Source organism: Dreissena polymorpha, chromosome 11 (genome assembly GCF_020536995.1).
Source record: "Dreissena polymorpha isolate Duluth1 chromosome 11, UMN_Dpol_1.0, whole genome shotgun sequence".
Classification (NCBI taxonomy): domain Eukaryota; kingdom Metazoa; phylum Mollusca; class Bivalvia; order Myida; family Dreissenidae; genus Dreissena; species Dreissena polymorpha.
This window is the reverse complement of record NC_068365.1, coordinates 61,933,840-62,078,018: the sequence shown is the minus strand read 5'-3', so window position 1 is coordinate 62,078,018 and position 144,179 is coordinate 61,933,840. Positions and strand designations below refer to the sequence as shown.

Here is a 144,179-nt window from a genome sequence, read left to right as displayed (position 1 = left end):
ATCGATGTATGGCTAGCTTCTATTCAATGAGCGCGAATGTGGTAATGTTGGAAGCAGTAGTCGATCCACTAATGTCCCGATATACAAAGTATCAGCAACTATTCCGTACATTTCCCTGTGTAATGTAGTCGCTTTAATTTCATATCGCGCTGTGATACGTCAACCAGTTCTCTGGTTCCTCGCTACCAATCAGAACTCTCCTTACTTTACCGGCCGAAATAAATTAACCCGTCTCTAATATAATAAGTTCCTTCGAACGCTCAGCCCTAATATGTTTGGCCACTTTATAACAATCAAAATAGTGGACTGTAACCAGAACAGTAAGGACAAGATTTTGCATATCTACATAAATAACAATATAGAATAGTTGAGCAACACTAGCAATTTAAGAAATCGACAGAGTCATTAATATTTACCTCCAGACTGATTCAAATACATTTTTGTTGAAAACAAATCATCGAAGTCATTCATATCGAGCAAATTAAAGGCATTTTCCTATTGAATCACCAAACAAGAAGTGAAAAACATAAAACTGATTTAATATTAAAATACACACTTTTATGTATCGTGAAATGTAATAAAATACTTTTTATTTAGTAGCCTTTACACTTAGAACAAGCATATTTAATGTGAATATATGATCGCAAGTCAAATAATCTGAACTAAAGCCCGTGTTCGATTTTCATTAACAATGTATTATTATCTTCTAGATATAAAGTGTGCTTGTGAATTACAGCGGTTAAAAATCTTGCTGAATCAACTTAAAAGTGCATTTCGCCTGAGACTGTTTAGCTCAAGATTATAAACTATATTTTTTTTAATGGGTCGTTCTCTGTGAACGGGGGGTTAAATACATGTGCGTAAAGTGTCGTCCCAGATAAGCATGTGCCGCACAGGCTAATCAGGGACGACACTCTCTGCATTTTTGATATTTTTCGTTTAAAGAAAGTCTCGTCTTAGCAAATATCAAGTTTAGGCGGAAAGTGTCGTCCCTGATTAGCCTGTGTACATGTTAATCTGGGGCGAAACTTTACGCACATGCATTACACCCCTTTTTCACAGAGTACGACCCAAATGAATTGTTATCACACCCGTCAGCAAATCTACGTGTAGAAGTACTCCGGTGCAATTATATATTAGGGACATGTTATTTATTTAGGGTTATTTCGTTTTTATTTTATTATTTAAGTTAATAATACCAACTTGATATTGTATGTCTCAAATGTATGGTTCAACGTGCATTTCTAACTAATTGTAATAATCTTAATAATGTGAAAGAACTGTTCAGATTTAAATAAAAAGTTATCTTATTATTGTTTTGCTGATTAAACGTGGATACACTGTCAAATGCCTTACAGTCCATTAACAAAATATCGCTTGGTGAGGGTAAACATTAAAGACAGTTAATTTAGTAAACGTATGTTCATTTAAAGAAATATATTTAAGTCTGCAAAATTACTAAACAGTAGTTATAAATTAAAAAATAGATAAGATCTAATATGTGTATAATACATTGCTTTCTGCATCATTTTTTATATGCAGTTGCCATTAACTGCAATTACATATGTTAGCTAGTGCGGGCCGAGTTGATATCTTCCGAAGCGGATCAAATTATTCTGGTTAACCTTAAATATGTGCGCTTTTTTGTTAACAATCAGCTATCCTCAATCAAGTTTTTTTGTTTGGTTATCATATTAATTATGTTTTTAATATTGTTTATGTGTATACTTAAACGTGGGTTAACCTAACGGAAGTTAAAGTTTTGAGCAACCGAACCACCACAGCCTTTCTTGTTAGTCACATTGGATATAAGTGACTCTGTTGATTTAAGGGAAACTCTTAAATGAACATTTTTAGGTATTTGCTTATAGTATCTATACTTTGTCGAACTTTCAACAGTATCAACAAAATTCGATTTGTTAAATGCTACTTACTAGTTATTTGTAATTACTCGGCGAATAGTTGAATTCCTGCCAATCAATTAGCTCGATTAAAGTAATATTAATGAAATTAAATTGGTTTGAAATAATCTTTTAGCTGACAGAATCACAGTTTGTATAAGATATACAAATACAATAGCTTAAAATATGGGATGAATTAACTGATATTGTCAAACCAAACATATTAACTACACACCCAAATCATATTAATAAACATAGATTGTAGATAATTGGATAAACATAGACTTACTTGCAAACCAAGTAAGCTATTTTTATGTTGTCATTATTTTGCTATAAGTTACTCAGTTTTCTATGCAGAACAGTCCCTGCCCAGTTTTGTTTCCCGTATCTTTGCCAATATTTCTTTGGCCTTCGTCTGATTTCGATCGCCGCGATAAACATCGTACAACCGCGAAAGTTCAAGTAACTTATTTTCCAATGCTTGGTTTGCTCCATCACTATCATCCAAATATTCGTATGCCCTTTTACGATACCCATAACATTCCTGAAGCTGTGGAAGCCTTGGGCGTTTTGTGATCATGTCATTTCGAAAGGTTTCAACAGAATTCCCGAGCTCAATGCACTTTCTATACTGGCCTTTCTCTAAGGCTACTTCCATCAAATGAACAAGACTTTGAACGTGAGTATATTGACCAGTGGCTGTTTCAGCACGAACTTCCAACGCTTTTGTAAACATCTCTTCCGCTTTGTCTAAATTGCTTACTTTTATATACATTCTCCCAAGTGTATTATTGACATACGAGATTGTGCCAGCGTCTTTTACATTCTCGTTGTAGAGTATATTATGAGCTTCATTCAGCAATTGCTCTGCTTTGTTCGTTTTATTCAAATTTAGGTATTGTATAGCCACATTAGTAAGAGATGCAATTAAAGACTGATGTGTTGTTTTTGTTTGCTTTTTAATACGTAGACCTTCTTGAAAATATTTAAAAGCCATTTCAGCATCTCCTTTTTGGTGATACATTAAACCTAGGTTATTAAGGACTACACCAACGCCAGGATGAAATGGTCCGTGTGCTTTTTTAGTCGTTTCGAGAGATTTAAGAAGAATCTTTTCAGATTGCTCAAATCGGCCTGAAATAAACAAACTCTTAGAGATACACATATGTATTTGTTAGTTTAGAGAATATATTCAGATATACATAATATTATGTCGTAATACATGCTGCTAAGTTCTTTATTGTAATTACAAAATACTCGTAAATAGACGATATTGTGGAAACAAGTACTGTGAAGGCAACAATTTACATCTTATGTTAATATGTATTTGCAAAAATAATGGTTTGCCAAAAGGATAATGTATATACAGTCAACATGACTAACCCCGTCGCACACATTCAAAATGACTAACAACGCATCACACATTCAACAAGACCGAACAAACCATGCTTGATAATCGCGATTTATCAATTCGTACATACAATGTACTAAACACGACTTGTCAAGACATACACAGGTAATGTGCATTTCGTAGTCACACAAAAACGACTTACCAAGCAACAGAGTGCCAGCACGGTTTATCGAGCCATGAGCACATAATATGACTGACCAAGTCATACACACTCCTGCAATAGTTACGTTACATGACTTGCTAAGCCATGAACGGTCGATACGATTTAGAATACCATACACTCTCAACAACACTTATCAACTTATACACACTCAATTCGACTTACAGAGTCATACACACTCAAAATGCCTTACCATGCTATGAACTCTTGATATGACTTACAAAGCCATAATGACTCAAAACGACTTTCCCAGCCATACACACTCAACATGACAAACCAAGTCATACACTTTCAACACGACCACGCTTTTCAGTTACAACACATCTTACCAAGTAATACACATCAATCACGACTTACCAAACCGTGCACATCCAACACGACTAACCAAACCATACAATAACAACAAGACTTACCAAGCCATACACTCTTAAAAAAACTGTGACAGTCACTTAACATGACTTAAAAAGCCTTACACACTCACAACGATTTACCAAGCCCTACATGTGCAACACAGTAATAAACACGAAACATACATTACCCAGTAATACACCCGCAGCACGACGTAAAAAGTCTTACACATGCAACACGATTTACCAAACCCTACATTGCCAACACGGTCATAAACACGAAACGCGAATTACACAGGCATAAACTCACAACACGACTCATCAAGCCATATATAGGTAATATGACTTGCTAAGCCATAAACACCCAATACGATTTTTATCAAGCCATACAAATTTAACATGGCAAACCAAGTCATAACTTTCAAAACAACTTACCAATTCCTACACTTCCAAGTCAAATTACCAAGCAATACGCACTCAACAAGACTTACAAAACAATACACACTCAATGCGACTTACCAAGCCATACTAAAGTTATGCCCATGCTGTTTAAAGACTGCAAAACAAGAGCTTGGAAGTCCTTTCCAGAAGAACTTGATATACAGTATGACTTTTTCAAGTAACTGAAAAAAATACAAATATTTCGTTGCATTGAATTGTCAAATTAACGTTTACATGCGCATTTATGTTTTGTGAATATATCTGAACAAAATATTGGGTTCATCTTTAAACCTCAGTGCATCGCATTTGATACCCGTATTTATTTATATTTGTGATTTTTGCATTTTATCCTATCGATTAGACGTCAGTCACTTTATCAACTTATATTGTGGTGACCAAAGTGCTGTAATAATTCAAAATGCATTAAGTTATTCCTTGTGCCTGACATCCAATATACTATGTTCATCACAAATTAAACGTATTTTTAACTTACTTTGATCTATATACACGTGTCATATATACAATCATTTTCATGTAATTCTTATATTTACATCCGTGTTTAACCTTATAAAAAATCCTGACAATTAAAGAATCAGGATGTCTACCAATTAAAACGTACGAATGTTCGTCGGCCTGTTGTTAATTAACGACACAACGACATACATATTAATTCCAACGCCGATTGTCTTGTTTACAAACATGTTTAATTTGATATAACTATGCTTCGCTCGCCATTTTGTTTTTAGCAATTAATAACCTGACACTAGTTGTTGTTTTTAATCGTACTGTTAACATGATTGCTTATTAGCTGATGAAACCGAAGTTTTACTTGGGTATTGTTTTTAAACAGTTTTAACAATTTAGTGAACAATCAATATGTATAATACATATAAAAAATTATCTAGACCTCTAACGATACATTTTATTGTTGGGAAATTTGGAAAATATAAATACCTTAAGGCTGTGACATAATAATCCTGCATCATCAAGTTATACCCAATACCCTGGTACACGGTGGCAAGTGCTTTTGATTTTCCAGTTCCCTCCAATACTTTTAAGGCGTCTTTATAGATCCGTAATCCCTCCCGAAGATCGCCCTGTTAAGATGTGAATGATGAAGTGTTGTAGTACAAAATAGTTATGAAATAATATTACAATTTTGAGCCGTTTGTTCCACTTTTAAACGAAGTTTTCATCATATTTACAAGGTGTCAGTACTTTACAGCTGTTCATAGGACAAACGAAAGTAACATTCTAAATTATTAATTGCATACATGACATGTCAAATATCGTTGTTTGGAAATATCACCTTAACATTTGTGAAGATACTTCCAACAGCCACGTTCACAAGAGCAACGTCGGTTTCTTTGCCGTATCGAGAGGCAGCGCGCTTGCATTCACCGTAAAAGTCTTCACAGTTACCTTCATATGCAAATATAAGAAGATGTACGATATACTATTATAATTAAAAATAAAAAGGAAATAATTGTAAATATCGCGAACGTTTTGATAATTTTGCTGATCGTTCTCAATTTATTTGATTTTAGAATAAACTGAGAGTGATCAGACATTAATGAGAAAAACATGCATATACTAAACATTCAACAGCGATTCTGTAAAAAAAAGTTCCCAAACGAGAAATAAGGACAGTTTTAAATAATAAATTAATTAATTTCCTTAAACGGTTTAAACGTAAGGCAATGACTTCTTGAAAATAAATAAAATTACCAGCCATATATTTCTCAATAAATGATGTGCACTCAGTGGCCATCTGAATGAAGAAGGCATACGTGTCCTGAGTTGTATGATGTATTTCAGCCAACAACTTCTGAAGATTAGGTTGCTCCACAGCGAACTCTGAAAGAGCGCTGGCATATTCATGGGAATGGAAACGTCGTGATATGTCCGTCAGAACTATAGAAAACGTTTGACAGTATCTCCTTCTTATCTCTGCAATTAATACGTTTTTCCTCACAAATGAAGCATCGATATTTATAAATCTACATGAATAAAATACAATAATTAAAAGATATTGTCTTTCATTCGGAAAGCAAAGCAAAGCCATAACATTTGCTGATTGTACCTGGAAGATTTCGAATTACATAGAATGTAGTCAAACATTCTCTAAGAATCCCTTGTATGTTAAACCTTTGCTGTGCAGGGTCGTAATTCAAAAAGTGACGGTTTATCTTTGGTACAAGAACCTGGTGTTTGACAGTCGCCTGTGTCGGAGCATCTGCAATTGATAAAGTCTTTAATACGTTCATGTAATAATGATTCTGAAGAGACATCATCAGCACAGAAATTAGTTTTGTTAGTATTACTCTTTGCTACAGCTACAAAAAAAATTGGCCATCGGCCTATACAAATCGGGCAGTAAATACACAAAATATTAAAACTATTTACACAACTTGTGCAATCGATTGGAAACGGAAACAGCAATGTTAAGCGAAAACTACACATCATAAAATAAGAATCAACATAAAACAAAAGCCACAAATAAAATCAACATAGAACAAAGATCCCCTAATATGAGAAGTAAGAACCTAGGTCAACCCACACAATATGTATGGGGTGTTTTAAAAACCGCGTTTAAATAATAAGGAGGGGCAATACATATGTATATACAGATAAACATGTATTTCTCAATCAAAATTAATGAATAGTTAATAATATGTGTCATTTTATGTTAGACTATGGAATCATAACTGATGTCGGCATCTTTTCTAGCTCAAATTCAATTAAATCAATTATCTCATATGTTTAAAAAATAACTTTCGAACAATACATAGTATCACTAAACTAATTGAGCATGGATTTATTTCGAATTACTATTTACCCAGCATCGACCGCGCCTCCTCGGCATTAAATGAACCCGGGATGAAGTTAAGGATTGTGTATTTCTCTTTCAAGACGAAGGCCAGACGCTCGATAAAAGTGTGGTACACGTTACCTTTAATAATCATCGTCATTCAACTTGCAGTATTGTCAATGTTTTATATCTGATACTTATCGAAGTTAAAGTGTTTGAAACGATTTAGATTATTCATCAACATCTAAAAAAAGTTTGCAAATGTTAAGTTAACATTTACATTAATTTTAACTACAAACAATTATACCGCAACCTTATATACCATGATATAGTGTTTTATCAATTTTAAGCAATACACTCTATGATGCAATTACGCAAATTACTTCATACCCACTCCGTCCGTTTTGGGGTACGACTCTGGACTAAGAACCTTCAATCTGGCCGTTGCTAGGAACTCTACCATGTCTTTTGGTGTCAGCATACCACTGCTATCGCGCAGCTCCGATGCAATCATTAGGATTAATAGGGGCAAACCTTCACTTAACTCTACAAGTGGGTCGATGTATTCTGCAAAGTCTACACCTTTCGCTTCGGACATAATCAATTCGGCAGATTCAGAAAGATTCAAAGGCCGGACTTCACAAATGTGGTATATTCGCCACATACTGGCCAGTTGAAATTTAGTCGTCGATGTGAGAATGACATGAACATTGTCTAGGCTAAGAAGGTTTATAAACAGATTTTGAATGAGGTCCCGTGTTTGTGATTCAAGGTCAAGAAAATGCTCCGCATTGTCAAAAAAGAAAACGTATTTCGTTTTGTTAGTAGTTAGCTCTTCAAACATTTTATTTTCCCAAAAAATTGGTTCGCCTGAATGTGAGCCAGTAGGTATACCAAGACGTGCACACATGTTGGTAAACATTGTTGTTATATCGCTCGTAGCTTCCAAATCAATATAAATGACTTTGTCGAGACTCTCTGAAACACTAGCCAGAAACTCCTTTGCTAATCGTGATGTACCAACTGATCGCATGCCAAATATTCCGAACATTTTTTTTGTGCTCCATGACGATTGAAGATCACGTAACTCATCTTGGCGTCCAACAAAACGAGCTTCACAAGAGCAGTCTATGTCCTGACTCATTGTTCAAGATGTAGCCAGAGGTCAGCCGCGGAATAATGTTACGCCATCCTTGTTTCTAATCTCCATGTTCCGACGCAAGCTCTAAAGCTCTAAAACATGCACAAATATGCACATTTTTTGCAAGTTAATTTGATTGACTTACAATAGTAATTAATTGTTAATATGTGTCAGGAACAAAGAAATAAATTTTCGTTTATTTGTATGGGACTTTCTTTTTTTGTACCAAGATATGTCGAATACAATAGAGAGCCGTCGATTAATACTTATACCCTTTATTTTATTATATCGTTTAAGCTTAAATATTTCTTTGTCAGTCAGTTATATAAGTCCGGAAATATTGTCCACATAACATGACATGAATATCAAATCACATCCCCTTTTCAATACTAGAAATAACTCGCCTTAATTAAGCATTAGCCCGTAAAGTAACGCCTCCTTTTTATCATTTCCCTAAAAAAAGGCATCTCAACTTCTGTTACATGTGAGATTACTGTGTATATGTAAGTAAGATGTGTGTATTGCAATACATACTGAACGTACCTAACTCAACAAAACACATATTTATTCAATGATGGTTGACTTGGTATTTGTTGTACTGTTCGATGTTTACATCGTGTGTTATCGTTCTTAAATTTGTGTAAAGTGATATAGACATACACGTGCATTAATATTGTAATACACGTAATTCACTAGTTCATTGTAACTTTCAAACGTCGTTGTAGGCCTTTAACGTTTAACAAGGAAATATATTGCGACCAGAAGATAACGAGCACGTTCTTTAGAAGAAGGTTATGTTTGTCTCGCGGTTTTTGTACGAGTTCGTATATCCGCCTGTACATGTATCACAACAAAATGAAGAGTTAAAAGATTCAAATCCAGCTAATCGATTTAATAAGTGTGAATGATTGAAATATTACTGTAGTTACTTTGAAAAACAATATGTTTAGGTAATTTTACAAAGAACATAGATAACTCTCTCCAACATACATTAATTCATTTCACTACTGTACACATTACAAACACGGTCATACGCACCTCAAGTTTTCCCTCCTGTTATATAACGTACATTATATTATTGTCCAAATGAATAATGTCAGCAGATAAAACATATTTAAGAGCTGCAACTTCACTTCTTAGTGTAACAATCATACTGCGTAATTGAAATGTAACTTCTCAAGTAACAACGGATAAGATAACTTGCACACATTAACATTGCATGCCACGTAAAAATACATGTCACTGATAACAGGAGTAGAATGGGTTATGAATATCTATTTATGGTAACACTTGAAATACCATCTATAGGTTGAATGCGTCTAACAGGAAGATCTTATACAACTTTAAGTAATTTTTTATTGGCATGTACAAGCTTTTATCTGAAATTTTAATTTAACTTAGTATTTCATTAAGGAGGAAATTAACACGAACAGCGATACACAAAACATATACGCATAGTGCTGTTTATGTATTGAATGTCGTCGCACCCACGTACATTTGTATACTTTTAATTGTTGATCTCAACATACTTTCGAGAATATATCTCTAACATTTGTAATAAGGGAAACCGTAAAACACGGAGGGAAAGCCCGACTGTCCGGTATGGTGACAAGCAACAAGTCTTGGGGAATTGTTTTGAGGAGGATGGATTTGTGTTCTCATTAAGCAATCCGACAGTGTCATACCTGACCAGCCTCAGCAATTTTTAAATGACTCATACTTCAATATAAACGTAGACAGTGTTAAATAAGTGCATATCAGTTGGAGGCTTCTTTATAACAGATCTTTTTTAAATATGATGTTCGTATATAATGTATAACTATAAGTTTGTACTATTTTATATTTATAAGACTTTAAAACATTAAATATTAAATCACAAATTGTCGAACATACTTCTACGGCCTTGCCTATGGCTATAAATCATTTAAATCATTGTGTAACAATATATCGTTCGATTGCCTCTTATAGAGCGTATCCTTTTGTTAAGACAAAGACTGATGGTCTCTCGATGACGTCACACGCATTCGCTCCGAGTATTTTATTTCACTTACATGCTATGACTATAACTATAATATGCTTGAAAATAAAAAAAGACAACCAAAGTGCTGAAAACAACAGGAATAATTGCAGTTCAAACCCTTACGTCAACTAAAATAATCCCAATGTATCTACATGACATAATACATTTGTTGGTTCTTTTCATTAAATATTCACATAAATTGCAAACTGAAGTAGACGACTGCGCTAGTGTAAACACAACACATTAATTTGTTTGATTTATTTTAAAAAAAAAATACTCTCACTTTCTCTCGATTCCCAGAAAATGTTGAAAGCAAAATTCTAGCATGCGAAATGTGTTCCCAGATTGCGTCAGGTGATAAACGCATGTTCAGTGTGAATACCCTTTCCGATCGGACGTTTATTTCAGGAAATATTTTAATAGTAACATATATATATGCCAAAATTTGTTTGAAGAAATATCGAACGTTTGTGTTTACGATATTCTTGAACAGTTTTATGTGCATATGTCGCTCAAAATAAGAAAGACCGATAGAACAAAAACTTTGTATATTGTAATTAGTAATTATAAAAAAAAAGTTGTATGACTGTTTAAGTTTATATTAAATAGTTCAATGCATCAATCGTTTAAGTTCAGTTTCCCTAATGCCTATTTGAATCGAGTACTCTGCCTTTCAATGTGACGCCATGATACGAGGTTACCACGCGAGTAGGGAAATGTTATTGCAGGTGTGTATGGAACTATCGACTTTGCGTGGTTAACAACACTGTAAAGAAACAAATTTGACATGGATTTCACGGGAATTAAATACGTGTTGAATATTTACATAATTTATGACCTCTTTCATTGAGAAGTGCGAATTACTTCATCGAAGAACCAATATGAGTGCAACCAATCCGTCGTTTTGAATCCAGTGAACTGTTTTACATTGACAGATAACTGACTTTGATGAGGATGAACAAAGGGGTTGAAAATAAAGTAACTGAATAGATGATAAATGAATTGAAAATAACTGATATAGGACTAGAGAAGATCTTAGATGACTGATATTTTACTTGTTTACAACGGATCTTAGGCAGCTTGTGTTACTTTACTTGGGCTTCTGGAAGTGCAATCGTAGATAACTTAATTGTATATAACTGATACCATTTACGGGTGGATAACGAATAAGATAAATGTTTACATTTTTAGATAAACGATTTTTACTTGTGAATGATTCTTGATAAACGTTCGCGAGTAAATTTTGAAAGGTTGAAAGCGTACTATTAAATTGTCCGTGTAGTGTTGGTACTGTCCGACTAGCTGAAATAATTCGCGTTCAGAATAAATCTGAACGCTGAAACTCCGGTCTGTAAAAACCATAACGAAAAATAAATACAATATTATTATGGGAATTACAGTATTTACAAATGTATATATATTTGAAATCTACCTGTTGTTTGACAAATATGATCTAAGATCACAAAACTTACCTGTATTACATTTAAAATCATAGACATGGAGCGATCATTTTCTCAAAGGCAGCCATTTTGGCATTGTTGTTGTTGTTATTTCGTACCATAGCTATTTCGTACCTTTTACTTTTGGGGTATTTTGTTACTGTCGATTCTAATATTTTGAGTTATAAAAGTTATAATTCTTTTTTTGCTTCATCTTCTTACTATTTCCAATTTCATTTCTTACTGTTTTGCGCATATTGCACACTTAATTTTTGTGTTCGAACTCAGTTACAAACATAGTTGAATTTAACCTCCAGTTCAAGGGAGATAACATGGACCCTTTACTATACAAGGATTTATATTGGATGAAACAAACTCGAAATAAAGTTTATTAACAGGTAAATTTCGATATATTTTGCTCAATAAATACTATTTAGGCAACGTTCTTTCATAATAGTCACAAATATGTGTGTATTTAAATTCAGGAGTGATGCGACCGAAATTCGTGTCGGAACTCTCGCTATTACAAAGATAGAGTGGTCTATTGACGCCAAGAGTCTGCCAAAGCAAAAATCATCAAAAGACTCTAAGGCGGCAATTTATATTGACTTCTGTCCGACTGCCGACAGACTGGAATTAGATACATTTACTTGTAACGATTGCCAACCATCTGTTTTAGTTATTATAAAATATTTCACATTCTTTGAATGATAAGCTAAAATTTATAAGAGATCAATATACTATTTCTTTTTAAAATCGGACAAACAATTATTTGTTTAATATGAGGACAATATGTTTTCATCATTTTTTAAAAACAAATTTTGTGCTACCCTGTATTTAAAATCACGACACGGCATGCCTCAGCGTTAATTTATTATAACCCTTATCTTATATAGTGTAAAACGACTGGATAGTATCCTGATATCCTAGGTAGATCGTAAGTTAGTATTTTCATAAATACCAACTACAGTTCAAAATTCACAGACATAATTGGACCATATTTTAAAACAAAAAGGTTGTGAACATTTTTGCGATGGTATGAATTTGTTATTATCCATTTAAAAGAGTTCAAAATCTTTACGTTAACTTATCATTGTTTTTTAATTCTTTTTTTTACAATCGCACGATTCGGACACATTTATGTGTTCACTCGTGCATCAGTTCTTACGACCACGCTAAAAAACGCCGCAACCACTGAAGGTAACACAAAGTGGATGAAAAGTATTATTCTGAACTCGGTGAAACCAAATCGAGAAGAATCATTCACAAAGGTAGGTTGCATCAGTGTGAACGACATGCACAGGACTTTTAGTCAAAATCGTTTTATGTTTAAAATAAAAGTACAAAGCCTAGAACTGTAGAACGTAAGCTATTTCTAAGAACTTTTTTGGGGGGATATTTATTTTTGTATTGAATGTTCCTTAAGCACGATAGCAAATTCATTTTGTGAATATTCTAATTAGGGAATCGACATTTTAATGTGCGTATACAATTTCTCAGCGAACATTTCGTGTCCCTTTACTTTATGGTAAAGTTCCCCATACTTATTTCATGTACGCGTCGATTTTCGTCGATGTAAACGCTTCTTAATTATGTTTCTTACACACATTAACCAGTAGGTTCTGATAAAGATAAACTTCATGGAACAGTTAACATATTTTTAATATACATGGAGTACTTTTGCAAAATTGATGAAAACAATACGACCAAAAAGTGTTCGAACCTACCTTCGGTCATATGGGACATAGTCAACTATTTGTACGATTAGTTTTACAAGTCGAAAAGTGTACGTAAGACGGAATAGATCTGTGTTAAATTTGCAAAATAACATTTAATGTGATGTATAAAATTTGAAATGGTGTATGTTGAAAATAATTATACTTCTCACTTCTCCCATGGTATATATCTTTAGTATCTATTGATCCTTGTTTAACGCACTGTAGTTATTGAGACTGGTGGCATTCGAGTGGCTCGAAATTTGTATAATCTGACGAACAGGGACGTTTTCATCATTCAATTTCTTGATCGAGTGTTTTCTTGCACTGTTAACAATTTAAAACAAAAACATCGAAAGTTATTCCTCCTTTGGGAAAAATTCAATGGAAACACTGCATATTAAAATTAAAGATTTTGTGATTGCTTTGTGTCCCTTTTTTGAACAAATTCATCGATATCAGAATATGAATATATACATGCATGGATCTGGAAAAAATCATGGCGATATGCATGTGGCTGAAAAGATTAGTCTTGAACAAATGGCGAAAATTTATAACTAAAAGGTAAGTGCCCATTTTAATTTTTATTCGAAATATGTGCATTTGTTGAATTTTAAATTAATAATACCTGTACGGGTGATTTGGGGTTCGGTTTTCACAGCATCCGCCTTCATCTCTGTCATGATACTGTACTGCTTGTTTATACCGATTCCTGAACCAGGCTAGTTGTGTTCTGTTGCTCGGTGTGAAGAATAACGGACTGTCATCTGATCCCACATCCACCGGCCGTATGTCTGCATTAAGCTTCTACAGATGAATGGCGTTTCGGGCTCTCCGGAAACTCCGCTAGCCCTTAGTTTGACTGACCTGACAAAATTAAACTTTATTTGTGCATGAAAATAATAACACTTAATTTAAAAGTGTCCACTTAGTTTCTTGAGAACATATTACACCTTGATATCAAGGGCTGTTGTTTGTTCAATTAATGCTCTACTGTTATGTATGGGTCAGGCAAAATTGGTTCAATAATAAAATGTTTGATCATTAACAAGTTTATCATTTTTTAAATAAAAAAAAATTATGAACGTGTTAAATGTAAATTCATTTTGGCATATAGACTTAATAAGCCACAAATATTTATAAATATGTTATTAAATAATTGAATTAAAAGGCAAGAGATGATTAATGTAGTTCAACTTTGCAGACAGAAATTCTCATGGTATTTATTGAACATTTCGATGTTTTATTCTTGGTCTGGCGCTAGTGTATGTTACTCCTCGCTTGACTCAAAATCAACACCAAGGTTGACGTTTGAAGAGTGTCATGTCCCTTTCTGATTTCTTTTTGGTGTTCATATTTTCATTTTCATACAGTAAATCGTCAATATTGACAGCTCGGAAGTGCCGTTCCATTGTAGCTGCTGCGGCCGTTACTGCTGCAGTGGCTGTTGACGATTGTATACCAGAAGAAATTGTTCCTGAAGCCCGTGAGTATGTTTGGTTTGTTTTTATTGTGGTTTATAGGCCTGCTGCTACTGTTGCTGCTGCTGTTGTTTCTGTTGCTAAAGAAGATGTCTCTTCTGTACTTTCATTAGGATTTCATTTATTGTAGAGTAGTCGCCCTTGGTAAAAGTGGTGGTCACAATGCTTGAAACAGTGAATTGTCAGTTGTAATTCACTTATATGTTTTATTAACCACCGGTTAGAATAACATAAACTGTCTTAAGAAAAAATTTAATAAACAAAAGTAAAGCAATAGTATTTGTATAAAAACATTTTCGCGTGCGTTACAAGAACATAACATAACATAACAGTAAGTTAATTCATATAATTTGGACACGTCCAGGTCATCGTTGTACATACAAAACTGAAAATATTTACGAAATAATCACAAGCATAGTAATGCGAACGTGACTAAAATAGTATAAACAAGGTGTTACAAATACACTAAGGTCATTTTCATTCAACGCCTCAGTTATCATTTTAAAAGCATTGTTTACAATATATCGCGGGTTGAGGTAGAACTGTAGTGTAAGTATTTGTTAAGAAAAGTATTAATTTATGCATACTAGGTCGGTTATAATATAATTTATCTATACACTTTTCTAATATCGTTAAAAAGAGGATATACAAAACACAAAATTATACTCATCTTCAATATTATTTGAGCTAAATATACTACATTTACGTTCGATTTTAGGGATATGTATAAGTCTCCTAGATTCAATTTTGTAATCTATGGGAAGAAAGTTTTAAATTTGATATGATTTTTTTTTTATTTAAGTTTTGAATAATGTTAAGGTAATCAGATAATTCAAATCGGTGTTTCAATTCTGTGTATAAAGTTTATGCACTTGTAACATTTAAATAATTTCGCAACAAACATATGTAAATACTAATAAGTCTAGTTTTTAAGTATTGGAATAAATACTTTTAATTTACTTACGCTGGATACAACCAAAGCCAGTATTTTGAAGCAAGTCCCGTACTTTGGTCATCCAATTGTGACATCGCATTGTATTTCCAGCACCGTTTCTCATATAACATAGTGTGATATATAATATACAATGAGTGTGTTTACCAGTTTACAATGTATACATATTAAATCATTCTTTCATAACGATTACTATATAACGCGTATAGCCTTAGTTCCCCCTATACTGCTGAATTAAGAGTACTCATTTTGATACGAAGTATTCGATTCAAAAATCTTCTATGAACTCTTTCAATATTTCCAGCATTTGAACAGAGCCAAACCTCACACGTATAACACAGTATTGAAGTAACATGCGAATCAAACAAATTCAACATTATTTTAATAGGAGCATGTCTTTGGTGATAGAAAAGCGATACCATAACCTTTAAGCCTTTATCTGATAAAGTTTGAATAGTTTGTATAAACGACCCACTACTTAATAGTATAATGCCGTGATAATGAAATAATTGAACCATTTTTACTTGCTCATTATTATAAAAACATTGGCTCGTTCTGTGAATTATTTCCACCATTTTTAAAAATGACTACTTTTGTTTTTTCTATATTGACTTTTAGCTTCCATCGATCACAATCTTCGTATAGATTATCTAGAAAAAATGCAATTTTGGACACAAACATACAGCATCGTCTGCAAGCAATGTTACATAAATAGATCTAGCTGATCATGACTTGTTTTCATTTTATTACTCAAAACGTGTTCAATGTCGCTAGCGAAAAGAGAAAATAGCATACGCGAGATTGTGTCCCCAGGCAATAATCCAACTTCGCAAGTAAAGAAAGCCGACAACGTCGCCATATGTTGTACACATACTTTCACTGCATCATATATTGACTGAATATTTTTCAACAACCAACCGTTAGTTCCGCTTTTAATAAATGTGTACCATAGTCCGCTTTGATATATCAAATCATAGCATTTCATTAGATCAATTTATCAACAGTATAGTTTTTTTACTACTAAGTATTTTATCTATAAGAAGACTTCAAAGGAACAATAGCATCTATCGTGATATGGTTAGTTTTGAACCCGAACTGAGCGTCTGTTAGCGTATCGTTTACAATAGCCAACCGTTTAAGCCGTTCGTTTATTACGACTGTAAACAGCTTAGCGAAACAGCTCACTAATATTGCAACTCGATAGTTGTTTGGGTCGAACGAGTTACCGTTTTTTGAAAATATGTATAATTAATACCTTTGACAAAGAACATGGACATGAATGTTTTTCCAGTTAATAGTTCAATTATTTGTCCAGTGGTGTATCAAGGACATCCTTGACAATATTCGTAGATAATATTATCAATTAAATGGGATTTATATATTCTCAATAATTGTATTACTTTTCGAATTCTCTCGTGTCTAACTATCCAACTCTTCAAATGTCACTGACGTATTGTTATTTGTATTGTGACGTGCTATGTTTTCGTTAATATCGTCTTCTTCGTTACTTATATTTGAGGAAGATAAAATTGTAAAATGTTCATAAAAGGAATCAATGTCACCCGTGTTATTAAATGACTTCTTTATAGCATGCTAACATATTGATCCCTGTTAAAATTACGTTTATACTGTCTTCACTGATACTTATAATCTTTTTCGCTATGTGCATCACATATCCGCTTTGACCACATTTATAAATGTTGTACTTCTTTAACATCTCAATCTATATATATTTCGTTTGTGTCTACATACATCATCAAACAATGTGTACTTATGTTCGAAAACTGTTAGCATTTATGCTGTTTTTGAGCCTTGTAAAGTATTTTTTCCGTAATTATAAAAAAACAATGTAAATCAGTCGACAATTTCATCCGTATCTAAATCATTTCTTTGCATTGACATAGGCCCTGGCATTACGGATTTACTCCGGTAGTTATATAACTAAAAACAGATCACTATAATTTATATCCCATTTTACGTAATAGTTTTGAGCGTTTATATCATAAACATATATTTTTATATTCGTTTTAAAGCATATGTTAGTGGTGCGTGATATGAAAATTCGGTAAAATCTTGAACGCAGAAATTCCTTATATTGTCAAAATAAGTGTCCCGTAAATGGCTTACAACTAATCAACAACACTTTTGCCATTATGCGTTGCAACGCCACAAGGTTGAGAAGTCTAAGAGCGTAATGGATAAAAAAATTAAAAGTAACTTTGTTGTTAATGATATCAAATAAAAATGTAAAAACAATCATGTTTAGATATTGACCCGATTTTAGAGAAATTATAATTACAAGCTGTGCGGTAGTTGTGCCTTTGAGTGAAGATGGATGTTAACACACGTTGTCGAGACCATTGATTTAGTGTTTTGCTCATATTGACTGTAAAATCATACTACTCCTGCGAAGGTTTTTTTTTCTATTTAAAATGATATCAGAAAATATTATATTCTGAACATAAAACAAATGCTGAAATAGATTGAAATTCACCGTAGGTAATATTACTGAGTTGGAGAGCGATTCTTAAAGATGCAATGCCCGCAATCTTAGTATAGACACGGATCTGTGTCCGCTTTTCAAAAGGCATATGGATTCTATTTGTCCCATAAAGATATGTTGTATGTATTGCCCTGTATAAAATATCAGGATTTTTGTCACTTGCCTAAGTTAATGCAAAACTACGAATATTGATTGAAATTCCCACTGCGATATATTACTGAGCTGTCATGCGATTCTTTAATGTTCAATAATAAATAAATGGGTCTGTGTCCTCCTTTCGCGGGCATGTCGATTTTGCACTTCCTCCAAATTATATGTTCTACACATTACATAGTGTCATTATTTCTATTTTGAACACGTTCACCTGACGCCGACCTCAATTTTACAGCGATCGAGCAATAACAAATGTGTTACCGATGAATAAGTTCACATGTGTTTTGTGTTTCTGTTTAATACATATTTGAAGGTACATGTCACTGGATATTAACTTAATCAAAGAGAAGTAAAATTAATACGACTATTTCTGTATTACAAACAACCTATATGCATCGGTGCATATTCCGCACAAAATAGTGTTCTTAAGTAATACTGTATGAATTAACAAGTGTATACTGATAATAAATTTATAATGAACCTCAACTACAAAATGGTTTAATGGAGGCAAGTAGCCTGCAACACTCAATATACTCTACACGTAATCACAAATCATAGTAAATACCAAGACACATGGCTGTGTTCAATACTTGTATTCACTTCATAAAAATTTTAATAACTAAGTAATATCATGCGTTGTATTAAGCCCTTATATTTGCAAAGCGGATATCATTTTTAAACGGTACTATTTAATTAATATTGCATGCTCTACAAATTTAACATAATTTAAATCACTGTGTTGGTGTTTGTAACATCGTCGTTGGTGTGAGGCAACGCCTTCAGTCTGCACTCAATGTCCTCCAGCTGTTGCCGTATTTCACTCACCATGTCTTCATTGCAATCGCACGTGTAAAGGTATTCCAGCCTCAACAGTTCAATTTTGATCTTTCTCAATGTATCCCTGACCTTTACATCGTCACCCATTATCTCGTACACCTTTGCAAGGCAATCGAAACACTCAGTTAAAAAGCGACTTTTTGGACGCTGCTTTATAAGATCGTTTCTAAAAGAAAGCACAGTTTTTCCAGTTTTAATACATTTAAAAGTGTCCCCTTTTTTAACGGCCACTTTCATCATATGGACCAAGCTTTCCACGTGGGTGGTTTTTCCAGACGCCACTTTATCGCGTCCCCTAACCGCATTCTCGAACATTTCAGCAGCTTTGTCCATATTGCCCTGTTCGAAATACAACTTACCCCTTGTGTCATTCAAATACGCAATTAAGTGTACCTGCGGAAAACGTTGCTTTGATAAAATTCTTTCCGCTTCGTCTAAAGCATTTAATGCTTCATCAAACTTTTCAACGGCCAAGTATACGTTTGCAACATTCGTCAACGAAGCAACCAGAGAAAGATCTGGAGCCTTCGAGTTCTTCTTTATGTCAAGGGCTTCTTGGAAGTATTTCAATGCTAACCTTATGTCGCCCTTTTGGTCGTACATAATTCCAATGTTGTTCAACGTCATTCCAACATCCGGGTGATTTTCACCTTGGATTTTCCGTCGACGTTTTAGGGAAACGAAGTTGTATTTCTCAGCTTCTTCGAATGCTCCTGTAAAGGATGAGATACATTTGTTTAGGTCCAAGAAGGAAAACTTAGAAAAAAACAACTTCAGACGAATTTCAAAACGTAATGAAATCAAAATAGGCAGAATAAAGCAAAATCACTGTTCTTAAATTATGTGTTCTTTAATGTTTTATTCTATTTATGTATGATTAAAGACAGGTGAACTGTTATTACTGTAATTTATCGGAATAATTGAGAAAATTATCGATCAATCGAAAGTTGATGGTTCGATAAAAATGCAAAACTAATAGCTTTCAAAACAAATTCATAAAACAACCTTATAATATCAATTTCAAGCAATTGTGTGATTGTACGTAACGAATAGATACCTCAAACGTGATCAAATTACCTCCTACCTAACTTGGTAAGCGTACTTCCCATATTGTTTAACGCCTGTAGAGCTATGAGCTCGAATGGCTTCCCGGATACTAGCGAGATGGCCAACGAACATTTTAAGTGACTGAAGAAATCATTGCATGTAATAAGTTTGAACAAACGTTTTAAAAGAAGGCACAAAAAAACACTTTTTATAATATTTTACAAATATACAGACGTGGTTAAGTTAATGAGAAATATGTCCTTTGATAACGATATCAACTTGATTTGATGTAAAACAAACATACAACATGTAACAAATTGCGAATTTAGATATCTTTCTTAATCGGTTTTAAAAAGGGTATTAAACAGTCGATAACATGAAAACTAGTTTGATAATCAGTAGCATTTTGCGTATCAAAATTGTTTTCACATCTTTTAACACAACATACAACTCTGTTTAAAACAGTTTCGTTTTTAAAACTTTTTGGTTATACTGATATGCATGATGTTGAGTGAATGTGTCTTTTCATGCCAGGACACAAAATATCAAGAATGTAACATATAAATATGGAAAAATAATGCGTACTTTATAGCGTGGTCGTTTTGATCCTGTAACATCAGGTTGTATCCGATGCGCTGATGCGCAGTTGCGAGCTGTAGAGACTTTCCAGCGCCTTTCAATATGCTTAAAGCTGCACTGTATTTGGTGTAGCCCGCTTTAAGATCTGCCTAAAATTGAATACAATGTTTGATAAATAATTTTACGATAATTTGATAGTAAACTACGAGACAATAGAATTTTAATCATCAGTATAAACATGTATATATAATATATTATTAACCAGTGACAATAATATTTCGCCCCCCCCCCCTGTTGAGTTGTCAAAGGGGTTTTCCATACTTGATTTACATGAACTAAATTAAATATATATTTGTCTAATAGAATCGTATTGGTAGAATCGTATCGAATTCAGTCATCACATTACCACGTGGGCCTCGTCATGCAAAAAAATGTGTCATGCAACATGCGGCCAACGTAGCTCTAGACCAGCCTTCGCATCCGCACAGTCTGGTCAGGAGTTGCGCTAGTCGCATTTGGCAAACGACCCATACATGAATTTATGTACATGTTCAAATTTCCATAATGAAGTGGGTATGGAGTGTGTGGGGGGAGGGGGCGCATGGAATACAAACTCCATAGATGTTTAAAAATCATTTATTATTTTATTGATGTCAACCAATTTAGTCACATGCCGGAAGGACCTGTTCAATGACAATACCAACCGTTCACAAACAGAACATATCGTGTAAAATAATGAGACATAAAATGAAATTCATATCGCTGTATTTCAAACACAAATCACCATGCAATTATATACATTATTCAATATAAACGCACCAGGCTGGTAAAACAAATGGGCACACATGTAAGACATACTTAGGGCTGCATGCAAGCAAAAAACGTTTTCATGAATGAACAATGAGAATCTTGCATCGGAGCATTCGTTATTATGATTGGACATAACAATTAAATAATCAGCATTCAAACAATAACACCTAATTAGTGTACATAATTAAGTTAACATAAATTAGTGAACATAATTCTCACTACATCTATTGGTTATCGTGTATTTTATACATCATTCCATATATTTAACAATACCTTGATATTAGTGTACAGGCTCCCCACTGCCAAATCTACTACAGCTTTGTCCATCTCATTGCCATATCGGTCTGCTGCACGATGACATTGACTGTAGAAATCCTCCGAGTTACCTGGAAAGGATAACTTTTATATAAAACACAATTTATTACATATCGTTACTATTAAATATGATCATATCGGACCATGGCCCAATTTTTCATATCTGAAAATAATCTGATCATGCGGAAACAATTTAACAAAATGGGTTCTACATTCAGTTTAAGCAAACGGTAATGAATACAATTAAGCCACAAATCAACAAAATAATAGAAAATAATGATAATTAATATATCGATTGCAAAAAAACTCTACTGTAAATTAGATTAATGGCAATATTTGTGATTTAACAGGAACTATAAAAATAAAATAAGACATGCTAACCTCAAAGACAACTTAAATTAAATGCTTAAAAAAACATTTACAACGACATGCCCTTCCATTTTTGGATTTTCAATGCCTTTATCAAAATTTATTTCAAACCACACTATTGTTTGTATAACCATTTTGACCAAAACACGATTTACGAACTGAATGACTGGACAAAGCGATTATTTCTTACAAATCGAACTTTCAAATTATACATTAAAAAGCGACAGTCCGAAATACGTTTTGAGTAGTTCTTTGCTTTTTAAATATATTTTACTGTTTAATAAATCACCAAAGTATTTTCCTTAATATCAAGACAGTCTAGATTAAACTGGTGTTTTTCGTCACAGAATTTACGTTAAACGAGATACGTCATAAATTGCATAATCGGTCTGTGTCAAAAAGTCGATATCTTAGAAATTTCCGGGCACGAAAGAACCTCAATGGATTCGGGACTATTCAAAATCACCCACTAGAATCAACATATATCAACTCGTACGTGTGTTGACTTTAATTCCGAGTGTTGAAAATGGGAAAATAAATATATATTTAACTTAAGTGTCCCAGTTGAATATATATATATATATATATATATATATATATATATATATATATATATATATATATATATATATATATATATATATATATATATATATATACAATACATAGCATTTACTGGATGTTTAAGAAAAACAAACGCCCACGAAAAGGTAAATTTCTACGACAAAAAAAAAACAAAACATTTAGACCACAATAGTTAAAAAATGTCTAGCGTTTCTTTTAAAGTCATGAAAGTTGTATAAACAATTATTTATTTGTTGTATTATCATATTCGCGTATGACCGACAACTGTTTGTGTTTTGGATTTGAAGCTCAAGTGTACATTCCCACAAAATTATATTGGATTAATATGCACATGTACTTAATGTGCACATATTCTTTAAGTATGTAATTTAACGGAAGTTAAATAAGTCAGCGAATGTTGAGTGTCATCCTTTTATAACAGTTTTAAGCGGAATACATTCGCGAATACGATAACAAAATACGTTGGTCAATACTACAAAAAGTAATGTTGCAAGTAGCTGCGATTCCTTATAACATAATCAGCATAAGTTTATATCCACTGGAAAAATATAAAGCGGTCCCATATTGAAAGTTTTCATTTTAAGCGACACATTTTTCGGAGATATGATTTAACTGTTGTTCAATTCTAACACGACCGGCGATTCGTTTTTCTGCAGGCAACGATGGAAATCCACAGTAGGTTTTTCTGCAAAAAATATGGATGGAGCAACATGTTATACAGGCAAAACGGAAGTGGGCAGTAAAATATACATATACAATATCTCAAACTTTCTGTATAATGTATGGGAAAAACGCAGTTACTTATATTATTTGCGACTACATTTTACATAACATTAAAAGCGTCATTGAAATTAAAACGTAATGAACGTACTTATTACCATGAGCATGACGCCATATTGCTTCTTCGATTGTGAAACCCTATTCGCAGATAAGACAATTAAACTTTTTGTGACTTTAAAGCGGGCAGGATAGCTCCTGGCAATACTGCGCGACTTCGCAGGCGGTCATACGCTACGCTGGACGCATATGGCATAAGCGCATTTTCGAATTACACGGCTTGTTTTGTACAAACTCTGATCATTGTATTGCTTTACCTGCGAGATATTGCTCAATAAACACTGCAGACTCAGTAGCCATCCGAATAAAGAACGTGTAAGTGTCCTGTGTCGTGTACTGTATCTCCAGCAACAGCTTCTGCAAGTTCGGCTGCTCAAACGCAAAGTCCGCCAATGCGCTCGCATAATCCTGCGACGTAAAACGTCGAGATATGCTCGTCATTACCTTGGTGAATGTTTTGCAAAAACGCTTGCGGATTTCTGAAATGTTTGGAAAAAATTTATGCTGCTTGTTGAGACACTCTTTTGAGAAGTGCTGCAGCGAATCCTAAATTCAATTGGATCCGAATTCGAATCCAAAGGCCCGGATATCGGATATCGGTTCGAATCCTAATTTGAAAGTAAAAATACGCAAAATAAATTATAATTTATATTGCTATAACCAAAATTATGTTTTGAAACACCAGAACTCAAATATTTCTTATGAAAAAAAAGTAATTAACTTTTATTATTATTATACACTTTACAGCTACTAATATTTATACTACTTTAGCAGCTTTAGTAGATTAATGGAAGCAGAAATAACGAAATCAAAAACAAAAACAAATACTAAGTAGATGAAAAAAAAGGACTTTCGTTGTTCGAGCAAACTTTTATACCCGGGTCCAGATTCCGCAATTTTTTCACAAACTATCAAAATCGCACATACACGAACAAGTGTAAGCATTTTAACGACAAACATTAATAATAATATCTCATATTAAACACATCTATGTCAGTCACATATAATATGAATAACGCTGTATTTTAACAAGCAATAAACGCATCACATGCACTCTGCAATAAGTATCAATCAAATACTTCGTAACGGCAACTTATAAAACAGAATTAGTATGCTGATAAAACCAGAAATGCATCCATACCGAGGATTTTATTGTTTAGGTGCATCGTGAATTTTCTTCTGCGCCATTGTGCACCATCGAAAACGAAAGTAGACTCTGTAGTACCATGTTTTGGACGAAAAAGTAGCGAAAAGTAGCGATAACCGTGACAAACTACGTACCAGTCAGCCTTTCAAACAGAAATAAACAATTAACCGAAAAGTATTAGGGCGAAAGAAACAAATACCGCAAAGGATAGGTTAAACTCAAATAAGATCCGGATTCAAAACCGATTTTCTAATCACGGTTAGATCCGCAAATCCTCGTTTGGATCCGCGAATCTCGGATATTTCGGATATCCGTTGCAGCCCTTCTTTTGAGTATGGTTCCTGGAACGAAACAGAACTTGTTGTCTTAACACCTTGCGAACTCCATCATTATGGGAGTCTAACCCGGAATCTCATGATCACTAGGCGAACACTTTAGCAACCGAGTCACCGCGAATTTTTTAAATAGTTTAACCTTTTGTTGTTTTAATTCAAGCTTTCATGCTACACATAGCTTTTTAAATTAAAATCTATTGAAATCCCTGTTTGCCAAATTTCATAACCGCATTGAAATAATATGACACACATTTTGTTGTATATATTGTAGTTAGAATATCAATCATATGAATTATATTAACAAAAAGGTAAAATATTTTCTATATACAAACATACGGAATAAATACATTTGCAAACTAATAAAATACGTGGTACAGTGTCAATTCATCATAAGTATAATAAACCAGCATCATAATAATTGTGTTATAAACTGATATCAATTAGCCCTTAAATGTATTTATTTACAAGTCAAAGTAATCAAACGCATTCGGATATGAATATTTCTGTTCATTAAGTATGCTGAAGGAATAATTTATGTAAGCATATGAAAAGGCTCCGACAATAATGTAATTATTAGACCTTATTTTCATGTCATTATCATTGTTGTGCCGGTGCGAACGTTATTGTTCTTAAGGCGTCATCATTATTGTATATAATTGTCAGTTGAACATTTAAAAACGATAGTAAAAGGTTGAACCTGGGTTGCGATTCTCAAATTATTATAACAGACCTACACCTATTATACGATCGCCGACATAAATGAAGGGGCGAAAATGAGCTGCACAAAAAAGAAGCGGTGGAGTTTTATTTGAAGAAAATTAATTAATTAAAAAATGAGCACAGTTTTCTCTCAACCACCATAATACATTTCTTCGTAAACTGGATTAAAAAATAACGCAGTTACACACACTCAACGAACATATCATGAGTTTAACGGACAACGAGGATATGCTTGAAGACGTTTTACAAACTGAGAGCTACATGCACGAGTTGGACTTCAAGATGCGAGATCTAAGGAAATTTTAACTATCGCAACAAGAGCCGAATTTAGCCGGTACAGGAGATAAAGCAGCATCTGAAATATCAATACCGCAACATTTCGCATTTTTTGCATCATATCGCCGTCGGCAATCAGTCAGCAGCCGCAAACTTAGATTCAAATCGTGATAACATCGGGGCAAAAATGATTTTCTCCAGTCTTCTCAATTTAACATCAACGCGAATCCATGTTTAAACAACCAACATAAACATGCAAGTAACATTGATTCATCACATTTCAAGAGATTGCCAAATTGAGCGTTACCTACCTTCAATGGAGATATTTTAAAATGGCAAATTTTTTGGGATTATTTTGACTCGACAATACATCAAAACAGAAACATCACGGATGTCCAGAAATCTCAAATTCCAACTAGATGGTTCAGACGCACGTACAATAGACGGGTTGCATTAACACGTGCTAATTATTTGAAGGCGCTAAGTCTACTTCGAAAACGTTTCGGCAGACAACATAAAATCAACATAAAATCACGCATGCTACAATGCAAGCCTTGTTACAGTTGCAAGCCCCATGTCATACACTAGCCAGTTTGCAGAAGTTTCACGATAAAATGGAAACGTACATCCTGGGACAGAATCAGGACGACTACGGACGTCTGTTAGTACCAGTTATTCTCGACAAGCTGCCGGTGGAAATTACAAAGAATATTGCTCGAGAACATGGTGATGGTGGAAGCTAAACGATCTAAGGATTGCATTGAGGAAAGAAGTTAATATTTTAGAAGAAGGAAGTGAAAGCTTCTTATCGGATGAGAAGGAGAACGTGTCAACAGCGTCGTTCTACACTGAAACGTTTCCAACGAATCGACGTTCACAAATCAGAGAAATATTGACGACTGAATTTAATTAAAAAAGAATAAATGAACATACATGTGCATTCTGTGACTAGTCTCACAAATCTGTCGATTGCATGAAATTTCAAGATTCGTCGTCCAGATTACAAAAAGTGAAAGACAGGTACTTATGCTTTAATTGTCTTAAAGGCCATATCGTACCTAAGTGTATGTCACAGAAGAGATGCCTGTTATGCAAAAGGAAGCACCACACGAGCACTTGCAACGCTAGTAGCAGTGACGATCATACAAATAGTAGAACACCGGAACTGCCCACATTGAGATCGATAGCCGTGGTATTGCACTCGTCATTGTAACCTGCTCATTCTGGTATACTTCTGAATACGGCTATTGGTGTAGTTGGTAACACGGAGACTGAAATCGATGCTTTTATTGTATTTGACTAGTGTTCACAGAACAGAACATAATGTTTATTTACGACTTAAGCATATACACCTCATCGTCACAACAATATGAACAAAAAAATAACAACAACAAATTCACATGCGTCAACATTACATGTCATTGTATACAGTACATCAGTTATATACCAGAATGGCTTAATGTGAGAATGCCAGAACAATATGAGATGGCTGTTAATTTGCAAAGAGTATTAAAATGTAATACTTGAACAATTCTCATTTAAATAAATGAATATATATACTTTTGAAAAGATCCTTTCACATTGAAAAATAATCTAACATATCTATATATTGTCAGCCATAAGTTTAAAAGCGTTGATGCAAATATTAGCAAGACGAATTAATACCGTTTTTTTAGTTTCATTCAATAATTGCACACATTTAAACATACTTGTTTTTTTTTGTAAAAGTTAGCATTTCTCAAATTGTCATAGGAAGGACATATCGGTACAAAATGATATTCATCTTAAATTTCGTTCAATGAGATGTGTTTACATATCCGTTCATTTCTGGGAATATGTTGATATCGACCGGTTTCAATTAAGAGTCTTTGGGATGATAACCGCATTTTTGCAGTAATATTTATGAATTTCGAATTCTCCAAGATATCTAGGAAAACTGATCGTTCAAAAATAGGTTTTAATTCTTTGTAAAGGTACAATCAGGAACTTTTATTAACGTCCGGTCTCCAATTTGAAATAAAAATATCTTTTAAACGGTTTCGAAAAATTGGAATAAAGGTGTTTATATAAACAGATTCTGGATATAACCAAACGTCGTTAAAACCAGATTATTGTAAAAGGTTTCGAACTTTGCATGCCACAGAGGTCATTCGTCACACAAAACCTTTCTGACAAACTACAACTTCCAGTTGATGATACAGAAACACTTACCATTACATCGTTTGGTGGAAACAATACTAGAAATCAACATGTTGATCGCGCTTCTATCCAATTACAACTGGCAATAACGAGAAGATCCCGTTAAGTGTTCTGACTGTGCCAAAAATAGCAAAACCTATCAACAGAGGGCTCACCTTGGTTGCAGCAACACTCCCCTACCTAAAAAGATTGAAGTAAGCACAGTCATTATCAAACGATTCCATGCTGGACATTTCCATTTTGATGGGCGCCAATCACTACTGGGATTTTGTTGGAGACAATGTCATTCGCGGAGACGGTCCCACCGCGTAGAAGTCTAAGGTAGGCTATCTAATGTCGGGTCCTGTCAAAATTGTAAACACCACGACCGAGAGACTCATAATGAACGTCATCATCTCTTGTTCACTGGAAGATTCTATACTTGAGCGGTTCTGGAATCTCTAGAGCATTGGTATCGCATCCGATGTTCAAAATCGAAAATAAGAAGACTACATTAAAGAATACGAAGACAAGTGCATTGCGTTTAATGATGGACAGTACCAAATAACGGATAAATTACCAAGGAAACAACACCATGAACCTCTACCTTCCAATTTTGAGATTACAATAAGGCGGACCATGAAAACAGTTCAGAGACTACGTCTTGATTCGGAAATAATTCACAAGTACGATGCGATCATCAAGTAACAGGAAAAACGCGGATTTATTGAAAGGATTTCAGCTTACAGCACATCGCCGTCTACCGCAGTACACTACATTCCAGGCCATCCGGTTCGTAAGGAATCATCTACTACTACTATTCGTATCGCCTACGACTGTAGCTGCCGTATGTCTGCAAGACACCCAAGTCTGAACGACTGCTTGGGGTCTACACCACCGGAATTCAACGAGTTGATAATGCTGCTGGTACGATTTCGAATGTACAGGTGTGCCATCACTACCAACATAGAAAAGGCTTTTTTCACGTCGGCCTCCACAAGACTGACCGAGACGTGACGAGATTCATTTGGCTCGAAGATCCGATCGATCCGCATAGTAAAGTCATAGTGTATCGTTTCAAAGCCGTTTAATTTGGTGCCACCTGTTTGCAATTCATACTGAATGCTACTCTTTTGAAACACTTTGGCAAGAACAGAGATATCAACGCCGCGTATATCATTGAACGCAATCGTTACGTCGACAACATAATTTCGAGTTTCGATTGTGAGACTGAATCAACATATTTTCAAGAAGTTCGAAGATTGATGTCTGAAGCTTGAATGAACCTCCGATCACGGTCATCAAACAGTACAACATTACAAAATAGAGCATTAGAAGAAAACGTTCTAGACGACGATTATATTACAAAGGTGCTTGGTCTTCAGTGGAAAACCTCATCAGACGTGATGCAGTTTGCGAAAAAGAATATTCCAGTTGTACCTGACGTCACGAAAGAAACGATACTCAAGTTTTCGTCTCAGATCTACGCTCCACTTGGTCTTTTACGTCCAGTTACAATTCGAGCGAAGATTTTGCTACAACAAATTTGAAAAGAACACTTTGACTGGGACACGCATCTTCCAACCGGATTTCAAGCAGCATGGAAGAATATCGCGGATGATCTTAACAAAGCCACATATGTGAAATTCAAAACGTCAATTTCTTGCTTACACTGATGTAGTCAATGGAAAAACGACAATATCCGAACCTCACATCTTCGTTGACGCTAGCACGAAGTCATACGGTGCTGCTACATGCTTCTTGTTCGGGAACACCGCTTGTTGAGTTATGGCGAAGAATCGGGTTGCCCAACTCAAATCGCTGACATTCCCACAACAGGAGTTAATAGCAGCATTAGTAGGAGCCAGGCTAGCTACACATCTCCAGTCAACGATGATGGCAAACAAAATTACATAACGGTCTGATAGCCAAATCGTCCTCCAATGGTTATCAAGTACAAAGACGTTGAAACGCTTCGTTGCAAGTCGAGTGTGTGAAATTCAAAAACTCACTAAACTACATGAAAGGAGATATTGTCGTAAGAAAGACAATCCTTCTGACTTAATGACACGTGTGATTTCTCCTGATTGTCTACTACAAAACGAATTGTGGCATAAGGGTCCTACATGGCTATGCGAACGAGAACTGCGGTCACCATGGAAACCCGAAAATATACATGTGCATGCTATAATGGACGATGTGGTGCAAAATCAAAGTAGAAGTGAAAAGGCATAAGCAAATATTCAAATCATGATTGATATCTCGAAACACGGTTCTTACAGAAAGTTACTTTTTTGACAGCATTTGTGTTGAAATTCATATCGATATGTAAACGCAAACCTCAACAGAACGATGTTGAACTTTCAACAAAGTACATAACTCAAACCAAAAGACTGTGGATTAAACATTGCCAAGAAAAAGAATTTGGTACTAAAATTATCAGTCTGAAGTCAATGTCAAGTCAATCAACACTTGTAAAACTACTAGGTCTTTTCCAGGATGATCATGAGATTATTCGATGACGATGGAAGAATACACAATGCGCCAGTGGAAGAAGATACCAAGTTCTCTATGTTTTTGCCGAAGGACACATGTTTACTTGACTTATTGCCCATGACACGCACATCCGCAAACTTCATTCACGCGTGAACGCTATTGTAACGCATTTACGACAAAAGTTCTGGGTTCTTTCGATACGCCAATGTGTCCAAGTCGCGCTTCGAGAGTATGTCACATGCCGCTGTGTTTTCGGTAGACCATACTCAGCTCCAGACTCGACTTCGTTGTCGAAGGTACGAGTAGAAGAATCAGCATCATTTACCGTTACGGGAGTGGATTTCACCGGAGCTATTCATATCAAACAGGCGTCTGGAAGTGACACAAAGTTATACATATGCTTTTTTACATGCGCTACAACGAGGTCTGTCCACCTAGAAGCTTTCACAATCCTTTAAACAGATAACTGTCTTCAAGCGTTAAGAAAATTTGTAAGCCGGAAGTCAGTGCCTAGGATTATGATTTCCGACAAAGCCACCACGATTGTTGCTGCTTTCTATATGTTGAAGCAACTTAGATCATCAACCTCGATTCAAGAAACATTAAGCAACTTAGGAGTCGAGTGACGTTTCTTCCTCAAGAGGGCCCCATGGTACTGTGGGTGGTGATAGCGTCTGTTTGGTTTTACAAAGACAAGCCTAAAGAAGGTTCTCGGGCGTGCATATATCAACTTGGAGTTGATGCAAATCGAGGCCGTTATAAACGATCGTTCATTGACATTCACTTCATCTGACGTAAATGATCCCGCGCCGTTGACACCTTCACATCTGCTGTACGGTCACCGTGTTACGTCACTTCCGCATGGGGACTCTACTGAGGACATCGAGAGACTGTCAAAACCTGCGTGCCAGGACACAATGCAAGCGTTGGCTGAGAGGAAAACGTTACTTATCTTACATTTCTGGGGTCGATGGAAGGACGAGTACCTAACAGCCCTTCGTGAGCGACATCGAGTATCCCGATCCAACGACCAGACGATAAGGGTCGATGATGTCGTCCAAGTACATGACGATTTGTCAAGATGTATCTGGAAGATCGCAGTCGTTACTGATATCATTTACGGAGGCGACGGACTTATTCAAGCTGCACGAGTGCGCACCAGCAGTGGCCAGTGTACTAATAGGCCAATTACCAAATTGTATCCAATAGAAATAAACAATGATAGACTGAATTCTTGACGCGAGCATAATAACAGTGACACTTAATTATAATATGCTGTGATATCTTAGTTGATATTTTGTTATCTGTCGTAAGTTAATATTACTAAATATGTATGTTTTTTGTATTTTATGCGGCCGGAAGAATGTTGTGATTTTGGCGCGACGTCCTACGACGTCGCCGGCGCGAGCGTTCATCATTATTGTATATCATTGTCAGTTCAACATTTAAAAACGTTAGTAAAATGTTGAACCTGGAATGCGCTTCTCATATTATTTCAACAGACCTACAACTAGTATACGATCGCCGGCAATCATGACATAAAAAGAACCGCCTGTATGGAATTGAAGAAGCTAAAACGTTTGATACAAAAAGTCATTTGGAATATATATAAATTACCTGGAATGTGCCGCAAAGCGAAACATGTCTTGAGACTCTCTCTCAAGATTCCCTGTATGTTGAAGCGCCTATTTGCGGGATCAAAGGAAATGAAGTGACCCCTTAGTTTAGGGACAAGCACATGGTCCTTCACCACTGCTTCCGTAGGGTAATCTGAGGTATGAGTATAATTCATTAGATTTGTTAAATACACATGAACAGATATCTTGAAGAAAATCTTGAATAAAAATCTTACTATTTCGTGGATTATTTGCTAGACACGATCCGAATATAGTAACTACAGATTTCATATATCTACTACGTGTAAAAATGCTTTGACGCAAAATGGTCATGTTTGTTGCTAACATTTCGTAAGATGCCGAATAATGATCGAGATCCTCGATATTTACTGAGATATATCTCAAATGAACACATAGCATAAGATTAAGCATGATCAGCACAGCTTTTAGTAAAACAATACAGAACACAAAAATGTCAACTTTTAATACATACTAGGAGTGATCATGGGTTTTAAAAAAGAGTGTGGTTGGTTAAAAGACCAACTTTGTACAAGGTTTTGTTCACAAATAACGTTTTATCGATGAGCCAGTTCAGCAGCGCATAGAATGGACATGTAGTCAATCTCAACTCAGTGAAGTTAAAATGGCAACTGCGGTTTTGCGTCAGGTATAGTTGAAAGGCGTTTCTTCCATTTTTTCCAACGTATCAAACCTTTTCTAAAACACGTAGTTCAGGAATCAACTTCGCATGTGGTTTCGTGTAAAACTTACCAAGTAACGATCTGGCCTCTTCTGCCGTGAACGAGCCTGGGATATAGTCCAATTCCGAGAACCGTCTCTGCAGTACGGGGCTCAGGCGATTAATGAACAGCCGGTAAACGTCAGCTGAAATTGTGATTCTAAATGTTATATTTTTTTAGTTAGATACCTTAAATACTGATATGGATATTTTTAGTGATGCCAGAATTGTTTAAATCTAAGGAAACACATATGCATATTGCATATCAAATTCATCGCTAAAACCCTTAAATTTTGGTGCATTCAACACAAATTATTTAATGCACAAGTATCGTATACAATTTATTTTACCATTACGTTACTTTACTAAAACACCTACCAACTCTTTCCTCTTCGGGGTAAAACTCTCGACTAAGGACTTTTAGTCTATATTCCGCTAGCAGTTGTGCCATGTCATGCGGCGTCAACATGCCTCCGTCATCCCGAAGCTCGGACGTTATCATGAGGATCAGAAGCGGCAACCCTTCACTAAGTTCGACAATAGGGTCCATGTATTTGCCATAGTCCAACCCAGGCGCTTCGGCTCTAAGTAACTCCGATGTTTCTGTTGGCTTTAGCGGTTGCAGCTCACAAACATGGTAGATATGCCGCAATCTTTCCAGCTGAAACTTTGTTGTAGAAGTCAAAATAACGTTTACATTGTTCAGTTTTATAAGGGCAATACAGAGATTTTGTAGAGGGTCGTGGGTTTTGGCCATGTCAATAAAGTATTCGCCGTTGTCAAAACAGAATACGTATTGTTTTGTTCTCGTGGAAACAGTATAGACCAGCATGCTTTCCCACGACTTGTCATCGTTCGGATTCGATTCAACAGCAATAGTCAACTGGGCGCATATATTGACGTACATCGCGGCTAGGTCGCTGGTTTTCTTCAAGTTCACGTAGACTAGTTCCTCATATTGATCCGAGACACTAGCAAGGAACTCCTTCGCTAGCCTTGATGTACCAACAGATCGCATCCCGAAAATTCCGAACATCTTAAATTTTTTGTTCCAGGCAGCTTGCAAATCGCGGAGTTCATCTTTTCGACCCACGAACCGGGCCTCGAAGCAGTTTTCCATCCCGAGAAAAATTGCTAAATTACTGTTGTTGTGATTTGATACAATAGTAAACGCAAACCGACCTGCTTATCACAGTTTTCTTTCATGTAATAATGAATCTAACCGCGGTGTTAATTTAGGCGTAATAGCATTAGTCTATTATCTTTAAGAATTGTTAACGAACCGTAGACATTGTCCGTAATGGAATAAGCCATATATTATTTTGCTTTGAATTCTTAATTTGTAGTCATTGTCTTCCTGTGAATTCTACTACGCCGTCATTAGTCTCTTTTCATTACAACGTGTCACTAAGTCCAGCGCTTCATCATCTCCCTTGGAATCCCAACTAGTAACGGAGGCAGTCTACAGTTTTTCTTGAAAATACCCAGGCCGACAATCACTGGTCTGCAAAACATTATCAAAACAATGCCTCCTGTCACAACCTGAAAATAAATTCAGACAATATTCAGTGAAGCTCATCAACAGCTTGAAAATAAAGCACACCACAATGCAGAAATGCTCTTAAAATTGATATCTGGTGTAAAATATACCATTTCGGTGGTCTCGGAACTTGGCCGTAAAAACCCCATTTTTAGATGAACCCGGCAATCACATTTATCTTTCCGGGTAAGATTACTCACATAGTGGACAACATGCTTTGCACTATCACAGCAAATGCTTTCAAACTTATTTCAAACATAAGCCCTCAATACCATTAAACGTGTTTGCACTGCTAACATATTTAAATCCACTCTTGAAATCTGTCAAATGTCGGCTGCTTCAAGCAGGACGTACAATTACTGTGTTTACTTCTCATTGAGCATGTGCAAAATGTTGACTAAAATCCAGGTCGCTTAGTTTCGAATTACTGTAAACAATTGACATTAATATAATATTGACCATTTATACTTACATTTCAGCTTCTGGAGTCAAAAACAATTCTTTTTAGGACATACACCTTAAATAAAGGAAATTGAAGCAAATAGAGCTACAAAACTGTAGACTGACTCCAATTATCCCCATTTGAATTCCAACAAGTAATTATCTCCCGTTGAATTTCAAATAGTAATTATCAGCTTATGAATTCCAACTAGTAATTATCTTCATTTGAATTCCAATTAGTACGTATCTCCCTTTAAATTCCAACTAGTAATTATCTCCATTTGAATTATAGATTTATTAAGTTTAAATATACAAAATAGAAGTCATCTTGCCTCAAAGTTTTAAACGTATTTATCCCCGTTGTATTTCAGACAATCATAATCTCATGTTGAATTCTTTGGTGAAGTAATTGTCTTTGTTTAAATTATCAGCGAGTCGTGGCTTGTGTTTACCTATCGTTAAAAAAACAAGTTCTTCGTCAATTTGTAAAATAAAACATAACTTTTGCACATTTAAAAATAAACATCAAACAAATACTTAAACGTAAAACAAAGAGTGTATGGTCGTACAAATTCTCATATGTAATCTCTAATAATTTTAACGAAGTAAAACATAATATAATGTTAATACGGGTCAAAATGCAAACAAAAAGGATATCAGTATATAAACTTAAAAATATAGTGTGAAGTATACATACCTTTTATATACATCACGTATGTGTTGTTTTCATTTATTACAATCATATCGAAATCTGTTTAAAAAAGTACTTTCCTATGTTTGACATCTGATTACAAATATATATATAAAGGAATATCACGACATAACTGAAAACAATTAAACAGTTTCATAATCGTGCTATGTTTAAACGACTACTACATGTAACACAATCCTCTGATTACATCTACCTGTGTTACGACAGATCATGTTTCAAAAGACGCACTGAACCATTTTATAGCATTTAAACCATACATGATTTTGTAAGGTCTTTTGATTACTTCTGGTGCATACATATTATTTGTCGGTATATTTCAATGACCCGTTTTAAAAGATTGTCATTACACTTCAAAGTGTATTGTCAGTTTTACATTCGGTATTTAATGTGTATGTTTCAGTCGTGCTTTTTATACAAAACTTAACCGGTGTATCGAAACAAATATCTTAAAATGTTAAATGGCTTTATGTTAAAAGGTATACAAATATTATCGCGTTACTGTTTAGGTGTGAACACTTTGTATGTGTTCTTGCTGAAAGAGATTCATAGGAATAATTTTGCCACAGCTGAAACATTGAAATAGGTGTCAAATTTCAATTATACAATTTTGGAGTTATGTTGAGGGCAGAGCATTGCAATTAGTGTGCTTGTTTATTAAATATCGAGTCATTTCAGACTCGCCTAGAATGAAAATTATTTTATGCAGATCTATATGTCTTTAATGTAACAAGTAGACATTTTATTCTAATTGGAAATGTTATGTGTGTTTTAACACTCGTTTGGATACAATTGGTGGTAATGTAGGATTAATTATTTCAAAAATACTATCACACTTATTTTCGTTTTTTATTTAATATAATCTTATGACACCGGCTGGAACCTACATCACTTTTAAATATAGTATAAGCTTATTATTAATTATTGCTCAAATGTGAAGAAAGACTCCTTTATAATGTCATTTTTTTAGCAAAAACGTTGACAACTTGAGTAAAAACACACCCCCATTTTCATTTTATTTATTTATTATTTGACGTTGCTACTGTTACTTCATTTTTTTTTATTTAGAATGAACTGAAATAGAGTTAATTGATATTCGTATCGCTTATAGTACTTGATTATGCACTTTTAACCTTTTCCATGTTGCCAAAGTAAACAAACGCGAACCGTTATTGATAAAATAATAAATGAAATATTTCATTGATTTAAAGCGGGTATATACGATTTTGTCAAATATTTATGAATTTATATAAACTGTGTAAAAAACTTATTATATATATATTTCAATATAAATTAAAATAATAGTTAAGAAGAACATGTGTCGAAAAATGCGAAATAAGCCAGATTTTTAATTCTGAAATTGAAAACGGCTGTACAGCCGAATTCGCCAGCATGTATACCATACATGTACGATGTGCATCTAAACTTACGAGGGGTGTTCCAGAAGTTCGTGGATTTTCGCTATAACTTTCATTTGGTAACATAAATGGACAAACAAATAGCATGTTAAGAATATTTCGTCCTTTCCAAATCTACTCTCCAAATATCATGGAAATACATAAAACAATAAATATATATCAGAGATTTAAACATGCGCACACCGACGCACGTGTAACGTTTCTGTTCAACGTCAATGACGTTATGAAGTTAACAACTGTCAAATCTTTTCCACATAATCACCTCCAACGCGAATGCACTTTATGTGTCGGGAAATCCACTTGTAAAAAGTGTCTCTATACCAGTCAGCGTCAAAAGACAACACGATTCGCTTTGTTGCAACTGTAAGTTCCTGTTTACTTGCAAAGCGAATACCGCGCAACTGTGATTTAACTTCCGGGAAGACGCGGAAGTCCATAGGGCCAAATCCGGGCTGTAAGGAGGACTTAGGCGCTGTAACGTGAAATTTGCCGTAAATTCTGTTTATCAACGACATTTAAACCAAATTTAAATTCGCGTAACGCTCATACTTATAATAAAATACACGCGTGCGCCGCATGTCGTTACTGAGGTCTCTATGGCAACGCGTTTCAAACGCGCTGTATGAAATTCATGCACTTTTAGCTTATATATAAAGTCCGTGATAATTGGTTTGTATAATATGTAAATTTCATTGACTTTTGCTAGCAAACTAATAAGTTATAGCGAAAATCCACGAACTTCTGGGACACCCCTCGTAGTTTAACGGTTTATAATACAAAGACGAAAGCTTCGGTTATTGTAGGAAAATATGTACGTCACTATCGGCTCAGGGCGCTAAATTGTCTTTGCTGCATTTTATGAAATTCGGCTTTAATGTATAATTTTTCTTGCCTATTTTGTGTTATTGTAACATATTTTATCAATATATTACAATTAAACACATATAAAAAAATCGTATATACCCGCTTTAAATTTAGTCAACATGTGGTTTTGCATATTATGAGCAAATTCACCATTTAGAGCAGAGTTTTTAAACGTCCTTATCTGCAAATGTTGTGGGAAGAGGATTGTATAAGGAAAAAGGTTAAATTTCAAAATTTAACTCGATGCACATAATAAATTACATATATGTTAACATACTTGTTATGTCTATGCAGCAACCAAGGATCTACAAGGAAGACTGCATAACAGTCCAAAAATATAAGCTTCCGTGCGTCAACACCTGCTTCGATAGATTTAACATCATTCGAACACTGCGAGTTAAAATCCGTTGGCGTGCATGTATTCCTAAGTTAACATGCGCAAAGTGCTTTATGTATAACCACTTGTATAACATTTTAAGTGAAAGTGGGTTTTAACCTCCTGGAACCCACTATTAAGTATGTGTAGGAACTTTCCTCGAAGTTTTTTGCTAGCGCTGTAAAGTGATTTGGTTTTAGAAAGCGACTCGTCGCTTATAATACCTAGGTGCTTGTACTCCTTAACTACATTTACTTGTTGCGCTCCCAACCAACACTTTATTTCACGACAAGATCGCACACTGTCAATAAACGCAACACTTGTCGGAGTTATACTCGAACCGCAACTGCTTTAGTACTTGCAACAAATATATATCATGAATTTTAGCCCATGGCGGGATACTGACATCGTAATCATGTCATCTGCAACCGTCGGTAAACAAATATTCATATTAAACATACCGAATCCGTTCCCACACTCCGTCAGTTCTTTAATTAAGTCGTTGATGACGGTCTGATACACTTCTTGCTTCACTGTCTGGTTCCCTGTTTAAATTGGAAGACTTCTGACATTAGACCGTTATACCTCAAGTAACGTGTGATGTCCCGGTACAATTCTGTTATATTTGTAGTGTCAAGTGCGGCTTCCGTTAACGTGAAAATATGGCCTTCGTGCAAGACACATGGCGGCAATCCAGGAAGCTGACGTATATCACGTTTTTGTTTTCACGGGTGTAAAACACACTTTCGCGCATTACCAATGACGTCATTAAGTTACTAAGTTGCTCCTGGAAACTTCACTCTGCTCAATCAGCTGCGAAACCAGCATTGCAGAAGTATCGTTTCATATCTTCAATAGCGTCGAAGTCAAGGATATCGCCTGATAGTTATTTGTGTCGTATTTTCGTTTTTTTTACATTTTTAGTTTTTTGTTCCATGCGGCTTGCAAATCGCGGAGTTCAACTTTTCGACCGGCAAACCGTGCCTCAAAGTAATTTTCCATGCCGAGAAAAAATGCTTAATTACTGTTGTGGGGATTTGATACAGAAGAAAACGCTTAACGACCTGCTTATCACAATTTTCTTTCATGCAATACTGAATCTTACCGCGGTATTAATTAAGGCGAAACAGTACTAATCAATTATCTTAAAGAATTGTTAACAAACCGTATATATTGTCAGTAACGGAATAAGCCATACATTTTTTTGCTTAGAATTCTTAATAGCCACTGTCTTCTTGTGAATTCTTCTTGTCTTATTTAAAAGAATTGTTAACGAACCGTATATATTGTCAGTAACGGAATAAGCCATATATTATTTTGCTTAGAATTCTTAAAAGCCATTGTCTTCCTGTGAATTCTTCCTGTGAATTATACGCCTTCTTTAGTCTCTTTTGCATTATAATGTGTCACAAAGACCAGCGCTTCATTATCTCCCTTTAGTTTAAACATATTTATTTCAAGCAATTTGTTATTACTTAGCATTACATGTAACATTTATACAATGAACATGTTTGAAAAGGATAAGAACGAAAGACAATGTCTTATATGGTTCTTCTCCCTATACAAATACAATTACATGTTTTCAGGCGAACATGATCGGAATTTGATCATTAAACAATAATAACAGTTTAGGAAAGAGACATACTGCGTGTATAGTGTTTAAATTGTAAAACAACAAATTTTAAGTTGACATATGGAGGTGAAGGAAAGTGTGGTAGGGTGCTGGGAAGAAGATAAAGGTAGTTTTGATATCTCCCTTTGAATTACAACTAGTAATTACCTCCATTTGCATTATAATGAATTATTATTTAGTTTTGAAATTCAAAATAGTAATCCTCTTGCTTTACATTTTTAAGAGTATTTATCCCCGTTGTATTTCAGCTAATCATACACCCATGTTGAATTCTGTGGAGTAATTGTATTCCTTTTAATACCAGCGAGTCGTGGCTTGAGTTTACCTTACGTTCACAAAATTAAGTTCTTCGTCAATTTGTAAAATTTAACTTGTCTTTTTGCACATCTGAAAATAAACATCAAAAATATACTTAAACGAAAAACAAAGAATTTACGGTCGTACGAATACTCGTCTGTTATCTCTAATAATATTGACGAAATCAAACAGAGAATAATAATTTACGGGTGACAAATGCAAACAAAAAGGATATAATTACATAATAAAATGTAAAAATATAGTGTTAAATATACTTACCTTTTATATACATCACGTATGTGTTGTTTTCCTTCATGTCTATCATATCAAAATCTGTTTAAAAAGCACTAACAAATGCCTGACATCTGATTAAAATATTTTTTTTTCTATAATTACATATCATGACATAACTAAAACAAGCAACAGTTTCACAATCTTGCTAGGTTTAAACGCTTACTACATGTAATACAATCATTTGTTTATATCTACATGTGTAACATCAGGTCATGTATTTAAAAACGCGCTGAACCGCTAAGCCACAGTCGAATAAAGAACGTTTTTATTTGTATGTCTGCTCGTTTTACCAACATAACATCCGGAGGTATATAGAATTTAAACCATTCATGAATGTTTTGGTCTTTTGATTACCTCTAGTGCATGCATATTACTTTTCGGTGTATTACAATGACCCGTTTTAAAAGATTTTAATTACCCCTCAAGGTTTATTGTCAGTTTTACATTCGACATAAAACGTTTATGTTTCAGTCATATGTAAAGTGAAGCTGTACATTAAGTGTACGGTACATGTCGTGTGGTGCTTTTTATTCAAAACCTTAACAAAAATATTTTAACATATAAATGGCTTCATTTTTAAAGATAAACAAATATCATTGCGTAACTGTATATGTGTAAACATTTTGAATGTGGTCTAGTTGCAAAAGATTCAAAAGAATAATTTTGCTACAGCTAAAACATTTAAATATGTGTTAAATCTCAATTATACAATTTTGGAGTTTTGTTGATGACAGATATAAATAAATTCAATTATTGAACTTGTTTATAAATTGTGGAGTCATTTCAGTCAGACGGAGAATTATTGAATGTAGATGTATATGTCTTTAATGTGAACCAGCAGACACGTTTTTCTAATTGGTGATTGAATGTGTGTTTTAAACACTCGTTTGGATACATATGTGATTATGTATGATTAATAGGTTCAAACATACTATTAATAATTATAACTAGATTTAATTTAGTCGATGCGTATCGATATATATACATGTATGCCATAAAGATTAGAAAGGTTAGTTTTCATGGTAGGTTTGGTATTGTAAACTAATATTTATTTATATCAGTATTTTCTACAGCGTTTAGATGATATGAACAACTCAAATAACATTTCCTTCAGAGATATATGCACAATCAATTTCTAATTTATTTTTTTTTAAGAATAAATGATAACATTTTCTAACCTTATAAACCAATGTTTTCTTGAAGTCGTTAGACTTATTTCCTTCTTTTATTTATTACTCTTACGACACAATCTTGAATATACATCACTTTTGAATATAGTGTTAGAATATTATTAATTATAACTCAACTGTGAACAAAGGTTCCTTTATAGTGTCATTTTTGCAGCAAAAAGTGTTGACAACTTGAGTAAAAATAAAAACATTTCTTTTGGAAAAGTATGGTGGGCAACAAATACATTAAAAGAAATTTATAAAGTGTAACGAAATGTAGAACAAGTTCCAATACACCCCTTTTTATGTTATTGCATATGTTTATGATGAATTAATTCAAATGTTAAAATGGTGTTTTACACTTTTTTTATGCACGTTTCAATCAATCTTATATTACAATAATATAACCATTACGATCTGAACATTGTTTCCTTGAACTGTAGCTGATTTAATCGGAAATTAAAGAGGCTTAAGGTGTTTAAGTACTTAAAAGTATAAAAGGCTAATATATGTTTCAGGCCACTCATTTTACGCCTAAGATGTATAACACTATTTATTTGGAATAGGGATTGACTGCTGTTTAAGCTACTCTTCTATTAATAATAGAGGAACGGGTATTTGAATATCCAATTGCGCGAATTTTGAACTACACAGCTCTGGTGCTGATCTGCATGGTAATTTTCTTGCGCTTAACTTTGCTTAATTCATATGGGCCCAAAACTGACTCGCCCTCTTTTTACTGGTATTTTTTAAGTAATTTAACGACTTGAAAATGAGGCTTTTATTATATGTGGTGATTTTACTTAGTTATGGATCCTGAATTGTATTGTTTCAATTACAAAACGGTCAAGAACCTTAAAGCTTGACATAAAATTTTAGAAATAATGAAATCCTACAATCGTGTAGATACCTCCCGGCAACATAACCAGTCAACACAAAAGATTCAAATGGCGTAGAAAAATCCAATTCAACAAGCTAGGCTGGATCTATTTTTAATCACATTAGATTTCTTGCAACACTTTAAGACTACTGGAATTTAATCAAGTTTTTAATCGGATCACTCAATCATTATTTAAACTTAACATTCAGAAACTTTTCTCACAAACCAGGTCTTTGGATACATAATAATTCTCTACTGTCAAAAATAACGTATGTACAGGAAATAAAAAACAATGATGATATTAAACTTCAATACACACTATCCATTTAAATATATAACATTTATATACATACAAACGACGAAACTGGTGAAATAGCTGACCAAATAGGTATCCATGATTGATCTTATTTTCAATCTATTTATAAGCAAAAAAAATGTTGTAGAAGTGAACCATTTTATAACAATGTGAAGAAAACTTAAGATGAAGCTTCAAGAATGTTAAAACATATAGCAAAGGTCCTTTGTACAAAATACACTTTCCATCCTTAATTTCGGTCCTAACATAAAACGTTTGTTAAAGGTTTCATATAAAGGTTTTGAATGAGCTGTTTCTTTCTGAGGTTTCATATCAACATTTTTCCTTTTGGGCTTCAGACACGGAAATCCCCTCTTATGTTACATATTAATCATCTGCGCCCTATTGTTTGTACTGGTATTGAGAGATAACAACAGCATTAAAGGTAAAGTCATTCATGGAATTTAACATAAATTGTCCCAGTTTACTGACGATACTACTATTTAATTTGACGGTACTGAACAATCCCTAAATGAAAAACTTACTGTTATACAGAAATTTGCAAATATGTTTAGTGTTCATGTAAATATGGATAAAACAAATGTTTTACGTATCAGCACAAATATAGTACCTATTCTATAAAAACCAACGAGATTTTAAATTCGATGCAATACAACTTTAAAATGCTTGTAATTAATTTCCAGGCTGGCCTGTAAAAATGCTTAAAATACAATTTTTAATGGAAAATATCCTGAAAAATTGGAAGAAATGAATTTTAATACCGAATATTCAATCACCTGTTCATATCCTTGCACAACCTACCCAATGCCATTTTAAATTCAATAAAGTCTTCTATTCAACTTGTTTTGTGGTGTGCATAGTAAAATAAAGTTTATTTGGATGCATATAGTCCATATATTCCACCAGTGCAAATAATTTTATTACAACAAACTTAACCCTTTTCAGGGAAATTGGATAGGTATCACAAAACTGATATTTTGATACGTATATATTATTCAATTGCAGTTATCGTTATGCTTTAAATATTTCTAACAAAATGTCAAACCCTTTTTAATTATATGTTTTAAAAAGCTTCTCATTTTATTGTGGTCAATTAGAATAAATACGGAAGAATTGATATAATATTCACTTTTTTAAAACCCAAATATATTGATTGGAAATACAAGTTTTTCTATATCATGGTTCATTGCTGGAATTAATGGTATAGGTGATATATTGAACAAACGGAGCCTTTATTTATGTTGATGAATAAAATAGAATGTATGACTTTAAAATACATTTCATTAATTATACAGAGGTACTAAAAGCAATAGATAAAGTTGTGAAAAAATAGTAATCATCTTTTCCTACCATCACATTAGCAAACCCTTTTTACCACTATTATTACAACTTATACTGAAAAAGAAGCTGGTGCAAAAAGACAATATTCTATATAAAAATCACAAAATTTCATGCTATTTTATTACGATTAAAGTGTTACCCTGAGTCAATGATGTAAACATGTCTGTATTTCTGTAAGTTCAAAAACTGAAGCTTTCTTTCCATTTAACACAACGTAATTAAACTGTAAAGGTCTGTTTACATTAAGCAAATCTGATCGTGTTCCATTATGTTGAGTTACCGCATTTAAAGATATGATCTTGGTTGTTACTCGTGTATATTAACAAGAGTAATATTTCAATCCTTATGACTATACTAAAACAGGAAAGTTACAGGCAGATGCTTATGTAGATTACCTAAAAAGTCATTGATTTATATTATACAGATAAACTAAGATGTGCTTAATATGTTTGTTGTTTATTGTCTCTGATTGCATAACATTATTGTGTTATTGCACATATAATATATGTATTTGATTTGAATTTTGAAATACAATATTTTGGAAAAATTAATAATCATTATACAGCGTATCTAAGATATAGGTCTCTCTTATCTTTTTCTTAAATTTTACAGGCGTGGAATGTATTAAGGTATTCATTTGACCTGTTTGCTTTCATCCTCCATATACACTTATTGTAATACATCTGCACCATACCATTTAATTAACTACTTTTTGAATACTTTTTACATCACATCAACAGTATTTTAGTTATCATGGAATGTCAGAATGTCAGGCTTATGTGTGTTCGAATAAGACCCCGTTTAATCAAGCAATTGGAAGGTACAATTAAGTTTGATAAAATGAGACCGAAAAACCATAGTTGTCAGAAAATGATTCAAAATTGTGTAAATAGAGACATTGCAAAGTAAAGTAAGTTAAAAACTTAATAACAGAAACATTTGACCAAATTAAATGTTTTAATTGTTTAATATTTATCCTACATGGGTGGAGGTTTTGCCTGAAGCAATACTGGACTAAAGCCCTGTTTTCAATTTGAATTGGTTCCGTGTTGCTTCAAGCCAATGGAATGTCATATTGTATATATTATATTTTTGGTTCATCTGTTTTATTTCATATAAATTTGTTTAGCACTACATGTATTTATAGTATAGTATGTTAGCTTACCAAATGACAGATACAATATAAATATACAATTTGATGGTATTACAGTATCTATTTTATAGTTAAGACAGATAACTAGTTTTGGTGTTTACTACATGATTGCCTTTAAAACCTAGTGACGAAAAAAAAAATACTCATTTTGATCTATTTCACGTTAAGTCACTAGGTTTAAACTTCTTTCGGTTGCAATCAAAAGACAATTCTCTGCTTGTGCAACCGATTTAATGAATTGATTAACAATATTTAAGTAATTATCTGATACTTCATTCATTATTGTTCCAGTATGCCACTTTCATTTCTGTTCCTTATACAATATACATTTTTGATATATTTGTTGACCGTCAAATTTAACTGTTCTACATGGAATCGTCCTCTTATTGGAGGAAACGTCTTATGATACAATTGTTTGACTACATGCATTTTCAATTTACATCCAAATATTATATTGAGCGAGGATAAACATACATTTTCAAAAGAAAGTGAGTAAGTACCATTAAATATGGCTTGATATACGGATTACACTCATCATGTGTGTAGCTGATAGAAATCATATTCTGCTGGTAGTAATAATTGCTTAAGCAAGATGAATTCAGAAAAACTAATGATGCTTTTTCAGCTCTCAGTTACATTCTTGTCATTAAAACTTCGTCATTGCATCAAAAACAAAATTTTCTTACCTACACTCAAGATCTAAGTCTCCCTTCTTTGTACCTTTTACAAGTTGCAGCGGTCCACTTTGAATCATTTTATTCAATTACAGACATCAATTAAAATCTTATGTTATATACATCATAAGCCCTTGACAAATTTGTGACAGCAGAAAACATTGCTTGTTTAGAATTATTTCTCATTAAGTCACTATGTTTTCAAATGGTGTCGGTTGCAAGCCGCAAATGATAGTATCCAATACACTTTGGCCATTTACATTATTAACTCTTCCACAGTTTTAGGATGCCTTTAAAAGCAACAACACAAGTATCAAACGTGTTTTGTGAACAATGTAACATTATTATTATATAGAGATGTATTCACTGGTGACTATTTGCAATAGTCAAACGGTTCATGTTAAGTCTTTTGCACTTGTAGATTTTTGTTTGTAGGTTTAAACGGACAAAATGACTGGTAAATGTAAATTAAGCATTGTATATTGAATGCATTTGGTTTTATTTTGTTATTTTTTGTCATTGTTACCAGTCAATGTTTCTGCGTATTTATGGTATGCACCCGCCGCCGTCTGATAATCACTATTTCTTTAGGTTTTAGTAATGGTTGCAAAACCCTTGTCAAATTATTATTTGACGTTGCTTTTTCAGTTTGTTGATTTGGAATAAACTGAAATAGAGTAAAGTGGTATTCTTATCTCTTATAGTACTTTATTATACACTTTCAACCCATTCCATGTTGCCAAAGTAAACAAACGCAAAACAATATTGATAAAATAATAAACGAAATATTTCATCGATTTAAATACAATTTAGTCAAAATGTGAATTTGCAAATTCACCATTTAGGGCAGTGTTTTAATACGTCCTTTTCAGCAAATGTGTGAGAAGAGGTTCGTATTAGGGAAAAGGTTCAATTTGAAATCTAGATATGTATGTCAACATAAGTTTTATGTCTGTGCAGCAACACACAGCCATTGGTTTTACATCAACATCATTAATGTTAGTATAGCATTAATGTATCGAAAAAGAAAAGCAATACAATATATATTAGTTAATTTGACAGCAATACGCAATGAAATTATCCAGAAAATGTATGTTTTGAATATATCTGGCGGCATATTATATTGTTTGCAGAGGAGATGAAATAATCATAGCCTGCGTAATTACCTCGAAACTGTATACACTTTGAAACCTTTCTAACGCAACATTTTTCAATCTTACATACGTCCGTGGTAAGTAAAGATTTTGATTTTGTAGGTTTGGTTTAATCTTTTGACAAGTTCAAATGATGAAAACGCGAAATATATTTCTAATTTTTTAATCAATTTGATTATCTTTGGTGGGTTCTCACTCCAGGAAAACATAACGTTTATCCATAAAAAAATAATTTGGCTCGTATGAATATTCAGGAGCTATACCTTGCAATAGGCCTGTTGCTGGCTATATATATATCTTAGTTTCCTCAAATTACATGAAGAGCTGAACAAATCATTAGACACAATTTACAATAGTTAACAAAAAGCATAAGCATAATATGTATACATAGTACGATATATAACACGTCGTCAGCGATAAACACATACGTTTGAACTATTATTTATAGGCATGGAATTAAATCAAGTACTGGTATTCAAGTTATGAAAATCTGCAACACATTTTGTTAAGTATTTGCGATCAGAGTGCCCGCGCAAGAATGTTATAAGTTAAACGTGTCCTTTTAACCCCACTATATAACGTGTATTGTATTGTAAAGCTTGACGCGCTTGCGTTGAGGAACGTTTTACCCACTAATACATCTGAATGTTGTGCAAGCGGTAAACTGCACCATTACAAGTAGACGTCTACACCGCAGGTTTGAATGACGAGTGCAATCATGCTTTCTATGTCGGGATTATTATACGGGCAGAAGAAAAATAAATGTTTAACCATATTGTCACAACATCTTTAGCACTTGTGCCACTGTTCCGCTTATTATCGTGATAGCATACGCCCTACCACTCTATTCACTGATTTCACTATGGGCGGCAACTCCGGATTAGATTTCGCGATTGCATAAGGCAAATATGGGTTACCTTCCTTCGGCATAATGTCGGACAAACCTGAACTTTGAGTGCATATTTCCGAGAACCTGGCTTCTTTGGATGGCTTGTTACGTTTCTCCGGAAAATTCTCTTCCACTGAATTTTCATAACAACGGTCCCACTGCTCAAATACATATTTTGAAATTGTTCAGATTGTTTTTTTGAAGTTACCTAAATATATATGGGATCAATGTTTGGCATTGGTAATAAAGATTACGAAATCGCGTCAGTCTCTTCAGAAACACGTGCTTGGCCAAGGATCTACAAGGAAGACTGCATAACAGTCCGAAAATATAAGCTTCCTTGCGTCAACACCTGTTTCGATAGATTCAAAATCTAACACTGCGCGTTAAAAGTCAGTGCTGGTAGACAGTTTAAATGACTGTATGTGCTTACAAAAACCTGTGGCCTACCTTAAGCCTTTTAATGTCCGTTGCTGTGCATGTATTCCAAGTTCACATCCGTAAAGTGCTTTATGTATAACCACTGATTCGTATAACATTTTAAGTGAAAGTGGGTTCAAACCTCCTGGATGTAACCCACTATGCAGTATATTTAGGAACTTTATTCTCTGAATGTAGCCAAACTTCTGTTTTTGCTAGCGTCGTAAAGTGATTTGGTTTTAGAAAGCATGTAAGTCGCGTATAAGTCCTAAATGGTTGTACACCTTAACTTCAATTAATTGTTGCGTTCCAAACTACCACTTTCTTTTACGACAAGACCGCACACAGTCATTACTGGCGATAACGCATACTTGAACCGCCTCTTCTTAGAGTGCTCGTTACAAATAGATAACATTAATTGTAGCCCATGGCGGGATACTGACATCAGAATCATGTCATCAGCAACCGTCCGCAACCGTCGGTGAACAAATGTTCATATTAAACACATCGAATCCGTTCCCACTCTCCGTCAGTTCTTTAGTTAGGTCGTTGATGAAAGTCTGAAACAGGATCGTTGATGGTTTGCTTCCCTGTCTGGTTCCCTGTTTAACTTGGAAGGCTTCTGATATTTGACCGTTATACCTCAAGCAACGTGTGATGTCCGGTACAATTCTGCTATATTAGTGGTGTCAATGGAGGCCTCCGTTAACTTGTAAATGTGGCCTCCGTGCAAGACTCGGTCGAAAGCCTAGCGGCAATCCAGGAAGCAGACGTATAACACTTTTTTGTTTTAACGGGCGTAAAACACACTTTCGCGCATTACAAATGACGTCATTACGTTACTAAGTTGCACCTGGAATCCCCACTTTGCTCAATTAGCTGCGAAGTCAACATTGCAGAAGTATCGTATCATACATCTTCAACAGCATCGAAGTCAATGATATCGCTCGATAGTTGTTTTGGTCGTCTTTTCGATTTTTACCGCCCTTTATTAAGTGTTATTATTACACCCGTAATAAATTTCACTAAACATTTCGCAACATATATGTGGAATCGATTGCTATGGGCGAAAGGATATCTACCGCAAGAAGTCAATGTTATGATATCACATCCAGTGGCTTTACCGTTTGGACAGTCTTTGATGGCATCTTTTGGGTGACTAGTTATAACGCTGTTGGTTTCGATTGTCGACATCACAACCCTTACGCCCAAGTATATCTTTTTATTAAATTTTTTGTCAGTTCTTTCATATGTCACATTCAATCTTATCCTGGAATTTTAAATTTTCTAGAATCGTGTGATGTCCATTTCAGCCGCTTTGTTCAGATCCTGGTCTATTTGCAGCATGAACTGGTTTGAGTGCCACAGGTAGTCTCCGGAAGTCAGATTTTGATTGTTTGTATTGTCTGTATTGTTCATAACTTGAATTACGCCGATGACCTTGCCTACACCGTTAGCATTACAATTCTCGTGAGCGCTTATGTGCCAGCTTCAAATCTGTATTCCAAAACGGCTGAAGGAACTTTTCGCACGGGTAATAACTTGGAGGCAGAGTGAAGAGAACTAGCATAAGTCCGATACGCTCCATCGATTCCGGATGTATCTAGTTCTTGAATTTCAAGTTCTCGAAGAGCTCTATCGTCTTCTAGAGAAGTCTGAAATTGGTATATTTCATGTTCAGTCAGCGTTTACCATTTTATTCTCGGAACAAATATAAATGGGTTTTCACACAACGGCATAAGTAATTTCACCAGAACCGGTCTGTGATTAGAAACATTTAAACAATCATCATCAATAATTTTGCAATGCAAAACATTATCCATATTATCTAGAGGCATGTATATGATAACTCTTCAATTATACTCTTTACCATTTAAATGGGTTAATCAATTGATAGTTAAATAACTCCCGACACATGTAGTGTTGTTGGATCTTTTTGTTTATAATTAATTTAAGACTGTGATATTCGCTACACGTGCAATATGTGTGATTTCTCACCATCTGTGATAGCTTGTTACATGTCGATGAGAACGACTTAATTATATCCCGCCATAGACGGACGGATATAATTGTGTTGTTTTCAGTCCGTCCGTCCTTACGTTTATCCGTCCTTCAATCCATCCGACCATCCATCCCGCATTCATTCCACAATTCCGTCCATGCGGAACACGTTTGAGCCTAGAGCCATAATATTGAAACTTGGTATGAGCGTATTATTGGATAAGAGTATGATAAAAATCAAATGCCGTTAACATCAATTCGCAAATGACGAAGTTTTTGCCAGTTTTACCTGACAATAAGCAACATTTTGTTTCTGGAGCCACATTTTTGAACTGCCTAAGCAGATTTCATTGAAACTTGGTATGAGTTTGTCTAAAGTGATAAGACAGTGACGCTTGTCAAATTGCAACGCAAAACATTTGTCAATAACAAAGTTTTGGCCATTTTTTTACTTGAAAATATCTTTTTTAATAAAGGACTTCTCTGTCTAAAGCGGTATCTCCAATAACAGATGAGCCACTTTTGTGCAACATACCACAGTGGTTCTCAATCATCTGGGCTGAGTCACATGCAACACCCATAAACCTAAAGGTAAGTTCAAGATCAAACATTGAGGTCCAATATCACAACATTAATGAATATTTCATAATTCAGCCATTACTTTACCATGCATGAATGGATTTGCGCCCATCTTTAAACCAATTTATTTCGCGGGGGAAATCAATTGAACGAATTTGATTGTTTTAAAATTGCCTTTTAAACGAATTAATCATCCAAGCAGAAGTAAAAGACTGGTATTTGTTAAATATGCATGTTCAAGTTTTGTCCAACATTAAGGCATTTCAATTACATTAATATATTTGTTGGCTCTGGGCGTCTTTGTGACAAAGAAAACAATATAAGTATGGCGTTATGAGTTTAACGATAAGATGTTTAATCGCAACTGAACGTGTATATATATATATATATATATATATATATATATATATATATATATATATATATATATATATATATATATATATATATATATATATATATTCAAGCATCCGTTAACCAAAATAAAACTCAAACGGGTTACAACAATAATAAATAGCTTAATCGCGGTATACGTCTATTACTATTACACGGATAATGATGAAGACAAATTATGATTACATAAATGAATCCGCATTTAAACATGTCGCAAGAGATCGCACTCGGCCAGTCTACCGCTTTGACAATTGCAAAACAAAACGTTATATGTGCTAAATTCGAGTTAATCACTGGTCAGTGTAACCTGCATGACCCAACGACCATGTACAAACTTATAGGTTACGACATGTAGTTGATAAAAGAATGTTTTGCTTTCTTGTTTCAGTGATAATATGTTTAAGAAATAATAATACACCGAACACAGTCAATATCGCGCGCATACTTCAATGTGCAAGTGCGTTACAAGAAAACGACATGTTCACATGGTCTATCAGTGTCAGAATGTCATAAATGAATGATTGTCATTTCATTTAGCTTTTAGTTTTATAAAACCAAATTGTTCAAAATTTCAAGTTGATACATTGAGCATCATGGATGAATGATTTTAACGTACCTTTGTTGAAAATGTTATCAAACAAAAAGGTTCTTCAAGTTTATGTATTAAGCTGTTGGTTTGAAAAACAAATGCCTATGCCTGTAAACAGAATTTAACAGACGTTTACGCGCCCATTGATATAGGCTTTTCTATTTTAACTATAAGGCATACAGCCCATGCCGGCGTGTTTTTTAAATGATGTCAGACAGTTACGATTTTCTATATTGAAAACACCCAGTGCAAAATTACTAGTATAAATATACGTTCACACTACATTATATTACAGATTAGCCATGCGATTCGTTCAGGTACAATACACAAAACCTCAGTAAAGACGCATGTTTTTGTACGCCTTTCAAAGACAATACCTAGTGTATACTTCTCTGAATTTATAAGTTGTTTATATTGTTCTTTATTAGATATGCTAAGCACTTGTATAAGTTAACGTACAAATGCTAATATATATTGAAATTCATACTTCATCATATTACTGATTCGCATTTGATTGTTTAAGGTTCAATGCAGGCAACTTTAGTACATGTTTATAAACGGGTCTTTGTGCGCCATGCAAAGCATATCGCTTTTATCCTCCCTTAAAATTAAATTGTCTATGTATTGTTCTGTTTCACATATGATGCTATTCGTCTCATGCATTAAATAAACGGGTGGTGGACTAGATAGCAGTTATCGATTCCAATCTTAATCATAATACTAGAGCGTCTTTATCTATACATAGAACGCATTCATCTGACGCCGACCTCAATAAATGAATATTTTGCAGCGAGCGAGATACACGAAATGTGTAACCGATGTATCAGTTCACATTTCTTTTTGTTGTCAGTTTGATACACATTTGAACATATATGTCAATGGATAATAACTTGTATTCAGCAAAGAGGAGGACGTGCATTTCTGTATTAGCATAAACTACATATATATGCATCAGTACATATGCCAAATATATAACATTGATAATAATTAATATTTTTTAATGAAAAATGTAATACTTCGAATAAATATATAGTAAACATCAAGAACGCAATCATGGTATGCGAAAGAGTAACATTTAACATTAAATATACTCTACATGTTATCCAAAATCTACCAAATACTTACACAGATTGTATTTTACTTACATTCACTTCACTTCAAAATTCAAAGCCTATTGTTATTCGATGAAGAAAACTCTCGTATTTTTAGAGTGAACTCATAAGTGTTCTGCTTCGTACATTATACATTATCGTTTGAAAAACATTTAAATGATGCTGTTTTTATTTTATTGCATGACAAAGGTCGAAAGGTTTAAATATATAAAAAGACATGGTGATAAGCGAACTTAGTAGAACACCCTTAATATGTAACAAAAATACATGTACACTGTTGTTTGGAAAAACAAGTAACACTGGCACAATGAAAATAAAAGTTGTGTAAAATGTATGTAAATTATACTCAATAAGACATATATATTGTGAAGATTACCCTGATTACAAATCTGGTATTTAATTGATTCATGTAATTTAAAATTTAACATAATGCATCAGTAAGTTACTAACAACAAAACGCAAAATCAAACAACTGACTTGTATTTAACAGTTTACAAAATATAAATTCTGCACTATTTGCAGATATTCTGTCAGTAAACACTAAAGCAACATAGATTACTTCGCTTTCACTTCGTCCGAGTTTGAATGTTAAAGCACGATTGGATAAAATCATTGGCAAGTTGTAATCACATCGCACTGTCTGTGTGTGTGTAAGCTCATCGTGTTTTTTTTTATCAGCTTGCACTCAATGTCCGCCAGCTTTTGCCGTATTTTACCTACCTGGCCTTCATTGCAATCGCACGTGTAAAGATATTCCAGCCTCAAAAGTTCCGTCTTGATCTTGGTCAACATATCCCTGACCTTTGCGACGTCCCCCATTGCCTCGTACACCTTTGCGAGGCAATCGTAACACTCAGTCAAAAATTGACTTTTCGGACGTTGCTTAATAACATCATCACTGAAGGAAAGCACAATTTTTCCAGTTTTAATACATTTCGCATTGTCACCCTTCTTAACGGCCACTTTCATTACATTGACCAAACTTTCCACGTGGGCGGTTTTACCAGGCGACACGCCCTCGCGTCCCCTTGCAGCTTTCTCAAACATTTCAGCTGCTTTGTCCATATTGCCCTGTTTGAAATACACATTTCCCCTCGTGTCATTCAAATACGCAATATCGTGCATCTGCGGTAACCGTTGCTTGGATAAAATTTCTTCCGCTTCGTCTAAAGCATTTAATGCTTCATCAAACGTCCCACCGGCCAAGTATGCGTTTGCAACATCCGTCAACGAAGCAACGAGAGAAAGATCTGGAGCCTTGGATTGTTTCTTTATTTCAAGGCCTTCTTGAAAATATTGTAACGCCAACCTTCCGTCGCCCTTTTGGTGATACATGAGTCCAATGTTGTTCAATGTCATTCCAACATTCGGGTGATATTCGCCCAGAAGTTTTCGTCGACGTTTGAGGGAAACGAAGTGGTATCTCTCGGCCTCGTCGAACCGTCCTTTTTAGGATGAGAAACATGTTTTACGTTACAAGTAGGAATACTTGTTTAAACTTGATAGGAAATTCAATTCCTTAAGATATGCAGAATTAGGGAAATGTATGACTGAGTTTAGAAAACAGTTATGATTAAAGGCAGGTGAACTGTCATTACCATCATAAATCAGAATAATTCGAGACGTTGTTCAATCGATCGATAGTAAATGGTAAAATGCAATGCAAACTAATAGCGTTTGTACCAACTTGGTGTATTCAAATATTAAAATCAATTAAACGCGATCATAAGATACGATTTAGATGCATCGAACATAATCAAAGCACCCTTACCTAGCTTGGAAAGCGTAATTCCCATACTGTTTAATGACTGCAGAGCAATGAGTTCGAATGGCTTCCCTGATACCAGCGAAATTGCCAAAGACTTCTTGAAGTGACTGTAGAAATCATTGAATCTTGTTAGGTCTGAACAAAAGATTATTTATACAAGGCACAATAAACAATAATACCGTACATTCAAAAATATATGATTTTGGTTAAATATGTCCTCTTATAATGATGGGTGAGGTCTACGTGATTTTTACTCAAAAGTAGTTAGACTAATAAACAAAACCAGATTCAAATATAAATCTGTCTTATTCGGTTTTAAAAAGTGTATTTAACCATCGTAAAAATACAAACTATTTTTGAATCAGTGGCGTTTGTTGTATCAAAGCTAGGATCACATCTATTGACACGACAGACAGTCCTGTTACAGGAATTTCGTTTTTTTAACTTTGTTGTTTCTATTGCTGTGCCTGAAAACCAGGAAACGACCGGAGGAAATGCGTAAGAAATAAAAATGGACAAACAATGCGTACTTTATAGCCTTCTCGTCTTGATCCTGTAACATCAGGTTGTATCCGATTCGCTGATGCGCAGTTGCGAGCTGTAACGACTTTCCAGCGCCTTTCAATATGCTAAACGCCGCGATGTATTTGATGCGGCCATCATTCAGATTCCCCTGAGATAAAATTAAACTGTATCAATAAATGATTTACCCACAATTTAAGTGTAAACAACGGGTACACATTATTAAATTAATCAGTATAAACATTGTTATATATACATTTAAATACATTTTGTACTATTCAGGCATTACATACAATAGACAACTGAAAGATATCTATATCGCTCCATCTGTCGGTTTTTTGTCCAATGTGTTGTCTAACGCGATGAAATTCATCGATTACATGTAAGTATGCAATCATGCGCTATTATTTTTCAATGCAATTTAAACTTATGATTGGTTAAAAAAATTCTTTAGTGATACGTATCGTTTTTCAGACCTCCCATTACAAAGTGAGTTGTGTCATGCGAAAACGGGCCGTATACCATATAAGCTCCAGACCAGGTTATGCGTCCACGCAGTCTGGTCAGAATCAAACATGTCAAATATAAAGTCTTAAAATGTACCTTGATATTAGTGTACAGACTTCCCACTGCCAGATCTACTACAGCTTTGTCCATTTCTTTGCCATATCGGTCTGCTGCACGATGACATTCACTGTAGAAATCCTCCGAGTTACCCGGAAATAAATATGTTTCAGGTAACAAAAATGTAAATAAAAAACAGAAAACAGACTTTACTTACACAATACTGGCACAAACAGTTCATGTTGAGTGAAATGCAGGGCATAAAATATGATGAAGGGTCTGAGAGAAATCCAAATCAATCACTTAATCAACACAGATCTACTAGAACGTGTAGTGCCTTTTATGCCGAGTGGCGAAAAATGAAACATTTCCGCGATATATATAATTATATCAGTTGCACGATGTTAAAGACAACTAAACAAACACAACGCTCGTGAAAATGTTAATTATCCAACCCCTTTAAAGTGATAATATAGCTTAGTAAATAAACAAATATTATGGAATTAATTAACTTTGACGATACTGCTCTACTTAAAAGTTCATTACTGTCATTGTGAGTGTGAATTCTATAATTCCTACGACATACAAACATATTAAGACCGGAATAGTTCACAAGCGTCAAGCGTTTCTTTTACACTCATGAAATCTTTATAGACAGAAGATTATTTTGTTTTATCAATTTCGTGTATGATTGTGGATATATAGGTATATATTTCATCAAAATGCTAGTGTATTAAGATACACATGTATACATGAGGGGCGTGTATTTGCAAATGTTTTGGCGAAAATAATTATATAATACATTCATCAAAATACTTTGGTTAATAGCATTTCTTGTAATAGTTACGAAGAATTTCCCATCACATAATCACTATAAGCTTATTCCATCTGAACAAAATAAAGAAAGCGCTCCCATGTGGTAAGTATTCAATATTGGCATATATTGTTTGGGATGTTATAAGTGACATTGGACGAATCTACCAGTATATGCTATGTTTATAGGTGTCTATAGCAACCGTTGTTTTTTTATTTTTTATTTGTTGGTGTTTTCATTTCATATACACTTTTATTTGTTAATGCAGCATCAACATTCTAAAACAATATCCTGGAAAGAGAAAAAATAATGCGTTTGAATTCCAACTGTTCTTTTTGTTTTGACAACTGACGACACAAATGATTCGATGTACGATGTGAATCTAAATTTATTTTAAATGCAGATTCGTTCATACGACACAAAGACACAATTTTGTTTTACGGATCATTTTAATTTCTTGCAACGATATATATTCATACGACACACGAACACTTACTCCAATCTTAATGAAAAGACAGTTCCGCTCGGCTTAGACGACTGGAACAGTCATGTAAAATATCGAATATAATTATATAATTTTTAATAAACAACTGGTAGCAAGATGAGTTGCAGATAATTGGTCAGTTACCACATTTTAACATACTCTTTGACCTGTTAATTCTTTTCAGCTCAATTCAACAGTGAACATGACCATACTGTCTCTTTACCATATTGCAATACAAACACGACACGTGATTTGTTGTTTTTTTTGCAGACAAAGACGGAAATCAACAATGGGCTTTTCTGCAAAATAATAGATGGAGCCAAACATCTGAAAACAGCCCTTACACTGCTACTTCATGTACATAGCGGACTTTTGTATGCCTTTCACTTTCGGTTTAAAGGTCAACTGTAGTACAGACATGTAGACGATTTAACTCGTATTAATTTTCTCATTCATTCGTTATGATATTGCATTATATACATGCTTTCAATAAATATATTTCAAATCAATGTACCTTAGAGAAAACATTCTCATAGCCGCATGTTATTAATCCGATTCATCGCTTCAATTGATTTTTTGCTTCAATTGATTTTTTAAGTGAAGGTAAAACAAATCGATAAACTGCACGCGCTTGCCTGCTAACATACGTCACTGGATTGCATCATTCATCCCATTCAAGGGATTCATTTTTAAATGAAGCTGCATTGAAACATGACGGCTTTGTGTGTTTATGATGAATTGTTATTATAAAATGTGGAAACCAGTGTTAAAAAAATGGCTCGAATAATACCAGTGAAATTGCCTTGTCGATTTCATCAATAATGTAGAACGTACTTAAATTACGCAATGTTTTTAATAAAGTGTTTTTGTACAACAATGTGGATTTAAAACAGTGTAAGTGACTTAAAGAGTGTTTAATATTTTCATTGGGGTGCATTGTTCTTTTTTTCTTTTCGACAAAAATTGACTTAGACTTTAAGGATAATTTGATTGATGAATAAACGGTTACTCTGTTCGTTAATCAAAGTATATCCATCCACAAAGAATTGCCTGTTTACATCAATGCGCAAACCTTTCTTCAACATTTTGAATAAATTATAGTACTCCACGGCACTAACATAGTATTCTCCATAAACGACACAATACGTTCTTATAAGCATAAACATGACGCCATATTGCTAATTTGATTTTTACGAATGAACCTGAATTCATCACGCAGAGCTTAATATATTTATGCATTTAATTGATACCATTTTGTTAAGTTAAAATCGGCTGAAGTTGCAGGAAAGTTCGCGCAATTTCTTTGATAGATTGTCGGTTCATTAATATTGTGCGCATTCACACATTTTAAAATGTTTAATCAAACTAGATTTTCGATTTTAGATATATATATGTGACTGTGATATGTTGTCATCTATCCCATCTATCCCAGTATAGAAGCGTGTTTTCAAGTAAACTAGGGCTTTAAGGTAGCGCACCCGTAATTGGAACCTATCCAAATATAATCTAATCTATTATTTTCTTAATCAGCATCATTTCACTCAACTACATGCAAATTTTTAGGTAGTCTTTCCATGTATTTTTAAAGAAATATACTGATTTTTTCAAAACCACCCCCACACTCGGCTTATGTCCAGTTTATGTGCAGCCCAGGGGTATATGACAGTTCCATTATTCATCCCGATTTCCAAATATAGGCATGCAGTTGGTGTGTACAGATGCAGTAAAGGTGTTTAAAGTTTAAACAAGATGAAAAAAGTTTTCTTTAACAGACATTTATTTTTTATAACTTGTTATCTATGAAGGAGTGCCATGACATGTAAGTGGTTTCAGGCAAGTCGAAATTGGATTGGTTGAAAACAAAGTGTTATAAAATTCAAAATGGTATCATTTAAGTAATATTTTGAACTAAGTTTTTATAGGTACAGTATATACAGCAAAAATACCAAGAAATAGACAGATTTACCGTCTACTTTTTGAAATAAAAATAAAAATGCAACATGCATGGTTCGTATTTTAGCAGTAAATCACCCAATTTATCCATAACGTTGTTTTAATTTAAAAAATTGAAGAATGTGCATAAAAATTACAACATATTTAACAATAAACATAGCATATATGCCATATCAAATCAAATAACGTTAGAAAAGAAATAAAACGCGTCGTCGGCAGGATTCGCGCGGGAATATCCCAAAAGATTCCTAGTCTATCGCCTTAACCACTAGGCTACGGCACCTAATATTAGGCTCTTCATCCTTCGAATAAATCGCGGGAAATCATTCGAGGTGCGCAGCCTTAACAATAGCATGAAAGGAGAATAAAGTATTTGAAACGGATGCTTCATCAATAGCTGGGGATATGAGTAAACTAGTTGAGACTAGGGCTTTAACATGGGGGTGTGAACTATTTAAAACTGGAGCTTTTACAATAGCTTGGGAGGAGTGTGAACTATTTGAGGCTGGGGATTTTACAATAGCTGGGGAGGAGTGTGAACTATTTGAGACATAAGCTTTAACAATAGCTGGAGAGGAGTTAAATTATTTGAGACGGTGGCGTTTACAATAGCTGGGGATGAATGTGAACTATTTGAGACTGTGGCCTCAACAACAGCTGGAGAGGAGCGTTAACTATTTGAGACTGGGGCTTCAACAATATCTGAGGAGGAGGGTAATTTATTTGAGACTGGGGCTTAAACAATAGCAGGAAAGAAGTGTAAACTATTTGAGACTGGAGCTTTAACAATAGCTGGAGATGAGTGTAACTAACTATTTCAGACTGGGACTTTAACAATAGCTAGGGAGAAGTGTAATTTATTGTCGGCTTGGATTTAACAATAGCTGGAGATGAGTTTAAACTATTTGAGACTCGGGCTTTTACAATAGCTGAAGAGGAGTGTCAACTATTTGAGACCGGGGCTTTAAAAATAGCTCAATTTAACTGTAGTTCAATACTAACACGACACGCGATAAGTTTGTCTGCAGGCAACGATGGGAATACACAGTAGGTTTTTCTGTAAAACTGTGGATGAAGCAACATGTTTTTACAGACAAAACGTGCAGTAAATATTCATTATAAAACGCGCATTAGACAAATGTGTCAAACTTTTTGAATAATGTATTGGAAAACATGCAGTTAATCAAATTATTTGCGACTATATTTTATATAACATTATCATAAAAAGCGTCATTGAAATTAAAAAGTACTGAACGCACTTATTACCATAAACATGACACCATATTGCTTCTTCAACCTTTACCAATAAACCAAACTTCAATATGCACGGCTAAAACATTTATGAATGAAATTGATGTCATGTTAAAGGTACAATAAATTGCAAACAAGCTCTTGCGAATGTATTTCTTTCAAAAAATGGGCGTTATGTAGACATTTTTTTCTTAATCACAGGCTTTAAAATGTTACAATTAAACATAAACACTGTTAATTTTTTCGGAAAAATATATATGATGGTATGCGACATTTTTGTCAACTTAAAAAGACAAGAAACGTTTTGTCAAATAAGTGATGCTCCGTTCATGTGATTTAATTCATATTAATACTTATGTTACTATATATAGTAACAAAATTGACTCGAATTCAGGTGATTATCGGTCAGAGCAAGGTGATTATAACGTTATGCCCTGCAAGGCCAAATGCACGTGACGTTACGGCCAACGCGCTACGTAATAAGAAAATGGAATCCACATTCAGTCTCAGCCAACGGTGATCCATAGGCGCTCGATGGCAATGTTGTTGTTGTTTTGTTTTTTTAGTTACCCGTTGTTTATTATATTGCATACACATACTAAATCAATAAAAATCTTCAGACAAAACAAAAACACATAGATATGGACATCTATGTACATAGTCGAACTTTTTTTTTAAGAAAGCGTTTTGTCGGAAGATTTTATTGATTTAGTATGTGTATGCATTATAATAAACAACGGATAGGCTAACTAAAAAAATAAAATAAAATAATAAAACAAAACATTGCTATCGAGCGGCTATGCAGTGATCAATACAATTTACCACAACTCAACGAAAGAATCGAACATAATGTTAACGACACGTAGCACACAGTTTGGATAATACAAATATCGATTGAAACTGAAACTTCTGTACATTAGATATAGATCTATGCCTCTATTTGAGCTTTAACAGAATTCATCAAACAGCGAAAGTTTTAGAGTTAAAGAAACACTTACCTCGACAACTTTAATCCGATGTTTATAATAATAATATAACAACGACGTTCTATTCCATCCTTTTTTGTTATTCCATCCGTTATTTTATATTATTACCTGATGTCTTATATAAATGATAATTAATTATTTTTTGCTATTTCCTCGTCGAAAAAGAAATTTGCAATTTTTTAAATTGTTACCGGTGAATATCGAACTGTTGGCCGGTCAACAGTTTGAACTGTTGCCCGCTGGAATAATGACGTCATTTCGTCGAAAAAATGACGTCATTTTACAGTTAAACAGTCAAAATTATTTATCGATTACTGTTGTGTGTAAATAAAAATTTAGTTTGCTGTTATTTGTATGTTGGAAATTTGATCAGGTAATAAAACACTTATTTCATGGATGCTTGGTGAACAATCAAAACTGTTGTCCCTCGGTATCAGGGCTGACATTTGGAACTGATGCCCTCGGCCTATCGGCCTCGGGCAACAGTACCAAAGTCATCCCTGATACCTTTACTGTTCACCGCGCATTCATGAAATAAGTGTATATTGATTTTAAATCACACTTTTTTAAACGGTTGCATCGAATGCTAATCCCTTTCACCAAGGCAAAATCACGATTTACGAGATCGAATGACTGGTCGGAGCATAACACACAATTGATTCCTAATAATGCATGACAGACACACAATCCGAAATATGTTTTGGATTCGATCGATGCTAAAAAAAATTAACTGTTAGTCTAAATATAAATCCTCCACGACGGAATTGTTGTCCCTAAAATCCAAAGTGTCTAGCTAAAACAGTGTTTCGTCATAGAAATTACGTCACATGAGATACGTCATTAATTGCGTGATCAATTGAATGAAAATTTAAGTACGGAAAGCTGGTTCTGTAATAAAAAGTACAGTTAACGGAGATTAAGTATTAAAGAAGTTAATACCATCGTTTCTTGAGGGCCAGAAGTGATAATCGGACTGGAGTAAATAATCGCCCTCATATGTTATGAGCGCAATTTTACAATACGCGTCTTATTTTTTTACAAACTCTGATCATTTTATTGTTTTACCTGCGAGATATAGCTCAATAAACTCTGTAGATTCAGTAGCCATCCGAATAAAGAACGTGTACGTGTCCTGTGTCGTGTACCGTATCTCCAGCAACAGCTTCTGCAAGTTCGGTTGCTCAAACGCAAAGTCCACCAAGGCGCTCGCATATTCCTGCGACGTAAAACGTCGAGATATGCTCGTCATTACCTCGGTAAATGTTTGGCAAAAACGCTTGCGGATTTCTGAAAATGTTTGGAACTTTTTTTTATACGGCTTGCTGACACTGTCTGTTGGGCCTGGTTACTGGAAAAGAACAGAACTTGTTGTCTAAAGAGCTTAATACCTTGCGAACTCCATCATAGTGGGAGTTGAACACCGGATCTCATGATCTCTAGGCTACAAATGTGGCAACCGAGCAACCGCGACCTTTTTGATAGCTTAACCCCTTATTATTTGAATTAAAGATTTAATGAGTCACATAGTTTTCAAATCAAAATCGATGAAAATCCTTTTTTCTCAAATTTCGTTACCGCATTGAAATAATATGACACACATTGTGTTGAATATATTGTATTTCAAATGTCAATCCTACGAATTATGTTCACAAAAAGATAAAAAATAATTTACGGCGTCCGTTAAATATACATACATACAGAATGGCATACATTTGCAAAATTATAAAATACATGGTATCAGTGTCAATCCATCATCAGCGAAATAAACCAGCATCATAATTATAGTGTAACACTGATGTCAATTAGCCCTTAACTTTATTTATTTACAGGTCAAACTAACCAAACGCATTCGGATGGGAATATCTCTATTCGGTAAATATGATGGAGGAATATTTTCTTTAAGCATAGGTAAAGGCTCCGACAAAAAAAATAATTATCGGACCTTATTCCCATGTCATTATCATGACATGAAAAGAACCACCTGTATGGCATTGAAGCAGCTTAAACGCTTGATAAACAAGTCGATAGGAAAATATATTAATTACCTGGAATGTGCCGCAAAGCGAAAAACGTCTTAAGACTCTCCCGTAAGATTCCCTGTATGTTGAAGCGCCTATTTGCGGGATCATAGGTAATGAAGTGACGCCTAAGTTTAGGGACCAGCACTTGGTCCTTCACCACTGCTTCAGTAGGGTAATCTGCAGTGGAAGATGAGTGCATTAAATTTGTTATGCAATCATGAACATATATCTTGAAAAGAAATCTTAAATATAAATCTTGCATGTTCGTGGATTATTTCCTATACACGATCAGAATATAGTAAATACAGATTGCATATATCTACTACGTTTAACAATCCTTCGACGCAAAAGGGTCATTATTTTTGCTAACATTTTTGAAGCATTGATAATCTTTCTTACTAACTGGGATTCTCTGCTACACTCCGTAAAATGGCAATATTTATCGAGATCCTCGACATGTATTAAGATCAATCTCAAAAGAACACATAGCATAAGATTTAAATTCATCGGCACAACCTTGAGTAATACAATACTGAACACACAGATGTCAACATTAAACGCATACTATGAGTTATCATGATTTTTAAAAAGGATTTTGGTTGTTTGAAAACCAACTATTTACAAGGTTTAGTTCACAAATAGCGTTTAAGTGATTTGCCAGTTCAGCAACGCATAGATTGGGCATGTTGTCAATCTCAACTGATTGAAATTAAAATGGCAACTAAGTTTTTGCGTCAGGTATAGTTGAAAGGTTACGAACAAATGATCGTGCGTTTCTTTCATTAACGAGTACGCAATATTTTGAAACTTCTCCAACGTTTTCTTAAGCACGTGGTTAAGACATCAACTGTGCATTAGGTTTAGTGTAAATCTTACCGAGTAGCGATCTGGCCTCTTCTGCCGTGAACGTGCCTGGGATATAATCCAACTCCGAGAACCGTCTCTGCAGCACGGGGCTCAGACGATTGATAAACAGCCGGTAAACGTCAGCTGAAAAAGTGAAACACACATATATTATTCCTAAGTACGTCAACTGAAATACCAATTGGAGATAAATTAAATAAATGAATGGTGTACATCTTATCTTAGCGGGTAAATATGAAATGTATGAGATCAAAATCACTGCAAAATCGTTTAAACCTCAGCTGAAATTGTGATTCTAAATTGTATAATATTTGAGTTAGATACCTGAAATACTGATAGGGATTTTTTTAATAATGCCAGAATTTTGCAAATCTAGAGAAACGAATATTCATATAGTTTACCAAAATAATCGCTTAAACCCTTAGATTTTGGTCAAATAAAGTGAAATTATTCAATGCACAATTATCTTATATTATTTAATGTAACATAACATGACTTTAATAAAGCACCTACCAACTCTTTCCTCCTCGGGGTAAAACTCTCGACTAAGAACCTTCAGTCTATATTCCGTTAGCAGTTGCGTCATGTCCTTCGGCGTCAAAATGCCTCCGTCACCCCGAAGCTCTGACGTTATCATGAGGATTAGAAGCGGCAACCCTTCACTTAGTTCGACAATAGGGTCCATGTATTCGCCATAATCCAACCCAGGCGCTTCGGCTCTAAGTAACTCCGATGTTTCTGTTGGCTTTAGCGGTTGCAGCTCACAAACATGGTAGATATGCCGCAATCTTTCCAGCTGAAACTTTGTTGTAGAAGTCAAGATTACGTTGACATTGTTCTGTTTTATTAGGGCAATACAGAGATGTTGTAGAGGGTCGTGTGTGTTTGCATTTTCAATAAAGTATTCGCCGTTGTCAAAAAAGAATACGTATTTCTTTGTTCTCGTGGAAACAGTATAGACCAGCATGCTTTCCCACGACTTTACATCGTTTGGGTGCGATTCAACAGCAATAGCCATCTGGGCGCATATATTGACGTACATCCCGGATATGTCGTTGGTCTCCTTTAAGTTTACGTAGACTAGCTCATCATATTGATCCGAGACACTAACCAGGAACTCCTTCGCTAGCCTTGATGTACCAACAGATCGCATCCCGAAAATTCCGAACAGTTTTAGTTTTTTGTACCAAGCAGCTTGTAAATCGCGGAGTTCATCTTTCCGACCGACGAACCGGCCCTCAAAGTAGGTTTCCATTCCGAGAACAATTGCTAAACTGTTGTTTTGATTTGATACAGAAGAAAACGCAAAACGACCTGCTTATCACAGTTTTCTTTCATGCATACTTAATCTTACCGCGGTGTTAATTAAGGTGGAACAGTATTAATAAATTATCTTAAGTAATTGTTAACGAACCGTATATATTGTCGGTAACGGAATAAGCCATATATTTTTTTGATTAGAATTCTAAATATCCATTTTCTTCCTGTGAATTCTACACCGTCATTAGTCTCTTATGCATTATAATGTTTCACCGAGACCAGCGCTTTTTTTTTATCTCCCTTTGAATTCCAACTAGTAATTATCTCCATTTGAATTATAATGATGCATTTAGTTTTCAAATTTAAAATAGTAATCCTCTTTCTTTAAATTTTTTAGAGTATTTATCCCCGTTGTATTTCAGCTAATCATTATCTCATGTTGAATTCTTTGGAGTAATTTTCTGCCTTTTAATTCAAGTGAGTCATGGCTTGTGTTAACATTACGTTCACAAAAACAAGTTCTTCGTCAATTTGTAAAATTAATCTTGCCTTTTTGCACATCTGAAAATAAATATCAAAAAATACTTTAAAGAAAAACAAAACGATCGTACGAATACTCATCTGTTATCTCTAATAATTTTGACGAAATTAAACAGATTATATTGACAACACGGGTAAACAATGCCAACAAAAAGGATATCATTACATATTAAACTTTGAAATATAGTGTTAAATATACTTACCTTTTATATACCATCACTTATGTGTTGTTTTCCTTCATTTTGATCATATCAAAATATATTTGAAAAGCACTGACAAATGTATGACATCTGATTAATTTATCTATATACATATAATGACATATCATGACATAACTCAAAAGAAAACATAATCGTGCTAGGTTTAAACGCTTACTACATGTAATACAATCATCTGTTTATATCAACATGTAAAGAACGTTTTGATTCGTATGCCTGCTCATTTTACCAACGTAACATCAAGAGGTTTATAGAATTTAAACCATGCATTACTGTTTTTGTCTTTTGATTACTTCTAGTGCATGCATATAATTTGTCGGTATATTACAATCACGCGTTTTAAAAGATTTAAATAACACCTCAAGGTTTATTGTCAGTTTTACATTCGGTATTCAACGTTTATGTTTCAGTCGTATGTAAAGTGTGGCAGTACGTTAAGTGTATGGTACATGTCGTGTGGTGCTTTTTATTCAAATCCTTAACAAAATATCTTAACATATATATGGATTAAAGTGATATTATGGGCATTTTTCAGTGTTGAATTGAGCTGAAAAGAATTAACAGGTCAAAAGAGTTAGTTACATGCGGTTACTGGTCAACTATCTGCAACTCATCTTGATACCAATTGTTTATAAAAAATTTAGATTAAATTCGATATTTTACGTGACTCACCCAGTCCTGTAAGCCGAAATGATCCGTAAAACAAAATTGTGCCTTTTGTGTCGTATGAACGAATCTGCACTAAAACTAGATTTAGATTTAGATTCACATCGTTAATCGAATTATTTCTGTCGTCAGTTATCAAAACGAAAGTACGGTGCATATTCAAATGCATTATTTTCCTCTTTCCGGTATATTGTTTTAGTATGTTGATGTTGCATTAACAAATATAAGTGTATATGAAGTGAACACACTTAAAATTGCAGCAAAGTTGCAGCAAACATTCTGTTTCTGTAAGGGATCTCTTCTGATTGGTTCATTGCAGATTGTGAGTCAAATTTGAATGTGTAAGCATGCATAGATCCACGCAGGACCTGTTAATGGTTTGAAATGTAGTTTGAAAGCAATGTTTGGACTTTTTTAAGTTAAAGTTTTAACAATATCTTGAAATACTGACTTTGTTGAACATAGTAAACAATTAAGTAAAATGTGGAAATCAACATTTTGTGTGTCAACAAGTCTAAAGGAGGAATTAAGTGAGTTATGAAGTGGCCCTTTTGGAAATGCTTTAAACTATTAAACAGGTGTGTATTATTTTTCTAATAATGTTAAGTTTAATTTAATGATATTGTTGAACAGTTTCAAATACCTGTTTTTGGTGGGTGATTTACATTTAAAATACATGATGAAACAAATTATCTTTGCAGTAGGTCACATAAAAGACATATTAAGTCAGTCAAAGGTATCTCTATCTAACAAAACCAACATATTTGTAACAATCAATTGCTTAATCAGTGACCAAATGAAATGGCAATGTAACCAATACTTAGATTTATTAATGAATAACTACTCTGCCACGAAATGTTAAGCCTTTTTTTCACTTACATATATACGAAAGCTATTGCTATCGCTTAAAAGGTGTCAAGCAAAAACTAAATAAAATATAGTGTGTAACTTAACCAAAATTATACAATATTCAATCAAACATAAAAAAAATCTGTTTTAGTTTTATGTTTGGTGAAGCATAATTCATATGACATTTCTAACATGTACAAAAGAAAGCTATATATCTGTATGCTTGCAATTTCATTTACAGAACATTCAACATGTAACAACTTTGCAAGAACTATGCGGCAACTTGGCAAGAACTTTGGGGCAACTTAGCAAGAACTTTGCGGAAAAGTTACCGCAAAGTCCCGTATGCAAATGAAGTTTGCGAGAACATTGCAACATCTTTGCGGCAACTCTGCAGCAACTTTGCAAGAACTCTGCAGCAAAGTTACCGCAAACTCCCATATGCAAATGAAGTTTGCAGGAACATGGCAAGAACTTTGCGGAAAATTTGCAGCAAACTTTTACCATGTAAATTAGGTTTTCGGCAAAGTTGCTGCAAACCCATATGCAAATGAAGTTTGTGACAAGAAAGCATGTTTGCGGCAACTGTGCTGCAACTTTGCTGCAAATTAGCAAGAACAGTTTGCAGGAGGCCTGTTTTTTCGGTAAGGGCGAGTATCTGGCTTCTCTGGACGGCATTGTCACCTGTCTCCGGAGATTTTGCCTCCACTGAATGTTTGAAACAAAGGTCCCACTGCTCAAATACATATTTAGATACTCGGGTAGATTGTACTTATGAAGTAACCTAAATAAATATGGGATAAATCCTTGGAATTGATAATCAAGATTACGAAATCGCATCAGTCTAGTCAGAAACACGTGCTTGGCCAGGGATCTACAAGGATAACTGCGTAACAGTCCAAAATGTAAGCTTCCTTGCGTCAACAAAATTTCGATATATTTAATATCTAACACTGCGAGATAAAAGTCAGTGGTTGTAGACATTTTTAATTACTGTGAGCTATCGTAATGTCCGTTAGCGCTCTTGTTTTCCAAAGTTTACATCCGTAATGTGCTTTATGTATACCCACTGATTGGTATATCATTTTACGTTAAAGTGGGTTTAAACCTCCTGGATGTAACCCACCGTTCAGTATGTTTAGGAACTTTCCTCGAAGTTTTTTTGCTAGCGCTGTAAAGTGATTTAGTTTTAATAAGACTCGTCGCGTATAAGACCTAGGTGGTTGTACACCTTAACTTCATTTTATGGTTGCGTTCCCAACTAGCACTTTCTTTCACGACAATACCGCACACTGTCATAAAAGACGCAACACCTGTCGGACTTATACTTGAATCGCCACTGCTAAGAGTACTTTTAACAAATAGTTAACATTTATTGTAGCCCATGGCGGGATAATGACATAGGAATCATGTCATCCGCAACCGTCGGTGAACAACTGTTCATATTAAACATACCGAATCCGTTCCCACTCTCCGTCAGTTCTTTAATTTACTCGTTGATGAAAGTCTGATACAGGATTGGTGATGTTTAGAGCTGCAACGATTAACCAACAGCTCTATTCGATTCGATTTCGATTTCAGACACTCCGATACCGATTTTTTCGATTCGATTCATCTTCAAACCTAGTTTTATCATATATTCACTCTTATGCCTCAAAATAAACATTTCTGTTCAAATGTGATTTCAATAAAACACATAAAAAAGAATAGCAAATTAGGACTCAATTTTCATATAAAAACTTCTGACTAGAAGATTGTGTTGATTACACAAAAATAAAAAATAATCATAAGAACGTTTCTGGAATCAGTTGAATGGTAGTATTATCACTATTATACTTTTACCCAAAACCGCTATAAGCATGTCTACCATTGTGCTATGACAGCATCACCTGTTACCTGAAGGACAAATCACATTCTCTAATAAACTTAACAAAACTCCAACAGAAATATAACTACTTTTCTGGCTGGCGACTTGAGTAGTTGCACTTGTGCGACCTCTTAGTCTTGTTAAATCAACGTTATGTTTGCGTTTGACATATTGCATTAGATTAGTGGTTGAGCCGGACTTACACTTTGCTTTATCGGTAGGGCTACCATCCCGAAACCCAAAATACTGCCACACTTTTGATTTTAGCTTCTTAGGCGCATCTGATAATTTCAATTTGTCGGCAACAACTTGTTCAGCCATTTTGACGCTTTTTCCGAAAGTAGACCGTAACGGGCTTATTGAATGGATGACTAAAGTAATAAGCAACCAATCGCGCGCGTCGTAATTACAGGTAAAGATAAAACCTACACCTTCCTGTATCAATAGGCAGAATACAGCGCGCTTTACGTATCTATGTATATATATGTATATATGTTAAAGAATCGAATCGAATTTGGTAGGTTTGGTATCGTAATCGAATCGAAGCATTTCGAATCGATTTTCGATGAATCGGATCGAATCGTTGCAGCTCTAGTGATGTTATGCTTCCCTTTCTGGTTCCCTGTTTAACTTGGAATGTTTCTGACATAAAACGTTATACCACACGCATATAAGTGGTGTCAAGGGCGGACCCCCGTTAACTTGTAAATATGGCATTCGTGCAAAACCCGGTCGAAAACCTGGCGGCAATCCAGGAAGCAGACGTTTCGCGGTCTTAAAACACACTTTCGCGCATTACAAATGACGTCATTAAGCAACTAAGCAACTTAGTTGCTCCTGGTTAAATCACTATGCTCATTTAGCTGCGAAATCATCATTGCATAATTATCGTTTCATACATCTTCAATAACGTCGAAGTCAAGGATATAACTCGATAGTTGATTGTGTCTTTTCGTTTCTTATCGCCCTTATTATGTGTTATTATCACAACCTTTTTTCATTTCTTGGACATAAACATTTCGCAATATATATGTGAATTCATTTGTTATGGGCGAAAGGATATCTACAGCAAGAAGTAAATGTTCGTAGGGTATGATATCACATACGGCGGCTTTACCGGTTGGACAGTCTTTGATTATTGTATCTATGATTTGCTTTATATTACTCCTGACCCATGTTATATTCTTTATACATGTTATATGTGTGATTTCTCACCATCTGTGATAGTTTGTTACATGTCAATGTGAACCACTTAATTTTCAGTCCGTCCATCCTTCCTTCAATCCGTCCGTCCAGCCATCCCTCATACATTCCACCTTTCCGTCCATGCGGAGCACGTTTTAGCCTAGAGCCAAAATGTTGAAACTTTGTGTGCGTGGATAAATGTATAAGAGTATGATTAAAGTCAAATGTCGTTGAAATCAATTCGAAAATAACGAAGTTTTTGCCAGTTTACTTGACAATAAGCAATCTTTTGTTTCTGGAGCCAAATCTTAGAACTGCCAGAGCAGATTTAATTGAAAGCTGGTATGAGTTTGTCCAAAGTGATAAGACAATGACGCTTGACAAATTGCAACGCAAATCATTTTTCAATAACAAAGTTATGGCCATTTTTTTTACTTGGAAATATCATTTTAATAAAGGACTTCTCTGTCTAAAGCGGTATCTCCAATAACATATGAGCCACTTTCATGCAACTTAACAGAGTTCTTCTCAATCATCGGGGCTTAGTCATATGCAAGACCCATAACCCTCAAGGTACGATCAAGGTCACACATTGAGGTCAAATATCACAGCTTTGACGAATAATTCTGGTAATAACACTAAATAATAGTGTAACCATTACTTTATTATACACCAAAACTGTTCTCTTTTATCTGGCAGTGTCAAAGATAAGACTCATACCTCTTTGGTCAAGGTCTTGCACTAACCTAAATGTTACAAGTTTTGATTTAATAGGCTGTATTTTGTTTGAATTCTACCATGCATCAATAGATTTTTGCCCATCTTTAAACTAAATTTATTTTGCGGGGGATATTATTTCAACGATTTTGATTGTTCTAAACGTGCGTTTTAAACGAGTTTATCATCCAAGCAGACATCAAAATCAGTTTAATCTGCATGTTAAAGTATTGTCCAACAAAAATGTATTTCATTTAAATCTTAATATTTTGGAGCTCTGTGCGTCGAAAAACAATAATAAATCAACAATAATAAATAGAATAATCAGGGTATACGTCTATTACACGAATAACGATGAAGATAAATTAGGATTACAATAATGAATCCTCATTAAGATCCGACGGAAGACAAGTTAGACAACGCACTTGGCAAGTCTACCGCTTTGAAAATGCAAAGCACATTTTCTGCAGTAACCTTAATAATTACCCAAGTTTCCATCAAATATCTTTCGAAGCAACTTGAGTATTGTGTAAACTGAAACCGGATGTATGCTAGATCACTGGATACAGTTATCTGAATGACCCAGCGACTATGTACACACATATACGTGACGACATGTCGTTGATAAATGAATGTATTGCATGTTTGTTTGATATTGAAAACCCACTTCATCATATTACTGTTTCGAATTGGATTGATTAGTTAAGGTTCAATGCAGGCTGCTTAAGTATATATACGGGTCTTTGTACGCTTTTTAACAAGCACATCGTTTGTTTCCTCCCTTAAAATTAAATTGTATATGTATTGTTCCGTATCATATATGATGCTATTCGTCACGTGCCTCCAATAAACGCTTAGTAGAAGCTATAGATTCCAATCTTGATTATAAATCTAGAATGCCTTTATTTCTATATAGAACGCATCTCCTGACGACGACCTCAATACATGACAAGTGTTCCGCGGTCGGAGACATATGCCCCCCCTCCCCCAAACCACCGTGACCTCTGACCTAGTGACCTGAAAATCAATCATCATATGCCCGTCATGATCAATGTACCTATGAAGTTTCATGATCCTAAGTCTAAGCGTTCTTGAGTTATCATTTGGAAACCATTTGGTGGACGGACCGACAGACCGATAGACCGACGGACCGACAGACCGACGGACCGATATGTGCAAAACAATATACCCCCTCTTCTTCGAATTGGGGCATAAATATTTTGCAGGGGTCGAGCTATATGAAATTTGTAATCGATGAATCAGTTCCAGTTTCTTTTGTATGTCAGTTTGATACACATTTGAACTTATATTTCACTGGATAATAACTTGTATGCAGCAAAGAGGAGGACGTGCAACCATTTCTGTATTAGCATAAACTACATATGTATGCATCAATACATATTCAAAAAAATAAAACACTGATAATAAACAATATTTTTAAATTAACAAGAGATATGTTTGTCAGAAACACAATGCCCCCTATTGCGCCGCTTTGAAGCCATATATTTTACCTCAGACATTGAAAGATTACCTTTACTTTGATCTGTCACCACTCAAAATGTGCAGCTCCATGACATAGACATGCATGCCAAATATTAAGTTGCTATCTTCAATATTGCAAAAGTTATGACCAAGGTTAAAGTTAAGGGACACACACATACAATGAATGAATAAATGAATGACAGACAGGCCAAAAACAATGTACTCCTCGATCATTCGATCCGGGGGCATAAAAAATGTAATACTGCGAATACATATATAGTCAACATAAAGAACAAAATCATGTTATGGCACGAAGTAACACTCAACAATAAATATACTCTACACGTTATCCCAAATCACACCAAATACCTACAAATATTGTATTTCACTTACATTCAATTCACTTTAAATTCAAAGTTAATTGTTTAGATGCATTCAATGTAGTAAGCTTTCGTTTTGTCAGACAGAACTTAAAACTTTAAAAGTGTTTTTACTTGATACATCATCATTTGAAAAACATATTCCAATGGTGCATTTTTTTTAGTGCATGTTCAACATAGGTCGTATCTCTTAACTCTTTTAAGTCTATCAAAAGACATGGCGTTCATGGTGCTTAGTGAAAATTGTAGAAAAACCTTTATGTAACAATATACATGTACACTGTTGTTTGGAGAAACATGTAACACTTACACTATGAAAATCAAAGTTGTGTAAAACACATATATACTGAAGATGACCCTGATTACTACCCTTGTAAGTATTAACTTGATTTTTGTAATTTAAAATTTTAAGTATAGCAACATTAAGTTACTAATAACAAAAAACTCAAACTGTAACACTTAAATACATATGTAGTAATTAAAAGTTTACTAACTATTCCTTCTGGAATATTCGCAGCTATTGTGACATTAAACACTAAAGGCACATAAACTGCGTCGCTTTCATTTTGTCCGAGTATGTATGTCCAAGCACGATTGGATGAAATACAGTTGATCATGTAACAAAGTGCTAACATAACAACATTTGTTTATAAACACAAAATAAACGCAACTGTTCATTGGCAAGACGTAATCATATCACACTGTCTCTGTCTGTGTAACCTCATCGTGGGTTTTTGTCATCAGCTTGCTCTCAATGTCCGCCAGCTGTTGCCGTATTTTACCTACCTGGCCTTCATTGCAATCGCAAGTGTACATGTATTCCAGCCTCAACAGTTCCGTCTTGATCTTGGTCAACGTATCCCTGACCTTTGCGTCGTCCCCCATCGCCTCGTACACCTTTGCGAGGCAATCGTAACACTCAGTCAAAAAGTGACTTTTCGGACGCTGCTTTATAACATCATCACTGAAGGATAGCACAGTTTTTCCAGTTTTAATACATTTAGCATTGTCCCCCTTCTTAACGGCCACTTTCATTACATTGACCAAACTTTCCACGTGGGCGGTTTTTCCAGACGCCACGCCCTCGCGTCCCTGTGCAGCTTTCTCAAACATTTCAGCCGCTTTGTCCATATCGCCCTGTTTGAAATACACCTTTCCCCTCGTGTCATTCAAATACGCAATATCGTGCATCTGCGGTAACCGTTGCTTGGATAAAATTTCTTCCGCTTCGTCTAAAGCATGTAATGCTTCCTCAAACGCTCCAACGGCTATGTACCCGTTTGCTACATTCGTCAACGAGGCAACGCGAGAAAGATCTGGAGCCTTGGATTTTTTCTTTATTTCAAGGCCTTCTTGAAAATATTTTAACGCCAACCTTCCGTCGCCCTTTTGGTCATACATGAGGCCAATGTTGTTCAATGTCATACCAACACCCGGGTGATTTTCGCCCTGGATTTTTCGTCGACGTTTGAGGGAAACGAAGTGGTATCTCTCGGCCTCTTCGAAACGTCCTGTTTAGAATGAGAAACATGTATCACGATACGAGTAGGAATACTTGTTTAAACTTAATAGGAAATTAAATTCATTAAGATACGCAGAATAAGGGAAATGTGTGACCAAGTTTAGAAAACAGTTATGATTTAAGGCAGGTGAAGTGCCATTCCCACCATTAATCAGAATAAATCGAGACGTTTATCAATCGATCGATAATGAATTGTTAAATGCGCAATGCAATCGAATAACATTCATACCAACGTAATAAATAAAATGAACAATATTAATTAAAAGCGATCATAAGATAAGATGAATAAAACGTAATCAAAGCACCCTTACCTAGCTTTGTAAGCGTAATTCCCATACTGTTTAATGACTGCAGAGCAATGAGTTCGAATGGCTTCCCTGATACCAGCGAAATTGCCAAAGACTTCTTGAAGTGACTGTAGAAATCATTGAATCTTGTTAGGTCTGAACAAAAGATTATTTATACAAGGCACAATAAACACCAACACTTTTGATAATACAGTCAAAAATATATGATTGTGGTTTAATATGTCCTTTGATAATGATGGGTGAGGTCTACGCGATTTTTACTCTAAGTAGTTGTATGACATAAACAAACACAGATTCAAATAAAGAAGTGTCTTATTCGGTTGTAAAGTGTATTTTACCATCGAAAAAACAACAACTATTTCTTACGTCGGTGGCGTTTGGTGTATCAAAGTTTAGATCACATCTATTGACATTACAGACAATCCTATCACAGAAATTTCGTTGTTTAAATTTTGTTATTTCTATTGCCGTGCCTGAATACCAGGAAACGACAGGAAAAATGTGTAACAAATAAAATGGACTAAAATGAGTACTTAATAGCGTCCTCGTTTTGATCCTGTAACATGAGGTTGTATCCGATGCGCTGATGTGCAGTTGCGAGCTGTAACGACTTTCCAGCGCCTTTCAATATGCTTAACGCTGCGCTGTATTTGATGTGGCCATCTTTCAGATTCCCCTAAAATAAAATTAAAATGTATCAGTAAATAATGTACCCACAATTTTATTGTAAACAAGGGGTAATTCATCAGTATAAACATGTTTATATATACATTTAAATACATGTTTTACTATTCAGGTATTACATACAATAGACCATTGAAAGATATCTATATCGCTTCATACGTCGGTTCTTTATCCAAGGAGTGTTGTCTAAAGCGATGAAATTCAGCGATTAAGTATGCAACCATGTGCTATTCTGTTTCAATGAAATTTAAACGCATGATTGGTCAATCAAATTCTTAAGTGATACGTACTTGTATCAAAGAGAATCGTATCAATATTCAGACCTCCTATTACAATGCGAGTCGTATCATGCAAAAACGGACCTTCTGCAAAATGAGGCTAACGTAGCTCCAGACCAGCCCTCGCATCTGCGCAGTCTGGTCAGAATCAACCATGTCCGCTATAAAGTCTCGTAATGTACCTTGATATTAGTGTAGAGGCTTCCCACTGCCAGATCTACTACAGCTTTGTCCATTTCTTTGCCATATCGGTCTGCTGCACGATGGCATTGACTGTAGAAATCCTCCGAATTACCTGGAAATAAATATTTTTCAGGTAACAGATATGTAACAGAAAAACATAACAGACTTTGCTGACACAATACTGGCACAAAAAGTTCATGTTGAGAGAAATGCAGGACATTAAATATGATGAAAGGTTAGAGAGTAATCCAAATCAACAACTTTAATCAACACAGATGTACTAGAACATGTGTTGCCTTTTATGCCGAGTGGTGAAACTGAGACACTTCCGCGAGATATATACTTATATTAGTATCGCGATGTTAAAGAAAACTAAACAAACACAAACGCTCGTAAACATTTTATTTTCCCCATATAGCTTAGAAGATAAACAAATATCATGAAATAAATTAACTTGTATGACACTGCTCTACCTAACAGTTCATTACTTTTAATATGAGTGAACATTTCATAATTCCTACCACATACAAACATATTTATACTGCAAAAGTTCACAAACGTCAAGCGTTTCTTTTACACTCATGAAATCTTCACAGACAGAGAATTATTTAGTTGTATCATTTTAACGTATGATTGTGAGTGCATTCTCGGAATGAAATGGTGTTTGCTTTTTTATAAGAAGCTCAAGTATATATTCCCTAAAATTCTCGTGTATAAATATATACATGTTTATGATGTTCACAAACGCTAAAATAAGTATGACATTTGAAAAAAGTTTAATAATCAAGCGAATATCGAGTAGCTTCTCTTTATATTTTTTGGTGAAAATTCATAAGATATTGATAAAATACGGAGTAGACCTAGTAATGTAGAAAAGGATTTCCCATAAAATCATTAGCATAAGTTTATTTCCATCTGAACAAAATAAAGAAAGCGATCCCATGTGGTAAGTGTTCATTATCGGCGACATATTTTTCGGTATGTTATTTAACATATGTGCAATACAAAATCGACATGCGAATTGTTCTTCTGCAGACAAAGACGGAACATCAACAATGGGCTTTTCTGGAAAATAATAGACGGAGCCACATGTTTTGAAAAGATGACAGGAAAAATCTCGGCAAGTTTGCAATAAAATGAATATACATAGACGTACATCTGAAAAAGTTTATCCCACTTTCTGTATAATAATTAAAAAGAAAACATGCATTTAATGCATTAATAAAATACGTACGATTACATTTACCATAAAAATGTACAATTGTATCGTACAGCCAAATGGTGTTATAGAGGGAAACTCTAGGTGTCGTGTAAACTTGTGCTATACATTCCTAACAGCCATTACACTGCTACGGCGTGTACATAGCGGACTGTTTTATGCCTTTCACTTTCGGTGTAAATGTAGTCGAGACTTGTAGACGATTAAACTCGCATCAACATTCTCATTCTCATGATAGTGCAATATATACATGATTTAAAAAAAATACATTTCAAATCAATGTACCTTATAATTAACATAGCAGTATGTTATTAATAAAATACATCGTTACAAATGATTGTTTTGTGAAGGAAACAAGATGCGTTTGTGAAACACAATGTCCCCCTATATGACGTTTGACCTTGAAGGATGACCTTGACCCTTCACCACTCAAAATGTGCAGCTCCATGAGATACACATGCATTTCAAATATAAAATTGCTAGCTTCAATATTGCAGAAGTGACTTTACATGAGCAATTTTGACCCATATATTTGACCTTAAAGGATGACCTTGACCTTGACCTTTCACCACTCAAAATGTGCAGCTCCATGAGATACACATGCATGCCAAATATCAAGTTGCTATCTTCAATATTGCAAAAGTATTCATAAAATAAGCGATTTGGGCCACATATATTTGACCTCTGACCTTGAAGGATGACCTTGACCGTGACCGTTCACCACTCAAATTGTGCAGCTCCATGAGATACACATGCATGCCAAATATCAAGTTGCTATCTTCAATATTTCAAAAGTATTTATAAAATAAGCGATTTGGGGCACATATATTTGACCTCTGACCTTGAAGGATGACCTTGACCGTGACTTTTCACCACTCAAAATGTGCAGCTCCATGAGATACGCATGCATGCCAAATATCAAGTTGCTATCTTCAATATTGCAAAAGTATTCATAAAATGAGCGATTTTGGCCACATATATTTGACCTCTGACCTTGAAGGATGACCTTGAACTTGACCTTTCACCACTCAAAATGTGCAGCTCCATGAGATACACATGCATGCCAAATATCAAGTTGCTATATTCAATATAGCAAAAAAAAATTGCAAAATGTTAAAGTTGGCGCAAACCAACCAACCAACAGACCAACCAACAGACCAACCAACAGACCAACCAACAGACAGGGCAAAAACAATATGTCCCCCACTACTATAGTTGGGGACATAAAAACAAATCGCTTAACTTCACGCGCTCCTCATACATACGTCACTGGATTGCATCATTCATTCATTCAAGGGCGTAATTGTTGTGGCATTTTGAAATGCAGTTGCATTTAAATATGACATATGTGTGTGTTTATGATGATTTTTATAACAAGAGCACCGCATAACGGGTGCCAACGATCGGCTGCGGGTGCAGTTTTGAATAAATGAAAGATTGTCAGTTGTTTTGCGTGATTTTAGATGTCACAGTGACCTTGAACTTTGACCTAGTGACCCAAAAATGGGTGTGGCGTGTAGAACTCATATAGGTGCATCTACATATATGGTTTCAAAGTTGTAGGTGGAAGCACTTTTATTGTAGAGCAAAATGTGAAGGTTTAAGCACGACGCCGGCGAACGACACGACGAGCTTGCTATGACAATACCCCGGGTTTTCTACGAAAACAGCCGAGTTAATAAAATGTAAATACAAATGTTGGAATAAATGGCTCGAAGATTGTCGTGTAGATTTGTTTATTTTTTGTAGAGCATTCTCGAATAACGCAATGTTTTAAATTATGTGTTTTTGTAGAATTAGTAATAAATTAAAAACATTGTCAGTGACTTAAAGAGAGTTTACAGGGTGCATGATACCGTGACTTTGTGGGGTTCCCCCTTTTAACTTTAATGGATGTATACACGACGGTAAGCGGTTTTTAATTTCAAATATTTTTTTTTTACTTATTTTTCTGAAGAATTTCAACCAGCGCATAAAAGACAAATGTGTATGCTGCTTATGGCAATCTTAAATATATCGGAATTACTTTATTTAATAAACCTGTGATCTTGTTCAAAAATAGTATTTTCTATATAAACGACACTAAACGTATTCATAAACATGACGCCATATCGCATTTTTACAAATGAACCCGACTTTATCACGCACGGCGTATTATATTTATGAATTTAATTGATACCATTGTATAAGTTAAAATCGGTTGAAGTTGCAGAAAAAGTTCGTGCGAATATTTTTCTTCGATAGATGGTAGGTATATAAAATTATTTTGCTGTGGATGAGTGTTAACTATTTGAGAATGGGGTTTTTATAATAGCTGGGAAGGAGTGTGCATTATATTAGACTGGGCCTTAAACAATATCTGGAGAGGAGTATAAACTATTTAAGACTGGGGCTTTCAAAAAAGCTGCGGAGTAGAGTAAGCTATTTCAGATTGGTGCTCTAAAATAGCTGGAGAGGAGTGTAACCTTTTTTAGACTGGGGCTTTAACAACAGCTTGAGCGCGGTGTACCCTATTTGAGAAGAGTTATGCGAAAATTAGTTTAATGCAATACGCGGCAAAAGAAACCCTTAGGAGAGGATAGCTCCTGGTCTGGAGATACGCTGGCCGCATATGGCATAAACCCATGTTCACAGGACGCGGCTCATTTGAGGCCAATTTGGATTTGTATATTGCTTTACCTGCGAGATATTTCTCAATAAAATCTGTAGACTCAGTAGCCATCCGAATAAAGAACGTGTAGTTGTCCTGTGTCGTGAACTGTACCTCCAGCAACAGCTTCTGCAAGTTTGGCTGTTCAAACGCAAAGTCCGCTAAGGCGCTCTCATACTCCGGTGATGTAAAACGTCGAGATATGCTTGTCATAACCTCTGTGAACGTTTGGCAGAAACGCCGCCGGATTTCTGAAAATAATTAGGACTTTATGTAAGGCTTGTTGAGAAACTCTCGAGTCCTTCGTATTGGAAGATCCCGATTGTGTTACTGCATTTAAGATAACAGAGTATCTATTTTGCTATTAAATATTGCATGTACACTATTAACCATATGAATTATGTTAAAAACAAAGGTAATGTAAGGCGGCAATAAAATATACACCAAAGTTAGCTTAAGGAGATAATTTTCAAAACATTAAAATATATTACCAATGTTAATCCACCATTATAATAATTGTCTAACACTTAAGTAAACACGAGCCATGTTAACATGGCCATCCCCGCCGACATGTGTTTGCTTGTATGAGAACATTTGTTTTAGAGAGTAGAATAATATTTGTAAAACATGGCACCTGTGTCATCTATTTATATTTCAAGGATCAATTAGTTACATAGTGTTGGAGTTATGCTTTAGAGAATACAATATAATATGTATTATGGAAATGAAAGAAATGGAGGTAATTAAAAAAGAAGACTATAAACAGTTACTGTTCTTGATCACTGTATTTTTCCTTAAACTCATCTATTCAGTTTACAGTACTTCAGTGATCAAATGAAAATATTATTGTAAAATTAGATAAAGGGAGATATTAAAAATGGAAAAACTAAAATACATAGTTATGGTTATGGTTGTGAGACACTACACTTGTCCTTGTACTGTTTATATTTCTAGTTTCAAGTAAATCCCTTCAGTAGGTTTAGAGTTATGCTCCGGACAAAAATTTACTTTGAAATTATATAAAGGGAGATAATTCAAAAACTAAGGTTGATATAGTTAATCTTCTTGGTCACTGCACTTCTCCTAGTTGCCATCTGTTTATATTCTAAGTTTAAAGTGAATCCTTGAATAGATTTGGAGTTATGCTCTGGACAAAGTTTCGGACGGAAGGACGGACGGACAGACGGAGGGACGGACGGAGACTATTACTTAACCCCTTCCGAAATTTCGGTGGGGATAATAAGCCATTAAATGTATGTATTTATTTACAGGTAAAATACCAAACGCAATGTGATGAAATTTGAAATTACTACTGTACTGTATGCTTAACATTAGTGTTAAACATACTTTGAGGCCCCGAAAAATGTAATTATTATCCTAATACCCACATAATTTCATGACATAACAATAATATTCCGTATGGGCATTGGAACAACTTTAACGCTTGATACAAAAGACCATTGAAATATATTTTGCTTACCTGGAATGTGCCGCAAGGCGAAATACGTCTTGAGACACTCCCGTAAGATTCCCTGTATGTTGAAGCGCCTGCTTGCGGGATCATAGGAAAGGAAGTGACGCCTAAGTTTGGGGACCAGCACTTGGTCCTTTACCACCGCTTCCGTCGGAAAATCTGAGGTAGATATTTAGTGTTAGATTTAGATTTGATGTGTTAGAAAAGCATGAACAAACATCTTAAAAGAAGCATTTAAAAGACTTGCTACTATATCGTGGACAATTTGCTGGGCACGATCCTAAAATAGTAAATACAAGTATCATATTTGTTCTACGTGAAACAGTGGTTCGACGCAAATGGACATTATCTTTGCTTATATATCGTATAATATTGGCTTTTGTCTCACGAGGCATTTAGAATTATAATTTATCCCACTTTTACAGCGAATTCGGTTGATTAAAGCCCGTTGATTAAATATCATCTATAATCAACGGCAGGAAATGACGTCAATATTTCGACGAAATGACGTCATAAATCCAGCGAAATTATCCAGTCAAACTAATTTTGTTTAAACAAAAAGGTTTACAAAATTAAAAGTGTGATAACTTGAATAATAGGTTAGTGTTGATTATAGATCAGGTTTATCATGCTCGGCACGAAAACGAAAAAGCACTCGCCAAGGCTCGTGCTTTTTGTTTTCTTAGCCTCGCATGATAAACCTGATCTATAATCAACACTAACCTATTATTCTCTATGGAAGCTTAATTCACGCATAACGCGACAATGTGAGCGAAAATAAACCAAAATATATCGGTAGATGCATTATTTAACGGGCTACAAATTACCGGTATACAGAAAATGTACAGAAATATATAAATGAATAGAAACACAAACACGAAAACACGTTATAACTTAAAACTCTTTCAATATGTGTTTGGTCTCCCGTATAATCTTTAATCAATAAAAGGTGTTCTTTCTTCTTTAAAGGCATTACTTTCAAGTAAATATTGGCATTCATCGGCAATTTGAATATTGAAGTTACATAACAAAAACGTCTTTTCTTTGATTCTTTTCCATGCCCACTTCAAATATCGACATTGACCATGGTATTTCTTGAACGAATGTGTATAATGTGTTTTATAAATTTATCTTGATTTTAAACCATGTAAGATTTGATTCAAAATGTATTTTGAAAAATATATAATTGCTGCATTTACTACAATTATAAGTATTTCGTTAATATACAGATCTGAATTTTTGTTTTCATACTTTGAACGAGCGATGTGCATTTTGGAAAGTCATGAGGCAGTCAATGTTCATCATTCCGCATTTAACAAGAGGATGTGTTTTCAGCACAATTCACCCTACTGCGCCGCTTTAATTTATTAATATTTTTTTATCATTTGGCAGGTACAGATAATTATCTCCCTTTGAAGCTTATAACTTCCCTTGGATTTTTTTTACCTTTGACATTAAAGGATGACCTTGACCCTGAACTTTTCACCACTCAAAATGTGCAGCTCCGTAAGATACACATGCATGCCGAAAATCAAGTTGCTAACTGAAGGGACATAGACGTTATGAGCATTCTTCGAAACCTAAGCGCAGAAACCTAAACGCAAAGTGTGATGGAAAGACAGACAGACGGACAGACGGACGGTCCGATCACTATATGCCCTCCTTCGGGGGCATACTAAAACAAGGGCTGTTTGTAAACATGCATGCCCCCCATATGGTCTGTCAGTTGTAGTGGCAGCCATTGTGTGAATACGTTTTTTGTCACTGTGACCTTGACCTTTGACCTAGTGATCTGAAAATCAATAGGGGTCATCTGCAGGTCATAATAAATGTACCTATGAAGTTCCATGGTCCTAGGGCCTTAGAATTCTTGAGTTATCACCCGGAAACCATTTTACTGTTTCGTGTCACTGTGACCTTGACCTTTGACCTACTGACCTGAAAATCAATAGGGGTCATCTGCCAGTCATGATCAATGTACCTATGAAGTTTCTTGATCCTAGGCAGGGTTTTGTTTGGCCCGATTTTATAGCCGAAATTCGGCTATATTCCCAATCACAAAAAGTATACTTTCTTCTTAAACAAATTTTCAATTTTCTAAGTATAAAAAGGGCACATTATTCTGTCAAAATGCACGCCAGAGTAATCTTACTTTGCCTGCCCAGTCCCCTTATGATAGTAAGTAAGCGTACCAAGTTCGAATGCAATAGCTTTGATACTTTATGAGAAAAGTGGACCTAAACACAAAACTTAACCAGACGCCGACGCCAAGGTGATGACAATAGCTCATAACTTTACTTTCAAATGACCGTGACCTTTGACCTAGTGACCTGAAAATCAATAGGTGTCATCTGCGAGTCATGATCAATGTATCTATGAAGTTTATGATCCTTAAGCATAAGCAATTTTGAGTTATCAACCGGAAACCATTTTACTATTTCGGGTCACCGTGACCTTGACCTTTGAGCTAGTGACCTGAAAATCAATAGGGGTCATCTGCGAGTCATGATCAATGTATCTATGAAGTTATATGATCCTAGGCATAAGTGTTCTTGAGTAAACATCCGGAAACCATTTTGTGACCTGAAAATCAATAGGGGTCATCTGCGAGTCATGATCAATGTACCTATGAAGTTTCATGATTCTAGGGATAAGCGTTCTTGAGTTATCATCCGGAAACCATTTAACTATTTTGGGTTACCGTGACCTTGACCTTTGACCTAGTGACCTCAAAATCAATAGGGGTCATCTGCGAGTCATGATCAATGTACCAATGAAGTTTCATGATCCTAGGCCTAAGCGTTCTTGAGTTATCATCCGGAAACCATTTTACTATTTCGGGTCACCGTGACCTTGACCTTTGACCTAATGACCTGAAAATCAATAGGGGTCATCTGCGAGTCATGATCAATGTACCTTTGAAGTTTCATGATCCTAGGCCTAAGCATTCTTGAGCTATCATCCGGAAAGCATTTTACTATTTCAGGTCACCGTGGCCTTGACTTTTGACCTAGTGACCTGAAAATCAATAGGGGTCATCTGCGAGTCATGATCAATGTACCTATGAAGTTGCATGATCCTAGGCCTAAGCGTTCTTGAGTTATCATCCGGAAACCATCTGGTAGACGGACATACGGACGGACGGGCCGACATAAGCAAAACAATATACGCCCTCTTCTTCGAAGGGGGGCATAAAAAGATTCGCATACACTCTATCTAGTCGAACGTATTGTTTTGTATTGCGTCTATAGTAAATTAAATTAATACACTATTTTCGACCAAAAAGAAACCATGAGTTCTACTATCAATTTTGAGGAGATTTACTCCAGTTCCTACGGATACAATACATGATGAAGCACATGCCTAAACCCTGTTTTAGTGTTCAACTAGGCGTTTCCTAATTCATCGTTATTTTCAAACCCCCAACATTCACAACCGAACAAAACAATACGGTTAATTATATTGTTAAATAAATCAATTTTTTATCAAAAAGAAAAGACGATTCAAAGCATTGGTTGCCTGTTCAGTCGGTTAAGTTTTGTATTGGAAAAAGAGCCACTTGTATTGAATAAAATACCGATGTATTTATAACTAAAAACAATTTTAAATTGATGATCTGTGTAGTAAATTTCGTAATTAAGTGGTCTACTCTTACGAACAATAACAATACTCGACTTGTAGAAGTAGGTGTTTCAATGTCCCACTGCTGTGAATACACATTTAAACAATTGTGAAGCTGCCTGACTCTGCTACGATAAAAGAGTCTGCCGCGTACAACAACACAAATAGCATGTAACAGTTTAACATTTTGATGTCGTTCGGCTAAATATGAAATGTTAATCCGTCGACATATCTGCTATTATCAAAATGTCAATGTAGGTCAAGCAAACAAGAATAAGAATAGAAAGGTTTTTTTTCTAATTGTCTTACTCAAACGGAAATATTTTGACGTTTGCCATTACATATGATACACGATGTGGCATTATTATACATATTTTTACAATATTTTAGACATGTCTACGTTTACTGTACTGGACTAATTTATACCAAAATAATCAGCTATTGATCAAATGAAATGGTGCCTTTAAATCGATACATGCTCAACATGTTCTTTCCTTTCAGTTCTGAGAATAATAATCAGAACCCGTCTTCATCAACGAATCCTAAGACGAACCGCGTAAAATAAATACTATCTTAAAAACGCAATGAGCTAAATCTACTTCAAAGTTGTGTCTAACGTTTGACACCTAAAATTACACTGATTTTCATTTAGAAAAAAAAGTTAATATATTGAGACCGTTTTTAGCATTTATATATTCAAATTTTAACATATGCGTTCGTCGTTTTACGTATATTCTTCATTCTTCGATCTAAGCATTGCTGTGCAAATATGGGACCTGCACAGCCTTGAGAAATAAATACTGAACAAACAGGTGTCAACATTTAACGCATACTATGAGTGATCATGGGTCTAACGTAAGAGTTTGTTTTTGTTTTAAAAACCAATGATACATGTGGTTTAAGTCGTCATTAAATTAGTAGAGATTCGCCTCTTCAGCAGCGAAAGGGTCTGGAATGTAGACAATCTCAAACCAACAGCGTTTTTGCGTCAGGTATAGTCAAAAGATTACAAACAAGCGAACAGGAGTCTCTGGCATATATCAGCCTGCTATCTTGTCATACTTCGCGGACCTTTTCTAAAGCACATGTTAAGAAACCAACTGTGCATTTGGTTTGGTGTACAACATACCGAGTAGCGATCTGGCCTCTTCTGCCGTGAACGAGCCTGGGATATAATCCAGTTCCGAGAACCTTCTCTGCAGTACGGGGCTCAGTCGATTGATGAACAGCCGGTAAACATCAGCTGAAATAGTGATGGAATTGCATAAAAGAATCTCCTCTGTAATTAAATTTAGCAATACAAGTAGTTATGATAGCACCTACCAACTCTGTCTTCGCCGGGGTAAAACTCTCGACTTAGGACCTTCAGTCTGTATTCCGCTAGCAGTTGCGTCATATCCTTCGGCGTCAACATGCCTCCGTCACCCCGAAGTTCGGACGTTATCATGAGAATCAGGAGAGGTAAACCTTCACTCATTTCGACAATAGGATCCAAATATTCGCCGTAGTTAACCCCGGGCGTCTCTGCTCTCAGTAACTCCGACGTCTCTGTCTTCGTTAGTGGTTGGAGCTCGCACACGTGGTAGATACGCCACAAACTCGCCAGCTGGAACTTCGTTGTAGAAGTCAAAATAACTTTGATATTGTTCTTTTTTATAAGGGACATAAAGAGATTTTGTAGAGGGTCGCGAGTTTCGGCTTCCTTGTCAAGGAAATGTTCGCCGTTGTCAAAAAAGAATACGTATTGCCTTTTGCTAGTGGATACAGCACCTACAAGCATGCTTTCCCACGAATTGACATCGTTTGGATGCGATTCAACAGCAATAGCCAACTGGGCGCATATGTTGACGTACATCGCGGCTAGATCGCTGGTCTCCTTCAAGTTCACGTAGACTAGTCCCTCATATTGATCCGAGACACTAGCCAGGAACTCCTTCGCAAGCCTTGATGTACCCACAGATCGCATCCCGAAAATTCCGAACATTCTTAGTTTTTTGTCCCATGCAGCTTTCAAATCACGAAGTTCATCTTTTCGACCGACGAACTGGGACTCAAAGATAGGTTCTATTCCGTGACCCATTGTTGAGGTCTGTCGCAGTGCTTTAAGACAGATAAAGATGCTAAAATCAATCTTCTCTTTTATCAAAGGTGTTTTTAATAAAGTAATGCGGCCTAAGACGTTGTAGATTGAGGCGACATAGAATTAAGAAATTTCTTTTAACAATCGTTAACACACAGTGGATATTGACGGTAACAGAGTAAGAATTGCATTATCTCACTTTGAATAGCAACGAGTCATTATCTCCCTTCAAATACGTAATAGCCATTGTCTCCCTTTACGTTATACAGTGTTATTAGCTCCATTTCCCCTTTAATCTGTCAGTGCCTTACTCAACACGAAGTCCAACTTTGTCATGATCTTCCTCTGAATTCTTTAACACACTGAGTTCTTTTGTAGTCAAATGAGTCGCTGTTTTTGTCTCCCTTTTAATCACGAAGAAAAGTTCTTTGTTCCATCGTTTGAATGTACTTGACGTTATGCATAGTATATCTGAAAATAGAGATAATGAATCTTAAATTGTAAACCACGAGCTCATAGGTGTAAGAGAACCTAACTGAAAAAAGTATGACGTGTGCTCAACGATTGGATATTTTTTCCGCATCTTAAACCATACGATAATAATTCAGCAGACGTAAACGAAACCACAAACCGTGTTATATTTATAAAGTGCTGATGCGGGCTACACGGTCTATTAAGTGGTTACGGATATGAATCGCTGAGGATTAAATAAACGTATCAGTATTTGGACCTTGACAATAGACAATTCTCATGCTTTGAAAGTGCAAAGTACATTTTCTGTCCGTCGCCTTACATAATGCCCCTAGTTTCCATTAAACATCTGTCGAAGAAACATATGTATAATGAAGACGAAAACCTGGTATGTACTTAATTCGACTATGTCAATGATCACAATCACGGGTATTATGACTCGCACAACATGTAGTTGACAAAACCGATCTACATCTGTTACACGAAAACTCATCGTCGGATACCCACGACTAATTCATTCCGTTACTCTCCAGCATTAGCCGTGGGACAATACAACCAATACACGCCGTTTTGACCTTAACTGTAACCTCTCAGTAGACCAATGAAATCGCAGTTTACAAAAAGAATACTCTTCGCTTTGGAGGTGTCAATGCTTCGCCTACAACAACAATGGCGGCTGCCATAGGAAACAAATGTGTGTTTTGTTTTCAAGTAATAAAAGGTACAAATTACAGAAATCTAACATCGAACGAATCTTTAAATGACTTTGGCATTATTCTAAAACAAATTAATTTAGAGGAAACTGGAAACGCGTGCAATGTTTGTGTTAATAAGCTAAATAGACTTCGATCATTTGACAAAAAAATAGAGTGCCTGGAAATCGAAAAAAGTGAACTTCTACAAACAATAAAATCCCTGCCAGGGGCGGTTGCGAAAAGCAAAGGTGGCAATGTTACGCCACATGGTAAGTTAACTTATTTTGTTTACTTGTGTTGTTTTGAAGTCGCCATTTAACACCAGTTTCTTCTTTCAGAAGAATACAATTTATCATTATGCTTATTTGTGTGAGCTTCCTAATGATATATTGTTGCAATCAATGCAGTGTTTTCAACGGTCCTTAGTTATATTAAAACAACTTATTTCTGATAAACATTGTCCAGTCTTCACACTAGCTATAATACATGTATAAGCCCAACAGCCTGGTGTTAGTGCAATTAATCCAGGTTACTAGAAATAAACAATTTGTATAGTGTTGCAAATGCATTTTCATCTGTTTCTATGCAAACAATATTTATATTCAAGCTAGTTGTTCATATATTTAACTGCGAAGACTGTGTAGTTAATATACATGTACCAGTTATCAGCAAATTTTTATTGCACATAATTAAAAAAAAAAGATGAGAATATCACCCAGTCATATTATATAATAAATATTTTGCTATCAAATTCCCTTCTGTTGTTTTGTATGCCGAAAGTTCTGTTATTATTGTTATTTGTTGATGCATATTAGTTTTAGGGTAAACTAACTCCCAATTCTAAGTTAAGAATGGCTTAAGAATTGTTATTGTTAGAAGAAAGTTGCCTTGTATTCTTTTTAAACTCAAGCATTTACTATAATTTCAATTTATTATAATTTATACATGTATACTGCAAGCCATGTTAAATATAAAATTCCTGGTAATTTCAGGTTCAAAGAAAGTGAAACGTGCTCTTGAGTCTTCACCTTCAGGTTTGACTCCCAAGAGCAAAAGGACGCTATTTAGAACACCAAGAAAACCAACCGTATTCGCTACTAGTACTACCGGCGAAAAATCACTGAAGGTAGATGCATCAACGAGTACATGTACCAACACACTTCCGACTAGAAGAAAGTTTGATGTCAAGGTAATGATAACAAGAAGAAATACTTTTCCTAGCTTCTTTTAAATATTACACTTGGCTTATTGAGAAGGTCTTGCCAATTAAGTGCTTTTTACCACGAGCTGAGTTCAAAGCTTAACCTGGTGTCAAAACATAACTTATATGACTTTCTTGCCATGTCAAAGGTGATAAGAACCAAATGAAGTTGTATAGTGTATAGTTCCATCGAGACTTTGAGGCCTTGTAACAGTACATGCTAAAACCCGCTCTTAAAGAAATGCAATAAATGTAGCATGTATATAAATGCAATGAAACAACAAATTGTATATTTGGTGATAAGTGGCATAACCCATCGTCGGATACCCACGTTCGACCCATTCCGCTACTCTCCATTTATCGAGAGAGACTAATGCTGGAGAGTAACGGAATGAATTAGTCGTGGGTATCCGACGATGGGCATAACCATGCCTACAAAGAATGTTATTTGTTAGGAAACGTTATTAAGAAAACATTTATAGCATGTAAGCTTTTCAGTAGCATCTTTAAACGTGACGTCATTTTATGATTTAGTTTCTACGATTATTGTTCTGAATGAAAGTGACGTCATTTGCAAAATATTTATGAATGGGAATGATGTCATATGTTTGTACAATTCAATGACGTCACTTTATAGTAAACTTCGTAATAAGAAGGGCGGAGTAGTGAAAAAAATAGTTCATGTCCAAAAGCTTGAACCAAATCAATCAGAATCGAGATAGAATGGAAATAATTATTTTCTATGATGGTTTATTGTCGAATAACCCACAGTAAGGAGTATAGATGTTAGAATCGAAATAATAATTTTCTATGATGGTTTATTGTCGAATAACCCACAGTAAGGAGTACAGACGCGTGTTATCAAATCACTCGTGCTTCGCACTCGTGATTTAATTCCTACGCATCTATACTCCTTACTGTGGGATATTCGACAACAAACCATGATAGAAAAATATTATTCCTAAAATACACAATGGAAAAAATTGTTCAAAATTCCATTCCTTGAATAATCCCATAAAGTTAATATTTTTCCCTAAAGGTTATATTGTCTTTTGTCTCTTTATAGGTAACAGTGATGTATAATTCAACTGAAAGATGTAAAATCATAACTGATAGTGCAGAACAGACTGCAATCAAAGCCATGATGAATGGAAAAGGACCAGAAACAGTATTGAAACAGCTGTCAAAATGTAGTAAATACAGGTCAGCAATGGCAAAATGTGTTAGCAAGGACATAATACAAGAAGTGTCAAAATTGTCAAAGCGTTTAGAAAGTGACTTTAAAGTGAATTCTGAAAACGATCTAATGAACTTTAAGTGGGAAGATCAAGCCAAAATGATCAGAACAAAAGTTCCAACTCTAGCAGCTATCATCAGCTGTGTTATTGGTGAAAAGCAAAAAAGCATGGCTCGATTTGTTGTTGCTGTTGGTGTGATGTTGTATGCCAGATGTCAGCTGCTGAATCTTCTTCAGTTCGTTCTTGGTCTAGTGCTAGACAGTTGTGGCTTGAACAAAGAGGTATCAACCCAATTTTAATTAAACCATAGTTAATGCGAGAACTAGCCTTGAATGTACATGTATGTCACCAAATCAATAGATTTTGCATGTATTGTTAATTGAACTGAATTTCAATCATAAATTATTTAAGTATTGTAATATCATTATTGCTGTACTCTTTTGCTATTTAAAAATACACTAGAGATGCATTGTTAGCGTAAACTGATTTGGCGTACATGTCACAAATTTTGACAACATCGCGTGCTAATTTTCACAAAAAAACAGGCTAGGGCGTCTCACAAATTTGAAATCTGAAAAACCTCTGTACTATCAGTATCTCAAGTGAAGTCAACTTCACAAGGGCATGTGGCCCAACAATTTAATGGCTTCCATTACACTATCAAACACTGAGAGAATTGGATCTTGTTATCTGATGGATCTTGTTAGGTTTCTTAGGGTGCTATATTTTACAAAACCTAAAAGTGAAAGAAACATTTCAAACAATAATGATTGTGTGTCTGCATGAATTTGATGTTGTATGAATTTCTGTTTCAGGGATTAAATATTATGCATGACTTGGGCTTGGTTGTGTCATACACAAGTGTACATAAGAAAAGGAAGGACCTTGTGAAGAAACAGAAGGTAAATATCGACCAAGTAATTACACGTTTTGTGGAACGGGGTCAACTTAATGGGTCTGACAATAGGCACAAAACCATTGAAGTACTTGGGGACAATTTAGATATCACCATAGCACCCACACACATGACAAAGGACAATCAAAGAAAGAGTCTACATTGGTTTTTAACCATGGTGAAACAAAGAAGGGTGACATATGAAGACCTACACATAGAAGGTCCAGTTCCAGAACAACCATGTGTGACAATGATTCCATCATATAAATGGCTTCCGTCAGAGGAAAACATGAAAAGTGTTCTTCATAACTTCAAGTTCCATGTTGCTTGTGTGTTAATGAAGTATGTTGATGTATTTAAACCTCTGATTGATTCATATCCTGAATACATTTCACATCCATTCTTAGAATTCACAAAACAAAAGTCTGTTATTCTGAATACCAATCTTATAGATGAGAGTGAAAATTCAACTCAAGGGATGATAAAAATTTTACAAGATGTACAGGACATGACTGTGCCTGTAGTAGATGGAAATATAATACAAAGGGTTGTATTTGGGGGAGATGTACTCACAAATGAAAGGGCATTTTCTGCCCAACAAGCCATGCAGAACAACTCCACTGATCGTGATCGACTGTTTGGTATGATACATCGGCCTGAAGGTCTCCACCGGCAGTTCAACTTCCTACTCGTAACTCTTCCGTTTTCGAGTTCAACAGTTCTTGTTTTACTGTTCTCATTTTGACGCATGTAAGTTGGTTGTTATTGTTAGTAAATATGGTATTGAAGGTTAAATCCAATGAAATTCCAGGACTGTTATTTTGAAACAAGTGTTTGGTCTCTTGAAATTTAATATTTATTTGAATTCATATTCAATTTTAACAAACTTATATAAAAATTATTCTAAACAAAGGAATTAAAAACAACAATAACAAAAAGCAGAAAAATCAAATAAGAAATATTTCTTAACCGTCAGTTTAAACTAGTCTCTTTTTGAGACTAGCGAGTCTTTATTTCTGCATAGCATAATGTGTGAAAAGTAACGTTGGATTTAGCAACAATACCATGCCATAGTTTAGTTTTATTGTCCCCTACGGGTTTTACCGGAGGGAACTTATGGTTTGCGCTCTGTCCGTCCGTCAGTCTGTCTGTCACACTTTTCTGGATCCTGAGATAACTTTAAAAGTTCTTCATATATTTTTTCATGAAACTTGAAACATAGACAGATGGCAATATGAAGATTATGCATGTAATTTCCTATTGTTCCTGCGTCAAGAATTCTGGTTGCTATGGCAACTTTTACTTTAAAAAATAAAATAATCTGACAATGGTGGAGCCAGTAGGGGACATCATTGCTTGGCAATAGTCTTGTTATTTGCGCTTTAAAGAACACATTTAATGTTCATTGGTCAGTTTTCTTAACAAAGGACAAACAATTTAAATCATCAAATTTTGGTTGTTTTCGACTTAGACATGCCTATGCAGATTAATATATTTCTTAAGGTCAATTTATCAACTGTAAGATATTTGGTTTTTGGTTTGCATGCATGTTAACTGTCACAAGGACAACACATTTCACAAGGGCATGTAACTGAAAATGTAATTTTACTATACTCGTGTCTTATGTTTATGCCCCGAGATCGAATGATCAGGGGCATGTTGTTTTTTGCCTGTCTGTCTGTCATTGTGTGTGACCCAAAACTTTAACCTTGGTAATAACTTTTGCAATATTGAAGAAAGCAACTTGATATTTGGCATGCATGTGTATCTCATGGAGCTGCACATTTTGAGTGGTGAAAGGTCAAGGTCATCCTACAAGGTCAAAGGTCAAATATATGGCTTCAAAGCAACTATTGCAAAGAATTTCAAGAAACATACAACAGAGTATGGGGATACGACCTTCGAAATATTAGTTACTAGTATTCAACAGTACACTCTTTAGTGAAGGAAAATTGAAATGAACAGTGCGACTTATAAAGTAGTTTATGTGCTTTTATGCTAAAGTCAATATTTTTTTATCAATATAATTCTTATATTTATACAACAATGTTCTGTGTCTTTTTCATGAGATCATTTATTTCTATCGTTTTGTATCTTCAGTGTATTTATCAGCTCTTCTACAAGGCAAGCAGCTCTATGGACACAGGCTCCATGTACCAGCTACGCAACCTGATTAACCGCAGAGATGTGACAGGACCAGACGATGTTGTGCAAAAATTTCGGTAGTTTTCCAAGAAAACATTCCAATTTTAACAACCGATACATTAAAATTTAAATACCAGAAAATGTAAAAGAGGCTCTATGTGTACTCTTGTAATAGCACACCATGGGTTTATGTAGAATTTGAAATGAGTATTTAAATGTGACCCCATGTTTAAAAATTTAAGGGGTCAAATTGAAAATCCCATTGTCAAAAATACAACATTTACAGATGATTGTTTCTTGGCATTAAATAAATTAACTTAATAGTTTTATGAATAGTAATTTGTGTTATAAGATAAAACCTAAAGACAAATACTTTTTTTCTTTTATTTATATCAAATGATTTAGAAGTTGCTCTATGTTTCCATGGATAATTTTCTAAAAACAATATATTGCTTTGGCAGACCAGCTGTTAAATAAACTTCTATATATATACCCGGTATTTATGTTGGAAAATTTGACCACAAAATTGAATACTTTGCTTATTGTTAATTATCTTTGCAGGCCACATCAGCAGTTCCTTGAGGATGTTACAGACAGCTACATTGTTGCAGCCTGCCTTGATGTTATGGAAGAAGGCTGCTCAAACAAAAACAATATCGAGTTTGTAGAAAAAATATCGCAGAAGGTTATGGACTGTTTTAATCTTGGTGTTACTGAGAATTCAAGTATTTCAAGAATACGTAATGACCTTGAAGCAATACACGCTGATGAACAGAAGCTCTTTGCAATGAGAGTAAATGACCATTACCAATGTGCTTTGTGTGGAAAATGTTTCACCTCACTTGTTTGGTTTAAGAAACATTTAACTAACAAACACCATTGGAAGCTCCATCAAGCAAATACCAATGAACATTGTAATAATGCAGTCGGACAATTCCTATTCATGTCTCTTCTTTTTAGGGACACATGTGATTCGTACAAAATGTGTGACGGTGCAAGATCAGTATGCAATGCCCATTTTGAGTGGCTTTACGATTCTGCTTTGAAACACTCTAAGTATAAAATTTGGTTATGGCGAATGATAACATACACGCTGTCAATTCTGGGTTTCCGAGAAAGTTTTGAATACAAATGGAATATCAGTGTTAATTTGAATGGGGGAATTCGCAACAACATTCCTAATGACAATGCAGTAGAAATACAGGTCAATAACATAAAAAGAGAACTGAACACACAAGGAGCAAACAAGTCATATGAATCAGCGAAACAGATATGCATGACAACACAAGTTATTCACGCTATCAAGCAGAATCTCATGAGAACGTCCAGAACAGCAAAGTCAAAGAGTACAAGGCCTGAAGCGGACAAAAGTGGTGATATTATGAAAATGGTTGAGTTTCTCAGACAAAAAGGTGCCATAAAAAATGTGTGCTGGAATAGTTTTCAAAATTTTAGAGAACCTTTGAGTGGTATTAATGCTGAGGAACTTCATGCATGGATTGGTGAGCAGAAAAGAATTGCAAATATGTTTATGTAAATCATATAGTAAACCACTGTGCACTAGTAGTTTTTTAGGTGATGACAAATTAACTAAATCAGTAATTGTGACTTTCAGTGTTACAAATAATGAAAAATCTTTTATCTTAACATTTTGATGTCAGACAATATTCTGGTGAACATTTGTATTAAGTTAACTGGTACATGTACATGTCATATGCATGTTTTATTACAGTATGATTTCAATGCAGAGTTTGCTGAATTCAAGTCTTTTATTAGCTCGGCTGTTTTCGAAGAAAACCCGAGGTATTGTCATAGCCAGCTCGTCCACCGTGCATTGCGCAATAACTTTTGCAATATTGAAGATAGCTACTTGATATTTGGCATGCATGTGCAGGGTTTTTTACCTTCTGAAAGACCTGCTGAATTTCGGCCCTTTCTCCTAGATATTTTTTTCCCCTCTGACAGAAATTTTTCCCCCAAAAAATGATTTTCCCCTAAAAAAATTTTTTTTTTTTTATTTTTTTTTTAAACCTTTGAATAAATAAGTAAACCTGATTCAGTGTAGAAAATACAAAATATTGCATAATTAAATTATCTGTTGCCTTGAATTTGTTTTAAAAACAGTAAAATATGTAAAACTCTGATGTGTATCTCATGGAGCTGCACATTTTGAGTGGTAAAAGGTCAAGGTCATCCTTCAAGGTCAAAGGTCAAGTATTTTTTTTTTGTTAAATTCAAAACTGCACCCACAGCAGAGTGTTGGCATTCCCTGGACGGTGCTCTTGTTCTCTATTAATGTAACCTTTAGGCTTTGAAACGTACTTGTTAGACTTGTATTTCAAACATGTTTATGCCCCTAGCATTTTTATGCGGAAAGTTGAGAATGATTGCCCGGTCTGTACTTCTGTGACAGGTTATGTGACGTGATTGCATATTTAACTCTTGATTCTAATTTTTTTATCTGTGATGTTTCATCCATTATCTTGCTGCATCATATTTTATTTTATTGTGCATTATATGTATCTGTATCAGGAAGTGTTGACATTCGTTGTGCTAATGCAGAATTCAGTGCTGTAACTTTAAAAGATTTTTTTGCCAATATCAAATGGTATTAGTTTACTTCTATAACAGTTTCACATTTCAATACTACTGGCATGTCCTATCAGTTCATGATGGGTTCTTAACAAGGTTAGCATATTAAATGATGCAAATTGTATAATTATTTTATTGTGGTAATTTGGAAGTTTATTACATTGACGCATGTGTGGTTATATGTTAAAATTGTCATTCTTTTTCTCCGTTATTCAAATGTTTACATGTATGTAGTGAAACATTTAATTTATACATGTAACAGACAAATAAATCGTTAATATTTGTATTTTGGGTTTTATTGTTTGAAGTACATGTTGAACAAACACAATTAAACAAGTAAACGCAGAATTCTTTGAAAAGTGCGAAAATAGCAAATATTTAAAAGTTGGTTATACAAAAAGTAATACAGTAACTTGTTCTTAATAATAAGGCAGCTTATAATGCATATTGATAATTATTCCAGAAGGAGCTTATTAAACACTGGGGGTCGTTCCAGCAAAGATCGTACGACAATCTTAATTTACGACTAAAATTTGAAGAGTGAAATATACAAGATGATGATAAATATCCACACAAAACATATTCCGACGGCAAAATAATAATATGCCTTGGTGTTTTGCAATAATGTTTTTTTTATATTATGAATAGTATTCTAAATTTGTCGTACAATGTTTGTTGAAACCGTCCCCTGGACCTGATAAACAAATTAACAACTATGTGCTATGAAGTATGTGTGTATATAAAGCTTAATAATAAGTTACATGAATTAAAGTATCCCAGCATACACTTGGGAATTTTATTTCACTGCTTCTGAATATCACAATTGGTATCTTACAAAGAAATCTTTCAGAAAGCTTGATATCATAATTACAGGGAATTTTCATCATTTTATGACCAATTTAAAGATAAAATTGGCAAATTACCTTTTTGAATAATTTTTTTTTTAAACCTAAACAACATGATGTAAAATATTGTTTTTTTTTAGTTCTTGGGTGAATATTTTAATTAAACCACTTAAAATATCATCAGTACAGTTATTCCAAATGGATGCTTCTATGAACAAGTGTGTATTGATAAAAAGTATTTTATTCTTTCAAACAAAAATAATATGAAAATGTACCAAAACAATTAAAATGTGTTAAGGTTGCTACAGTACATTGTATATGTCAGGTGACATACCTGATTAATCACATATTATTGCCGAAAACGGATTAAAATGAACAAATGTAATGCCTAAATGTCTACAAATAATATCCATTCCATTAACTAAAATCACTAAAGCTGTTGGAACTTTCTGAACTAGAAGAGCTTGTTTCAACATCAGATATGTCCTCTGTCAAAGCTTGAACAACAGGATGGGCGTACAATTTACAGTCCGGACTACCACAATCACATTGTTGTTCACAAATATCACAACACAAGTGCTTTAGCAGGCCCTTATTAACATCAGTATTATATGCACTCAATAACAAATTCCTGCGACATTTTGAATCATCACTTATGTAATTCTTCATATCACTATCAATACCTTTACACTGTCTGCCACAATATAATAAAAGTGCCATAGCCTGAGTTCCATCTCTACCTGCCCTTCCCAACTGCTGAACAAAAGTATCCATGTTCTTCGGAACCCCATAGTTTATTACTTGATTTACCCCTTTAAAATTAACGCCCATGCCAGCAGCACTAGTTGCCACTAACAGTCTAATCAAGCCATCATCATGTCCCATGTCTTTTTTTATAACCTCCTTGACATTTTCTGCAGTCTGGGAATGATACATATGCACATAGTTTATGTCTTTATCCAGTTCCATTCTTAACATTGTATACACATCAGTGCAATTTTTTATGGATGTACAAAATATAAGGTATCTTTCACTTTTTTCTTTCTTGTCTTTGATTGAAGTTACCAAATACTTGAACACTAAACTAAGAGGCAAGCTTCCCGTATACCTATGACAGAATAATTTGATATTTGGACGATCTGGACTGTCAACAATTTCAAAACATTTTTGCATACAAAATAGTTGTTTCACTTTAGTTCGAGCAGCTTTATTTGCCGTGGCAGTGATTAATAAGATGGGACACTCGACCAAAGAACGAACTTCTCCTAACTTCCCAAACCACTCGCGAAATGGCTCCTTCTCCTGCTCACTGTCTGCCTCTCCCCTAAAAATAAGAAGTACATGAACTTGTAAGTCTTTATTTGTGATGCATATTTTATTCAATCACATGCCTGACTCATTTTGAAATAATAATAATATGACATATTTACTAGCCAACAATATTTGTTTTTTATTAAGACCGGCTCAAATACTGGTAATATGTCACATGTCCTATGCAGTTTGACTAACACGAAGACTTACTATCAAATATAGAATTGATATTCAAAATGACATTAAAATGACTATGCAACTCTTTTATAATACATCTGTCTGCACTTAGAGGTTTTAATAACATAACTTTGGTTTATATATTTTAGCAGCAGTCTCTTATACAAATACAACACAGCTAAAAGTGCTACACAAATTCTACACAGCTGAAAGCGCTAAACAATTACTACACAGCTGTTCAGTATATTACAATTATCAAACTTAAGCGGGTTTTTTCACACTGTAACACAATAATAAGGTAGGTTAATATTACTTATTACCATTGTATTATTGTATGAGCCTCATCCACAACAATAAGTTTAATGGAAGTACTGTTCGCCATCATGTCCCTCCACTTTTGAACGCCAAGAAGACTCTCCGGGGAAGAATAAATAAAGTCATGCATCCCAGATAAAATATCTGATTCTTCATTAGGATCTCGTCCGATAAACGTAGCTTTGAATCCGAGGGAAGTCAGGTATTCACATTGTTCTTAAAGTATTCGCATGCACGACGAAAATCCATTTCTACGGACGACGCCATTTTGACAACAAACCCGAAGTCTCTAAAGAACGAGTTGTATCATTGGTCAAAAATATCATTGGATCCCTCATGAAACCGTGAGGGATCCAATGAAATTACTGGATTTGACACACCCTAAAACGGTGAAAACAGTTCGTATTGTCCCACGGTCGATAAATGGAGAGTAGCGGAATGGGTCGAACGTGGGTATCCGACGATGATTGTTCTTTCATTATTGACAAAAGTGGAGTAACGACAACAACTTGACAGCCAGTGCACTGTTCTCTTTTGATAAATTGATAAATCTGATACACCAAGCTTTTCCCTCCACCTGTCCGAGTGCTTAAAAAGACATCGCGCCCATTTAAGAGATTTGAGATACTTTTACTCTGAAAGTCGTTTAAATTCTCAATTTTAAAGTATTCGCATGCACGACGAGAATCCATTTCTACGGACGACGCCATTTTGACAACAAACCCGAAGTCTCTAAAGAACGAGTTGTATCATTGGTCAAAAATATCATTGGATCCCTCATGAAACCGTGAGGGATCCAATGAAATTACTGGATTTGACACACCCTAAAACGGTGAAAACAGTTCGTATTGTCCCACGGTCGATAAATGGAGAGTAGCGGAATGGGTCGAACGTGGGTATCCGACGATGACGAAAACTTGGACCACATGTTTCTACGAACAATAAGGGACATTATCATGCTAAAATGAAGATCATAGTGAATATACAACGTCTGTTTACATTAACATTTAAGGGCCCCATACCCTAGGCGATGATATTTCATTTAAGGCAAGCAACAACACACATAAATACAATTTGCACTAATGAAGTACCTGTAATTGATTGTTTATTATTTATGTCAACTCACTGCTCTGACGACATACATACACAATTATATGATCGAAAAGCCATCATCTATCCCCGAATACATATTCATTCACGTTTCCGTCAACTACACAGGGTTGAAGCTTGTTAATTATAGCCATGTTCAATTCGTCACAACAGTTATTTATAATTAAAATAGTGATCAGTTATTTATAATTAGATTATATGTAACATAAAAACAAATTAACCTGCTGAACGATCGATTTACCGTTTTCAATTATTTAAAGGTTTACCTAAAGCGTTTTTTTAATAAACAAAATTGATATGCCATGAAATAAATTTAGAAAAACTATTTCTCGACATATTGCCAATTTACGCTTTCGTCTTCTTAAAAAAACAAGCCACGCTGACAAAGGAAATCAATAACGTGTCAAAAACACATTTACAAACAAAGACTACGTTTTGTTAATTGGCAGTATCTCTTTCTTTTCCGCGCCAAAAATATTTAACGTGTGATCAGTGGAGATCGGAGGCTATTTAAGATAATTGACACGTTTATTTCAATCGCGTTAAAATCAGAACAGATCAGAACAATACTTAATAACACCCTGTTATGGATTCTTCAACCATATACTCATGTATTGAGACTTTGGTCTGCATATTTAGTGTTTCGTTAACAAATATAAAAAACGGGTTGCTCGCCAAAATCAATTATTTCAAAATACAAATTGTATCAAGATTATGTTGCAATCTTATCCAGTTTACATCGTATACTCTATTTTAAAGGGGCCTTTTCACAGATTTTGGCATTTTTTAACTTATTCATTAAATGCTTTATATTGATAAATGTAAACATTGGATCGTAAAAGCTCCAGTAAAAAATCAAGAATAAAATTAAAAAAAGGAAAAGAACATTGCCCGGAGCAGGTTTCGAACCAGTGACCCCTGGAGTCCTGCCAGAGTCCTGAAGTAAAAACGCTTTAGCCTACTGAGCTATTCCGCCAAGTACACATAATTGTCGTATTTTATACCTTATATAAGCAATCTTCGTAGTTTCACAAAATTTAACGACAAAAACAGAACTCTCCAAATTATTCAATCGTTTCGCGTTGCAACGCTTTATAATTTTTAGGTTTTAAAATCGTCAAAAGATGCATATAATGGCTATATTAGACCATGGTAAATGTTCAGTATTACTGTTTCCTCACAAATATCATAACTAAAACGAAAATTTGCGAATCTGAAACAACTTTTTTCAATTTTGTCAATTTACCAAAGCGTGAAAAGATCCCTTTAATAAATAATATTTTTATTGGTTATTTTCGCCATCAACGATGCCAACACTACCATAAGTTAATTTAGTAAAAAAGAGAATATTGAAACTTCTTTAATCGCAAAAAACAATTAACGTCGACATGGAATAGAAAGAAACAGCAAGCTTTTTAAATCAAGTACGTTTCAATCATAAGAATACTAAACGGAAAGAGCGAATTACACAAAAATACAAACATTGCTGTGAGCGAAACGGCGCGAACATAAGCCGCCCCTTAAAATGATAATGGTAATAAACATTATCGATTTGTTAATGTCTATTCCATATGCTTTTACAGAGGATAATTACATCCAAAGTCTAACTTAGAAAGGCGAATGCATTACATTAAATGCGTTACTAATAATACCTTTTTATCTTGAAACATGATAGGGCCGCATATGTAACCAACACATAAGATCATACATCGCTTTCGTTTCATGTTCATGTACGTTCAATATGACATGTTTGAAACTACATTTTAAAGCGGGTATATACGATTTTGTAAAATATTTATGAATTTATATAAAATGTGTAAAAAATTATTATATATATATTTCAATATAAATTTTAAAAAAAAGTTAAGAAGAACATGTGTCGAAAAATGCGAAATAAGCCAGATATTTAATTCTGAAATTGAAAACGGCTGTACAGCCGAATTCGCCAGCATGTATACCATACATGTACGATGTGAATCTAAACTTAGTTTAACGGTTAATTTGAATTCCTGCAACGATATCTATTCATACGACACACGAACACTAACTCCGATCTAATACAAAGACGAATGCTTCGGTTATTGTAGGAAAATATGTACGTCACAATCGGCTCGGGGCGCTAATTTGTCTTTGCTGCATTTTATGAAATTCGGCTTTAATGTATAATTTTTCTTTCCCATTTTATGTTATTGTAACATATTTTATCAATATATTACAATTAAACACATATAAAAAAATCGTACATACCCGCTTTAAAGTTGTTCAGTACTGGACAATTTACTAGTTGAAACAAGCTAATTCGTTGAATTGATATCTCCCCACTGCCGAATAAATTGTATTTCTTGATGAGTTCAGATGGATAAACAGGGTCACTACTGTAAAACAAAATGTAGAGGTATTGTTTTGTATGCATGACATTTCTTCGCAATGATATATGCACACACACGGAGCCTCATGTTAACGTCTAGTATAGTTTTTTCAACCCTCAAAAGTAACATTTTTCAAAGACAACAAAGGGAAATTAAGAAAGTGTAAGGTAATGCTTATTGTGCATGGCAATTTGCCTCATTGACACCTATACACATACGAAGTTTTATTTTGAAAGCTTCAGTAGTTTACGAGATATAGCGCTGGAAAGTTTGTGACAGTCGGAAGGACTGAATGACGGACTGACAACGCGATAGTCATATCCTTATGCCTTCGGCCGGGTTTAATATGAGGTTAACCGATTAGTTTTTAGTTGGGCGCGTAGCGACCAGCTAATGTTGTTACTCAAAATTTCAAGTCGGTTCGCCTTATCTACGGAGAGCCTACTACCTGCCACACACGACGAATCCGCGCGAGAAAGAGTTGTATAATTTTTGCAACAGGTTTGAGTTCTTCAACTATATTCATTCACAAATGGAAACATTATATGAATATCGTGTTAAATGTAATAGTTTCGAACGGAGCTTATATAGAAAAGAATCAATAAACAATGATTAGTATTATACGTGTCGCGGAGGAGATTGTTTATGAATGATTAAAATAGTCCACTTTTTCTGCGTCTTCATGGCGTAGAATTTTTCCTCAGCTCATTCATAATCTGAGGCTATTAATAGATGTGGCTGCTGATAAACAAGGGAGAGTCCAATTGCACGGCAATCTCCCCGCAGAGTTGTCGTTCCTTGTTCTCACATACACCTCAATGACGTAGTACAGGTCATTCCCAATATGAGGCTATTAATAGATTCGGGAAAACAACGCAAATAGTTACGCTTGTTTATATTCTAAATTTATATAACGTTGAACATGAGTTCAACAATAACTTAAGCGATACGATAGACAACAAACAACAAAAATGCTTCATACTCGCTTAAACCGAATATAAAAAACAATTAATTATAATAATAATTCGAATGGTCTGTTTCGTAACCAAGTTCATGCTTCTACAGCGGGAATTTCCGGGGAACGTTCTTTTTTTATCAACAGATAGCGGCGATCTTTTGTATTTACGAGTGCTAGCAACGCATTAGTTAAAGGTTAGTAGAAGGTTAAGCTTGTTTATATTCACAGTTCTCAATCGATAAAACTTTGGACATGAGTTCATCAATTACTACAGGCATACTTTAGACAACTTCAAAAATGCTTTATAATCGCTAAAACCGAAAAAAACTAAATATAACAGGAACTATCTTTTTAAAATGTAGTCGGCGTATATGCAGACTTGGAAATAAAGTTTGCAAAATACTTTTCTTAATAAATAAATAAAATGAAAAAAAGTTTAACTATTGTGTGGGTTTGTTCACTTGTAAGTTGCATATTCAACGCGTGAAATGTATGTTAGCATTGTCAAACCACACATTAGTGTAAGCAAAGACCTATAGAATATAATGTATTCTATAGGTCTTTGGTGTAAGTTGATAAACAATATACTACGGGAGTGCACATTATATGTGTCCTCACATGCCTTATTATGAGTATATTTCTTCACTATCGAAAAAAGTATATTAGTATTTTATTTAAACTCAGTTTTCTTTCGACACATTTAAATCACACGTTCATAGCCGCGTCATGCGAAAATGGGTCTTATGCGTTTCTGTCAGCGTTTGTTAAACACAACATGTGCATTTGCGCAGTCAGGTCAGAGGCGATGCTGTTCGCTATAAATTCACTCACTATGTTATGATATGATTATGTATCTCCTGACCAGACTGAGAGATGCGCAGGCTGAGTGGGCTATAAATATGATGGGCGTATATGGAATAAGACCCATTTTCTCATGACGAGGGTCATTAAAACTCTAATTGCAAATTGTAAATGGCACATTTGAGCACAATGCTTTTTGATACAAAATTGAAATCAAAATGGCAAACTTGTTAATAATGGCAGCCTATCCAGACGTTCAGGGACGATTTACAGACGTGCTGACCAAGTACGGCAAACATTGTGGTTGGATAATTAAACGATTTCCTCTTATCGTGACACTATACTATTTCGGTAATGATTGTTTTCTCATCTTGAAAGCAAAACTGAAATTCTGCAAGATGGATTTTAACGCGTAATTTTAACTGGGCCACAATTTGTGTCGTTTGAACATACAGAGAGCACCGGTAGTCCGGAATTCCTTACACTGGACAGTGCTACATCCTTTGCACTGAGCACAGACACAGTGATGCAGCCAAAGTTCAGAGGTTTTATCTCGAATCAGCCTATGAAATATTCGAAAATATTCATGCGTGTCTGTTGGCGTTATGTAAAAGTCAGTAATATGAAAAGCTGAGTAAAACAGCTTCGCCGAAAAAGCGCATTAGTGCTCTATACCTATGTTTAGGTCAGAGTTGTTGACACCGTGTGAACTGCTCGGGTAACAAGTAATGCATAAACAAACAAGTACGGGTCAACAGGGCTGTTTTTATGACTACCCAATTTGTTGAGTAAAAGGTATTGCTCGTAGATTTATTTTTATTTATTTTCATCAATTATCTTATTGTTTATTTTGAATTTGTAAATGGTGTCAAAAATCAAAAGTTTTGTACAGGGAACTTTCATCATGAAATTATATTCTTAGTGAGATAAGTACGAGATATTCCAACAATATTGATTTAATATGATGGTGATTGCAAATTGTCTTTATATTAAGTTCTCATTACCATTTCATCATACTTTATATGCATTCAGAACGTCCAAAAGAGCCATGTTGTTGTTATTTTGTCTAAGTTATCTCTATGAAATAAATATGATGACAAAAAGTGCACACAAAGCTCGACCCGTGCGTTATGAAACACTCTTTATAAATTTCAATGGTATGTGTTCATTTCAAACTTGCGATTAATTTTGAAAAATGGTTTGCGTCTTGAATTATGCAATAGCGAACAACTTCAGTGCCTTCAGCGCTTTGATTTTGAGTAACCTGTTGCATCCGTAGTTATAATATTAAATTTCATTATTTGTGATTTTTTACATGTAGCAGGGTTCGGTATAAGGAGTACTTATACTGCCTTGCTATATGAGCTAGCTTTTATAGCGACGCGGTAGAGTGTTTTCCTGATTTCGAACCGGGAGGTCCCGGGTTCGATCCCCATAGTGGTCGGGGATTTTTCTGGCTGGGTAAGATACATGCCATGCATGTGTTGCACGTGCGTTACGAGGTTGTGTTCTACTAACTGGCTGCTTTTACAATCGACCAGTCTGCAATCGACTGAATGGACGCGCATTCTTTTAAATATAATATTACAATACATATGTTTTGATGATATTGTCCGAAGAAATTAATAACATGCAAAACGTACGTTGTCGCGTCAGTTGTAAAGGGATTTGATATTTTTAATGTGAAGTCATACAACCAATGTGTGCTTTTTCTTTCTATTCAAAATTATATCAGCCGATATGATTTCTTTTGAAAACAACTTACTGCTACAATGATTGTATAGATTGCAATACAGACTACGAAATATAACTGATCTGTCATGCGATTCGTAAAGGTCTAATGCACGAAACCGTAGTAAAGACGCGGATATGCGCACGCCTTTTAACGCGCATATCGATTTTATACTTGTCTGTTAATAAATACACGTACTATTACAATGAATAAGCCAGAGATTCCCCGTGTGTTTGCCAATACAATACTCCAGATGATGGCCCAATTATCAATGCACCAAAGGCAGATAACAGAACGGTTATTACGCAGCAAGCAGAACTATCCACGTAAGTTTATCATATCTCAGAACGTGCATGGCTGTTTGTGTAAGGGCACAAACAAATGGTGTATGATAACGATTGCACGAGACATGCATTGCCTAATGCATGCGCTGTCCGAAAATCCAACTTTAGAATTTTGATAATAAAATCATCGAAATAAAAATCTCGAGTGATAAAAGTACGCCATGAAGAGGCTTATTGGACGACTATCTATACGACTATGAATATAAAAAAAGCAAACAATTAAGATATGCGTCTATAGGAAACGGCTGTCCCCCACATTGTCGTTTCGTTTCAAAACTTCGCTTACGTCAAAAACAAGCTTTGTATGATCAAAGTTCACTTTAAACCTTCAAGTGTGACTCTGACCTTGGAGAGTATGAGACAGATGATTCACGCGACACTCAGACTTTATAAATCGGTCATTGACGTGAAGGAAGTTATGTGAAAACTGTATGATGACTGACCACGTTACGCCCCAGACAAGTTGTGTATAGCTGCATTTGACCTTTCACATCTGCGTGTGACCTTGACTTCAGAGGTAGGGCGACATATTTTACACACGTAACGCCTGCCGTCACGTCATGGAAGTCATTATTAAGTTATCTTAAAATAGCATGATGGCACAGTGCGGACCTGCTGTTTTGTTTGGAATAATTGATCTAAAATTTTAGTTAATTGACAAAATTGAAAAAAAGTGTTGCAGAATCGCAAATTTTCGCTGTAGTAATGATATGTGTGAAGAAACAGTAATACTAAACATTTGCTATGCACTAAAATATCCATTATATGCATCTTTTGACGATTAAAAAAACCCTGATAATTATAAAGCGTTGCAACGCGAAACAATTGATAAATTCGGTGAGTTCTGTTTTTGTCGTTATGTTTTGTGATACTACGAGGATTGCTTATATATAGTATAAAATACATCGCCCATTGTATGAGCAGGATGGCCGAGTGGTCTAAGCGATATACTTATACTCCAGGGGTAAGTGGTTCGAAACCATTTAAGGGTATTTTTTTCTTTCTTTAATTTTATTCTTGTTCTTTACTGGATCCTTTAAGCTCCAACATATCAATATAAAAGATTTAATAACAAACTTCAATACATTCAAAAATCTGTGAAAAGGCCCCTTTAAGGTCTTAGAATGATCTTTACTTTTGAGGTAGTTAGAAAAGTGTTACACGCGAAACAACTACTTAAGAATGATTTTTAAATCCATCAATATACGGTAAAGTTATTGCTGCGACAATAATTGTCAAGCTGTTGGACGGCCAACTTTGACCTTTGACCTAAATGTGTGACCTCTACTTTGAGGTAGGTTGTTACGCGAGGCATGTTGTCTAACTCGTATGATGGCTTACAATTTATGTGTGCCAGGTTATTATAAAAGAGGAATCTTGAGGCAGATACCTGGGCCTTAGTGGCATGGAGACGAGTGTTACATGCGAACCGTTGTCTTATGGTAGACATTTGTGTCAAATAAGTTCAAAATATTTCAATTTATGGCAAAAGTATGGTTCAGACAAAACATTTCGCACAAATGTATAGACGCAAAGTTCGACTGTTATAAACCGCCTGCTAAGAAAAGGTGGGGACGGGTAATAGCATTGAATATTTACTTGCATGAAAATGATTGCATAATGCGCAAGTATTTACAATTATGTCTTTAAAATTGTATTATAGCAATCATATTATAGCAAATTAATATGGCATACAAATGAATCACTTTATACCAAAATAGTTCAACAAAATCACCGGACAATGCATACTGGTATAAATAAAAATAAAAATATTTTGTTAGAACGGCTAGTCGCTTGAATTTACGAAAAGACGTTACAGCCACGTATGATGACGCATACATGTAACTCCACTAAGGGCTAGCTACAAACTACAAAATAAATACAACATAAAACACCTACTAGATACTATATGACTACTGCTACTCTGACTTGCTATAGAGATGACATTTACCAAAGCCTTGCTGACATGTATAAATTATCTTGAAATAAAAATCACGCACTACTTTACCACAATAACGTTTTTCGTACAATTTAGCACTGGATTAACAATTGAGATAATAGTTACTAGCATATCCAACAATAATGACTTGATGAAAATAATTCCACAGCAACCACAACACAGCACAATTAACATTATAATAATACACATGTGCATGTGCACAGCTTTTCACTTACATGTGTATACTAGTAACTTGCTTATTCCAAATGAATCAATCTCATGTAAACTTCTTCGTTTAAATATGATAGTACAATAATTACAGTTCATGATGATTTGGTAGATAAAGACAAATGTATTACGTATGCAAACTTTATAGCCTCGTGTACTATTGATAAGATATTATTCCGAATACTCTTAACAACTTACGGCAACATATATGAGCCTCAGCCTAGATTTACCGGGCGGAATGCATGGGCGTAAAATGTCGTCCCGGATAAGCATGTGCAGGCAAAACAGGGTAATCAGGGACGAAACTTTCCTTTCATTAAATTGTTTGTTTAAAGGAAGTATCTTTTAAAGAAAAATCCAGTTAAGGCAAAGGTCGTCCCTGAATAGCATGTGCTGACTGCAAGAGCTTATCAAGGACGACAATTTACGCAAATGCATTCAGCCCGATATTCCCAGAACGACGCTGAATTTCCAAAATAACTATTATAATTGTCTTTAGAGTTTGCCTTATAATGGTTGGTATTTGATATACGAGTCCATGTGTTAAAGCAGCGCATATACCAATATTAATACATTATCCCTTACATCTTCGAATATGTTTGGGTAATATACCTCATTGCTGTAGGCGAAAGTATGTGTATTTCTTCTACGCTATGAACTACGAGGCGTTTTATCTAAATGATTACGTGTCTATAATTGCAACGCCGTCAACAAGCCATGTTCAACCTCATGAAGATAACAAGCTTACTAGAGATGAATATCATAAAAGTATTTCGACACCTCGGAAAATAATACATGTGTTTGACATATGTTTATCTAAAGTGAATAACCTACAGTGAAATTAAAGAAACTTGCGTGTGAGAACCAGTTTTTTTTTCCAAATATAAACTTTTAGCTTTTACTTAGCCTGAACGTAACTATGTCGTGCTCGTTAATAGCCCATATCATACAGGAAACACTTCATAATTTATAAATTATAGTGAAAGCGTTTGTTAAGGAAATCCACTTAACGCGTTTACTTTGTCATCTCTCGATAGCATTTTAAATAACCGTTACAACAGCTATCATTATTGCTGAAATTGAACAAGATAAGTCGAAGCAGGGGCCTGGGCCCGTGTGGAGATGTGAAATCTTAACATCAAGACTGCTTCATATGCTGAATAATTACAGCGGCATGTGATTACTTTCGCTTCATAAACATATGCACATTATACTCCTATAAATATGAGGTCGATATACATCGACGTATTACGTCTTATTATTTTGACTAATGCTCATAAATGCTATGTTATATTACGATAATGCCTTTTTAGTGTGAATTTCTGCTGCCTAATGAATTACTAGTGCTGCAACAATATACCGGTATATCGGTAAATATCGCAATACGCAATCGGCATATTGTATTGCGATACGATTTTCATCATACCGGTACGAAAATTTTACAAAAAATCATTCACATTTCGTCCAGAAAAGCCATCCGAAATAATGATAACAAGGTAAACAAAACAAAGCAGTGTAAATATTTTTTTTCGTAAAATCAGCATTCTGAAAGTGTATAATACGGAGTAGCGTTGTTACATCGGAGCATTCGTTCGATGCTTTTGAACAGATTATCGTTGAATTAATTGCGCACAGCTGTAAATGTTTCGTTCGATTCTGAATTGAGCATTATTAAATTTGTAGTCCGAATTTCGGAAATATGCTTCCAAATTTTAATGCTAATGCGACAATAAAAAATTCAAGCGTCAAATAAAACGTGCTTTATGACCTTTGTCTCAATAAAAAGCGCGCGAAAGACATGTAGAACGTCGCATGGAAAGTATGGGTGTATTTTGTGTTGTTTAAAAACGGGAACATCACGCCAGGTGAATTACGCGTGTTCAGTGGAAAAAAACGCCCCGGTTGGACGTTATTTCATCACATCTTTAAATAGTAACGAATGCCAAAATGTATTTGATACTTAAGAAAATTTGCGAATGTTTGTGTTTCTTGTTATTCTTGAGCACATTTATAGTAAATATATACCAGAATTTGCTTTAAATCTGGAATATACGGGATCATCGGGTAATTGGCAAGTTATAATTTTGGTACAAGTTAGCAATATATTGCGATAAATTGCAATACGGGTTTTTGAACTGACAATATATTGCAATACGGTTTTTGGCGTATTGTTGCAGCACTATGAATTACTAGGCGTTCTATCTTAATTATTAAGTGTCTTTAAATGAAATGCGGTCAACAAGCCCCCTCAACCACATGCAGATACCAAGCTCATCATAGATGACTATCATTCAATTATTAAAGGGGCCTTTTCACAGATTTTGGCATGTTTTGAAGTTTGTCATTAAATGCTTTATATTGATAAATGTTAACATTTGATATAAAAAGCTCCAGTAAAAAATCAATTTTACAATTTAAAAAAAAAAAGAAAAAAAGGTAACCCTCAGCAGGGCTCGAACCACTGACCCCTGGAGTTATGGAGTAAAAATTCTACCTCTAAGACCACTCGGCCATCCTTCCAGATACAATGTCAGGCGTATATTATACTTTATATAAGCAATCTTAGTAGTTTCACAAAATATAACAACAGAACTCTCCAAATTATTAATTCGTTTCGAGTTGCAAAGCTTTATAATTTTTTCGGCGTCAGCTGCATACGCCAGCTTTTCACCTTAGCCTGACCTTTGTTAGCGTCTAATAGAATTCAAATAAAACTTCCCGCGGCCAAGTACAGATGAATACACTTCATTGACTGCATTGGCTGATTTGATAATACCACTAGAACATTGGAAACATGTCCGCGTCTTTGTAACACTGTTTTACTGCGTGTTTAGCATGAAACAGTTTTATCTCTAATAAAAAGGCTTTATAGATAGAACAGTTTTACACTCAATCTCGACATCAATACAGTTTGTGCGTACATCTTTTATTTTCAGAGGATTTTCAGCGCGAGAACGTTGTGTACTTAAAGGCCATGTTCTCATATTTAGTACTGACTTCCATATTCCTGTCAACATGTTATATGTAAAAGTATAAAGAGCAGTGGAAGCGATGCCTCACTTTAATGTGTTGCATTTCAACCCGCGAGGTATAAGGGGTCAGTTCGCGGTTAGTGTGTTTGAATGTCAGAGTTTATATACAGGTCAGACCTTCTGTGCTGTTCGGAGTTCGCGGTCAGTTATATAATAGTTATATAATAAAGACGCTATAGCGTGAACTAGGTGAACCGGAATTTTCTTTACCACCAGAAAGATGTGAAATGAAGATATCCAGCGATATTATTTTATGGCATGTCAATAATAGATTCTTAATGTGTTTTCAACAATACCATGATAAATATTATTTTTAATTAATTAACAAGAATTATTCCATCATATTTACTAATGTATTATTGCAGCATATTGACTAATGTATTAAGTATGAGCGCGATGATTCTCGATACTGTTAATAATCGAATCAAATACAAGTAGCAATTCCCGATAAACCACTCAAACAGGTTTGTTCGAAGAACGCGCGTATACATATTTAAAATATGTACGGAGACTTCGCGTGTGGCCGGTTGACTTTGGTTTTCTTTTTTGTATCTATAGGTTTATGACCAGCAATATGTAATAATGTAAAATAAGCCGCGAAAACTCCGCGTAACATCCCGTACTGCGTTTGATGCAGCTAAAAACTGCACAGAAAAAGATATTAGCTATCCTTGATCTCATTCATTTAAATCTTTACCTTCCATAAACTCCAACCACAATCAACGCCGTATATCTTTTTTAAAGATAATTCTTGTTGGGTTTTTAATCGTCAAAAGATGCATATAATGGTTATTTTAGAGCATGGTAAATGTTCAGTATTACTGTTTCCTCACAAATTTCATAACTAAAACGAAAATTTGCGAATCTGAAACAACTTTTTTCAATTTTGTCAATTTACCCAAACGTGAAAAGATCCTTTAAGACATATCGGAAAATAAAACATGTATTTTACATATGTATATCTAAAATGAATAATCTGAACCAGTGTTTTCAACAATTAATGTTTAACTTTTAATACATAAATGTCATACTTGTTTATGGCTCATTTTATACACGAAACACGTATCACTTTATAAACTATGTTTGAAAATTGTTTGTTTAGGAACTCCAGTTTGTGTGTCTGCGTTTTCTTCTCTCGATAACAGTTTAACCCAGTCATGCCTAGCGTCCTGAAAAAAGGACATTGCAAACAGCGTAGACCCAGATGAGACGCCGCATGATGCGGCGTCTCATCTGGGTCTACGCTGTTTGCTTAAAGGAATTATAGAAAGTAATATTCTAAATATAGAAATAAATATACTAGACATCCCTAATTTTGGAAATACATTGATCCAATATAGAAGGATGGGAGAGTCCACTGGGCATAAATGGGTTAAATGATCGTTACAAAAGCTATCACTCTACTGAAACTGAGCAAGAAAAGCAGTGCTTAAACTGAAACTGATTTATTTGATTAAACGCCTATTTTTATGCGAGCATATTCAATGGCGTTGTACTTGTAAATATAACATACAATTCATAGAAGTTATTAGGTAAAAAGCTGACACCATATAAATAAAGGTAGTAACTGAAATCTGATAAACACTTTAAAAAAATAAATAGTGCTTAACGTGAAATGTTTGCTACGTGTCGATATGTTTAATCATACATCAATACTACTGTAGATGCCGAAACCTAGAAGTGGCATGTGATTACTTTCTGTTTTCACTACATGTATTTGCTATGGGTTCATTACGATAATGCCTTTATGGTATGGCATCTGCTTCATGGACCTCATGGTCTAATACACGTTTTCTCAGGGAGATTGAAGTTCATTGTAAATATATGTTGAAAGTAGTCTAATGTAGACACTTTTAAATTACGGATTGCGTCGGATAAAAAAGTATTGTGCATAAATGTCCACTGGTACTTAGTGGTACTCAATGTATCAACGCAAGATTCAACACCATGTTTTTTTATATAAAATTGTTTTTATATCCCAGCGCAAAATCAAATACGATAGCCATAGAATAGCCTAGTATACATACTCATAGTATACATTTATGCAGAATTTACACTATAGCCAGTACATAAGCATTTAATCTTTTATCGATTTTATGCTATTCAATTACGATATGTTTGTATTTAATTCTTATTGAAACAAGTATTAGATACATTGATTCACTAAATCTTAATACTAGTGTTTTTATACGAAGATGAGCATTAGTAAATCACACGAACGAATATTAGTATTGTCCATTGGCATAGTAAACGTAATTTAATGTATTGACTTTAATATTCGCGCATTGTTTTAAAGCTAGTTATATTAACATAAATACAAACAGCATAACTTACAATGATGGTTTAATGCACAGACGTAAAGTCCACAATATACAGTCCACAGTGTAATTGAAGTTTACAAACAACTCCCATCGCTGAACAATTAACCCTGTAAACGAGATAGCCGAGGGAAACGTGTAGGCTAAGCATTGAAGTTGTATACTCATCTGGATTTCCCGAAGTTCTATTTATAGACATTAACACATTGCCCTACCTTACATACTTAACATTACGCGTGCAAGGTTTTAAAAAAAGATATAAGTGGTATGAAATAATTGTTATGCATAACACGATATTTAAAATAAAGTTCTAACATAAACGATAAAAATTATAATGAATAAAAGAGTGCGCTGTGTACACATGTGAATGTGTACTTTAAAGAGAGGGTACTAAATATATATGTTTTAAACACCAAACATACCATATTGGATTAATTTAAAAGCGACGTGCTCACAGTTTGGCGAAACGGCGATTTTCTAAACAAAATGTCAGATTCGAAAGCTTATGTATGTAATATATTCAAACATAAAAATAAATTTAAGCAAAAACGTGTATAACCGACATTGCGTTTTAACGACTTATTAAGGTAGGAAAGCCTGCGGGCTGTGGTGAGAGCGACGTGGCTTTTACTTTAGAAATACCCGAGGTGATCCGCAGGACATGTTCTGGTTTTATCAATTTTATCGTTTTCCTTGTTATGATTACTTTTTCAAATAATACAGCTGTACTTCAAAAACAATAATAAGTAAGCGAAATTTTTAAAAATAGGAAAATCTGTGCACAAGTCCCTTTAAACTACGTATTTATCTTGTTTGCAACGATTCAAAATCATATGAAAATGTGCACGAACCAAAAAGCTTTCTACGACATCGAATTACATAACTGCTCGAAGAATGTTGAAATATCATGGAGGAAATTCTGATGCAAGCATCTATCAATTGACGTTAATTATTGATCGGTTGTTGATGTATAGAGATTGCTACAATCATATATCGATAAATGAACTCTTCATATTTCGCCTTTATCAGAGCGAGTTTGACCCCATATATGCATTGTGTAAACCGAACAGATTGTTAATTTGCTATTTTTAGCACTTAACCATCACTGCATGAATCATTCAGAGGCATACATTTAACTGAGCGTCATCTACCGAATATGAGGTGAACGGCCTTCAAAACATCAGCCTCGCCGTAATATTGAGGTGATTGTTTAGTGTTGCATCAGGTAACTATAAGTGTTAAGTGGAAGATATTTTGGGTAATAGCTTTAATACACGAGAAGTTACCGTTTTAAGTACAAGCAGTTGATAACAGTAAACAGAATAACGAGATGCATGTCTGACTTACACGAAGGGATTAAACAATTATGTCAAAAATCTTGGATGTCCAACCGTCTCAAATTACACTATTCAATGTTATTCAGAATCTGTGTTCCCAAAGCATTCTAGCATTAATGTTCAGTGGCGTTTAACATTACTTTTGGTGTTTTGTAATTGATGTTTGTAACATGATGTTCACGATCAAAAATCATGTACACGTATACATTTATCAAATAAACAAGCTAACAAAAGTTAAGTCGTCCTCATAACAACCCATATTAAATCTACACATGTAGTTAAACTAAATCGTCAATACCAAGGAATTTTACATTGATGTCATTTAAACTGATTTTATTTGTTGTAAAGTAAATTTGATATTAAATGTTTATTAAAAGCTGTGTGAACACGTATATTTCGCATCTTGATAAATAGGGAGTAGCGTTTCGACTGTTTTAGAAGTTGTAAGTATCAGATTTAAGGGCTGCATGTTTTAACAGCAGTCGTAGTGAATTCCAAACTATGCTTAACCCAATGTTTTCTCAGAACATTTAAACAACTTACAAAGTATACTCCTGAGCGGTAATTAGTTGACTTGTTGAATATATGTGGTTGCCGAGGCACATCTCAAAGAACAGGCGTCAACGAACCCTTATTCGATGAAAGAAAAAAAAGAGTTTATATTAATTGAATGTCATGACAGAAAATGCACACTTTAATCAAGTGCAATTATTGATCTGATCGAGCGCGACTCAAAATGTTCGTACAAGGACGAATTGAGTCGGCACAACCGGCTAACTTCAAATGGAAATCGATGAGTAAAAGAGAAAGTATGATCTGTCAAATAATGCAAGGTGGCACGCTCTTGTGACAGATTATGGTGTCGCAGTGCTCACATTTAAACCCCAAGAATTGCAGTATAAATACAATATATTCAATGTGACTTGACTTCAGCAGGTGACTTGCCTAAAATGATCATGTCGTCAGCAAATAATAGTAAAATCGTCGTAATATCATCTATACTCAAACCAGAGTTAATGTTGTCTTGTAGGTACAGCTCAAGGTCTTCAACAAATAAAGAAAACAAAATCGGCGACATTACTTCAACAGATAACATCATTTGATGACTCTGTCTTCTCAAGCCAGTATTATAGTGGGGTAATGTGTTATGGTACTTTTAAACAGTCACAGTCTGTGAAGCTAATGACGTTGCTGTTGTTAAGAAATTTCGCAAATGTTCGTATTTGGGGCCGTTGTTTCATCACGTGACTAGAGTTTTATTCGGATATTTTTTAATGGACATTTAAAGCTTGATCCGAAACGTCATTATCACTTTCGGATTTGTTATGTATATTGTTTTCAATAACTACTGCAAGCCTACATAATGTTTTAGCATTAATGAATATTTTAATTTTCTATAACTAAATAGAACAGTGTGTAAATAAACAGCAATCAGCGAAAATTATTTTGGTAGATATATATTTTTTTTTTATAACAGAACGAGCACACGTTCGTTACTTCAATAAGATTAAAACTCCAATGGCCATTAAATACAACGAAGTAATCTTTTTACACATTAAACTGGTCTGGAAAATAACCGCTTCGTTTTCGAACAAAACAGTTATTATGATATGTGTATCTTATCAAACGTATTCACAAAATGTGTACACATTGTCCATCGATGTTGTATTCAATGGGCACTATTCGGGAGTTTGTATGGCTTCTGTCGATCAATTGTCAATCTGTTTTGGTTTTGATATGGGGATTTTCAATATGTTTATGTCGCAAAAATCACAAATATAAAATGCGACATTTTCAGCTATGATATTCATAACTATGGCTACCATGCCGCTTGTTGGTAGGTGTTTCTTTTTTAATATATGCAGTACGCGAGTAGCAAGATTATCATATTATAAATATAACAGTCGACTGCAACCGGATTATAACGATTGTCAGGTCAATGCAATCATACGATACAGATCGAAGTACATTCTATTTATAGAGCTGCTACGTCTTAATACCCGTCTTTTTTTTGCAAATTGTCAATCTCTGATATATGCCGTGGAGCATTAAAATAATGTCCTTTCAAACATGTCTTCATCCATTCTTTATTATTGTTATCATTCGAAATATTGCATTTAAACACGTATGTGCAATAAAATACGAACACGCGCGTTGTCGTGTGGTTTATACTTTCTATTCATTTTCAAATACGAATACACCCATACTCATAAGTGATCGAATAGTTGATTTGTCAAATCATTAGGATTATCGTTTATCACTGATTAAAATGGTACACATAATGAGTGTTTATACAATGTTACGTCAATGTCCTTTTGTTACGACGATGTTCGCGAAAATTTAAATAAAGCGTCTCCTGCACATATTGCGCAAAATATCGGTACCAAAAGTACTTCAATCATACACAGCACAAACTCACTCGCACAGGTTGTGAAATATCACATGTGCTGGGTACCATTTATTGAACTAAAGGCATTGGGTGGTGAATAATGTTTTAAACAGTGTGAATTGTAATTTTACTACAGCCGTAATGGTTGTGTTGTGAATCGCTGTTATACCTTTCATTTAAAGTAAACTAGATATGCCCAAAGAAAACCAATCGACGTCATTTCATTTATAGATGTTTGTTATTACTGCTTCCTTCTGACATATATTGAAAGACCGAATGCCGAACGCCACTTTTTCGTAAAATATGCATAAGTGTGTTGTCAATCTCATTTAAATGTATTTCGATAACTAATTCTATTTTTGTTTTGTCGATTAACATTACAACGCTTTGCGGAGCATTTGCATATATTTTGAAAGCAGAGCGTGTGCACTGACTCTTACTGTACCTCTAATTAACTGCTATTTACCTGTACTAGTTTAGATGATTTCCACAATGTGCTATGCATAGAATTGATTCTAAATACTGAAAAAAAATCCGTACTTATAAAAATTGGATATGCTTTGTCTGATACACTAAAAGTGAACACACATTTATCGTTGAGACAGTGGTGCGCTGCATCATTTGTCTATAATTAAAGTGATAACTGTTCCTTTACACTAGAAAGCAGTTCTGCATAATCAAAACATCTACATTGTACAACGTTCGCCATTTAATACCATTCAAATGTTAATATAGTTATGTATTTAATATAGGATCAACGTTCTCGCGGTGTATGATATAAATACGTATCGATCGATATAATCGATATAAGAGTGTGATACGTGGGTAAGGCGAACCAATATGCATGCTTCAGTTATGCGGCCTACTTCTTAATAAATTTGACCCTTGTATTGGATTATGAGCTGGCAATTAATTGAGTTGGGTTTTTGTTAATAATTAGATGCTTGTATTTATCCATAGCTTACACTGCAATAATATTGTTACGGATTTTTAGGATTTTAGGATATTTTTCAATTTGTCTTTCAAGTTGTTGTTCTTAAAATTTCTGTATATGAAAACATAAAATGGAGATGATACTTCAAACAAACACAAATCCAATACCTTAATTACTCTAAGTTTTCGGACACTATAAAGTAATTAAACGAAAATGTGGGTACACAAAAATATTAACAAAAGTAAATTAAGAGATACAATGAACATATACCTATTTCATCTACGTTAATATGTTTAATGTAGTTTGACAGAGAAATACTCCTATGTTGAACTTTGACAACAAAATACAAATATTAGAATTAATATACTAGAGTATGAACCTTTAAATATATCAAATTTAACTGCATTACTTCTTTAAGCTATCGGGTTCAATCAGTGACTGTATAAAGCACCCAAGCCTGTTGAAAAATTTAACAAACATAACGGTCCACCGACTTCTTGTATTCATCTACAAGGTTTTATTACCGTCATCCGATTGTAAAAACACAGGTGTGATATCATAGGATTAACGCAAATACAGGTAAGATTAATACAGATAAAATACAGCTGTCCGACAATTTAGAGTCAGTAAAAATAGGGGAAAATCTGATTGTTTAAAAACTATTCTTTTCTGGCTTATAAATAGAGGTCAAAAATTGAAGAGTCATTTTGTATATACACATAAACGTTTGTTCAGGCCTGAAACGAAAATTTGTTTCGCCTTAATTTAGTTCTCGTCTCGTCATTCGTTGCCAATTATATACATTCAAACTAACTGTAACAGGATATTTGGACGTTTTGGGTAGTTATTGTTGTACGCGAGTATTATACAAAGTAATTTATAAAACGAAACTACGGATGGTATGTACATACTTCTGTATTTAATGTTTAAATGGTATATCATTGATATTTATGTAGGGTTAATTGTGTAAATAATGTGTATTAATGCTACGATTGTATCTGAACAAGTATACAGAAGTATTTAATTAATAATTACCCAAACATGTCATGACAAATACGTTAAGATGAACAACTTTCGCAAACTTTTTTCGTCATTAAACTATTATATAAAATTTCTTACTCAGAAAGGCAACATCAAATATTAAAGTTTGTTAAAGTGAAACAGCCGGCATATCACTTGTCTTTGTCAAGTACATATATACGTATATATATACATACATAGGCTGGTATAAACACTATACGACAGGACACGTTTGAATGATATAGTTTAACCCATTTATGCCTAGCGTCTAGAAAAAAAGGCCTTGGCAAACAGCGTAGACCCAGATGAGACGCCGCATGATGCGCTGTTTGCTTAAAATGAATTTTTGTAACAAATATTCTAAATATAGAAATAAATATACGAGACATCCCTCATTTTGGAAATAAATTGATCCAATTTAGAAGGATGGGTCCACTTGACATTAATGGGTTAATGTGTTTCTTTTTCAACTGAGAGATAAACAACGAGTACCGTCAAGAGATTGAACCATAAATAACAATATTTGAGCCGCGTACTGTGAAAAGGGGGTTTAATGCATGTGCGTAATTTCGTCCGAAATCAAGGACGACACTTTCCGCCTAAACTAGATTATTGCTAAGAATATACTTTCTTGAAACGAAAAATATCATTAAAGCGGAAAGTTTCGTCCCTAATTAGCCTGTGCGGACTGCACCGGCTAATCTGGGACGACACGTTACGCACAAGCATTAAACACCATTTCACAGAGCGCGGTCTATTGAAAGTAAAACACACATATGAATCATCAATTCAGCCATCGTTGGTTGAAATTACACAGCCATTGATATTGAAATATTCGATCACCGCTAACCACAGAAAGGCTACGTGCATATTGAATAACGATGAAAAAACACATTTCTCTCTTCAACAGAACACGCTGTGTATTATACTACCTCTAATGGCTTAACGTTGCTATAGTTGAGCTATTTCGTTGTGAATAAAGCGTCGCGACTGCATTGTCACTATGAGTTTCGGAATCGAGGATACGCTAGGGGCGCCATTTGTTGGACGTCATGACGAGCTATGTGATCTACAAGCAGCATGGGACAAACACAGGATGTTTGGAATTTTCGGCATGCGTTCGGTCGGCACATCAAGGCTGGCAAAATAGTTTTTGGCTAGTGTATCAGAGAGTTACGATAAAGTCATTTATGTCGACCTAAAAGCTACAAGCGATCTAGCGTCGATGTACGTCAATATATGCGCTTGCTTTTCCGTGCATGTAGACTCGCAATCAAAAGAACCAACTTTCTGGGAAAGTCAACTTTTTGAACAACTATTGTCAAATGAATGTAAATACATTTTCTTTTTTGACAACGCTGAATATTTTCTAGATAAAGAAGAAACCCGGGACACAATTCAAAACCTTTTCATATCTCTACTCAATTACAATTATATAAAAGTTCTTCTGACATCTACGACTAAGTTTCAACTTGTAAATCGGCGTCGTATTTACCACATCTGCGAAGTTTCCCCTCTGAAGCGAGTCGATTCTGTGGAACTTTTGAGAGCCGAAGCACCCGAAGTAGCTTTTGGAGATTATCTGGATCCAATCGTGGAACTCAGTGAAGGGATACCACTTTTAATTCTGATGATAGGGTCAGAGCTGCGTAATAATGATGGTTTGCTAAGCCCAAAAGAAATGGTAGAAATTCTAGTTTCGATCAGATTGACTACTCTCAGTCTAGAAACCTTCCCAGAGGAAGAGAGAATAGGTAGGTAAGCACAGTTGTGAATACTGTATTTTAATATTTTTTTGTATTTTGTAACATATTGACAGTACAAAATAAGAAAGTACACCTTTTTGGTGAAATACAATTTATTAAGCTACATAACTCAACCTCGTTTGTCGAAAAGGATTAGGCTGACTGATGAAATAATGAGAACAATAATTTCGTATCGTAGTACCCGCTAAATAATCACACACGTTTCAGCTTCTTGCCATCCTTAATATACATAACTTTTACCAAAAATAAAATGCCATTTTCATTGTGTTTTGTTTCAGCCAAAGTGTATTGCAGTTTTATTGATCGTCTTTCACCAGTGTTGAAAGACAGGTACACAATTCTTAACTTCATTCCGGGGTCATTTAATACCGAAGAGGCGCAGTCTATGCTAGGTAAAAATTATAGTTGAACAATGTCATACCTTGAATTAAAAAGAGTATTTACTTATACAACGTGTTTTATATATGGTCAAACTTAGAATAAACCATTACGGCAGACAGTTGACTGTTCAGTAAAGTTAAAGTATAGAGGTGTTAAGTTCATTCAACACAAGATGAAAAAGTATTTGAATTTTTGTGGAGATTGTTTAAAATATCAATGCAGTCGTTCCCCAAATCAAAGTTTGTTGATATTAGTTTTTAAGGTCAAAAAGATGTTTTATTTCGACAATCTACACTTATTTCGTTTTATCTGGGTTAGAATAGGTCATACAACACAGCATGAATTGGCAAGGGTAGAACATAGCGACCATTTGTCGCTAAAACGTAAATTATAAATGCTAGGTATCATTGATGTACATTGTATATTGAATATGTGTTATTTCATTGTAGACGAAAGGTCTCACTTCAGTTTAATAAGCTACAAAGATACTTTAAATATTTGCCCTATTTTTATATGTCCATATATACAGATTTCCAGACACAGGCAACTGTCAAAAGCCAAGTGCTTGTCCCACAACTAAGCCGCCACTTTCTGAATTATGACCTTGCAAAGCGACGATTTAACATTCAGGGGATTCTTCGAGAATGTTTGAATACATTCTATGCCATTCAGAATCTTCCAGGTATATTAATAACTTTGTGTTTTATTATAAAGTCGGAAATAAAGATTTATCTCAAATTAGTTTGTGCTTTGACGCCAGTGTGATAATTTTTTACGACCATGAGCTTGATTTAGTGAATAGTTGTAATATGTCCCCATACTATTTCAAATACAAGTAAGCCTTATACAGACGAAATAGGGCCTCAGATGTCTATATTGACAACTTAAAAAAGTACAATTTTAATATAAGGCAACTATAACACAACAGGTGGAAGATATGACTTTTTCTTAAAGTGATTTTATTTCAGAGATACGAAGTCGGTACAGCCGAACGTTTTCAGCAGTTCTGATGGACATATCACGACGTTTTCATTCCCATGAATATGCAAGCGCTCTTGCAGAGTTCGCTGTGGAGCAACCTAATCTTCAGAAGTTGTTGGCTGAAATTTATCATACAACTCAGGACACGTATGCCTTCTTCATTCAGATGGCGACTGAGTGCACATCATTTATTGAGAAATATATGCCTGGTACCGTAATTCTTTCATTCTTAAATGTTTTATTTTATACGCGAGACTTTAATCAAACGTCTGATTTCGAACATGTTGTGACACCATGCGTGCCAGAGATTGTTACATTTTATTACATCATTTACAATCTTAGTTTAATACAATCTGTCATCCGAATCTGACTGCCCAACACTTGTTACGTTTCGGAAACATTTTTTGCTCAGTTTAATATTGTGACAAATTCGATTTATAACTGCATAGTATTCGCGGATGAGATAATACAATGACATATATATTGTATTGAAGTGCGGCATAACAACATGCTTATTCCTGAGACGTTCGGATGACTGTGATGAACATTATGTTTCTATTGATCCTTACTTGCACAATGTGTGAATTTGCGCTTCGGGTTTTGATTTTTATAAGGTTGTCCGTTTCAGCAGTATTTGCAGTAGTAATTTCTTAGAATCTGGTACAGTCAAGTTACCATTACCGGATCATTACCCATAGCGGATTACTTTGAGTCTGTTCAATTCTGCGTATCGCGATAAATAGTTGACATTTTTAGATGATTGTTTGCACACAGCATGTTCAAGGCCTGTTCTTAGAAAACGCATTGATTGAGTCGTAATCGGAGCTACTCTTTGTCAAACATTTCGGTATGTTTTGCTGATACATACGACTTTGTTGACTTTCGTCTCGTTTCCAAATCGAGGTTTATGATTAATTGCGGCCACATGCTATATCTGTGTTGGAAAGTAAGAAGTTTACGCATTAATTTAAAGGCCATTTAGTAGTCTTTCTGCCTGCAAAAGTCCACTTCAGTGTTGATTCGTGTTTAAGATTTTGCAACAACTTAAATGAATTGAAGAATTAGGGCAATAACAGATCAAGCGTGATAATATGCGTATTGATAATATTTTATATGAAAATATATGCAAATCTTGTTGATTCTTTCAATAAATAATCTCAATCTTAATGTTTTATTTATGTTCCATGTTCAATATCGATGATAAGATATGATTCAAACAATTTACATGGTTTATTAGATGCCCATATCTTTAAGATATATTTAGGATTTTCAACAGATAATTCACACACGAACGTCATGCGTTAAGTGTAGATACAATATAGCATATAGAAAACAATAAAAAAACAAAAAATGATTATAATTTATAACTGGCAATGTTACTTGGTCATTGTAAACAACGTAGTTCATGCTTCAATAGTTCAAATAGCGTGTTAGATGCCCTACTGAATGGTTTCGATCACGTGATCCGTTATGGCTACAACTGATCCGTTAATGCATGATTTCAGAGGCGAAAAAGGGTATCTCAAATACATTTTACCGGCGCTTGAAAATAAGACTTTGCTCTAAAACAGTAACAAGGTGCCTGTACCGCGTGACTTTTTCGGCTATGTGTGGGACAATCGGATGTCAACAAACCATCGCTTCAGGTAACGTTTTTAATAGTTTCTTCATTAATTCAAAACCATTTTCAAAAAAATAAAGACGAGAGCCCGGTCATTGTCAAAATACACAACTTTGTTAATCTTGCGCAAAATTAATTAAGTATTTTTTTCCAAAAAGTGTAACCGCGCGTTTGAAAAGACACGAATTGAAATGCTATGTGTGGTATATTTTGTATTCAATCAACAAAAAGGTTCATTATAATATTGTCGAAGGTTTAAAAAATTGGGCGGACATTGTAATTCTTCATAGAGAAGCTACATACATTGTATGTTTGCACAAATACTTCTGATTCGGAGTGTGTGCTTAAAAATGCAATAATGCTATGTGTGGGACACGTTTTTTAAATGCTATGTGTGGTATACATACTAAACCAGAGAATCGAAAGATTGACATAAACATAAATAATATTTTTAGTCTGTCTAAATAACAAAAGTTGGTCAATAAAACATTGTTGGTACTGTTTTGCGTGCTTAAAATATGATAATCGCGACGTTCATGTTACTCAAAATTATCATGATTGTCGATAATTTATATTCATATTTTTTACTTGTAGAATGCCATTTGTTTGGGAACAGTGTTGTAGAGAGGTCAAAACACAGTCGGGAATCTCCAAACACAAAGCCACCCACGCACGGGAAGGAAATTATTTCTGTTGCGTCAAACCTTTTCTTGTGAGTTTCTATAAAATTGATTGTTACAAAATGTTAAATTTTCAGTAAATTGTTACTTCCAACTAAGGCACTTGTTTAATACACAAAATAATAAGGATTGTTGGTGCAAGGTGTCATGTGAATATAATTGTAACAAAATTACAAAAAGTGTTATTGAACTTATGGTTGTGTGCTTTTTATCAGGAATGTGTAAACATATAAGACCGTAACGAGAGTTATTAAATAAGCATAAAGAGATAATACAGCATTATTTAAACAAATAGACAAAAGGATCAATAACTTATTTTTCTGTAAAATCATGTATTCGTATCTAAATCCTATTGAACTATCTTATATATCACGCATGACAATTATTTATTTATTTATTTTAAGTTTTACAGTTTATTTCATGTGTATTTTGTTCTTTTCAGGGAGATTAAAGTATTTTTGGAAGCACCTTCAAGAGACGTACTGATATCTTGATCAATGAAAAGTTGTCATATATAGTTAATGTTCAAAAGTTTAAAAGACTGTTTGTTTTGTTACCAGATGGTGCAAGTATTGCAGTGAAAGAAAACAATCAAAGTAAACATTAAATACACATTTGACAATTCTACAAATTGAACAACATGTATTGTTTATTACTTGGTGCGGTGGTAACAAGATCTTGCAGCCCCTTTCATGACCGGGTCGAATGAGTATTTTCATTAAATATCTTACACTATTTTCAGTAATTGAGATTTCATTTGAAATTGAGTTCATGAAGTATTAATACAATTAAATATGTTTGTTGGTATAATAAACCCCCAAAGCCAAGACTTTTTTGCGATGATCATTTGTTACCTGTTAATTAGATCATTTATAAGTTTGTATAGCAAAATTTGTTACTTTGCGAATACTGATGTACTTCTTTATGTACTTGGTGCTTTAATTTCTATTGTAACATGTGCATGCTGGTTATAAAGCAATATTATTATTAATGAAGTGTTTATTTTGATATACTTAAGATATTCATATGGAGATGATATTGGAACTAAATGAACTTAATAGACCACAAACAATCATCATTGGATTTATATTGTTATTTGTTATGAAACAATTGTTTTATTAACATATATACTCAGATTTTATATTCATCTTATCAATTTCATTAATAACATAGATACAAAACACATTAATATACACAAATATCAATACATACACTTTGTTTTGATTATGCCAAAATACATATTAAATGGTATGTTTGCATAATTAGTTGAAAAAGCTTTCCGTAAACATCACAGAATGAAGCTGGGTCCGTCTCAGTCACTGTGGTTTTGATAATTAACTTGCCGCATAACACCTTCCGTGTGGTTTGATGGTGTTCATCTAATTCTAACACAGCTTCGCGCCTTAAAGCGTTACAAATCCTTCGACTAATCCTTGTCAAGTCTGAAAAACAACAGACGTAAAACCCATTTTAAAGCAAGTGCTTTTACTTTCTTTGTCATTCATTTATAAAAAAAGAACCGAATTTAATAATCAGGCAGAAATATCAATCATGATATATATTTAAACAATAAGTCAAATAAAAGAAAATATTATAGTTCAACATAACGTGTTTGTTAAAAAAGACCATTGGTTGGATAACAATTACGCAGTGTATTTTATTTAAAATTTATGTTCAATTAAACATAAATTGTTTAAACATTACACAATAACTTCAGTATTCCATCATGTAACATTTGGTTAATTTGATATATTTGCAGTACAGACTGAAGTATATGTTGTAGATTCTTACAAAACTGTGTTCAGATTAAATGCAGAACTGACGGGAAAATTCTTGCATACCACACATAGCATTTCAAAAATGTGTCCCACACATAGCATTATTGCATTTTTATACACAGACTATGAATCTGATGTATATGCGCAAACATACAATATATGTAGCTTCTCTATGAAGAATTACCATGTCCGCCCTATTTTTTAAACCTTCAACAATATTATAATGAACGTTTTTGTTGATTGAATAACAAATATACCACACATAGCATTTCACTTTGTGTGTTTTCAAACAAGCGGTTGCATTTTTTGGAAAATATACTTAATTAATTTTGCGCAAACTTAACAAAGTTGTGTATTTTGACAATGACCGGGCGCTCGTCGTTGTTTTTTTTTTTTGAAAATGGTTTTGAATTAATGAAGAAATTATCAGAAACGTACCTGAAGCGATGGTTTGTTGACATCCGATTGTCCCACACATAGCCGAAAAAGTCACGTGGTACAGGCACCTGGAGTAAGCAAAAGTAATATTAAATCAAACTGGTGTAAAAGAAGTCTCAAAACATATATTGCTTTTCACCGAAACAACTTTATTACGCTACTGATCCGGTAATGGTAACTTGACTGTATAATGAATTTGTCAGAGAAAAGCTGGATAAAAATGTTTAGTTTACTTAAAGTTTTAAGCTTCCTCAAACTATACATTATTTTTTATTATTATATTATTCAGGAATTAGTGAGGACTTTTACGGGGAATGCAAACGAGCTGCTTCTAGATACGGCAAAAATACGGACGTCGCAAAAGTAGACATTTCAGTTGGTACCATCTACACCAATGTCAAGGTTTTCGAATTTTCAAATTTATGGAAATCAAATGATACATTAGCACATCGTTTTTACAAGTCACAGTACAAGCACATGTTCGCAACATTTTATTTATAAATTATATCGTATTATAGAAAACTAGGGAAAATGTTTTTGAACTTTATTCCCTCATATCGTTTTGCCACATTTTATATTAATGAGTTCGTTAAACAACTCTGAGGGCGTTTTTGAAAATATTTAATCAAGTAAATCTTTTTAATTTATTTGGGAATACATATAATTTTGTTATTAATATTATACAATTAATGCCGAATTAGTTAATGTTAGTTATAGTTTGTTTGATAGAATGAACATTATATTAGTACAATAGAAGTATAGAATATCTTCAATTCCCAAAAAGCTTCGATCTTTGTTTTCAAGACGTTTCAAGCATTTATATTTCCCAAACATGTGGATGTTTGACTAAGCGTTCACTGATCCGCATTTATGTATTTAAGGGTTGTGATGCGTTCTAATTTCTTTATTAATATTGTATACAATATCTTGACTTCATAATATTCCATATCTAACCCGTCCATTATGCAAATCTAGTACGTATATCTGTGTATCTATGTCCAAACTTGGTAACAGTAAAATTGCATAATTGTACATGCTCACAAGTATATTTGATATAATTATTAATTTGATGCAGAATATTCACACAAAATTGTAAAGGCATTCGATGAAATTCAAATATGTTACTGTAATATAAAACGATATTTAATAACATATATACACATGACAAAGCTTTTGGTGCACACTGATCTTAATAGGGCGATCTTAAGGAGGGATTGAGGATGTACAAAGATGCTTTAAAACTGTTGGAAGACGGAGGAAAATCAGTTGCGCTTGCCACAGTGTATCAGCGGATTGGATACAACCTAATGTTACAGGATCAAAACTTTACTGCTCTCAGGTATTGTGTGATTTCTTTCAAAATATAAAAACACCTATGCTGTTCTAATGTTTTACAACTCCTAAATGCAGTTAATCTCAATGCAGAAATTGTCTGATTGAAAGTGTTTAATTTCATTATTACCTCTTACTAATAAATAAAAGATTTTTATTAGTGAGATATATCTTCGCGTTTGAAAGAATACAAATGCAATTTGCGTCTATCGTAATATTCAAATAGTTGGCACGTTCTTAATGCTTTATACATTTAAAAAAAATAATGACAATCTGTATGTTTAAAAAAAACCTTTATAACCCATTATTGGTCAATACGCCTAGCTTATTGACTAATATACAATTAAACAGCCGTACGGCAAAAATTGCAGTCTATGCGCGTCCATACGTACGATAATGACATATCAAATAAAGTATGCACTGCATGATAGTTCATGGGTGCTTTTTTCCATTCTAATGGATACAATCAATTGTACTTTCTGAATAAGAATCTACGATTGTTTGCTGTATACATAAATCATTTACTTTAAAAAATTTTAGTTACCTAAAAAAGTCATACTGCATATCAATCTCCTCTGGTAATGAGTACCGGCTTCTCGTCTTGCAGTCCTTAAATAGCATGGGAATAACGTTAATTTGGCTTGGTAAGCGTAGCGTTCGTGCTATAATGTTAATTTTGTTTAATATGTGTAAGTGTTTATTAATTCATATTGATATTTGTTGTCAACAACATACGCCGCGATATGCGATTTGCTTTCATATCTTACTACATACCTTGATATGATTTAATTTCTTGATAATTAAGCACACTCCATAAGTACTGTTGTTATTTGTTGTGTTCAGGTAGGTATGATAAATCAGAGAAAATTTTACTCAAATCTCTCGAAAAAACAAAGACAATACACGGCGATATTCATCCTGCAGTTGGTGTAGTTATCAACAACATTGGAATTATGTATCACCAAAAGGGAGACTCCGTTATGGCGTTAAAATATTTCCAAGAAGGACTGCGCATTAAACAAGAAACGCGCGCTCCGCATCAGTCCACTGTTTTATCTCAAGCAAATGTTGCTTTGGAGTATATAAACTTAAATAAAATACATGAAGCTAACGAGTTGTTAAATGATGCACAATCTTTAATTCAGAAAGAAAATATAAGGGAGGCAAACACCGTTTCGTATGTTACTACTACTGTTGGTAGAATGTATCTAAAGGAAGGCAATTTTGACAAAGCGGAGGAAATGTTTACGAAAGCGTTAGTCATTCGTGCTGAAAGGTGTCCTGGTCAATACACACACGTTCAAAGTTTGGTCCAACTGATGGAAGTAGCCGTAGAGAAAAGCCAGTATGCGAAATGTATCGACCTCGGGAAAACCGTGCAAACATTTTGGAAGAACCTGGTTACACAGAGACCAAAGCTACCGCATTTTCTGGAATGTAATGAATTTCTCAAACGTGCATATGCATATTTAGGTGACCGCGATGGCGAGCGACACGCGAATGAAAACATCGTGAACGAACTGTGTAGGTTATGCGATACTTATCGCGCTGAACGAAATGAAGCGAAGGTAAAGGAACTTTCGGTTAAGATAAGAACAATAAGATCAACTCTTGTTTAAACAACATTAAAACAATGATACCAGTTTAAGCATTGATGGCATAATAATCGTAAACGTGTTTAAAAGTTAATATTTATCTTGACTCCATGAGTCTTAGAGACATTGTGGCACATCATCATATATGCGTGATCCTTTATCTGTGTCAGTGATCATATCCACAATTTGTCGTCCGTAGAACGGCCAGCAGTTCGATCTGCGTAGGACCGGCTAATGGCGCTGAGATACCCCATTTGAGCGATCTTGGTTTCGTTTTGAGAATATCGGCCAAATAGGCTTTATAATTGTTGTTTAAGTCCTGTTTTAAGATAGTCATTGAAAATCTGAGATGTTTATATGACTTAAAAAATGTATGCCAACTAAGGTCCAGACAGTCCCTGTTTTGATGAATGTACATACCTTTTCATGATCTGTTATCGATTGAAAACAAAACAATATATAAAACTTATTTAACTCATAGATGATCTGCAATAATAATTACTTAAATAAAATAAAGTACTGATATATTATTCACATCTCATTTTCCGCATTGTTTTCAATCAGCTATCAACAGTTACATAAACGTGTAACCGAAAATAAAAAATGGCATGTTTAATGGGCTGGTGCCAAGAAAGGCTAATATTTAGTTAATCATATTGTTAATCAAAATATTCCATCTTAACATGAAATCGAAAAATGCAATCTAAAACAATACAATTTAATCTAATATGGGCATTCGTAGGGCAACACGCATTAAATGTACATCACAAAATGACATCCCTTACCTTACACACGATATTAAAGATACATACCATTCGAAAATGACATGTATAGTTATTTTGTGCATACACACTTTTATAATTCAAACATCACATTGACTGAACTTTGGTCAATTAAACACCGATTTATTTCGATTTACATACTTATGGATTCTTAAATTAATCGCATAAATGGTTTACAGGTAGATCGACTTGAATCAAGATTAACCGTACTTTCGAACACTTTCTGGGCCCATGCTTCTAATCAATTTCGCAAAAGTAGTCCATGGACATTAAAATGATGTTTCATGTTAAATGAAGTTTAATTATATTAGAACCTACGGGTTACTCTATTTCTGGAACATAATGTAGAAGCGTAAACATCAAAGGAAATCGACGCTTACATGAAATAAATATGAATGGTTTAAGAAATTAGTAAATGAACACGTTCTGTTCGATGAGAAATGTATACGCACATTTACAATATCGAATCTCATTTTAGTATGTTCACTAGTTTCATTTGCGAACAAATTTAATACGAAGACCAATATGCAGCAAACCAACGTAAAGCCATTTGCTGAAGGTCAACATTTCTAGGCTTTTTGTTTCATCTGAAACATTAAACGATTCTAAAAGTAAAGTGCAAGCAAGCTGATGTTGATGCAACATACCTATGTGAATTATTCTACTCGGTTTGGTTTCAACAATTTCAAAATAAGACTTTTCATTACACGTTTCGATGCATTCAGTGGTTGTCGCGGGATATAAGCGTTTTTTTTTAAAGCAACCATATAATTCATGGGTGATAAGTTGGTTCCTTTTTCCTAGTTCCTTATTCCTTATTCGAATAAGGAATAAGGAACTGTTCCTTATTCCTTATTCACGCGTAACATATTTGTTATAGGGTTTTAAAGAACAATAATGCAAACATTTCTGAAGTAAATCAAAACAAAATTACTCGAATACATTCACTTTATGTATTTATGTATTACGTATGTATTACGTAACATATTCATGTTTCTTCGCGCTTGCATAGGATTTATTGTTTAAACCGGACCGATATTTTCTAATTCGAATACTAACTTTACATCAACAAAACCTAAAGCATATACTATAATATTACATGTATGTGATAAAAAATCAATATTGTACATTTAAACATGTTTGTTTTTATTTATAATCCTTTTCCTTATTCGAGGCTGAATAAGGAAAAAGGAACCAGTTCCTTATTCCTTATTCAGGCCGAATAAGGAACTGGCATTTTCTTACTTAAACATCAATGAAATTGATCCAAAATTAACCACATACAAATGAACATATTAATTATACATTGGTTGTATATGTTAAATTCTAATTGCAAAACATTTCTACTAAGTTTAAAGTGATGATTATCCAGTTCTTTATTCAGTGTGAATAAGGAATAAGGAACTTTGTTTCTTTGAATTTTAAATTGCACACCTCTTTTTCTATCTTGTCCCCATGACATACTTAGTCGAGGGAACGACTTACTAACTCGTAGGAACGAGTAAGCTATGTCGTGGTGACGACTTACTAAGTCGAGGGAGCGAGATTTAAAAAAAATAGGAGTGCAATTTGGTGCAGTAAATAAAGGAGGAATGCATGAAGCACAAGATGAGAACATTTTATCTAACTCTAGGGAACGATTTACTAACTCGTGGGAATTAAGTCGTTCCCATGACATAGCTAACTCATTCTCTCCTCTCGAGTTGTGCTTATTTTTATTTGCTGGAAATGTGCGTCGAAGATACCACTCCTGACTTTAACTCGGCGGTTGAAGGCTCTCTTGTCAGTTTCCTGAATAGAATCAGCACTTGGTGTCTTAGGGGGACCTAAAGAACGCGCCCACAGTGGGACGGACACAATATCCACTACGCTTAGTGTAAGTAAAATAGACAATCCAGATGTCGTTGAACCACTAACACCCAATCACACTCTGAATGCAAAATCGCATATGTATGAGCCTTCACCTGGTTAAGGAATACCTCATTTTTCATAAACATTGGATAAGTATGCAATACATTCAATTTGAATAAGGAATAAGGAACCAGTTCCTTATTCCGTTTTCAATCCGAATAAGGAACAAGGTTATCATTAAATGAAACATAGTAGAGATGTACTGCAATTAATGATTTTGATACCCAACCTAAATTTACAAAGATTTTCATTGATTTATTGGTCTCTTTGGTTCATTTTAATAGTTTGTTTAGTATGAAAAAGCCAGTTCCTTATTCGATTTGAATAAGGAATAAGGAACCATTTCCTTATTCCTTATTCGCACCGAATAAGGAACTGTGTTATTATTAAATAATACTAGGTAGAACTATATTGCAATACATATTTTTAATTTCGAACCTACATTATCCATGATTTTCATCGGCATTTTATATTATTTGGTTAATTTAAATTTATGTTTGAGAAAGGCAATACCATTTTCTAATTATCCTCTTCATAATACTTGTTTTCCGCGTGTATAGTGACATACAAAATAAAAAGAAATGTGACACAATACGGCCATATAACATAATCATGCTTAAATAACCCACATTACATCTTAAATATAACATATCCGAAAGTGATTGTCCGCAATACAGGCTTCCGAATAAGGAACTAACTTTACGCTAATTCCTTATTCAGAGGCCATAATTTCGGATATTTAAATTCGGATAATTCTAGAATAGCACAGCTATATATGGGTTATTATTGGCTATTGTTAATGTATGATTTTTTTCATTCATATGTCTCATACAGTTCTTGACGTTTTTCTGACCCTAACTTCTAGAGAAGACTTTCCGATAGCTGAATACCAGTCATGATTTAGCTCTCCTATTCCGTTCTTATACCTAAGCTGTTACAAGGGGATATGAATAAGGATGCAAAGCGATTTCAATGCGTCAACCAGTTCTTAATTCCTTTTTCAATACAAATATGGAACTATGTTATCATTAGATGAAACTTATTAGAGATGTACTGCAAATAATGTTTTTTATACCCAATATACATTAAAAATTATTGTCATTGATTTACTGGTCTCTTTGGTTCATTTTAATAGTTTGTTTAGTAGGAAAATGCCAGTTCCTTATTCGATTTGAATAAGGAATAAAGAACCAGTTCCTTATTCCTTTTTCAATCCGAATAAGGCACTATGTTATCATTAAATGAAACTTAATAGAGATGTGCTGCAATAAATGTTTTTTGATACCCAACCTACATTTACAATGATTTTCATTGATTTTTTTATCCCTTTGGTTCATTTTAATATTTTTATTAGTATGAAAAAGCCAGTTCCTTATTCGATTTGAATATGGATAAAGGAGCCAGTTCCTTATTCCTTATTTAAACCGAATAAGGAACTATGTTATAATTAAATAAAACAAAGTAGAAATGTACTGCAATTAATATTTGTTACACCCGACATACATTTACAATGATGTTCGTTGAGTTATTCGTCTTGTCGGTTCATTTTGACTTATAATTTATAGAAAGAAAATTCCAGTTCCTTATTCGATTTGAAAAAGGAATAAGGAACCAGTTCCTTATTCCTTATTCACACTGAATAAGGAACTGGATAATCATCACTTAAAGCCTAGTAGAAATGTATTGCAATTAGAATTTTACATATACAACCAATATATAAATAATAAAAATAAAACTTGCCAGTTCCTTATTCGGTTTGAATAAGGAATAAGGAACTGGCTCCTTTTTCCTTATTCAGCCTCGAATAAGGAACTGTATTATAAATAAAAACAAACATGTTTAAATGTACAAGTTTGATTTTATTATCACATATATGTAACATAATAGTATATGCTTTAGGGTTTGTTGATGTGAAGTTGGTATTCAAATTAGAAAATATCGGTTCGGTTTAAACAAGAAATCATATGCAAGCGCGAAGACGAAACATGAATATGTAACGTAATACATAAAGTAAATGTATTCGAGTTATTTTGTTTTGATTTACTTTAGAAATGTTTGCATTATTGTTCTTTAAAACACTGTAACAAATATGTTACGCGTGAATAAGGAATAAGGAACTAGGAAAAAGAAACCAACTTATCACCCATCGGCTACATTGTACTTCGCCACATTATACAATTTTACAACAGTAACAATCAAATCGTACAATGTATAACTCTGAATAAGGGGAAAGAACCCGTGACCTTCCGTTCGCAAGGCGTACACCATATCTACTACGCCATGCGTCGTTTTGGTGGATGCATATTTTTTTAAATGATGAATATTTTTCGATATTCAATTACACATTTGTTATTTTTAACCACGGTCGAGCAGTGACAAATTGTTTACTCCACCCGCTCATCAGCAGAATATGGGAAGAAGATCAAACTCAACAAAGTGGACAGATGGGTATTTAATTGAGCTCCCTAATAAATGAGATCTCATCCCAGGAAAGGTGTTTAATCTCATCTTTCCGAAACGAATGAAAAACACAGAAGAACCGCAGCTCTATGACCAACAGGCTTCAGACCTGATAAATCTTGCCCGGATCAGATCGCAACTCTGCGCATCATTCTGAAACAATCCCTGGGGTGGAATTCGCCCATGTTCGTCAAATTTATCGTCTATGAAAATGCGTTCGAAAGCTGAAGGGATGACCTGCAGAATCTTTTTTGGCAGACATCTCACTGACGCCTTCGAAGTAAAAACCGGAGTAAGGCAGAGCTGTTAACCCATATTTCCTGTTCCTGCTGACCATAGACTAGGTCATGAAGACCTCGATGGACTGGAAGCAAAACGGAATCGAGAGGACACTCTGAAATCAGTAAGAAGGCCAAGAATTTCACGACGATCTGGCTCTTTTCTCTCACAACCAACAATAGATGCAGACAAAAGCCCAAAATGTTAGCGGACAACTCATCCAGACTTAACCATACCATCAACAGAAAAAAGAGCATTTTTATCAAGACCAACGCATCCATCACATTCAAAGGCGGGGTGCTGAAGAAGGTTTACAGTTTAACTTATATCTACAGCATCATTGATAACCAGGTTAAAAATGATACAGACGTAAGAACTTGCATCGGTAAAGCAAGATCAGTGTTCAATCAGCTGAAGAGTATCTGGCCATCCCGCGCAATTTGCGTCACCACCAAGATTAGGCTCTTCAATACTACCGTGAAACCAATACTATTCCATAGAGTTGAGAACGAATTTCACCACCAAATAGAAAGTCAGGGCTTTCATCAACACATTCCTCAGGTAGATCCGCAAGATTAGATGGCCAGAAAAGACCACTAACGAAGATTTATGGAGAATTACAAAGCAGCAACTCGTTGAAGAAGAAATCATTTTTATGTATTCATCTAATAAAAAAATGCAATTTCTCACCTAGCACCCCGAAGGAAGAAGAAAAGAGACGGAAATAGAAACACCTGGCACCGATACCTGGATGCAATTTGCTAAGCAGATGGGCAAGACGTGGGGGCAGCTTGAGAGACTCGCCCACGACCAAGACGCCAAGAAGAAGCTGATCGGCGGCCCAGACAATACCACAGGCGGAAATAGAGATGAAGATGAACATCCCAATCCGAGTTCGTTTGGTATTTCTATAAGGGGCTTATCGACTTCAGTAAAACACAAGAATGATGATGCTTATGCTGGATTGACACTTATACGATGTATTAAATAAGATTGCAATATATGTAGACCTGCTTGTGTACAAATTTGCTGGACGCCTTAAATTATTTTACAGTTGTTGTGAAAATAATTCATATGGTTGACAATGTTAATGCAAAATGCATAACAAAATGGAAGCCATAACATATTCAATGTAGTAATGCAATTTTGCAAATAGAGACTTCAATAGAATTCGACTTCTATGTGTTGTGGGTTAGCCTCGCTTGAAACAGTAAAGGGTTGAACTAGTGCAATAGATCGCAGTGGCGCAGTGGATATAGAGAATACTAGGTCGGTGCCGAATAAAGCAAAGTTTATTTTGCGAGGCTTAGAAAATCTGAACCACGAGCCTTGGCGAGTGGTTCAGATTTTCGTGCCGAGCAAAATAAACTTTGCTTTATTCGGCACCGACCTAGTATTCGATTTATCCCATAAATGTTCTTATTCGTAAATTATTTCTTTAAAAATAGAATAGGAAAATCGAACTACACGGAAAATCCCAAAGTTATTTTAAGCAAACATTGCTTCATTATTTTAATCTAGCCGAGCCTAATACATTACAAAAAGATCAGTAACTAACCTGTTTTTCTGTTTATCATACCTCTACGTCCCCGATTTTTAAGAAATAATAAAAAACACACTAAACAACTGCAGCTTTAGCGTGAAAGAACATGCATTGTGTCGTATGACGTGTTAATAATGACGTCACGAGTACTCGCACTTAATATTTGTAAATAATGTTTTTTTGTTTTTTGAGTTGATTTATGTGTTGAAAATATATAACATCTTGGTATCAAATTGTTTGTTTTGTTGAATCTGATTCGATTTTACTAAAAATGATTACTTTATAGTTGATTCCGAGTAAAATGACCATTCTTCGCCGCGCGTGACAGCTATATTTCAGCACTGCCGAAATAGAGGAAAATTTATTCCACAGTGGTTTATTTCGACAATGCACGTCTGATGATGGGATAAAAAGCGTACGCCTTCAGAGCATGAGGTCCCGGGATGGATCCCCACTCTGCAGTTTGTAAGGGGTTAAGCTTTCAAAACACAAAGTACTGTTTTTTTTCCAGGCAACAATCTCGAAAGTGTGTCAATAAACCTTATAAAAAAGACCCAATAGTTTTCAGAAATCCGCATGCTTTTCTGCCCAATGTTCCATGAGGTAATTACAAGCATATCTCTTCTTTTTACGTCATCGGATTATGCAAACGTCTTGTCGGACTTTGCGTTTAAGCAACCGAACCTACAGAAGCTGTTGCTGAAGAGTTTATTGAGGAATATCTAACAGTTAAAGTTATATCCTCATTCGAGTTTGCCAGTCATGATCCGCACAATGCCTACAAAACCCTACAAAATCTTTGAAAATGTACGTCCAACGAATTATACAGATTTAACAGTGCTACAAAAATAACATTATAGATACGTATTTATTTTCTCACAAGAACGGAACAACACTGATAAGACAAAACGCTTCTACACTCCTTACCGTGGGTAAGTTTACAGATATATTACATTATTACATACTGTATATAAATATTTGCGTATACATATATATATATATATAATTAATTATATATATAATTGTGTGTGTCATAGGCTACAGAAATCAGTACAATCGAGGAAAAATCACATTTTCGTTTTTTGTCATTTTTTAAAAGATAAATGCAAACATAAGTCAAATCCAAAGTTTTAGGTTTCTATCTATAATAGTTTTTGAGATATTGATTTTTAAACACATGCACCCTTATAAGATCTTATAGCTAAAGAATGGTTTTCTATATCAATTGACATTGACAACAAACTCTTTTGTACATACATTATACATGTATTTACCGTATAGCATTCACACATAGATTCAATGCATTAGCTAAACTGACCATGTTTTCCATAATTTTATGTGCAAACAAAAACAATCATTTGAATACAGTGGTTGCTATGGTAACGAATTTACATAAAATACATGATTTTCATTAAAATTGTCTAAATATCAGGAAAAAAATAAATATTTACGTTTTTGTCAAATATATGATAAAACTGCTTACAGTCAATGACCTTTATTTCAACATGATATTTATTTAATACATAGTTACTGTAACAAAAAGAATCTAAGAAAATTGGTTGAGCCATAGTGCAACATGTCCTTTTTTATAGAAAAGATCCACACATTTTACAGTGTATTGATTTCAATCCATTAAAGATTTCGCACAATGTAAACATCATACATGTAGTTTAAAAGTGCCATACAAATATGCTGGTAACAACTTTAATGTACAGACATTTTGCAGATGGTGACAATTGTTACCATGGCAACAAATAGATAAAATATCGATTTTTACTGTTTGTCACGGTGGCGAAGGTTATGACGCCATATTAAAGAAATTTTAGATTTCAATTGAAACTTTTTGAATGAGTTGTTACAATATTAAGTAACAAGTGTGGCCTCTAGTATAGGAACGAGCTAACTGTTGTCAATCTAAACATTTGTTCTAAAATTGGGCCTTGCGAACTTGTTTTTGATTTTACTTTACCCAACGTCCAACAAAACCGAGATATTGTCATGATAAATATTGTTGCCAATTTTCACTAAGAGAGGGTAATGAATGTGGCTTGTAAAGTGGTATGACAGTTTTCTAAGATTTTACTTTTTGATCTTGATCATTCGACCGTGGCGTAAATTTCGTCAAGAAATACATTTCGACCAAATCCTATCAAGATTAAGCCAATCTATAGCCTCTAGTGTGATGGCGATGAAAAGTCTAATTTATGAACTGATTTGCATTACATGAAAAAAAGTTTCAAACTATTAATCATGCAATATATTAGAGGAATATACAAGTGATTGCAGTGGTAACCGTAATCCGACAGGATAGGCAAAAGTTGCAAGGAATTTGTAAGAAACACATAACTTTAAAATCAACATAAAAGCAATCATATGGCGAATAATGCCAGATAATTCTTTATTTTAAACTCATATTCTGTGCGTTCTCATACAGATTAAGAAGGACGCAGTTACACAATATAACTGTACATGTAGAATTAAATGATGTGTATTCAAGTCTTATTTAACGAAAATTAGCTGATTTATTAAATTGTCCTGCACATATGTAATCTGTTTATACATTACTTTACAAATATTTTTTTTTCTCAAGATAAATTAATTTTTTATTATATTGCATTTAATAATAATCAACCATGCGTGTGTTCTTTTCTAAATCTTAAACAAGAACAAAAGACTGTGACTTATCCCAGTGATCAAAAATGCGTAAGTCATGAACATTCACATTAACATTGCACTCCTAACAATTAGCGTTTTCGCAATACATTTGTTTGGTAGACAATCAAATCAAAAAGCGGATCTAAGTAAAGTTTTTATGACTGAACTTGAAATGAAATATCGTAACTGCATATTACTTGCTTTTCAAATTGTTGAGTGACAAATATAATGGTATAGCACTAACAACGGAATATCCCATTGAATATGTAATGTAGTTTGAATTGCGTTACATGCCCCCACCTAATTGTTTGGTCGTCTTTGTCCTAAACAAATAAGGCATTGATTGAACAAGTCACATGTAACCAGTTATCGATATGCTGCAATTAAATAATGGATTTTAACAATCCGTTGGTTTCATTGAATAACATTCAGTGCATTGGTATTATGCTGCCAAAGTTCACTACTTTAAACCGTCTGTTGGTATCTTTCGACAGCGTTTTTTTTTGCCGGAGCCAATGCTTGGCTGATCACACAATAGAAGGACTGGTATCAGTATTACAACAACCAGATATTGTGATTCTTTACCGCAAAAGATCTGTTAGGCAATCTCGGATGACATGTCATTGTATCTGTTAAACGAGAATTATCAACATTCAATGCACCGTATTGACAACAGTCTGGTTTTGGCAGACACGATAAGCTGGGGGCATTTCATTCTTCGAAAATATGCATATATCTCAAGTTTCAATAGGTATTTCATAATATAATTATAAATTTATTTCCATTTTTATAACGCCACGCGTATATATATATATATTTATTTATTTTATATATATATATATACGCAAATTTTACACGATTATAGTGGGATTTTACCATTGAAAACTTTCAAAAAATGATCTGTATATACCGCCCATTTTTCAAAGAATAACATTTGCACGATTTTTTTCGTGAACTTTTACTTATTGTATTTTCTCAGTTTTATTCATAAATATAGTAAGCCGTGTATGATGACATCAGGTTTATGAGTAAAATTCGAAGGAGTGTTTTGGCGTCATGTTTATGCTGATAAGCACGTTTAGTATCGTTTAATTTAAATGTTGCTTTACATTTTATGTAAATTCAAGTATTTTTTATATTAAATTCATGTTGTTTTTACGAAACATTTAACGGAAAGTATTATACATCTTGTTCAGGTGTAAGTTTTAGAGTGCGTATTTTTCTGCACATTCTGAGAAATATCCCGCCTCCTTCCAAAACATGGTGCTTAATTTCTATCTGTTGCAGAATAAACCGCGGTTAATTTCCTCCTTTGCCCGCAAAAACAAGTCATGAGTCATTCTAGTATTCATCATAAGTTTGAACATATAAGATAAATGTGTAACCTATAATTAACGCTTAAACTATTTGGCCGCTTTCTTAATTTTGTTCAAATGCACAGAAACTAATGCTGATTATTGTACAAGAAACTCCTTTGCAACATTTTTACTATTGACAAAAGTAGAGATAGTTCATCGTTGCATTTCCGCTAAAAAAATGTTAAAAATGGAAACTCCTCGACATTCACTGGCTTATTTAACTTTCGTAAATTTCATAATTAAAGTATTTGCGCAAATCATACACATGTGCCTCATAATACATTAGTAATTTTAGGAAATGTACTCTTGAGCTCCATTATAAAAATACAGTACATTACCAGTCTTCACTTACGATCATACACGAATATGATATTACAATACAACTCACTGTACTAAACACTTTTATGACGTTTGTAAACCATTGTGGTTCGAAAATGTTCTGTATGTCGTAGGAATTATGAAATTCTCACACATATTAACAAAAATGGTTCCTGGGGTAACATATTGAGATAAAAGTTCATTAAGTACATGATATTCGTTTGCTGAATACGTTATATCAACACTTTAAACGGACGAAATTCACATTTTTTCTCATCAGCGTCTGTTTTTCTTTAACAGCACAGTAAAGTGATATAAGTGTGAATCTCATTGAAATGTCTGATCTTTTACCACTCGCCATAAAAGTTTATACACGTATGAACAAATCTTTGATGATTTGGTGTTTGATTTGGATTATTCCTAAACCGTTTATTGATTTGTATGCCATGAATTTTCTTTTATATGGACTATTTTGCCCAAAGAAATGAACAAAGCTACAGTAGATATGGCAGTGGGAAGCCTGTAGACTAATATCAAGGTAAAGTTAAATATATGGAATGATGCATAAAATACATGTAACTAGATAATTAAAAGAGTCGGTTATAAGATTCGTGTTTACTAATTAGTGTTCACTAATATGTCAAAACTAATATATATATGTTGTTTACGGTTGTTAGAAGCCTCCATACGCGTTCTGTATCTTATAGCAACATGAAATATTGTAGTTTGAAACATATACACTTATCCATGTACACTTGACAAAACATTATTTAAATATATAGGCCGCATCATCCGAAAATGGGTCTTGCTATACATGCGTGAAGCGTACCCCAAAAGTCCCCCATACCAACCACCGAATAGGCGCGACGTGGTCAGGAGCTACTCTGTCCGCTAATGTGAGCAAGACGGTTGTTGTTGTTGTTGTTTTGTTTTTTATCGAGTGCACCGGGATTGTCTCCCATATGGCCATCGCCCCCAGAGAGACGTGTTAGTTGGTTACGGGGGATAGTGCAAGATACAGAAGACACCCCGTTCCAGAGGTGACCCTGGGTCTTTTTAGTGCCCGGTGTATAGCACCTAGTACACTGCACCTCGGTTTAACGTCTCATGCGAAAGACGAGTTAGTAGGTTAGGTGCAGCGGGGGATCGAACCAGCGATCTCTGAATTGTGAAGCCAGTGTGTTACCACTAGACCACGGATCCGCTACGAAGACACTTTTGCGCGACTTTAAATCGAGTAGGATATATTCTGATTGGACAGCGCGGTTGCTCGTCCTTGGAAACACATCTTCGTACAAACAGAAACGCGATGCAATCAATGTGCACCTAGAGTTTAATGACACAATAACAGGTAAAAGAACTAGTTGACTATTATGAAACTGTGTAATCACTATTTATTTGTAATATTTTAGTTGCATTATGTAGAATATTTGATAATATATATCAATAAAATACTAGATTACCAGCAGGACCATCTTCACAGAATATATGTCTTCTTTAGTCCATTGATAACATTTTACCCTAGAAAATGCAATAAAATTTAAAACACATGGTAACATAATGTTATTAAAACATTGTAGTATTTTGAACGAAGCATACCGCAACTAAGTGCACTCTGAAAATACGATTGCTTAATACAATGCTTTCTTTTAACTGATTATTTATGGGTATTGTAGTGTAGTGTATGTACAAAAATTGTACTATGAGTAGGTATGAACAATATTTTGTGATAACGTGTAGAGTATATTTAATGGCTCATTTAGCTTTTGTTCCATATCACTATATCATTGTGTAGTTTGTGTAAGTTATGTATGTATTTGCTGTAATAAATTATAAATACAAAGAGAATACATTATTAGCAATGTTGTTAAGGAATCCGTAACCAGACTAA

At 34.5% G+C, this 144,179-nt stretch overlaps 7 protein-coding genes and 1 long non-coding RNA gene across 22 annotated transcripts in view; 3 read left to right on the top strand and 5 right to left on the bottom strand.

Annotated features, from left to right (window-relative positions):
- Positions 1–9,440, bottom strand: part of LOC127850378 (uncharacterized) — a 102,343-nt gene extending 92,903 nt beyond the window's left edge. For 2 of the 10 annotated variants that reach the window (XM_052383368.1, XM_052383373.1), the window contains exons 1-4: positions 9,252–9,440; positions 7,463–8,305; positions 7,100–7,213; positions 6,344–6,496 (exon numbers count right to left, since the gene is read on the bottom strand). In XM_052383368.1, the coding sequence (XP_052239328.1) occupies positions 6,344–6,496; positions 7,100–7,213; positions 7,463–8,216 (1,021 nt within the window). In that variant the 5' untranslated portion in view covers positions 8,217–8,305; positions 9,252–9,440. Of the gene's footprint in view, positions 1–518; positions 3,036–4,338; positions 4,443–5,214; positions 5,358–5,569; positions 5,683–5,988; positions 6,211–6,343; positions 6,497–7,099; positions 7,214–7,462; positions 8,306–9,251 lie in introns of those variants that run through there. The other 8 variants (XM_052383365.1, XM_052383362.1, XM_052383363.1 and 5 more) reach the window with 8 other exon arrangements.
- Positions 9,441–19,053: 9,613 nt separating this feature from the next.
- On the bottom strand, positions 19,054–34,891 carry LOC127850184 (uncharacterized). Its single transcript, XM_052383010.1, has 8 exons — positions 33,741–34,891; positions 33,395–33,508; positions 32,625–32,777; positions 24,113–24,334; positions 22,023–22,135; positions 20,946–21,088; positions 20,398–20,501; positions 19,054–20,026 (listed from the first exon to the last, which is right to left on the bottom strand). The coding sequence occupies exons 1-8, from the start codon at positions 34,480–34,482 to the stop codon at positions 19,203–19,205; spliced, it is 2,415 nt and encodes an 804-aa protein (XP_052238970.1). The 5' UTR covers positions 34,483–34,891; the 3' UTR covers positions 19,054–19,202.
- An 18,511-nt stretch (positions 34,892–53,402) lies between these two features.
- On the bottom strand, positions 53,403–114,910 carry LOC127850178 (uncharacterized). 5 transcript variants are annotated; one of them, XM_052383001.1, is made up of 10 exons: positions 114,747–114,907; positions 103,257–103,384; positions 87,258–88,485; positions 87,064–87,177; positions 82,320–82,472; positions 80,869–81,090; positions 76,970–77,082; positions 76,359–76,501; positions 55,376–55,479; positions 53,403–55,049 (listed from the first exon to the last, which is right to left on the bottom strand). In XM_052383001.1, exons 3-10 carry the CDS (start codon positions 88,012–88,014, stop codon positions 54,214–54,216), a joined length of 2,442 nt encoding a protein of 813 aa, XP_052238961.1. In that variant the 5' UTR covers positions 88,015–88,485; positions 103,257–103,384; positions 114,747–114,907; the 3' UTR covers positions 53,403–54,213. The 5 variants fall into 5 exon arrangements, with proteins under 5 accessions (XP_052238961.1, XP_052238964.1, XP_052238962.1 ...); XM_052383004.1 differs by lacking the exon at positions 114,747–114,907 and adding an exon at positions 109,389–109,535; XM_052383005.1 differs by lacking the exons at positions 53,403–55,049; positions 55,376–55,479 and adding exons at positions 73,480–75,506; positions 75,829–75,932 and having other exon boundaries at positions 114,747–114,905.
- On the bottom strand, positions 63,108–67,807 carry LOC127850181 (uncharacterized). Its single transcript, XM_052383008.1, has 5 exons — positions 67,522–67,807; positions 65,345–66,652; positions 64,844–64,957; positions 63,992–64,144; positions 63,108–63,294 (listed from the first exon to the last, which is right to left on the bottom strand). The coding sequence occupies exons 2-5, from the start codon at positions 66,084–66,086 to the stop codon at positions 63,257–63,259; spliced, it is 1,047 nt and encodes a 348-aa protein (XP_052238968.1). The 5' UTR covers positions 66,087–66,652; positions 67,522–67,807; the 3' UTR covers positions 63,108–63,256.
- Positions 89,223–91,629, top strand: LOC127850183 (uncharacterized). The gene is made up of 3 exons (XR_008035105.1): positions 89,223–89,449; positions 90,173–90,369; positions 91,448–91,629. It is a non-coding gene; the product is annotated as an uncharacterized LOC127850183 (long non-coding RNA).
- LOC127850180 (uncharacterized) lies at positions 91,661–97,440 on the top strand. Its single transcript, XM_052383007.1, has 4 exons — positions 91,661–91,900; positions 92,435–93,205; positions 94,615–94,736; positions 95,221–97,440. Exons 1-4 carry the CDS (start codon positions 91,688–91,690, stop codon positions 96,194–96,196), a joined length of 2,082 nt encoding a protein of 693 aa, XP_052238967.1. The 5' UTR covers positions 91,661–91,687; the 3' UTR covers positions 96,197–97,440.
- Positions 98,322–101,257, bottom strand: LOC127850182 (ATP-dependent DNA helicase RecQ-like). Its single transcript, XM_052383009.1, has 2 exons — positions 99,905–101,257; positions 98,322–99,420 (listed from the first exon to the last, which is right to left on the bottom strand). Exons 1-2 carry the CDS (start codon positions 100,027–100,029, stop codon positions 98,514–98,516), a joined length of 1,032 nt encoding a protein of 343 aa, XP_052238969.1. The 5' UTR covers positions 100,030–101,257; the 3' UTR covers positions 98,322–98,513.
- A 5,912-nt stretch (positions 114,911–120,822) lies between the features above and the next one.
- Positions 120,823–131,467, top strand: LOC127850979 (uncharacterized). 2 transcript variants are annotated; one of them, XM_052384377.1, is made up of 8 exons: positions 120,823–122,164; positions 122,455–122,568; positions 123,087–123,239; positions 123,526–123,747; positions 128,345–128,457; positions 129,252–129,394; positions 129,928–130,031; positions 130,231–131,467. In XM_052384377.1, exons 1-8 carry the CDS (start codon positions 121,636–121,638, stop codon positions 131,004–131,006), a joined length of 2,154 nt encoding a protein of 717 aa, XP_052240337.1. In that variant the 5' UTR covers positions 120,823–121,635; the 3' UTR covers positions 131,007–131,467. The 2 variants fall into 2 exon arrangements, with proteins under 2 accessions (XP_052240337.1, XP_052240339.1); XM_052384379.1 differs by lacking the exon at positions 130,231–131,467 and having other exon boundaries at positions 129,995–130,007.
- Positions 131,468–144,179: the final 12,712 nt, after the last annotated feature.

Coding starts and splice junctions, on each gene's coding strand:
- LOC127850181 (XM_052383008.1), bottom strand. CDS start 66,086: ATGGAAACCTACTTTGAGGGCCGGTTCGTCGGTCGGAAAGATGAACTC. Junction 64,958..65,344: donor CCCCGAGGAGGAAAGAGTTG/GTAGGTGCTTTA, acceptor TCACTTTTTCAG/CTGACGTTTACCGGCTGTTT. Junction 63,295..63,991: donor CGCTTTGCGGCACATTCCAG/GTAATTAATATA, acceptor GTTCTTTTCCAG/TAACCAGGCCCAACAGACAG.
- LOC127850178 (XM_052383002.1), bottom strand. CDS start 88,014: ATGGGTCACGGAATAGAACCTATCTTTGAGTCCCAGTTCGTCGGTCGA. Junction 81,091..82,319: donor CGCCTTGCGGCACATTCCAG/GTAAGCAAAATA, acceptor AATTATTTTCAG/AAATCCGGCGGCGTTTCTGC. Junction 55,480..76,358: donor CAAAACGAGGACGCTATTAA/GTACTCATTTTA, acceptor TGATTTCTACAG/TCACTTCAAGAAGTCTTTGG.
- LOC127850184 (XM_052383010.1), bottom strand. CDS start 34,482: ATGGAAAACTGCTTCGAGGCCCGGTTCGTGGGTCGAAAAGATGAACTC. Junction 32,778..33,394: donor AGAGGCCAGATCGTTACTTG/GTAAGTTTTACA, acceptor CTCATACCTCAG/ATTACCCTACGGAAGCAGTG. Junction 20,502..20,945: donor CAAAACGACCACGCTATAAA/GTACGCATTATT, acceptor TGATTTCTTCAG/TCACTTAAAATGTTCGTTGG.
- LOC127850180 (XM_052383007.1), top strand. CDS start 91,688: ATGAACTTTAAGTGGGAAGATCAAGCCAAAATGATCAGAACAAAAGTT. Junction 91,901..92,434: donor GTTGTGGCTTGAACAAAGAG/GTATCAACCCAA, acceptor TTTCTGTTTCAG/GGATTAAATATTATGCATGA. Junction 94,737..95,220: donor GATGTTGTGCAAAAATTTCG/GTAGTTTTCCAA, acceptor TTATCTTTGCAG/GCCACATCAGCAGTTCCTTG.
- LOC127850182 (XM_052383009.1), bottom strand. CDS start 100,029: ATGCATGACTTTATTTATTCTTCCCCGGAGAGTCTTCTTGGCGTTCAA. Junction 99,421..99,904: donor GCTCATACAATAATACAATG/GTAATAAGTAAT, acceptor TCTTATTTTTAG/GGGAGAGGCAGACAGTGAGC.
- LOC127850979 (XM_052384377.1), top strand. CDS start 121,636: ATGTACGTCAATATATGCGCTTGCTTTTCCGTGCATGTAGACTCGCAA. Junction 128,458..129,251: donor CCATCTACACCAATGTCAAG/GTTTTCGAATTT, acceptor TGATCTTAATAG/GGCGATCTTAAGGAGGGATT. Junction 130,032..130,230: donor AATAACGTTAATTTGGCTTG/GTAAGCGTAGCG, acceptor TGTTGTGTTCAG/GTAGGTATGATAAATCAGAG.